General features: G+C 44.8%; 1 protein-coding gene and 1 non-coding gene across 4 annotated transcripts; both read left to right on the forward strand.

Annotated features, from left to right (window-relative positions):
- The first annotated feature begins 12,418 nt into the window (after positions 1-12,418).
- On the forward strand, positions 12,419-113,793 carry pins (G-protein-signaling modulator pins). 3 transcript variants are annotated; one of them, XM_065439154.2, is made up of 12 exons: positions 12,419-12,643; positions 12,967-13,203; positions 13,516-13,651; positions 27,139-27,281; positions 27,438-27,561; positions 39,179-39,294; positions 44,050-44,314; positions 50,641-50,707; positions 68,417-68,487; positions 75,742-75,952; positions 83,624-83,835; positions 104,984-113,793. In XM_065439154.2, exons 2-12 carry the CDS (start codon positions 12,980-12,982, stop codon positions 105,125-105,127), a joined length of 1,713 nt encoding a protein of 570 aa, XP_065295226.1. In that variant the 5' UTR covers positions 12,419-12,643; positions 12,967-12,979; the 3' UTR covers positions 105,128-113,793. The 3 variants fall into 3 exon arrangements, with proteins under 3 accessions (XP_065295226.1, XP_065295227.1, XP_065295225.1); XM_065439153.2 differs by having other exon boundaries at positions 12,421-12,643; positions 104,849-113,793; XM_065439155.2 differs by lacking the exon at positions 12,967-13,203 and having other exon boundaries at positions 12,420-12,643; positions 104,849-113,793.
- On the forward strand, positions 23,472-23,546 carry TRNAS-GGA (transfer RNA serine (anticodon GGA)). Its single transcript has one exon. It is a non-coding gene; the product is annotated as a tRNA-Ser (tRNA).
- Positions 113,794-121,578: the final 7,785 nt, after the last annotated feature.

A 121,578-nucleotide genomic window follows, 5' to 3' on the forward strand; every position in this document is an offset into this window, starting at 1 on the left:
GAGGCATCGGTGCGCCTCCCAGAGAGGCGCCCTCCTTCCCAACAACGCTACAACAACGATCTTCCCAACAACGCTACAAGAAGGCCCTGCAGACCAACGCCCCAGCCAAGGTGACCCTGGTTCCTTCAGGGGTGCAGCGGACCCCGGAGAAGACAACAGCAATGGAGGCGCCTCGGGAGGTAGGTCGGGCGGAGGGTCCCCCACAGCTCGCTCCGCCCCGTAAATCTCTCCCTACCCTTTCCCATGTTACCAATTCGTTATCAAATCCCGATCCTTTAATAGAAATAGCCCGTCTAGGTCGTGACATGGAGGTGCGCTGGGAGCGCCTGCAAAAACAAATGGGCGCGCTGGTGGCAGACATGAGCACTAGTATGCAGGCGGCTCTGGACAGGATAGAACGCCAAATGGAGGCCCTTCAAATGCAAGTTCCTGAGCTTAGCGGTAACAACGAAAGCGCGCTTTCCGACCAAGGCTCTCGGCCGCAACCTTCAAATGTGGGCACCCGGCGCCCGCATCCGTATGCACGACCGCCTGCTTTCTCTCGCGATGATGATGGCGCCGCGCAACGCGGAGCAACTAGTGGTGTGGCAGTGGAATTGTAGGGGATTCCGCCGAAAACGAGGTTCCCTACAGCAGTATATCGCCACATCCACGAACCCTGCCGATGTCATCCTCTCACAGGAACTCAACTGCACCCCTTCTTTATTCGGCTACAGCTCGCTCTCGGGTGTCTCTCCTCTTGTGGGAGCCTTAGTTTCGAAACATGTTACATGGCGCATGCATACCACTAACATTGGAATTCCTCACCAAATATTGGAAATAATTACGCAAGGTAAACGCAGCGAGAGTCTGTTTATACTCAATGCATACAGTTCCCCCCGGTCGCGAACGCACTGTTTTCAGCACCTACTAACCGAATTTGGTAGGTTTGGACGGGTTTGTGTGATGGCCGGCGACTTTAACGCTCCGCATACTGCATGGGGTTACGTTTCGCAGGCTAAAGGGACCCGCTTATGGAATGCCATCTGTAACATGAGATACACACTGCTTACCGACCCAGAGCACCCCACTCGGATAGGCAACAACGTATCTCGTGACACCTGCCCTGACCTCACCTTCGTGCGCAATACTGGCCCAGTCGTTGCGCACGGGCCTTTAGAGGAGCACCTTGGTAGTGACCACTACATTGTGTTGACCACCTTGTCATTACGGGGTGCGCGCAGGCCCGAGCGAAATGTGCGTATAACGGATTGGGCGAATCGCCAGGACCCTCCTGAGGGCCAGGGGTACGAACTCAGGCTTGACTCTCTCGCATAAGATCTAGAGGCCACCACGTGCACACTGCGCACCACAACCGAGACACCAGACATAGACGCGCATTTACTTCATCTTTGGGACGCCCGCAGAGGGTTGACACGACGATTGAAACGACAACGTCTCAACCGCAAACTTAGGAAACGTATAGATCAAATTACACGGGAATCCCAGGAGTATGCAGAGACTCTTACGAGGAATAACTGGCGAGGATTCTGCGATCGCCTCTCAGGCACATTGAGTACAGCAAAAACATGGTCGATTCTTCGCTCACTCACAGACCCCACCACAACAAAGGGAAAAACATTTCAACAGCTGCACATCCTAATGCACAAGTACAGGGACGATGTCTCGACACTTCTGAGAGAGCTAGAGATGCATTTCATACCCACAGGCCCGCCGCCGCAGTACCCTGACTATCCTTATGTAGGCGAGGCGAACGAATTGCTCGATGCAGACATCACACCTGACGAGGTGCGGGTGGTCCTACAAGACCTACGCCGCAACACGGCACCGGGAGCCGACCACATCCGATTTGACACCCTTCGTAACCTCGGTGACGCGAATATTAACTACCTCACCCATATCTTCAAAGATTGCTGGTGCAAGGGCATGCTTCCCCATGCATGGCGACACGCCGACATCACACTGATCCCCAAACCGGGCAAGCCTGTTAAGGTTGAAAACTTACGACCCATCTCCCTAACATCCTGCATTGGTAAGCTCATGGAGCATGTACTCTTGCGGCGTCTGCAGCCCTTCCTCGAAGAAAACTCATTCTTTTTTAACTCTCAATTCGGATATCGGGCTCATCTGTCTGCCAAAGATGTGCTTTTACAATTGCGGAGGAGGTCATAGGACCTCCGTCGTGCGTCCAAACGAGAGCACTCATCGCCTTAGACCTAAAAGGGGCATTCGATAATGTTGAACATGACCTCATCCTTCGCAATGTTGCACATTCGCACTGTGGAATTCGTATGGGCTCGTTGCAAGTTCTAGGCGGCGCCCCGTCTTTCCGACCCCTAGCGCCATCTGACGAATAGTTGCTCGAATGCGGTAGGATTACTCACGGCGTCAGCGACTGGAGCTGCGTGTTTGGCGCCCTGTGAAACGGTAGTTATGGCACGAAACGGCGTGCCGATATTAATTTTAGCCGGGTTTCGGGAATTACAAGGTATTGACAGCTTTTTTCGTAGAAAGAATTTAGGGAAAGGAAGTCGTCTACTTGAAGCGGGGCGGGACATAAGGGAACTGCTGAACTCGCACTGATCGGAAGTGACTGTTAGGTGCATTCCGCAAACGAAAATCAGCGCACCAGCGAGATGCGTGAAGCTCAGCGTAATTTACTTCGTTATGTACGGTGTGGACGCGTGAAATTATAGGTGACATTGATTCCTGCACATCGGCGACAGCAGACAAATCCTAGCGGGGAGCTGCGATTGCCGTGCTGGCATCGCAGGAAAGTGCAAGCACGCCGCGGTAGTTGCCCTGTACATACAGGACGGCAAATGCGAATCGAAAACATCTCATCCAAGAACGTGGGGCGTACGAACGCCTCGTAAGACTTATCGCGAGGTATGCTAACATTGCTCTCCCCAAACACAAAAAAGCGAGGAGCTTACCAGTTGTGTAAGACTACGCTGGGAAAATATTTTCGCCCAAGTTACAGTGGGAGTTCGAGACTTATGTTGCGATTTTTCAGTGCGTGCAAAGGAGGTTCCAATAAACCACGTCGTCAAATATTTTGGTGATCTCAACTGCCCCTTAGTTGATATGCTGGGTGCAGAAGAGTGTATGCCAGCTGAGCCAGCTGAGCCAGTTGCAACCCCTCTTCGTAGCTCTCAGCAAGCCCTGACGTTGTTTGAATGGAAGAGAATTGGGAAAGAGTTCCACAGCTTTACTGCGGTACAGTGTGGAAACAAACTTTGTTTTCTGCATATCCTGGTACGCAGTGCAGGTGTCCCGTTGCTGCCATCATTGCTGTAAAAGCAACGAATTCAGCGTTAACGTACTTGGTATAACTCCAGAACATAAAACAGCTTGCTTCTGCCGTCAGACAAGCGCTGTTTACGCCGTTCTACTTCATACGGTCGGCTCGGAAACCTGTAAAACTTCGTTCCTGGTGAGTTGCTGTACGTGCTGTAGCAGCCCACTACGCAGCAATTCGTGTTGCACTTCGGCATTGCTCTGAAAAGGCAACAGCTACGCTCGAAACAGTGCACAGACAGGCTTTCCGAACGCAAGCGGGCCGGTCGTATCCAACGTTACTAGTAACGTTGGGTCGTATCCTACTGGGTGCGCGCTCGCCGCCGTGAGGGGCGCCCTAGTAGGCGCGGGAACTACGTTCGCAACCTGCCTATGCGCGCGTTTCTTCGAGATCGCACGGCCACCGTAAGAATGGGACCGCATCGATCCGGTACGATTCGCCTTGTAGGACGTGGGACACCCCAAGGCTCAGTTGTTTCCCCTACCCTATTCAATATCGCGCTCGCAGGGCTCCCCCGGCTACTCAACCAGATCCCTGATGTCGCCCACGCTATCTATGCGGACGACATTACTATCTGGTCGACACGGGGTTCCGTCGGAGCCATCCAGGACCGACTGCAGCAAGCAGTCGACACAGTTTCCGAGTACGCGAGAAAATGCGGCTTAAGATGTGCTCCGGAAAAGTCGGACCTCATAATCATTCGCCCCCGCCGTCGTTCCTCTACTCCCCCTATCACTGTGCACGTGGATGGCATACCCATACCACAGGTTAATCGTGCTCGTATCCTCGGCTTACACGTCCAAGCGGATGGCAGGTCAAACTATACTGTTGCCCTTCTATCCAGACAGATTGAGCAAATTCTGGCCATGATCCAGAGGGTCTCCAACAGGCGCTCGGGCCTTCGAGAAGAGGACCTGCTGCGCTTGGTGGAGGCATGCGTGATCAGCCGCCTTAAATACCATCTCCCATTTCAGCGGTTGACCCAAGCGCAACAACTTCGCATAGACGCAATGATTCACAAAGCAATGAAGCTGGCCCATGGCCTCCCGAACTATACTTCCACACGCCGTCTCCTTAACTTAGGCACACATAACACACTAGGCGAGCTGCTAGAAGCACATTGGGTCAGCCATCGCCAGCGCCTCCTACTCACTCCTACTGGCCGCCATCTTCTCACACGGCTATAGGATACTCTGTCCCACCCCTTGAGTCTGAAACCCGTCCAATGATCTTGTCGTCAGCGATACGCCAAGCACTAAGTATTCATCCATTGCCACGTAATATGCACCCCGAGCACGACAAAGGGCGGCGCAAAGCCCGTGTACGATACCTTGGCCGCATGCTTGCAAACATCCCGGAAACATATACTTTATACCCGGACACATCACGCACTCAAGAGGGCTATACCTCGGTAGTTTTGGATGGCACCGAATCCCCGAGAGACTCTGCTGCAATGCGCGGAACAAATGCCGCTTACGGAGAAATTCTCGGTGTTGCTCTTGCAATTCGATACGCCATCCGTGTTCCTGAGGAAGTGTATATATTGACGGACTCGCAACAGGCTTGCCGGGCGTTCTTATCAGGACATGGCATACCGAGAGTGGCGCACAAAATTCTCAAACAGATCCCGCAAAATGCACCAACCACACCTCCCCGCATCCACTTACTCTGGACCCCTGGTCATACTTCGCTGCCGGTAACGAACGTGCACATGCCGTTGCCCGAGAAATTTCCCTCCGGGCGGCTCGGCATAGTGAGGCGACTAGTTCAGAGTGGGGGGATCCCTTGCTCCGTCACAAAGACATACTCCGTCATTATACATGCATTCGTCGCACTCACGCCGCACCATCGCCGTCCTTCTCGCGGGAGGAAGCAGTGGAATTACGCCAGTTACAAACCGCAACTTTTCCAAATCTTGTCTCTCTCAATAAATTCTATCCACACTGTTATGCAGATAATTGCCCTGGCTGTGGCAGCTCGCCCACAATCTTCCACGTCACGACTGAGTGCACTGCAAACCTCTTTTCTCCCTTGCCAACTCTCCTTTACCCCCACGCAACAAATAGCTGTGGGACGATGCCCTCCGCGACGGACCTCCGGCCCGAGGTCCTGCGAGCTGTGATACAATGGGCTCGAAATATCGCCGGAATCATCTTAGGGACCCTGGACTGACGGTTCCTCCCACACTGCTCTCGCCGTTCAAATATTGATAATAAAGATGTTTTACTCTCTCTCTCTCTCTTCCTCTCGTTTCTACGTCACACTTATTATCCGACTTTCAACGCCGAATGATCACATTGCTAAGAAAAGCCCCTTGATAACGCGGCCGAAGCGCCGCTCTGACCACGCACGAAACGCGAAAAGCAATTGAATAGGCATAGAATATTTCAAAATCTCGGCTCTGCTCACACCGCATCGAAAAAGTGCGCGTGCAGCTATATTTCGCGCCGGAAACTTGCTTCGGACCAAAGCCAAATTAAAGTGGCGGTTTTATTTTTCATGAGAGTGTACACATGCTGCAACAACAGGCTCGTGGCAAAATATGAAAGTGAAATAAACGAGCCGGGAAGCGACCCACTTGTAGAGAAGAGGCAAAAGCGATGCGTTCCAGAAAGTAAATAAACCACTTGTAAATGAGCCTAATTGGCAATCCTGGAAAAAAGAAAAAAAAAGAAAGAAAAATCATCAGATTTCAGTGTCCCTTATTATCTATGAATTCGTAAGTGCCGTTGAACCCCAGTTGCTGCCTAGAGGGCGTGTTCGAATAGGTCTCCTTCTGCAGCTACGCTGTGTTGTGATCGACCGTTCACCCCGGGACACCTCCCGGTCACGGCTCGCATGATTGTGGGGAACGGGCCGACGGCCTCGTCAAAATGTTTCTCGACGCGGATGAGTTATGACAGTTGCGCAGAACGGACCTAAACGCGATATGCGAGGAATTAGGGATTGATTGTGGGAAGCAGCTAAAGGAGGCGAAGTCATCGAGGCGATAAAGGCAAGCGGCAGAGATGAAGAGGAGATCGTGGAGGTTTGAAAGGGTATTCAGGTACAGAGGGAGCGCGAACGCCAAAGGGAAGAATACCAGAGAAAGCGAGAGCAGGATGAACGAAAGTACCAGAGAAGGCGAGAGCAGGATGAACGCGAACGCACCCGCCGTGGTTGCTCAGTGGCTATGGTGTTGGGCTGCTGAGCACGAGGTCGCGGGATCGACTCCCGGCCACGGCGGCCGCGTTTTGATTGTGGCGAAATGCGAAAACACCCATGTGCTTAAATTTAGGTGCACGTTGAAGAACCCCAGGTGGTCGACATTTTCGGAGTCCTCCACTACGGCGTGCCTCACAATCAGAAAGTGGTTGTACGTGGCACGTAAAACCCCATGATTTTTTTATTAACGCGAAAGGGAAAAGTACCAGAGAAAGCGAGAGCAGGAAGAACGCGAAAGGGAAAAGCAGGAGCGAACGCGACGGCACAGAATGCGGATTGGGAAATGGACCGGGAACTCCAGTATCTAAGGGCGCTGCAGGCACGCGTTCTAGGCTGCACGTATTCGAGGACAGCTAAAACAGAAAGTTTTCTTGAATTTTTCGAGAATGTTTGGGTAGAGGTGCAGCTGGACCGTGACTGTTGGTCGGTAGGGTTGTTCGGGGTATGTACTCCCCTGTTTTATTCCCTTTACCCCTTTCCCCAGCACAGGGTAGCCAGCCGGTACTTACACTGGCTAACCTCCCTGTCTTTCCTCCTCTTTGCCTCTCCCCCCTCTCTCCCCCTGTAATGTGTCCTGTTGCTTGGCTCGTCTTTCCGACAAAAAAACTTCCGGAATTACGATAAAGCCAAGAGTGCGTTATTCCGGCATTTTGGTATTCCTGCGTGTGAGGGAAAGCTCGAATGAGGAGTGCAAAATTCCTCCTTTCGAAGAGACTGAGGTTGTGCCAGTAAACGATGAGCACGAGTGCCAAGTGGCGAAGTCCTCCGAGACAGAGCGCGTCGAGAGCGAGGACGCGTTGCCGGTCCACAGAGAGGGGCCATTCCGGAGGGCGTCCCTTGCGAGGACGAGGCTTGTTCCAGTAGCCATGAGAACTTTAAGGAGGCGCTGGAGACCTTCCTCGTATCCGAGCACTTGGGCGACCTTCCCGAATCGTCTCGGTCATTCCAGCGACTACACGCGGCGCGACGGTAGGTCAAAATGGCTGTCGAGACGGGGATTAGGCGGATCAGGCGATCTCGCAAGCGTGTGCATCTCGAGCAGCAAAGCACGTCAGGCGCCCTATAGTTTCGCTGCAAACCATACTTTCTCTCTCGCTAAGTATACACGCAAAGGTGCGTAAATGAAGGCGAAGCTACGTTCAACGCCGGTCACATCATATCCTGCGGCATCAAGTCCATAAGAGACGATTTTTGCAAAGGGGAGCACAGAACCGTTGCGGTAAAAGGAGATGTGGACAGGAAAGACGCTCATTTGCGACTAAGTATATGTTCCGAGACAAACCACCAGGAACGTTATTGTGCATGTGCTGTGATCAAGAATGGTAAAAAAAAATGTTGACACACACACACACACACACACACACACACACACACACACACACACACACACACACACACACACACATATATATATATATATATATATATATATATATATATATATATATATATATATATATATATATATATATATAATTCGCCTAACAACGGGGCATGCATCACCACATCAATAATGACAGCTATAGTGCAGGTGGTAGCAACAACGGCACGTGCATGTGGCAGCAGGTTGCCATTATCCCTCAAGAGAAAAGTGTATAACAGCTGCGTCTTACTCACGTACGAGGCAGAAACCTGGAGGCTTAAGAAAAGGGTTCTACTTAAATTGAGGACGACGCGAGTTTGCAGGGACAACATGGCCACAATTAGTACATGACCGGGGTAGTTGGAGAAGTATGAGAGAGGCCTTTGCCCAGCAGTGGGCGTAACGAGGCTGATGATTGTAATGATGACACCGCCAGACGGAACCGCCGAAGGGCGTCTCAGAATATCTATCACCGGGTGACTGCTTCGGAGGAGGGCCGCGTGGCACCACCTGCGTCGCTGGAATGACCGAATCGACTCAGATGCGGTAGCGGCCGAGCCAAGAGAAGACCCGACGCGGCAGAACGGAGGGGAAATCGCTCAGGGCTCCTGCATCGGTAACTGCGCAATGCAGTCGTACAATGAAACCGAGCTAGCGGCCATCCCGGAGAGCCCTCCTTGCGGGAGCGTCGCTTGTTTCAGTAGCCCTACACTGTAAAGGAGGCGCTGAAAACCTTCCCATCAACAAGTCCCCGTCAACAAAGGCCCCTTCTTGTTGATACCACAGAAGTGGTAGACCTGACAGGGGGACTTCGCTGAGTAACTCATCCACCACTCCTCCTAGGACTTCGTCCACGCAACGCTGTTCAGACAGTGTGTGCTCGAAGAAGATGGGACTGATAGCACCGGCGTAAATACCGCGCCACGCATTGAACGACCACAGGTACTGGTGTCGATTGCGCTTTACCCAGTGTGGATTGTAGTCACTCCAATAGTGTACATTATGCACATTTACGTGTTTCTGTGAAAACTGGCTTCATCTGTGCACATGATGCTGCTCAAAGAGTCCGGCGACTCATCGGCTTTTGTGAGAACCCCAGTTCGAGAAATCTAGACGATTCCACAGGTCCCTATCTTGCAAGCATTGGTGCTGGTTAAGGTGGTACGGGTGAAAGGCCGTCATTTAGAATCCCCCAAACTGACGACTCGGAAATTGGTACTTGGGCGGCCACGTCCCGCAGGCTAAAAAAAAAAAAATTAAATTATAGGGTTTTACGTGCCAAAATCACTTTCTGATTATGAGGCACGCCGTAGTGGAGGACTCCGCAAATTCTGACCACCTGGGGTTCTTTAACGTGTACCTAAATCTAAGTACACGGGTGTTTTCGCATTTTGCCCCATCGAAATGCGGCCGCCGTGGCCGGGATTTGATCCCGCGACTTCGTGCTCAGCAGCCCAACACCACAGCCACTGAGCAACCACGGCGGGTGTCCCGCACGCTAGCATGAGGGTTTGAGGCCGTAAATGTTAGGACATCCGTGCGTAGGCTAGGACTGAGAAATGGTGTCCTCCGCCACTGTTTCTTGAAGCTGCCAGTTTGTCTGAGGTTTCATAATTTCCGATGATAGTCGATGCATTCGGTCTACCGCCATACTTCCATGGCTGATATATATTTGCAGCCCCCAAGGCAAGGATCATTTTTGGATTCTGCTCAATAGCTAGAGAAAGACATGGCGACTGGGACGAAACAAAACGCTCCTTTGAACACGTGAAATTGTCAATTTGTGGTCAATTCGTTAAATTATAGGGTTTTACGTGCCAAAATCACTTTCTGATTATGAGGCACGCCGTAGTGGAGGACTCCGCAAATTCTGACCACCTGGGGTTCTTTAACGTGTACCTAAATCTAAGTACACGGGTGTTTTCGCATTTTGCCCCATCGAAATGCGGCCGCCGTGGCCGGGATTTGATCCCGCGACTTCGTGCTCAGCAGCCCAACACCACAGCCACTGAGCAACCACGGCGGGTGTCCCGCACGCTAGCATGAGGGTTTGAGGCCGTAAATGTTAGGACATCCGTGCGTAGGCTAGGACTGAGAAATGGTGTCCTCCGCCACTGTTTCTTGAAGCTGCCAGTTTGTCTGAGGTTTCATAATTTCCGATGATAGTCGATGCATTCGGTCTACCGCCATACTTCCATGGCTGATATATATTTGCAGCCCCCAAGGCAAGGATCATTTTTGGATTCTGCTCAATAGCTAGAGAAAGACATGGCGACTGGGACGAAACAAAACGCTCCTTTGAACACGTGAAATTGTCAATTTGTGGTCAATTCGCTTTTATGGTGATAAGTTTTGTGAAAAAAAAAAAAAAAACATCCGTGCACTTTATCTACGCTGACAACAGCTATAACAGCTAGCTTTCCAACTAACACCAAACACAACTTGTTATTTCGGCTGGGGCGTGGCAGATAAGTCACTAGCTAGATCACGATGTTTTTCTTTATTTCGTTCTCGTTAACTCAGAGGGAGCCTGTTCGAGAGCGCTACTTTATGAGGCAGGTGGGAGCGCAGTCACGTAGTATTCTTCATATTTCGCGGCGTTTATTTATCAGTCGGAAAAAATTAGTACGCAATTCGTACGTCGCTGAAATTACCTTGGATGTGCCTACAAACGCCTCATTGGCACTTTGATAATTAGGATAGTACGTATCCAGTTAGATAATTAAATATGATTACCTAATTAAATCTCAGTAACGAAAAAATTACTGACAGCTACTCCACTGTACTGGAAACAATATGCCCTAGGTTTTCTTCAAGTGGTGCATTGCTGTTGTTTTAAATCTTGGTGCATGATAGTTAATTGGCATACCCTATATTTATGACCTCTGCATGCAAGTGACGTTGTTTCCATCCCGAATAAATGTTGTAAATTATTAGAAGTGTCTTTTTTCTTCATGAGTCGTTAGAATTGCTTACTGGAAAGAGAAGCAATACTGAGACACATATCATTCACGTGCATTTCACACGCCGTGAAACCCGCCGTGGTTGCTTAGTGGCTATGGTGTTGGGCTGCTAAGCACGAAGTCGCGGAATCGGATCCCGGCCACGGCGGCCGCATTTCGGTGGGGGCGAAATGCGAGAGCACACGTGTACGTAGATTTAGGTGCACGTTAAAGAACCCCGGGTGGTCCGATTTCCGGAGTGCCCAACTACGGCGTGCCTCATAATCAGATCGCGGTTTTGGCACGCAAATTAATTTCTTAACACCGTTGATAAAAGGCTCTGTCAATGAAAGGGGTCACGGAAGTCTACAGGTTTTTTCAGGGTCAAAAAAGCACGCAAAGCAATTTGAAGCGAGCTGAATATACATATTTAGTCTCTAGGCATAGGCTATCAATACCTTTAAAATAATTGTTAATTGACTACCTCCTTCTCTTTCAAACGTATAAAAAAATTGTCATATGTGTATGTGCATGATGCTTACAGTGGAAATTTAACACAATGTTGAAGTGAGAAAATACGAATGGGGCAGCCGCCGCTTGGCGCTTCTAATGCTCTTGTCTTCCTGTTGTCGGGATTTGCAGAAATAAAGCGAAAGTATGAATTAAAATCCGTGCGCGTCCGCGCCAACAATGATGAAGTAGACTATTAGCCACAATAAATTTTAAGTGCAGAAGGTCGAGACAAGGCAAAAGAAACCTCAAAATGATGTGGGGGACAAAATTCTGGTAATGACACTTTAGGTGAGGGGGTGATAGGCTACGCCATAGCCGGGGGGGGGGCAGAGCCTCCCCCCCCCCGGAAAACTTTGGAGGGGGCTCGGGCCCCAATTGCTGTGACGTACAACAGTTGCTACAGTTTCGGAGAAGTATGCCAGCTTGAACAGCGCCTTCTGCTTGACATATGATTACAGTTATTGTGAACTGCTTAAAATATTTCACATCTTAGTTTCGACGACTTCAAAAGATTCGTCATTATTCCTCGACCTCCAGAACGCAAAACCAGAACCAGAACAGTACGGAGAGCAACGTCAACCTTCCGATAGCTATTGACGGTCACGTGCCTTTTCTGCGGTACCGGGCGGTACAATTCAAACCACTTAGGAAGTGCTTAGATGCGTTGACACGAACGTGGCACATCTTATGGATTTCTTGCTTTTACTTTTATTGACCACACGTGAAATGGTAATTCATGGTGCCCCAGATCATTGGGGGGGGGGGGGGGGTCACGTTTCAATAATTTACAATGGACTTCGTAACCCATTTCTCTCGTACTCAGTTTTTAGCAATTATATACGCAGTACCAGTTATTATCTAAGCAAATGCGCTTTATTCACAATCTGGTAGTCCATCTCATTCACCAAGGAAGTACAATTCCGTTAATACAAGCGTTCATAATCGCACCAGTGGTCCATAACAATTTGAGCCCCACGAAATGCAGCTGCCGCAGCCTCTGCTGCCACACCGTGGTCCGTGGTTCCTACGCAGTCGGCGCCGGTCCCGCCTACTGTTGTCATGGCAACGCCTTACGTCAGTTCGTCTGGTCCTCATCCACGCTCTCCTACGCTCTCCTTCCTTCTCTCTCACAGCATACCCGCAAACCCGCATTTACGTACGCCGTGCCGAGCCTTGCTGAAGCACGTTGCTTCATGACCACCGCTGCAGATTAATTCCAGGATCTTCGCTCCCCATCTTTGGATTTAACTTAAAAGTCTGCTGTTATCCCGGCGGGATGGCAGTGTTGATCTACGTGTAACCACTTCAAGCCTCCACTAAGTGAGTCTCCAAGCATCTTCGCGGATTGCCCAGTTTGTCTTCTTCAAACGTAGTGTAACAGATTTTACCAAACAGTCGTTCCTGTGTAACGTTTGTTGGCCATTAAGCCTATGGTAGATATGACCTGATATTTGGATGTGTAGCGCATTATTTAAGAACCGTGGCAGTTCTCTGTGATTGATCGCTTCAGCGACTTACCTAAAGCTAAGCGTATGCGACGGAGGCGTCAGCAGGGCAGCCTATGCGCGCGCCGCAACGGTCAGCGGCATACGAATTGCAGCAGCGCGCGCGACGTTCAGCCGATTTTCTCCTTTCTTTTGCAGGTTCATTCTTAGCATGGAGTCAAGTACTTGTTTAGAGCTTGCGCTTGAGGGTGAACGCTTGTGCAAGGCAGGCGATTTCCACTCAGGTGTCGAGTATTTAAGCGCTGCGATCAACGTAGGCACGGATGATACGAGAGTGCTTAGCGCCGTTTACAGTCAGCTGGGAAATGCTTCATTTTACCTCGGAGATTATAATAAAGCTCTGCAGTACCATCTGCTTGATCTCAATACAGCCAAGTAAGTGCGATACAGGTTATATTTATTGCAGGATTCATTAATGCACATATGCAGCAGTATAATGTCAACAGCGTCCGTGATTTTTTTTTTTTTAAAGGACGTGTCAGCTCTTAACTTTCTTGCTTTTTTTATTACTTTTCGCTTAATTGCTGCTTGCTTGATGTTTGCGTGAAATTTAAGATTGCTCATTCTTGATTGTTTTTTTGTTTATTATTATTTACTGCGTTAAATTTCTCACGCATAGTGCAGTCTGCTTGTTGACGTAGCAGACATTTCTTGCTTGTTTGGAACGTTCTTCCTTCGTCTCTCTAGGGCAGCCGGCGACTTATTGGGGGAGGCAAAGGCGAGCGGAAACTTGGGCAACACACTCAAAATGATGGGCAAGTTCGATGAAGCAGTCACAAATTGTGAAAGGCACCTAAGCATATCCAGGGAAAAAGGCGACAAAGTATGCTTTTCTGTTTCTTTGCTTTCTTTGTGTTGCTTGTTTTCGTCCTTAGTTGCATTTTCCCTTTGTGCATTTAACTGTTGCGTGGTGGTTTTGTTCACTAACCATCACTTCTGTGCAACAGCATTTTTGCACTCGTTATAGTTTTGTCTTTATTTCTTATTTTGTGTTCGCTCCTTTCATTTCTTTTCACTAGCACGTTAATGGCACTTTTTTTTCTTTTTTTTGTCAGCAGGTAAAAGGAAATGTTACTGTCTATGTACCAACTGATTGCACATAATCATGTTAGGAAGTTCACCTATAAACTATCATACGCAAGCATCATGTTGTAATGCTGTGTGCACCACCACCTTTATCTGCTGACATGCACTGAATATATAACCTCCACGATATTGGATAGTCAGGCATGCTAGCTGACTGAATATTACTTTGAATGGGGTTTGGTAATCGCAGCACATGATTAAATGTCCCCCCCCCCCCCCACACTGTTTATAGAGTATCACCATTGAAGCAACATATGTATGTTCACTTAACAAAAATAACGTTTTGTTAGATTCAGTTTCAGAGATACCATGAATTCACATGGTTAGCTGTATATATGGTCAGATGTGCTCAATATTACTGTTCAACAGCATGTATGTGTAGGAGAATCCCATTGCACACTTTTTTTAACAGCCACACCACCATGTCTTATGTACTGAAGGTGTGGCATAATTACACGCTTTATTTTTTGGCAAGAAATTCTGTTTCTAAAGGGTATTCACCACTTAGCAATAACATACAGAATTGGGCTTCCAAACTGACATCCAGGCAATGATATGCTGTTGTGTTAATACTTGTGCCACACACTCTTTCAATTGCGATTGAGCCAGACTGGGGTCAGAATTTCTTGATTGCAATTGGCTTCCTTACCCAAGCTGTGGAAGAAAGCTAATCACAATTAAGAAAAATTCAATCATGATTGAGATCGAATGTGCCCCATGCGACTGGGGTATTGTATTATTTGCTGTTCTCTAACAAACAGAAACCTTTGTAATGCAGTATATCTTAAGAATCTTGCTATTAGCATGGCTCAGTGCACAGCAGGAGCACTAAGGGAAGAATGCCATAGCCTCTTAATATCAATTGCTTGCTCCATGTAGCCATAGATGGTGGAATTCTTCAGAAGCTCATCTAACAGGCTATGTGCAAAGGTTAAGAGTTTGTTTCAAGCTTAAAAAGAAAGTTGTCTTTTTTTCTGAATTATTTTGATCAACCAGCTTGTTTTATGTTTCCTTTTTTGTCTTCTATTTTATGAAAGAATGATTGTTTTACGCTTAAATTTGGGTCTGTCGTAAGAAAAAAAACTTCTATGAACATTGTGAGCTTTATTTTGTGCTTAGTATAGCAATGATATGAATTTTTCACTGGCACTTCATATCTTGATCATGCTCTCTATACAAATGATCACAAACGCACCATGATGGCGTAGTGGCTTTGGTGTTCTGCTGCTTAGCCTAAGGGAATGGGATCAAATTGCAGCCATCGTGGCCACATTTCAATGGGCGCGAAATGAAAAAACGCCCATGTACCATGCATTTGGTACACATTAACTCTTGTTACCATGTCTATAGAAGTTGATCAATTTGATCCACAGTTTTTCTGTGTTGTTAAACATTTATGTTGTAATTCTTCTACTAGCAGCATCATGCACCATTCTAACTGACAGTTGAACTTTAGCTATTTGTCGGGTTTGACAATGTATGGCAGATTGAGGAGCCTAGAAAAGTGAAACTTCAATTTCAGGTATTCTCAAAATTAGCCTTCAGTGCTCCTAACTTCTTTAATAAAAACATGCAAAATTCGCACTTTCGTCAGGTCGGCAACATAAAGTATAAACCCCATGCAAGCGATCTTGCACGCAACAGTGACAAGCGAAGCGATGGAGAAGGCTTTTGCGTTCGCTCGTCGCCTACAAGTCGTACCCCATGCAAGCGATGACTTCGAGCGACATCTCCCCAGTATTGCCGGTAGCTGGTATCATGGAAGCAATATAAGTGCCGAAACTAGCGTGACGCGTGCTTTATTAACTTAAATTGATGTGTTTGACTGTAAAAAGCAGCATATAATATTTCTGAAAGTCTTGCAGTAGGTTCTTATCCTTGCACTTATAAAAATTCAATCGTTTGCTCGTTCCGTGTGACAATCGAAAGTACTTGAGTTATGTACATCCAGTTCGCAATATTGACTAGTCGCTCATAGCACTTCCGGGCGATGAGCGACGAATTCTAGATTTGCAGAACCGAGCGATCGCGCGACAAGACTGAGCGAGCTGTTCATGCGACGGCCCGATCCGTCGCTCGTTGCTGTCACGCACAAAATTGTGCTCATGGGGTTTAGCCTTAATATTTAGAAGACAGCAGCAGTGAAGACAGAAACTTCTCTCTGGTTGTAAATTTTCCAATCCGATGTATAGGTTGTTGTATAGGTTGTTTTAACGATGTCTCAAACAACGGCAGATGCTCATGGGTACGTATTATTCGTGATTATTGCGTACAACTAATGTCAAGTGCAACTTTATTTTTCCCACCATGGGTTGCTTTTATTCATCAGTGCTTCGATAGTGTGTGTATAACTCATTACAAGCAATATTTCTTATCGTGTGTTCTTTTCACTCTCACAAGAACACGGACTCGATTTCAGAACTGACCTTCAACCAGAGCTTTACTAGCCGTCTAATCTCGTACATTCTTAACACCACTTGTGCATGTGCCCTTATTCGTTACTGTACAATATTGTGCAATGCTCCATGCTACTGTACAGCACTGTACAGGAACTGAACAAAGCATGTAGAGGCTCCAGTGCCAGTTGAACGCAACTAAGACCATCTTGCTTGCACAGAAAAGCGGATCAAACACAATAATCAAGTATGAGGGGCTTCTGCGTGCTTCCCTGACCTGACAACCATTGCTGTGCAAGCCTTAAGAACGCAGTAAAAAACGAACCAAGTGCCTTCTGCAGTGAGTGCAAACAAATGCTTCCTGCACATCAGGAACTCGTCCGTTTTCACATTTGCGAAGCTACTGCTTTTCTGCATAGCATGGGCATCACTATGGCTGGTACTGACGCCAACAAATCTTCATAATAATGTTTTTGCGTGATCTGACTTACATAAGTTGGGAACTAGGAACCAGGTGTATATTTTGTAAATTTCAGATTTTTTTTACTCTTGGTACTTACAATTAGCAAATTATTAGCGAATTATTACTTTCATTTGTGTTCCTTGAGGTGCTTCTTTGAAGTTTTACATAAGAATTTCAAGAATTGTCTTGGCAATTATTACTGCTATACATCCATTTAAAACACCTTCCATGGTTGCTTAATGGCTTTTGTGTTGCGCTGCTAAGCACAAGGTCGCAACACCAAATCCTGGCCACTGGCAGCTGCATTTCAGTGGGGACGAAATGCAAAAACACCCGTGTACTTAGATTTAGGTGCACGTTAAAGAATCCCAGGTGGTAAAAATTAATCCGGAGTCCCCCACTGCTGCGTGCCTCAAATCAGATCGTGGTTTTGGCATGTTAAACCTCATAATTTCATTTCACATCCACTCAAAACGCCAGTGATCACACTGCAATTTTATGTATTTCAGTATTTGTTGTGAACTACTATGTCTTAAAATGTTAAAACATAATATCATTGAAAATGAACAAACTTCTAGTGGTGACGAAAGAGTTAAAGAACCCGAGGTAATCGAAGTTAATCCAGAGTCCTCCACTACGGCGTTCCTCATAATCATATCATGGTTTTAGGACGTATTCATCTTTTATTTTGATCACAAGGGGTGCCCGGGAGGTGTAAAGTAGTCTGACCAATAAGGATGCCTCCAGGACACCTTGTTTCATGGCAGGATTTGATAATCTACAGATTTGTTTGAAATTTGAGGGGCACATGACTACTGGCTTTTCTTTTTAGTATAGATTTAAGCAAGACTGTAGAAGATGTGGAATTCATTAAGCACAGTTCGAGAAGCACCAGAATGCTGACTTTATTTCTTACGTACTTACTGCTGTCTCTAAGTCCAAGCAGGGAGTGCTTTAAGAAGGACCGGAGAAGTCTCAAATACAAAGCATATGAAGAAACCTCTTTCATGCGGGCACATTTGTTCAGTATTTTGGTATAGCAGTTAAGGTAGGCATTACGAAAGATGCTGAATTAACGAAGCTGTTTATTTGAAGCCATGTATGTGATGGCCAATCACAGTAGTGGTGGAACTGATCAGGCATGAGCCATTTTTATATTAAAAGAGCTTGGGAAACTGGTCCCAAAATTTTTATTAGGACATAGTGTGTGTTTCTGTAAGATCTTTGCAGGATTGTGAATTTTAGTTTTGGTTTCTCTTGTTTTACATATCGTCAACGCTGGCTTTATTAGAAATTGCTGTACTTAGTGGAACGCTTGAGCATGTAAAAGGGCTTAAGGCATCCAGGCCTTATAGGTGCACCAATTGGAAACTTACAATACTATGGTTTATTAGGTATTGCGTGTACGCTGTAGTATAGTGACATGCCCATTGTAATATCTTAACCATGTACTTACTGAACATCACATGCATCACACATGCCTTGACTACTGCGTGCATCATGCAAATTGTGTACCCTTATATAACTGCATAGTTGCTATTATGATAGGTAAACTTGGTAGCAAAGCACTATTAATTATCAGATATTGCTTTTCCTTTGGAATCTCGGTGCCAATTTGCGTCTGAGGGTGTTGTAACTCAAAATTTCCTATGAATATTCAAGGGAACCCACCTTTGAATATTGAATGTGTAATATTCCTAATTTCTAAATGAAATTAAATATAAATAATCTGCAACTCTGTTTCTAAAGGAAGGCTTATCTATATGACGATACATGGAATGCCATTCCGAACTGGTTGTTCGATCTACTGAGGAACTTCTACATGCGGGACAACTGAAAGATAATCGTATCTGGGGCACTATCACAATGACAGTACACAGAAGCAGCACCTCCCCAGATGCATGTTGAGCGCTGTGTTAGTTCAAGAAGAGCAGCGTAATACTGCAGCACTGTACATTGTACAAGGATGCAAACATAGTGAGATTGTCCAAATAATGACTTGCTTTTCCTAAATTGCGCAAACAAATTTGCAATGTGCTTAAATGTGAGATATCCTTATTAAATGATTAGAAACTATTGAGCAAAAGTTAGCTGCTCCATATGTTTACTCTGCAACGAGTGCATCTGTGCAACAAGTGCAGCTCCCTAGCAGCAGCCACCGTCACCACTTGCATCTGTCTTTCTCTGTGTAGACTCCAATAAGTGTTTTCTTATATTCAAACAGAAGTGAAGGTTTGACAACTTAAAATAATGAATGCTGAAATCAAATATGAATCGTATTACAAAGCTAATTTCATTTATATTTGATTCTAATATGAGTCAAATACTATAGCCAAGCTTATTCAATTGATATCAAAATTTCGAATATTTGTGCACCCATATTTTACACAGAACTGTGCTTACTGTTATTTAACGTGGTGTTTTGTCAGCAAAATAGGAGAAACAGTAGTACTAAACTTACCTTGCATCAGGGTATAACAGTTTGTAATTCATGCAGTTTTAGTGTGATATGATGAGTTAGCTTAATGCCGTGTAGCTTAGGCTTAAAAAGTGTTTTTGACTGATAATTGTATCACAATGATGTATTTTTATGGTTTTAAGATGTGCTAAGCGAATATTGGTATGTTTAACAGGCTGGTGTCTTCGTAAACCATGCAGGCAGTACAAAAGAATTCAGGATGAACTACACTCATCATGGCTGATGAACTCTGGCAAACTAGTTGTTAAGGGATAAAGAGTACGGATGGTAAGGCTGAATTTGAAGATTGAGTTAATGTACAAAGGAAGACGATATGCTGGATAAATAACGTACTGCAAGCTGTAGTTGGTGGGAACAGCAAATCTAGCTGCTTGGGAGAAACGGGTATAACCGTTTCTGTCTTCTTTCAGTAGAGAATATTGTATGCCCTTAGCCAAAGTGATCTGTAAATTTTGTACCTTTGTACAAATTGAGTGCCCTAAACTGTCGTAATTTGCCACTTGGTAAAAAAAATTGCATACCATAATATGATTGCTGTATTTAATGGTACACTAAAGAGCAGCACTTAATCAGTTTAAATTGGTATTCTTCCACAACTCTTGTTTTGATTTAAATTGGCAGGAAAGGCTAATATTACTGGAGAAACGAAGGACCAAACTTCCCTTTCTGAATTTCATGCGGAAACCTCAGTGCCAGTGCGTCAATATTTCATTACGAAGTTCAAAGCAATATTTTCCTGTATTTGTGCTGTTTGAGCCAGAATAATTCTAAAAACTGCTAGGTTAATTTGGGTGCCATTATGTCCTGATTTGCTGATAAACATTTAATTAGATCTGAGTAGACACTGTTGAAATCTATCACATTGTGGTGAGCTAGTGTCGCATGGTTAGAGCAGGCCTGGGCAGTATCAAATATATACATATCTTAGATACTGTATATACTGAGACACTTCTCCAACTAATAAAGTAAGTGATCCCATGACTCTCATGCAACAAAAATGTTTCGCATCCTTCAAATACGAAGGCAAATCGGAAAGTCCTTGCCCCTCTTTTTTTAGCCAAATTATGGCTGTAAATGCGAAGTCAACATATCCATTCCCAGCGGTGGACCTTTTTTGGACTGGACCGGCCTAATCTGCTGGTGGCTCTGCGGCACAGCGCTGCTGTCAGTTGAAGGTGGCTGTTGTGCTTCACAGGTCCACGGCATATGAGCAACAAAGTGCGATTCGTTTTCTATGGAGCAAGGGACGAACGCCTATAGAAAGCCACAGGGAAATGCAGCCCATATGGGTAAAGGTGTCTCGCTTTGAGAAGTGTAAGGTAGTTGTGTTGCGAGTTCGCCAAAGGCAGACTGTATTTCCACAGTCAGCTGGACGAATTCTACCACAGGGGCATCTCAAATTTAGTGCTGCAATGGGACAAATGTCTGAACCAGTGTGGGGACTATGTGGAAAAATAGTGTAAGGTACGTAGAATAGCTCGTATATTTGTAATTACCTGTATTTACCTTATTTTGGCAAAGACTGATTCTCCCTCCTATAAGTGAAGTTATCGCACCAATACCTTGCTTGTCTCTGCTAACCCTCTAGAAGCTACACCGCAGGGAAGACAAGAGGGCAAAGCCCTGGCTAAAAGTTGAGTGCTGTGGCAGCAGCGGTACACTAAGATATGCAGCAAGCCACTGCCGTTTCGGAGGTGCAGCTATGTGCAGTGCAAAGATGAACTGATTTTCCAGTCTTTTTGAGATCGCAGACATAGATATTTTTCCTTTATTTAACTGAAAATGAGCAATGGTACATTATTGAAAATTTCTTGTGATCACGAAATCGACCAATAGCGTTGGTGGGCCGGTTGCTTTCAATGACGGCATTGCTGATGCAAAGTGTAAGGGTCTGTTCACTGCTTTTGACATGAGATTGTAAATTACTTGGTGCATGCAATGCAGTAATGTTTGGCTCACATGTTCACAGGAGCCTCTTTAATAGATTGGCAACATTATTTTACTATGTTCAAAAAATGTTTCGGGCTGCCTTTTAAGATACTCTTTGGGTATCTTGTGTTTCTATCATGATACATTTGCAAAGACTTGTATCAGCATCTCTGTTTCACCTGCTGCGGTAGCCCACTGGCTATTTTGTTGCACTGCTGAGCTCGACGTTGCTAGTTCGATCCCCACTGTGGTGGCCACATTCCGATAGGGACGGAATGCAAAAATACTATTATACCATGCTTTGGGTACACGTGAAAAAACCCTAGGTGATCAAAGTTAATCCGGAGCCCCCTCATTATGGTGTGCCTCATAATCAGATAGCAGTTTTGGCAAGTCAAACTCCAGAATTTAATTTTTAACTATTTTGGTACAACTGAAGACTTCTAGAGTCATCGAAGGGTAGGAAATAATGGCAATAAAAGCTTATTCTGAGAGGCAATTTTTCGTTTGCTCACATTTCTAATAACCAAGCACAACCACAAATGCACAACACTCCGCACTTTCCAACTTTAACAACTGTGGAGTGCCAGCCCACCTCCATTTTCTTGAGGCAAGACGATATATGATACGAGGAAATCAAAAATGAGAAATGGGGTGAACAAAAAGTAAAAGCAGTCATCATCATTTGGTAAAGAATTATATGATCAATCAGCTTTAATTTGAGAACAAGGTGTGTCATAAGGCTTCATAAATATGGTCGGTTGTTCTCGAGACCACATGTTATTGGAAGCATATTTCTTGCCAAGTATGAAAGTAAAGTGTGGCTGCATTTCTGAAGTGGGACGGGTGGATTTTATGAGCATACCCTTTGAAACAGCGTAGCGCATAATGCCATTATGCAAACGTCAAGCTGTTTAGTTTTACCTCTCTGCTGTGTTTATTTTTGGCTTTTAGGATCCATGGTTCATTTTGCAAGACATAGAATCATGAAGTTACTTATTGCCCTAAATAAGTAACATGCTTTCATTCTGTGTGTTCCCTATCATTACACTGCCAATACTCTGGTTATCTTTTACTCTGCTCCGTTGCAATTTCATTAGCCTTTGCCTTGCTATGTATCTTGAAGACCCAAAGCCTTGGGCAGGGGAACTGTGTACTCGTTTATTCTTGAACCAATACTCCAACAGTCTCGGCAAGTGACAAATCAGTTCTGCAGAAATCTGCAAGGTGTAGGAAGCTTCCTCCACCTTTGGACTTCTGCAGAACTGATGATTTGCTATATTCATTTGGCCTTGTGCTTTTAGTTCTTGATTAAATCGGCCTCACCTTGCAATCCCTGGTTTACCCTGCCTCCTGGTTTGATCAGATGATAGAGCGACTGCCCCGGAAGGGTGTTGGTCCCGGGTTTGATCCCCGGGTCAGTACAAATTTTTCTCCAACTGCAAAGCTTTCTTTCTGAGAAACCTGGGCATTTCCTTTTTTTCTTTTTTTTTTAGTTTCATGCTACTCTTGAGTAGATGACAAATTTTCCCTTTCAGGCTAAAAAAACATGCTTACTGGTATCTATTGTTTCCATGTGCTACACATGAACAGCCATTGACAAAATTTTTTTCCATGTAGCACTGCATTACCTTGATTTCAGACACACTGGTATGGCTTCAAATGGTAGTGACATGCCCTTTGAATTATCGTATATCTTTTCTCCTTTGATTTAATTTATTGCTGTTTTATATACGTACTAGTCCTATGATTGGCTTCCTTTCCACTGAGACCTGTAGCAGTGGCTCAGTCGCTATGACGTTCCGCGACTGAGCATGAGGTCGGGGTTTCAATTTTTGGCCATGGCAGCTGCATTTTGATGGGGCAAAATACAAAAACACTGGTGTGCTTATATTTAGGTCACCGTAAAGAACCTTAATTAGTCAAAATTTATCTGGAGTCCTCCACTTTGGCATGTCCCTCAAAATTCACTATGAAATTAACCCCCGCATATTATTTGTTTTCATCACACCTATCAAGTATTCTGTTTTTGATCTCTGTATTAAGTTTACGGCTCTTTCCTCTGCTGCGGACCAGGACGAATTTTTCTTCAACTCTGAGGCTTTTCATTCGAGGAACCCGTATGGGTTTCCTTTGTAGCAATTGCTACGAACGGGTGGATGTCTTGAGTTTTCGCTTTATTAATTACTTCTCTCCACCTTGCGGGTTTCCGCAGAACTACTACGTCAAACACTTGCCTTTGCTTCGTGTGTTGTCGACAAATTCGACTTTGCCCTGCTGTCTTCTAGCCGCCTGGTTAGCTCAGATGGTAGAGCGGCTGCCCCGGAAAGGCAGTGGTCCTGGGTTCGAGTCCCGGACCAGGACGAATTTTTCTTCAACTCTGAGGCTTTTCATTCAAGGAACCCGTATGGGTTTCCTTTGTAGCAATTGCTACGAACAGGTGGATGTCTGAGTTTTCGCTTAATTAATTATCATGCTATAGCATATTTACTGGTTAGTTTCCTTTCTTTTCATTCTCTGTTGCGAGTCAATGTTTTTTGAAGTCTTTCCAACTTCCTCATATGAGCTTGCAAAATAACAGTACAGTAAGGCGAATGCAGCTGCCAAACATGGGAGATTGTCAAAATCTGCACCGATTGTGAGCCTATTTTCTGGGAATTTGTTAAATTTAAAAGTGATCATAAATGTCAAGTGCTCTGTCACACTCTTGTGAGACTTTTTTTATCTGCTAAATGAGTGAAATAATATGTAGCGATGCGAATGTATCATATATTTTCATCTTTTCTTGTCACTGACTAAACCTGATAAAGGACCATATCCAATTTATGTGGGAGTGTGTCAGAATCTTGGGAGTGCAAGTGATATTTTTTAATGTCATTATTATTATTATTTTGCCAGACATAGGAATCTTCATGTAACATGCACAGTCTAGGCATGTCTTAAGCACTTCACAAGCATGGAAGAGTATGAAAAGCATGTTCATTGCTAACATTGGGCACAACCACTTTTTCTGTTTCTCTGCAGTTTCATTGAATAGTTTGGCAAATGGAAAACACCGCATTTGGGGAGTGTGCTGTGAAGTCTGCTTTACTTAGAAAAAACTTGTTTCAAATGTTTTGAACTAGAATTGGGTGCGCATGTTTTATTTTTCACTTCAGTCTCAGCATCTCGTAACTTGTCTGACTTGACATGTCATGAAGGCAGTTGTTGCAGTCTGCTTAAGGTAACTGTGTACTGCAGAGATATAGATATTACTATTCAACTTGGATGAATAGTAGGTTTGTAAAGGTTGGCATTCTGTTCTTGAGTAGAGTGGGTGGTGGCCACATGTCCTGTTTATCCTGTATACTCATAATAAAATACTTTTATTTTTAATTGGTTTGGCACAAAAGTACCTATCTGACCCATTTTCATTTAGGCCCAAAGTATCATTCTTACCTACTTGTTAATGTTGTCTGTGCATTTTGTGATGACCACCTGTATCATAACTTGACTCTTTCCGTACTGCACCCATCTGGCATTTTTAGCTCGCTAACGATCGTTTGAAACACCACTTTCGAGACTTTCCGCGCCGCTCACAGACACACTGCATTATCGGGCGTGAAGAAGAACTATATTGTTTTCTAAACAGTTCGCTTTTTTCCCCGGACAGTGATTTTCGAACACATTCCGAAGTTTTTGCAATCGTCGAACTAGAAAGCAAAAATAACGGCCCACTATTAATGGTTTGAAACGCCGCTTTCGAGACCTTCTGTGCCACTCATGGACGCTCTGCACCATAGGACGTGAAGGCGGAGAGCTACATTTTTGTTTTCTAAGCAGTTCACTTTTTCCCCTCTATGTGGTAATTATATTTGAACGCACTTCCAAATTTTGTGATCGTCAGTGTAGAAAGCAAAAATGGCTGCCTTCGGGAGCGGCATGCGCGCTTCGAAAGATCGCAGATCTCGTGATTCCGCTGCCTCTGCAGCTGATATTGTTGATGGATCGAGCAGCAGCGAGACTAAGTATGCTGCCTTTTCGTCAGGATTGAGAGCGACTACGACACAAGACAGCCTGGACCATTGATGACCGCAGCCCGGCATGCCAAACTGTAGTGCTTGCATTTAAATGTTTCTAGTAGAATACCTGTTCAATAGAAAATTTTGATTTTTTTGGAGATAGTGGCTATCTCATATATCTCATAATTTTCGTTATATTTTTTTCTTAGTAGGTAGAAGCGTGTCTTTACAAACTTCAATTTTATCCCACAGTCTTAATTCTGGCTATTTATGTAATTTTATGCCATACATCTCGTTAATAAAACTTTTATGGGGGAAAAGTGCATTCATTCTGCTTTTTGTTCATGTATTACATAAAATATTGAGTTGAACAGTTCTTCGAGAAAAAATAATCTGGCGTAACCTACAAAAAAACACCTGTTTTCCCCATGGTAGGGAAAGAGCTAATCCAAACGATAATGAAGTCTGCTCGTTTCATCTGAGATAAATATGTAATACAGTACGTGCTTGCCAACTTTTACAATTGTATCATAAAATCTCAGTTTTTTTAAGGTTTCTTACAATAGACTATATGCAAAACCTACAAGTCGGTTTCTCCATACACTTTTGACCCAACCAAGATGGCGGTCCTCTGACTAGAATCATAAGTAAAGTATCAACATGTGGGTCAGTGACATCATTCCTGCCACCATCCACTCCCAGCTATATCCAAGGTTCCAAACACTTGTCTCAGCATTAACGGCACTTCTGAGTGGAACACTGCCATTTTGGTAGGGAAATTTTACTCTGTGGTGAAAGCCTGTATATGGACTTTTGCATAACATCTATTGTTTTATAATGTAGATAATTTTTAAGTTATTTTGTTTCCGTGAAGTTCAGGGCAAAACTGATTTCCAAACAATGTGAGTGCAGTTGGCAGCTGAACTTGCAGGGATATTTCAGGCCAACTGGATTATTTGAACCTTCCCACAGCGCTTCCACCCACTCCATAAAAGCAATTTGTAACAGCATTTGCAATTTGGGCCACAATTGTATGAATATTTTATTGATAAAATTCATGAATATTTGGGTTTGTCTGTGGAACAAATAATTGTAGCTGTGGCTATAAAATACATTGCCTGTTCGCAGCACCCCTATAGAACGAAGCCTGCATATATCTTTTAGTAAATGAACAACTAACTAAAGCCATAATTTCTAGCATTTTCACCAAATTTTAGCATTTTTTTTTTTACTTCAACTGGCATATTTCTCAAATTTGAAGTCTGGCAGGTCTGAGAACGTATATTCACTCACAGGCTTGGTGATGGGCATAAACATTTATGTTAAATTTGCTAGTGGCAACTGTTGTAACCAAGCTGGCTGTGCCAAATTCCACTGCTGCACACACTGTTAAGAGTTCTATTGACGATTCTTTCGCCCTGACGACAGTCAAGAAACGGGGTGTCTATATCCTGCTACTCAAACATTTTTACAGCCACCACCATTGAGGAACTGGTACTAAGCGTTAGTTTTTTTTGTATTTATTATGATTCTTTTTTAAGGCAGAACTGGAATACTTAAGAAAAAATTCAGTGCTGTCGGTGAATCGGCACCCATAGTGGTGGCTTATTGGATATGGTGTTGAGCACTATGGTGCCTCTTGCCTCTGCATGTTGCTTTAGGACATTAAGCCCTACCTATCAACCAAACAAATGTCAATGTATGTGCAAGCAATTTCCATGTGTGTTGCACAAATTAGTTCCTTTTTCTATGCATAAAACGCATAAAACTTCATGGAGGCATGCTGCAGGAGCTGTGCATTCTTCTGCCTTGTGATTTATTGGGGGAGTTGGGGCTGTGGTGTATGGCACTGTTTTAGCAATGTACTTGCAAAGGTATTGTCTATGTTCAGGTTCCATTTACAGAAACAAGCCACGAGGAGTTCATTACTGATTTTTGCTTTCCTGGATTCTGCAGATAGGAGAAGCACGTGCCCTTTATAACTTGGGCAATGTGTACCACGCTAAAGGGAAGCACATAGCCCGTGCTAGTCGGCAGGAGCCTGGGGAGCTGCCATCTGATGTTCAGGACTGCCTTCGGAGGGCCATCCACTGCTATGAGTGAGCTGAGAACTTTAGTTGTTGCCTGCTACAGGCCTAGCAGAAGCTAGCATCGTATTATAGTCTGGCTTGCTGGCTGTGATGTTCTCACTGGGTACAGATTTAGAGGGAAAAGAAAAAAAAAAGGTACTAAGCGCTGCTATTCTGTCTTTTCAGGGAGAACCTGAAGTTAATGGTGGCTCTTGGTGACCGATCAGCTCAAGGACGAGCATACGGCAACTTGGGAAATACATACTACCTGCTTGGCAACTTCAAGAAAGCCATTGCCTACCACGAGCAGGTGTGTATCTTGAGCTTCATTCATGTCAGACAATTCTTTAAGTTTGTTTTATTAAGCACTTTTAAGATCCAACCAAAGAAAAGCTGACTGCTGTTCAGACTTCTGCTTCTTGTGTTTCTCTTGTGATATTTCATTGGGCTTTGATTTATCTGGCCTGCACTGTCCACTCATCATCATCATATATGATTCCCTTAAGGGCCCCATGTGGGGTATTACATAAGGGGGAGGCAAAACAATAATACAAACATCGAAGGAATATTCATGTACAAAGCAAAAAAAAGGCAACAACTGAAAAGACACTCAAAAGAACAGGTTTTTGCATAATTAGTTGCAAATGAGGGTGGTTAGTAACTTTCGAAATTTCGAAGGGTTTCACTCTACAACAATGGATTCCGGGAGCGAGTTCCATTGTTCTATTGCAAAGGTTCCATTGTTTCCATTTTGACAAAAGGTAGCATCATAGTCTTGTGACCTAGCTGCCAGAGCATGCTTGAGATTTCCCTGGAAGTTAGACTCTCCTGGCTGCCGTCACCTGCTTGCCCAGAGCCTCACCACAGGTGTTAGTGAAATCTGTGCTGCTGCCTGAATGCACAGTATATGTAGGGTCCTTCGTTTTCGGATGAAGCCTGATAATTTGTCATTTTTGCACCTGCGAACAAGTTTTATGAAAACGAGGTTCAGCCTGATTCCTCCCCATAGTTTCTCCCTTTTGTGAAGGGGAAGAATAATTGCAGCTGTTACAAAGCCACTCAATGCTTCTCGACTTCTTTGAGCAAGTAGTCAAGATATATCATATTAATATTGTTCATGCACAAAATATGACATATGCTTCCATTTTGCTCAACATTCAAGTAAAAACCGGCATATATAATAAATTCAGCGCCTGCTGACCTTAAATATTTCATTACCGCGAGAAAATGGCAGTTTTTCATAGGTCTCGGAAGAATCCTTTTTGCCAGTACAAATAATACTCCAGCACACGTTGCAGCATGCCAAATTGCACATAATCGAATGCTCTTTCCAAAAACATAAGTTGCAAAGCAAACAATTTATTAGGGAACACACAAAAGTTCGGAAAAGTGCCATTTTCGTGCCGAGTTGATAAAAACAGGAAAGAGAAGGCACAATATCTACCGTATTTACTCGCGTAATCCTCGCACTTTTTTTTCCCTGAAAATCAACGCGAAGTTTGGGGGTGCGATAATTATGCGGGGAAAATTTTCAAGCAAATGTTTCGGAGTGTTAAATGCAAAGATGAATGGGTGCAAGATCAGGATTGTCCGGTCCGCAATTGTGAATATAACGAAAACATTACTTTCAAGCGTAACTTACCTTCGTTATGAAAGTACAGGGTGAACGTAAGCTCAAGCAGCTAAAGCACTTTATTTGCCGCGCGCAACCTCCCCGTCACTACTCGCGTTGCCTACGTCCTGCAGGCAATTGTACTCTTCATCAGAGTCCGTGTCGACACTGGAATCGATGGTTTCTTCATCTTCCGATGCTTCTTCGTCGTCCCACACCAGGTGGTCCTCGGTTGCATCCAGGGCGTTCGAAATTCCTGTTTTCTTGAAGCTTCTGGCCACCATGTTTACATCAATCATCCCCCATGCCTCTGATACCCAGCTGCACAGCAGCTCCACGGACGGTCTTTTAATCTTGCCGCCCGGCGTCAGAGCATGTTCACCTTCTGCCATCCATTCTGTGTACAGCCTCCGGACATTATCTTTAAATGGCTTGTTCAAAGATACGTCAAGAGGCTGTAGCATTGATGTGAGGCCGCCGGGTATAACAGCCAGGTCCGTGCGCAGTTCCTTGAACTTCGCCCGAACCGACTCTTGAAGATGGCCCCGAAAGCTATCAAGCACGAGGAGCGACGGAAAAAGAAGCGCTCCCGGTCACCGCCCCCACACAGTCTTCACCCAGTCCACCATAAGGTCCGCGGTCATCCACCCCTTTTCTTGGACGCGCACGTGTATACCAGGGGGGAGCTTTCCTTTCGGGAGGGTCTTCCGCTTGAAAATGACGTACAGTGGGAGCTTCCGCCCGTCCGCCGTCACGCCTAGCATGACCTTGCACCTCTGTTTTTCGGCACCTGTAGTCCTGACGTGCACAGTCCGAGCGCCTGTCTGTTCGACTGTCCTGCTGCTGGGCATATCGAAATTCACCGGAGTTTGGTCTGCGTTCCCTATCTGGGAGAGCAAGAAGTTTTTCTCCTGCCGGATCCTGATAACGAATCGATGGAAGTCCACTATTTTCTCTTCATAGGCTGCGGGCAGGCGCTGGCAAAGCGTCATTCGCCTCCTGAGCGAGAGTCCATTGCGCCGCATAAATCGTGTGGCCCACCCGTTACTAGCGCGGAAGTCTTGCACCGGGATGCCCTCCTTTCTTGCGATTACGAGCGCCTGGTTCCGTATCAAATCAATCGACACAGCACACCCATCTGCTCGTCGAGCCTTGATATATTCCAGTAAAGAGGATTAGGCGGCAGGAAATTTCCCAGTCTTTCGTCCACGGAAGGCCCGGTGCGTCTTACCAGTCGTCTTGAGTTCGTCGTGCTGCCGTCTCCAATACCGGACACAAAACTCGTTGACGCCGAAGTGTCTGCTGGCGGCGCGGTTGCCATGTTCCAACGCATACTCAATAGCTTTTAGCTTAAAAGCAGCTGTGTAGCTTGCGTAGCGTCCCATGGCGAAGTGGCACAAAGAGCACAGTGCAACACGCGAACAAGGCAAACGAGGCCTATGAGACACCGGAGAGCTGGAGACACCTTCGCAAAATGGCGTAGCGGTGGTGAGTAGATGAGCGGTAGCGGCGGTGGCAGCGGATGATAGCACAGTACCGCCGCCTAGTAGCACACGCGCCAAACCATGGCGATCGCTACGACAAGCAGACGGCTCACGGCAGTAATTTTGGGGGTGCGATGATTATGCGGGGAAAAAAAAATTTTCCAATTTTTGATAGCCAATGTGGGGGGTGCGAGCATTACGCGAGTGCGAGCATTATGCGAGTAAATACGGTACATACGCATTATTAACAAAGAAAATTTAGAATATACATATTGAAGATCAATGACTGAGGAACACTGTCTAAAAAAGATAAATTCTCTGTACCACGCTGTTCTTCAGCTACATAAAAAAAAAAACTATAGAGAGCGGGAACAGCTTCATCGCTCGTGCCATGCGGTGAAGCAGTTCCTCGTTTTCGTAAGGCACATGTGCACTCCGCAGTTTTCGCGGAAAATATTCGTCTTTTGTTAGATTTTTCTTTTCGGGTAGCACATCCTGCAGTATCACCTTTTCGGCATCTTTTGCGGATGGTGCGGCACTTCTTTTGGGACAGGATCTACTTGAGCAACCTCTTCATCATCAAGCTCGAGCAGCTGTTGGGTGAGCTTCATTCGAAAAGAAAGTTGGTCAAAGCGGGCGCTCTTTTGAAATTCCGGTGTCGAGAGGTGTTGCTGGCAGTGCTCTTGAAAATAATGAAGCTATTCACAACAGTGGTGTCAGTACAATGAAAGAAGAGTGTTTTCCACTACCACACGCACTTCATCAAAACGTTATAAGATGCAATCAGCTGATCCGACTTATCAACACCAAGTTGTCGTCATTCAGTAGCGGCTTCTCGATTGGGATGATAGCCCATACGCCCCCTCTTCTATCTTTTCTTGTGACTGTAACATGCCTGTTGGCAGTGTGCGCTGTAGACATCATGTGGACAACCTTCCTGTCCTTCCATTGCAAATAGAGGATGTTGTTCCATCAGAGCCACCAATCACCACCTCTCTTTGACTTCTTCTCCCACGATACGTCCTTCAGTTCAGATGGGAAGCACCGACGATCTTTACGTGTCGTGCCACAAGCGAGGGTTTTGTGATTTACCAGGTGAGCAAAGAGAGACGCAGATTTGTAAAAGTTATCCATGTAGATAACGTATCCTTGATTGAGGTAGTTATTGCACAATTGCATCACCACATCAAATGCTAGTCCACTTGCACTAGCTGTTTCCCGTTTGCCTGCGTACACATAAAATTGAACGAAATAGCCAGTCTGCGAATCGGCAAGCACCCACAATTTGTATCCCCATTTTACAATTTTGTCCCGCATGTATTGCCGAATACCCGATCTTCCTTTCAATTTGACCATTCTTTCATCCACAGAGAGGTGCCGCACAGGTTGAAAAAGTCCTCCTGAAGTAGTATTCACGTGTTGCAGAAGCCACAATATGCGGTGCAGCTTGCCATGCAAAGCTACAGTAGTCGCCTCCAGATCAGTGACACTTGGGAAGCGCAGAAGTGCAAAAAACCGTCTCCTTGGCATAACGTTCCGCGGAAGAAGCCTTGAAAAAAGTGTACTGGTATTTCAGTAGAGGTGGATGCGTGGCACGTTCACAATGCCCATATAAATGAGCAGTCCAATGAACTTCACCAGTTCGTCGGGAGTCACTTCTTTCCATGACCCATCTCTTTCAGTATAGCTTGGAAACTTCAAAATATGCATCTAAGCATATTTGTTCGTGTTTTTGCAGATAGTATGTATCACTTCGGTGGTGAAGAATAGGAGGAAAAAATCGCGTGCCGTTGTAAAACGTCTTGCGCTGCTCTGAAGTGCTGGGCCAAGATGTACTCTGGGCGGCCTTGTTGGCATGAACTGAAGTTTCTTCACAGCCGGTGGCAGCACATCCTGGCCTAGCGACGTACAGACCCTGCAGATAACAAGAATAGCTCTAAGCTTGTGCACAAAGGTCGGCAGATAAGTGTGCACAACGCCGGTGACTGCTCAAGGCTGTAAAGGTAACTCACCGGTGAGCAGCTGCGGATGTTTCAGGCCGACTTAAAACATTGTCGCCGTCAGAGCTTGAAGCAGAGGTACTGTCATCTTTGGACTCAAAGCTCGAATCCTCGTTACTAAAATCAGGTGCGGGTGTAGAATACTTTAGAGTGGAACGCTTTCCATGCGGCGCAGTCGCGTGGCAGCAACAGTAGCGACTGGCGTTGTAGCGATATAGTAACACCAGACACGGCCCTCTAGCGGATTTAACAAGAGAAGCGATACCAAAAGTGCTGAAAACTGGCTGTAAAGGCCAGGTATACATGTTGGACATGCGGCGGACCTTCAGGAATGCGTTTTCGTGGAATAAAACCACCTGCACTCCAAGTCAAAGCTCACTACTGAATAGCTGGCGTCATTTTCAGGTAATTATCACCACTCAACACCATCAGATAACAAAGCCGACAATATGATTCAATATTTGACTTGCTGGGAGTCTTTTGATCACAAAAGTTTGATGTTAATGCTGCATTACCACGAGTGGCAGTTTTTTTTCTAAAGCACGGCCGCCACACCCCCTTTCACAACAGTACATGCACATTAGTTCTCCAGAAGGTGCATCAAAAATCAGAACGTTGCCAGAGTGGGAAAATTTAAACTGGTTCTACTAGTGCACTGCCTAGACTAACCACTGGATGGCGCTAGGTGCACGAGAAACGATTCCAACATGTCGAAATTGGCGATTTATAGCATCGATCACCGGTGAACGATTTGAATAGGCGTGGTAACGAAAGAGCTAACGGGTATTCCAGGTAAATATGCAAGGCAATAGCATTGCATGCACGTGTCATTTGTAAATGGTTGCAGCTAGAGGGATGTGATATTAAACTATTTGAGCTTTGCCAATCGGTGTTTGCACTTTCATGCCTTTCGTAAATAAGTATGAGTGTTGGTTTTTCAATGAGAAAGACATGCCCAATGGAGACATTAAGATAAAAAGCACGTGCTGGCCATCTAAGATATGTCACTGAGCTACTATATACTCTCAGCAGCGCAATATTTATAGAGGTACTTAATTAATTACGCCATGATCGGACATTGTGTGGTTTGAAGAGTTTGATAGCTATCAAGAGAATAAACAATGTAGTAGCACTTTCTTAGCATAACAATGTACTTTCAATTACCTTGGATGCAACATTGCCGTGCGCTTTCTGCATCAATGATGATATGGTGTGATTGCGATTTAGCTCGTTTTCCTGCTTTACTTATAGAAGACAATGACCGCGCAATGGCCTTGTAGCATTGATGGGTACGTCAACGCACATCCAAAGCGGGTCCTGCACTGTTCACACAATGTGGCAAATGATGGCTCACAATGGTTGCCTAGCACAAAGTATGCATTATATACTGATCTGCAAACATATACTAATACCCGTGTCACGCTGGACATTTTAATGTCATTTGATTCGAATGACATTCGGTGCAACGAATGCCATTCGACCTGTGGTGGTGCTATACGGGAGAAACTAATGTCATTTGGTCATGATACGAATGGTGATCATTGAAAAAAGGTTGGTGAGAAAATTAGAACAAGGTATGTGTAGAGAGTCTGAAAAGTCAATCTGTTTATTTTAATAAACAGACTAAATAACATATATATAAAACTACTGTCGAACCCACTTGTAATGATACTGGTTTTAACAATATATTGGCTATCACAATGAATAGCTGCTGCACCATCAACTTTTGTATGTTTTCTATGGAGAAATAACTTGTTTACTACGATGTCATTATGCCACATTATCAGCTATAACAAAGTGTGGCGGCTGGGTGTCTATGCCGAAAGGTAATGAAATGCGAAATCCTTGTAAAAAAAAGAAAAAAAAAATGAAATGCGAGCCGCTGCACGATCGCCCGCCACTCTGACTGCCGCCGTGCGCTTCTCCGCACTGCAGTGGCAGCGCAATGAGAGCCGGAACACTCGACCCGTCACTAGAATGCAGTGTACATCTGGAGAGCAGATTGGGGGGAGGGGGGGGATGTGTGAGGAGAAATGCACAATGTGACACAAGCAATTGACGTTCCAGCATTCTCTGTGGGAGAGCGGCAAAACACGTGTAACCATGTTGTGATCGTCGGGCGTTTACCGGTTTGGGGCAGCATACAACATCAATTTGTGCAATGCTGATGCATCCCGCAACGTTTCCGCCTGCAAAGACTATCTGAAATTATGGATTCTGAAGCTCAGCGCATCGTGCATTCAGGGCATTTCAGCTGCCAAGAGGTCCGCCACTGGCCACATTAATATAATGCGGAAATTTCTTTTGAGCTAGAAAGAAAAAACGGGCACTTTAATCTCGCCGCCTTCAGAAGCTGAACAAAGCACTTCCTCGTCGGAGTAAGAAGAGACAGTCATTGCAATGTACGAGTCCACTTTCGATATTTGCTCCGGTAACGAAAATAGCTGTTGTGACATCACTGCATACATTTCGTAGTCGTCATCATTGCTACTACTGTCGTCCATCAAACTGCAACTCGAATTCGAAGTTGAGCTCCAGCAGCTTTCACTGCTGTCACCATCGAGTGTCTCAAGCACTTCAGCAAGGTGAAGACGCTTTGCTGCCGCTGTCCTCCGCGCATCCGGCGAGAAGCAATGTGAACTAGAAATGCCAGTATCTGTCGCTGAATCGTTGCGAAGCTCGTTCATATCAACAGCATCAAAGTATCTGGGGCCAAAATAGCGACTGTGCTTGCCTGCCGCCATTGCCGCTGTGCTCCGGCTGAAGCAAAATAAATACAAATTAGGAGGATATGGCGGCTTGAATCACGTGACTTTCTCTGTACTCCGTTTTTCAGGAAAGAGCAGTGCAGACTGCTCCCGGCTGCTCTTGGCGCAGCGAAACTACTCTTGTTCTGCCACTGGATGATGGCGCTCCCACTCCTGTTCGACCATTGAAACACGCCGCGCCTGGAAAGAGCACTTTCAGCTTGCTTTTGAGTGCTCCTGTTTTCCTAAGGGAATTTGCCATAAGGTTACGAGAAAATTGTATCTGAATGGTCCGAACACCTTTATTGAAATTCAAATCTCCCGCCACCCAACCGGGGTAGTAGTGGCGTTGCATACGCCATCACCGCTCTTTGCTGCCGTCGGTGAGCACAACGGCGCCCGACAGACGGCAACACCGAGTTAAGACAAAGCGGTGGATTCGCCGCTGTAGCTTCTTTTTGGTCAAGTGGCGTTGACCGTTCGGGCATCCCGCGACACCACATGGAAGTTGAATTCTCTGCTACTTGCAGTTTGTGCGAGTTTCGCGAGCCAGCAAAACCAGCGCAGCACTATGCGATCAGGAAAGTACTGAAATGCGAAAGTTTGGACGGCGCAGAGTCGAGCGAAAATGAAACCTTTCCACCGTCGTCGTGGTCAATGGTAATGTCAATGAGCCCTTTTTTCCAAGCATGAAATGGAACTGGACAAGTAGCATTTTCTTTCATCGCATAATAGAATACGAGGATGGTTTTTGCAATGAGAAGTTGTGTACTAATGACAAAATTTAACTGAGGAGTGCTTTCGTCATAGGGAAAGGGCTTGAATGTCCCGGGGGGTCTCTAATCACATCCTGCATTTACTGTGACTTCTCGATTACTGAGGCTCTGTTCGCGATAATATTGACGCCTTAGAGATTCTCGAGCACTAATCTATCACTTTAGTTTGACTTGGTATTTGCCTTTAGTGTCCCTTTAAATATCGCTGTGTAGCAGCTGAATAATGTCATTCGATTCGAATGATATTAAAAAGTCCAGTGTGACAGGAGTGTTAGGGTCCTTCATTTTTTGGTTTTATGTTTTTCAAAAATCGAGGGGTAAAAGTGTGGTGTTATTTTTAGGGGAAAACCTGGGAGAAATTTCGTTTTTGTTGTCCGACAGCCAAAAGTTTGAGATTTTTCTGGTAACATTCAGGTGTGGTTCACACAGGCTATTCTTTCATTTCGGACACGAACATTTTATTTAAACAAACGAAACCACTGACAGAAACATATAATTCCAAACAGAGCTGTTTCCAAGTTACGTGACAAAATTATCTATAGAAATTCGCACTGGTAGGCATTATTTACACTGATAAAACAAGCCACATAAACAAACACAACAAACAGAGGTGTTCTTGGTGATCCGTTGTTTACCTTATTCTCTGCCCTTCTTTATCAAAAGAAAAAAGGCACGAGTAGTAGTGCACAAAGGCATATTTTTCAAGAGGTGTGATGCTTTTCCTTATCTTACAAAGCCCTTGTTCAAGTACTTCTAGACCTGTCATGTCTCTCGTCCTTGTCCTGTTTTATTGCTTTGCTCTATATGTTCTTGCAATAAAATTCATTAAATACAAAGCAGCCAAATCCGTCACGCTTCATTCAACACACTTTAGTTGAAAAAACATCCTGTCAACGTCACAGCTACCGTTCGCAATGCAGAGTAACGTCAACACGGCATTCACTTCCACGCACGTCACTACATGTGTGCAGAGTGTAGAAACTGCAATGTGACAGGCTATTGTTGTATTCATGTAATAAACACGGCTACTAAAAGGGCAACAAGCTTTCTTTCACTTAAAGTCACCTGTTTAATACACATAGCAACGAGCATGTATTCACACTTGGTTTTCATTATTCAAATTCGCTTCAAAATATAACATACATGTCCCACTTCATTTTGTGTGTGAAAACTCTTCTCACCAGCAAAGGAGAGCATTTACCTCATTTGTTTGATGCTGCCTTCTATGTAAAGGTTTCAACACTTCATGCAAGAATATTTTTGGGAATATGTACAAATTGGGAACAAGAGTGCAAAATCTAGAAAAACTTATTTCATTGTTGGAATACTTCCTAAATTTGGCCCACAATTGCTCACAAAAAAAAAAACGTTCTCAAGATGCTCGATAAGTTATTCCTATTTCCTCTATTTAGACTTGCACCTTTAGTTCACAATAAGCACCCATTTTTATATCTTGGGGTGATAATTTGTCCGCAAAAGTTGCCCTTGTGAATGCACATGCAAAAGTATGCACATGCAAAAAGGTGCTCATGCAATTGTTGTTCGATGCTCTGGTCAAAAATGTACCCAAACATTTTGTTTATGGCCTCTGCTGTGCCACTTTGTCCATTGTGCTTTGGCCAAGTTTATGAAGGAAGTGGTTGTTCATAAGTTATCATTGTGACCTTCGAAGGTCAGTGGGACAAATGAGTCCCACTTACATGAACACCATGTAGTGTCAGTGGGATGAATACGTCCCACTTTTTAAATCTAAGCGGCTTGTTGTACAGAAGTGTAATTAGTTGTAACCTACTACTGAAGGCCTCATTTACTTACACTACACAAAATATTTCAAGAGTTTAGGTTCACTAGGAAGTGGTCAGAAATAACTTTGCATTCGGATCTTAGAGGGTCAATATGACATATGCGTCCCACTTTTTGAAAGTCATATAAGAAGCCAACAAACACTGACACCAAGGAAAACATAGGGGGAATTACTTGTGCTTGATACATAAATGAAATAAAGAAATGATAAATTAATGGAAATGAAAGTGGATGAAAAAACAACTTGCCGCAGTTGAGGAATGGTCCCACAACCTTCGCATTTTGCGTGCGATGCTCTACCAACTGAGCTACCACGGCGCCATTTCCCCATCCACTTTCTTGGGTTTCCTAGTAGAACCCTGGGAGTGTTCAGGTCCAAGTGTACAATTTGAATTATGAGTTAAGCTGCTGTTGCAAACGCATTTGAACCTGAAAATGAAACAAGGTGTTGTTTCGAAATTGTTCACATTTAAGTTTCTGCAGCGATTTTCATGTTGTGTCGACAATATTCACAAGCTAATACAGGCAGTTGACCATTGTGCAATAGCAAGTGTACGCACAGAACGTCTAAGGTGTCTGTTCAGCGTTTGCTCCAGTCCACCTTCTATTTGCTCCAGGGTCGTGGTGCTTCAACTGCATGTGCTATATGAAGCTCTTCCATAGCGTTACATGGTAGTTTCGTGACCAGATAAAAAGTATTGAAGGACCCTGCTAGTGCCTTTGAAGCTTTTCTGTTTGTATGACCTACATGCAGTAAATGTGAGAACGGAGTGTGACACACTTTATTATTTTTCATCAGGATTTAAATATTCTTTCTACAGAACTGAACTATAATTCACATCGCTCTCAGAATTGTCCAAGCTGTTTCACATGCCGTAGTTTTCACCATCACTGAAGCTGTAATTTATGTGTTTTACAAATTGCAGTTTATACAGACTTGAAAACCAAATTTGTATTGCAACACTGATGTGTTCCAGGAGCACGGGATAGTAATATCGGCATATGGCATCGTATTTCAGTGTGCTGAAATTCATAGCTGATTTTCAGCTTGCCAGGTATGGTGGAGGTGGTGAGGTAATAAATTCAGGGTGCTGTCTGTGTCCGCTAAACTGAGTAGAGGCCTTATGGTGCACCGCTTACTCCAACAGTAGTGCATTTCGCGACACATTTTGGGTCTATGTAATCTTGAAAGTGGTGATAGGAATCATGTTTCTAGTATATGATTTGAATACTGGATTACTTCATTTTGCAAATACATGTCCCCTAAAGTAATTAAAGGTGAATTCATGAAGTTTTGTTAATGATCATATTGGCACAAATTTTGATGTCTGCCATTGCTATAAAGCCCCCCCCCCCTCCCCCCCCTCCATGTAGCAAAAATTTTGTTTGAATTCTAAATTTTCAATCTGAGCTTGTTGCATAAACATGCAGTAGAATTGCAGGAAGGCTCTTTTGTGTGTATGCTTCCAGTTCTGATGCATGCTTATTTTGTGCTGGCATTCCAGAGGCTCAAATTGGCCAAAGAGTTTGGGGACAAGGCAGCACAGAGGAGGGCAAATAGCAACCTTGGTAACGCCCACATTTTCCTGGGGGAGTTTGGTGTTGCAGCTGAGCACTACACGTAAGACCAAAGTAGAATATTCATTGTATATATAAAGCCCATAATTTTCATATTACAGCTAGTGCTGTAAAATAAAGAAAAAATAAAAAAAAGTTTGAGAGGCTGTTGTGAGAATCCTGAGAGGCTATTTGTGCAACTGTCTTATTGACAACTTGTGATTGTGTTTAAAACTGATCCTAATTGTCCGTGGTAGTAGGCTGGTTTTTTTTTTCTATTGTTTTCACTATTCAGTACAAGCGTCATACCCAATTATACCAAAGTAAATATTCCTGCTATAAATATGTGCATCTGTGTTTCACTATTCAATATGTGATGTTTACTGTTTGTATTCGATTTCTTTTAAACATTTTGATGTTCGCCAACCTCTAGTGAATATATATTTGTCATGTCGGAGCAAGAAAAAACTTTTATGAGTAAAGTACATGTGGCTTATTCTTAATTATATAAAATACTGCACTAAATATTTTTTTTACAGTTATAGTAAATTAACACAACCAGTTTCATTCAATTATGCAGATGCTCCAGGCGCAAATATGCCATCAGTGCTGGTGCCACCGTTGTTGTGCTGTCCCACTTGATGGCGCATGTGTGACTCGTGCACTGATACAGTTCTTCGGATACAACTGATCAGGAGCTTACAATACAAGGCCATGAAATACCCGAGTGGCCGAATACAAATATCTCAGGGTATGGATAAACAAAGGGCAGATGTACACAGAAAAGCACGAACAGTCTCTCATAGCAAAAGGGCAAAGAGATGCCGGAATAATGAAACATAGGGCATTGTGGGGGTGCAACAGATATGCAGTACTGAGAGGTATTTGGAAAGGAATAATGGTGCCGGGGCTTACTTTCGGGAATGCGGTCCTGTGCTTAAGGGCAGAATTTCAGTCGAGACTAGAAGTAAATCAGAGAGCTGTTGGAAGATTAGCACTAGGTGCCCACGGGAAAACCACAAACGAAGCAGTACAGGGGGTTATGGGCTGGGCATCGTTCGAAGCACAGGAAGCTCAGAGTAAAATCCTATAGAAAAAATGCCTGAGGAAATCGGACGATAACAGGTGGGCAGCTAAGGTACTTAAATACCTATACAGAAAGAGCATTCACTCACAGTGGCGAAAAAGAACTAGGAAGCTAACCAGTAAGTATGCCAGACACGAGGACGGAGAAAGACAGAGCATTAAATGACAGGTTAAAAATGCGGAAGGTAAAAATTGGATAAATTCAATGGAAAAGAAGCATAGTGTTGGACTATATCGAGACTGGAAACAGCAGATCAGGAAGGAAGCGTTTTATGATAGCTCAAGAGGCAGTGCCCTACTCTTTGAAGCTAGGTCAGGATGTCTTAGAACGTGGAGCTATAAAAATAAATTTAATGAAGAAGACAGAGGTACTGTGTGTGGTAAATCTGTAGAAACAATAGAACACCTCATACTAAAATGTGATGGTATCCATCCTGATGTCGATGCGGACATAGTCACGCTTCCTGAGGCCCTAGGGTTTAGAGATAACAATAGTCATGTAAATAAGTATGAGATGGAAATTGGCAAAAAGCGTTTGGAAGATTGGTGGCTCAAAAGCAAAGAGGTGACATGAGGTAAAAAGTTTGGGAAGAAGTATTTAAAGAAAATGACGAATTTTAATAACTTGCAACACAGTTAAACAAAAATAGAAAGCTGAGCATGGTGGCAACTGCCATCACCCTGTTTCAAAGGGGCGCTCCTACCTTCCATCCATCTGTCCACTAAGGGTTAGAGGGCCTCTGGAGACGCAGAGTGGGTTTGGCTACCAAAATGTTGAAGCGAAGTTAATGCACTGTCAACGCTGCACTCAATCACCTTGGTAGTGGAGCCAGGCCAGGTTCTGTCTTCCGCTGCTGGCATGAGTGTTGTGTATGTGTGTGTGAATATCAAATTGTCACTTTCAAAGCGAAATTGCAAAATCAGAACCAAGTGTGAATGAAATAGAACATTTTTCGAATACTAATACAGTAGAACCTAGCCATAGTTCCAAAGACGGCCGCTTGCCATTGGTTCGCCGATCATCCGGCAGGCACAGAAGTTATCTAGGAGGCTATACAGTAGAATCTCGGGGATACGAATCTCAAGGGGAGGCGAAAATATTCATATCACCCGAAATTTCGTATCACCGATAAACGAGCGAAATCCATTATGAAACCATGAGACACGCACAAAAAAAAAAAAAACATTTATTTACGTGGAAAGAAGTCACCTATGTCCTTCTGCATCTTCTTCTCCGCGAGGTCGGCCAGCAGAGAATTTTGGAAGCTGAAGAACTGGGTTGTAGTGTTCTCACGCACAGTCTTGGATGTCACAGCACGCCGCAGAATATCGAGAGCGTGCATAGTTTCGGCTGCTGACGCTGGTTGGTCATCACCATTTTGGCACTCGTCTTCTTCATCGTCACTGGTGGAAATTCAAGGCTGCGACGATACATCCTCCACGATGTCTTCCACTGTGCGCAGACCACAGGTGACAAGATCGTCACCTGGATCACACCCAGCCCTGGGCGTGATCCTACACTGCTGTCCACTTGGTCAGCAACTTCTTGAGCAGCTAAACGATGATTTCCACGGATCGTAGCACAAACTCTTTCGACATGATCATCATCTGTTGATGTGGGAAGTCGTCCAGGCTTGGGATCGTTGCCGACCAACATTCTGCCGTGTTCAAAATGCTCAAACCACTCGTAGCACTGAGTACAACATATACAAACCTCCCTGTATGCTTGGCTAAGCAATTTAAATGTCTCTGTGAAAGTTTTGCCAAGCTTGTAGCAAAATTTCACACGCACATGTTATTCTCTAAGATTTTTCATTGTCACTTTGGCACTAATCCGACAACCGGGCTGCAGCGCATTAATTTCGCAATGCCGAGGGCCACTTTCAGCTACATTCTTGCGCAAAGCTACATTCTTTGTGCGACCACCCGCAAGTGGTCCTGCTCAAGTGATGTTGACACCCTGCAGATAAGAACTGTGACTTTTAGAACACACCGGATATCTTTAAATATGAGTGTGGCAGCGACGAAACGGTTCGGAGTAGAAAATGAAACCTGCCAACGGATACCTGTTGGCGTTCGGTGCTCTCTGGTGCACTTTTGCCGTCTGTGCTGAATTCCGATGAATCAAAATCGTCTTCCAAGTCTTTGCATCTACCACTATAAACAAATTCTCACGCGGACTCATCGAAATCTGGTGAAATTCGCTGTTTCCAAAGGGCATCTGTGCACGACGTCGACGCCATGTCGGAAGCTACAAGCGCTCGTCATGCCCAACTAAAAGGCACTTCAGAAGTCTCCCCGTGGTGAAAAAAAGAAACATGAAAGCAAAACTAGAAAAATAGTTCCTCTTTTAGGCGCTGGATAACACCAGCTGTTTGAAAGTGCCCCGAGCGCGGCAAAATTAGAAGTTAGGACCATCGATACCGGGCTATCGGTGGTTGTAGGCATGGACAGGGAAGTGTTAAGGATCGAAGGTGAACATTTGGCAGAGATGTGCCTAGTTGGGAACAACTGAATTAAAGAATAAAGAAACTAACCACATTTTACTTTACAACCCGACATTTCAGAGCCTGATTGGCTCCTTCTTCAGGGGTGAGATGGTGTGAAGCATAGTAGTACTTATATGCATTTTTTAGCTCCAACAGGTGCTTGGAGGCTTTGTGCAGTCCTTGTAGTAAACACTGGGAAGTGTTCCTGATCAATGATCGAGGTTTCCCAACATCTTTTTGATGTGCCAGGACTCCAAAAGAATCTGTTGCCGGTGGTTGTTTTGACTCTCCAAGACAACGGCTCTATTGGGGCTAATCTGATGATCGAAAAGTTGCTTCAGGGCCCTTTTAATATTTCAGACTTGCATGAACCCACTGTGAAGGCTTTGTGGCCATGGCTTTCTGCTGCTGAGTGCGAGATTGCGCGTTCGGCTTCTGCCATAGCAACTGCATTCTGATGGGAGTGGAATGCAAAAATTCTCATTTACTTGGAGAAAGGTGCACATATAAAACTTCTTGTGGTTGCATTTATCCGGAGCCCACTACTACGGCATGTCTTGTAGCTTGTGTGTTGCATTGAAAGCTTAAACTGCGTAATTCGATTTAATTCGAATTGTTACTGAGTGCCACTGGGTGCACTGGTGGCTCTGTTGTGCACATCTTTTTACTGCGAAGCTGTTAGCCTCTAGTTGGTCGGCATTTTTCGTGTCTGTCTGTGGGCAAAAAAGTTGGCCGATTCTGGAGGTAGTGCGATACCGGGCCGACCTGCTGCAGAGGTGAAGCAGGCTTCAAGCACTTGGCAGAGTGAAGCGAAAACTGCATACATTCTTTGGAATTGCATGTACAACCTACAGAACACCATTATTTTCTGTAAAGAACAAGCAGAAAATAAGCATCTGAATCACATAATCGATGATAAGGTGCTCCTGATAATAATGCAAAGCACGCAGTAGCGCTCCCCGCATACGTTTCCCGGTAAAGATTACTGTTGCGCAAGCTGCTGCAGCGACGGCAGCTTGTAGCAAAGGGAAAAAGAAATGGCAATACAACCAGCGGTGGCGTGATGTCAAAATTACCATTGCTACTGTTACTCTAAATTATCATTACTCTACCATTGCTTTAAAGCAATAAATCATTGCATACCCCCCTCAGCAGTTGTGGTTTTTTAAGCTTTGCTGGACATCCACTTTTGCAGGGTCAAGGTGGCGAGTCATTTTTTTTTTTTTGGTCTTCTTCTTTTTCAGGAAGACTTACCACTTGGCCAAAGAACTTGGAGATCGGGCAGTTGAGGCCCAGGCGTGCTATAGCTTGGGAAACACATACACCCTATTACGTGACTTTGAGCGAGCCATAGAATTTCATTTGAAGCACCTCCAGATTGCCGAAGAACTCGGGGACAAAGTTGGTGAAGGACGTGCATATTGGAGTTTGTGCAATGCACATTGCTCTCTGGGTGACCACAAAGAGGCTCTCCACTATGCCACCCGGCACCTGCATGTTTCTCAGGAGGTAAGTTGTTGTGAGGGCTTTGCAGCTGTGACTGGTTCTCTGGCAATGCATATGACGAAAAGTGCTTCTGGAAAAATGCATGGCTTTTAGTCATCACAGCTGCATTGTGTGCTGTATGGTAAAGATGCAGTGAAAAAAAAAAAGCTTGCTTAATTCTGTATGTGCAGATAGGTTCATTACCTTTGCCATGTATTCTCTAATTTGGTAGTTGTGAACAATGGTATGATTAGCTTTGCCAGTAGCGTCAAAGTGCACCCATAGCTTATATTTGTTAAAGAATAGACCACTTATAACATAAGTTGCTGGTGTTGAATTTCTGCACCATAAGCAGTACCGCACTATAACAAAAAACATTTTTTCAATGTCTGTACACATGCAAAACATGTAGACCAATTAGCTGCATTTGTCTGGGAATTCAAGCATAGGATGGCACATATGCCTGCACTTTCTTTACCGAGATGGTTCCTCCGCTGCCTAAATGCCATACAGTCACTGCGAAGCATTTATTTAGTTGACTGCACCAAACAGCAACTGTGGCTGCTGACTCCCGACGAGACAGCACTGGTTATGTTTAGCCAGCAGGAGTGTTGGGCGGTATGCTGTTGCGAGAAGCTCGCCCTTGATATACGTTCATACCTGCAGACGAAAACACAGAGATCTGATGCAAGGTGACGTGCACAGGCTGCACTGATGGCAGCGCATATGAAGCAGAGTTCGCAGGTGATCAGCAAGTAACTATCGTGAATGCATATAGCAAAAGTTTGTATGTGCACATACTGGTAGAAACGGCAAACGCTCTTGTGTGGGCAACGTTCTGAACTGATGAATTTGGGGAACATGGTTTAAGCCGATAGCGTTGCGGAGTCGAGGTCGCATGCGCAATATCTGCACTTCATAATGACACGTATCCATTGCAACCGATGAACACGAAACGTGCTTACACCCTCGACAGATTTTTCCGTGATGCTGGAATTGTAATGAAACATCAAATTGATCTTACCATTGAAATTAATTTTGCAGCCTGCCCAATAATTAAGACATTTTTGCGACTGCATCCATGCCTGAGAAAATCTCATGGGGACAGCAAAAGGCTTCTCTGTTGCCTAGGCAAACCCCATGCATGCCAGACCGCTGCCGTCATATTTTTCTTTTCCTCCCCCCTCCCACCCAATCATTCTTTGTTCGTTCGCTCACTCCGCGTCTCCTCCTCCTTTGCGTCGCTCTCCTTTCAGCCGGTGCACCTCATTGAGAAGCACACTTCCTGCCTCGCTTGTCTGTGGGGTTTTCGAGTAACTGCATTATAACCAGTGTTCTGTTTTGCTCGGCTGCTTTATAAATGGCATGCATATACATTGAGTTCTATGGGAAGTTAAAAGGGAGTTAGGTATATCCGATCCTGCATTATAAGTGGTTACGTTACAAGTGGTCTGAGCTGTACATTTTGGCAAAAGCTGAATAATTCGCACCCACTGTCTGCCCAGAGGTAATTTTTGCCATCTTTTATTTAAAATATAACGCACACTTGAATTTCATCATTTGGTTTCACATTACTGTACTACCAGTTCCTAAGTGAGAACAGACTAGCAGTTGCACTGTAACTGTGATAAGATACTGCACCACGAGACCTCAAAAGCCATTTACTGCATACTGAACAAAGGAAAATGCTTGTTAAAGCTGAGGATGAGGGATAGAAGACTTAACACCACATTTTCTAATTTAGAAAAGGTGGCACACACTGTTGTGCAGCTGTTGCCTGGCACATTGGTGAGCAGCATGCAAGTTGTGATTGTTGGCATTTGACGGATACAGCATATCGTAGTAGTAAGGCTAGCTGGACCTGTGCAAAAGGTTGCCATCAATTACCTTCATCGGGTATCAGTTTCTCCAAAGTTGAAACCATTGCCTGAGGAAAGTTCAGATGCAATGAAAGACATGTACAAGCAAGTGGACAGAAACACACTTACCGTATTTACTCGCATAATGATCGCACTTTTTTTGTCAGAAAAATTGAAGCAAATTCAGGGGTGCGATCATTACGCGGGTTAAATTTCCCGGGAAAAAAAAATTTTTTTTTCGTCCGCGTTTGCTGCGGGATGCGAGATTGCGGGTGCGGGACACCAAAACAAAAATGGCGGCTAGCGGAGCGAGCCGAACGCGATTTTTTTTTTCTTCTCGTGAGTACATTGCGTGCATTGAAACAGTTTCTTCCGTATTAGTGATGAATATTATCGTTAATATCGGCAAGTTTGCGGCAATAACGTAGCCATGTCCACTTTGAGGGGACAGAAATAGGTGGGCGCGCTTAGCTGCCAGTGACAAACACATGACGGGCATGCTGCGGAAACTGCGGCATCTGTCTTCACTACTTTCCGCTAAGGGTGGGCGAATATCTTAGCTGTGTTACAAGCGTCGGCGTATGAATCGGGTACACTTTTAACGTATCAGAGTAAACGTGGCTACTATCATTGCCGCGCGCGATTTGTTGCGTGCTCACGAGTGCAAAAGCAGATGAAAATAATCGAAATGCGCCTTTATTGTTTTTGTTGACATCAGCCATTATAAAGCCAACCCATAATAAAGGCAAGTTTGGTTGTACCTCATTTTGTCATGGAAGTGCGGAAAGTGATGAAAGTAATGAAATGAGGCATTTACTTAAGAATGTTTAGTGCGTGCAGGCCGCTTGGCTTGTCTTGAAGAGTCGTTCGCGTAGCATTCGACAGGTGGTAAGCGCGATCATTATTCGCTAGACTTAGCACACGACATATCGCTGCGGCAAGTTCGGGGTGCGATCAATACGCGGGAAATAAAAAAAATCGAATTTTGACGACAAATTTTAGGGGTGCGATCATTACGCGAGTGCGATCATTATGCGAGTAAATACGGTACTTGTCCATCTCTTTTATTGCGCTTGCATGGTCTTCAGTGTGTCTTAGGAACAAGGCTGAACCTCTACACCTGTCAAGGTACCATTGTCCATTGCAACCATTTAAATCGCACTGATAGTCGAGCACGAAGCATTGTGCCTTGGCGCTTGTGGGTCGCTTACTCATTTAGGGCAGCTGACAGCATGTAAAAACATGTGCATTTGTCACTGCAAACTGTTGGAGACTTGTGCGTCAACAGACAAGCTGCACATTTGTAAACAAACGGGCTGAACCCACTTATAACGGTATAACTTATACGGTTGAACCCACTTATAACAATATTCAAGGGCTAGGAAAATCCCATAGTTATAATCAGGTTGCTCAATAAAAGCAGAGAGGACAAACATCCAAACATTTTAATTGTACAGAAAGAAGTACAGGTGAACTAACTTGTAGTGTTACCAGTTTTAACAATATTTTGAATCAAATCCCGGCCACGGCGGCCGCATTTCGATGGGGGCGAAATGCGAAAACACCCGTGTGCTTAGATTTAGGTGCACGTTAAAGAACCCCAGGTGGTCAAAATTTCCGGAGTCCTCCACTACGGCGTGCCTCATAATCAGAAAGTGGTTTTGGCACGTAAAACCCCAAATATTATTATTAACAATATTTTGAAGTAACAATGAGCAACCTGGACTACAATGTTCCCATGCTGCATTACTGGCTATAACAATTAAATATGGCTTGTGGGTGTCTGCGCTGCAAAGGAAAATGCAAGATTGAGTGCGAAGAAAAAAAAAAATCGCAATCAGCTGCACCCTTCTTTTTGCCACGTTCCCTGCACGGCACACTTTTGTCGCATTGCCCTATGCATTGCGGGCCTTGTGTACCCCTCTCCAGTCTCCCTTCTACCTCCCGACATTGGTGCAGTATACTCGTGTATCACATGGGTGAATCGGAGATGGGAGAGGGGCACGTGAAACATGCGATGTATAGGGCGATGCGACAAAGGCATGTCGAGTGAGTTGCATGGCAGAAAGGTGGGTGTGGTAAAGCTGTGCCACGTGCAGGTAAATGTGGTGGCTAGCATTTTTTTTCCATTTCTTTCTTTCTTTTTTTCTTCCTTTCTTTTAAGATTTGGCTTCATTTTTCCTTTTGTACATATATCCACTAGCTAGATTTAAAGGGCCCCTGAAACGGTTCGGACAAATTTTGTAGGCGCGTAGGGTACAGCTTAAGTAGAACATTCGCACCACAATTTAAGTGAAGCGTTACGTATTAATGGAGCTGCAAGCGATTAGAAGTTACCCTCCTCCCTAGCTATGCTTTTCCTCCTCAACTCGCTCGCCGAGCGAGCGGCGCTAAGCTCCGCCTTCACTGGTTCAGCGTCACGATGCGACGTCACATCGCTCACTTCCGGTTGTTTAGGAGCACGCCCCCTCCCGCGCGAGACCTCTCCGCTAGCCGCTTGGCCGTCGACCGAGAGCTATCGAAGCAGCGTGCGTTGCGAGCATTCTGTCGTAGCGCCGAACGTGTCCGGTACTCCGCTAAAAACAGGCAAGCTGGTCATTTCGGCAAATGACTGGAGGCATAAACTCAAGCTGATGAAGGAACTTTAGCGTAGACGTACGTGAGCAGCCTGATCGGTCTGCACGGTCCAGACACTTGCTGGCGCAGCGCTTAACCAGTCAAACAAAGTGCTAATATTGCTCTAACCAAGTGTAAAGCATTTTAAACATTTATAAATCAACGTGTTGATGATTACACTCCTGCGAAAAATACACACCAGCAGCAAAGAATACACTTCGTTGCTGCTACTGTGTATGGTTGAGCTCTGTGCCACCAGGTGGCTGCACCGTGCAGACCGTACACATTTGCCTTTCTGCTCATCTCGTGGCTCATCCCGGCACAGTCAAGTGGCCAGACCCTGTCCCCTTGCGCTTGCGTTTGCCCTAATACTGGACTCGTGGTTTGCAGGTCGCTAGGTTTGCAGTCCACAAGGCAACAAAGTCGAATCATAGTGCTCGCGAAAAGACTGAGACCGACTCTGACCGCGGAGCTCTCGTCAAAATGGAGTACGTTGTAACACAAGCAGACGACACTTGCTGTGTGCCGGAAGTGCTGAAGTGTACTAAAAAACTATTCTTGTGTATTCTCTTTTTAAGTTATTTTCTTTTTACAAAAACAAAGTAACTAACATTCCAACTATTACGAGCATCATTTGTTCACCATAAAGTTGGAAAAATTATCGACCACGCGCCCTGGTCAGCCAATCAGATAGCTCGCCCATGTGACGTAATATGGGTTATTTGCATCATATGGGTAGGGGCGGCTTAAAATTCCGCCGAGCAGTGCGCTGCGATCGGCAGCGATGTGTATTGATTAAACCTTATAATAAATTACACGCTTTACGCAGAGCACTTAGATGCATCAATTAATGATCAGAAGAACCTACTCTAACGACTCAGTATGTTTGTAGAAAATCGCCAAAATCGTTTCAGGGTCCCTTTAATTATCACCAATAATGCTGCATGAGAGCATTGTAGTAAGTGGTTTATTTGATCATAGGATGCATAAAAAAGTTGACAGTGTATCTGCTGCTAATTATTATATCCCATACATTGTTAAAACCGGTCGACTGTAGTACAGCCGAAAAAAAGCAGACTACATTGATACTTCCCTCTTTATTCACCTTGTGGTTGCCGCATCATAGCCTCTGTTGCTCGTGTGATAAAACTCTACATAACTAACTTATCCACTGGTCTCTGCTTTGAACAGCTATCATTGAAAGGGAACCTTTCCAAACTTGGCCACATCTGTTAATCTTGCTTTCCAAGACAATTCATGCCAGAAAAACTTTATCTTTTTCAGTAATGTTTGTATGTGCCAGCGGTGCCGCTGTAACTTTGTGACATCATACTCTTAAGCTTGTGTATAATTTAATTTATTTATTGCGTACTCACAGTTCTAAAATATGAGCTTTAGCTTGCTCTTGTCTCGTGCGCTACCATAAAAGCATCGAGGACAGCGTGCTTGAAAAACCTAATATGGACTGTCTTAGGAAAATGTGCTTATGAAAAGAGGTCTAAGTCTGTGGTTAGAAGAAAATTGGACATCTTCGTAAAAAAGGGAAGAGAAAAAAATGGAAATAAGTGCAAATGATCCTCCCTGGATCATGAAAAGATGAGACGTATATGCACACGCATGTGCACTTATACCAATTCTCTTTGAAAAACATAGTAATACACACTGCTGTACTAGATGCTTACAAAAATGTGTGCTTATTAGCTACCCCAAAGGTTAATTTGCTGCTTCAAAGCAAGCTTTTCATTGCACCGAAATTTGTGTGACCGAACTCATGCATTCTCTGCACTTTCTGCTAACCGGATTTAGTGTCATTAGTACATAGTGCCCTGTTTTACTCACTAAAGCATGTTGGTTTTTGTTTGTCCTCCTTGCCAGCTCGGAGACAAAGTAGGCCAAGCAACAGCACAGATGAGCATTGCAGACCTGAAGCAAGTTCTTGAAGGTAGTTCCTCTGTTTGTTAACACCGTAGAGCAGTGTATTTTGTTTGCTGTTGGTGCTGTTTTATTGGTACAGCCAGACAACTATGGTGTTTCAATGCTGATTAATGCTATTTACTAGCTACATACATGTATTATATGCATGTACGGTGCATGTGTTGACTACCTTTGTCTACCTGAAGTGACAGTAGGACAATGGTGAAGATTCAGACTGTCCAGGTCAAAGGCAAGCTTATGTGTTTGCAGCGACGTGTTTACAAACTTGTGCCACATTCTCGGACAATCACTTTCAAAGATAAGTACTTTCTCATTTGTTATATTTTGCGTGTCTAGCACCGGACTAGCGACAGTGTGCCCTGGACTATGATAAGGCAGCACACTTTCCAGTATTCACACAATGCCATCGCTCATAGTCGCCAGTGCGTTTGCATTAGTCGTGCGAAATTGAAGGCATCTCATGAAGTGGCATTTGAGAATGCGGCACAATTTTTTTGGACACTTGTGCAATAAGATAACTTGGTTCCTATGAATCCTATATTTCTGACCCCCAATTACGTATTTGCGATTTTTGGCAATCCTCTTTGAGTCTCAATTATTGGTCAGCTGGCAACTGTAATTGTACTAGCATTTCCTCCTCCCCTATATTCTTGAAAGTTGCAATACCTCGGTTCAGTACAGTTGAGCCTCACTATAACACAGTTGAAGAGACACTGTCATTACTTATGCTGTATTCCGGTAAGCAGATCAGGAGTGGTCTACCAGCTCTACCAGGCAGATCCTGACCACTCAGGATCTGACAGGCAGATCCGCAGTGGTCTACCAGCTCCAAATCTGTGTTTGGAACATTCGCACTCCAGCTAGAGCAAGCGGAGATGCACAGCTGCACACAGAAGTAATGGCATTCCACATGCCGGAATGGTTTTGTCGGGTGCAGTTTGGGATGACAACAGTTGCAAACACTATCGGCTGGTCTGCCACACTCTTGGGGCATGAATTGCTTGCGGGATTTTGTTTTCTCATCACATAAAAAGTAACCTGATTAAGAAGGAACTCCTCACATTTTTACCAGAGTTGAGGCCTACTCTGTGAGGCCCATATTGGCCATTCTTGGTTTGATAAACTGAACAGATCACCAAATGCGGATTTGCAAACATTAGTGTCTTTCCTGTTCTCTAAGCCAGATTACTCATAGCTTTAACTCGAGACAGGCCGCTTTACAAGTCGCAACTTTACCAGTAAGGAGAAAGATTGCAATAGTGTGACATGAACCCTTCTCAATCGCTGCAGCAGGCAGCAAAGCGCTTGCATACTGTGCTTGCAAAGCGCTGCATACTGTCCATGCTGCGCCAGAACAGCTTCGGCATGTGTGCTCTGGTAATAGCCGCAAACAGGGAGCGGATTCGTTCTTCGAAAAAGAATGCAGCCATTCACATTCCGCATGGCTTGTTGTAATTTTTGTACTTATAACACTGGACTGGCCAGAAGTGGCCAGCGGGGCCACTCGGCTGTCGTTGCTGCTGTTGGAACGGCCAGGGTGGCCGTATTTAGAGTATACGTACTAGAATACGGTTGAGCGGGTCGAGTGGTGTGGTGCTCCCCAGCTGAGGCACAGAACAACGAAAAGTAGGCTGATGACACTGCGAGTGAACTAGATATTAGGCATGTGCGCTGCAGTGGGTTCAGCCGGTGGGCATCACAGTCCCAAGGCCGGCATAGCGTAAAACTATTCCAATCTGTTTTTATGCCCATATAGGCGAGGTCTGATACATTTTGATCTATCGCAAAGGGCTAATGGCTGATTTGGAATAAAACAGATTGGAATAGTTTTACATTATACCAGAAAGTCATGCATTAGGTGCTTTGGAATCATCCCGGTCTGTTATGTAGAAACGGCTTTAAAAAAATGTCACAGTTCAGCCCAAAAGGCAAAGTATCGATTGTGATAGCAAATTAGTAGACAGCTATACGAAGTAAGGATAGTAGTTTTATCGGCCGTATAAGCTTGTAAACATTTGCTTACTAACTTAACAAGCATGGTGTCATGCACTCGCTGTCAAAACGCTGGATTGAGGAGGTGCGGCAGCAGCAGCAAGTGAAGTGACCTTCATGGTGCCTCTCGCTTCAACATGAACTAAGTGACGAAAACACAGCGCACACATAGCTATCAGGACTCGGCTTATGCACTGTGTCCCCATTGCACATCGCTTTCAAGGTCGCTCCACGGCAGCATCATACGCAGCAGCCGCCGGAGTAGAACGTCCCCTCTTCCTCTTCCCCCGATGCCTTGTGGGTGACGGACGACGGCACACTTTCTCCCGCTTTCTTTTCTTGCACGCGTGAGATTAAACCTCCATCTTCGGATCACCCTTGCACGATTTCACTTGCACAGACAGCATACGGTGTGCGGCAGCGATGTTATCTCCCTTGGACTTTATACAGAACACCATGGTTACGGCGACGACGATGGCAGAGATGCACCTGGAATGTCCATATTATTGGTGTCGCAATAATAAACCACCATGGTAACTTGCCGTGGTTGCTCAGTGGCTATGGTGTTCGGCTGCTGAGCACGAGGTCGCGGGATCGAATCCCGGCCACGGCGGCTGCATCTCGATGGGGGCGAAATGTGAAAACACCCGTGTACTTAGATTTAGGTGCACGTTAAAGAACCCCAGATGGTCTAAATTTCCGGAGTCCTCCACTACGGTGTGCCTCATAATCAGAAAATGGTTTTGGCACGTAACCCCCCCCCCTAAACCACCGTGGTCCCTAACTCATGCTTCTCTGTACGCTCTGTTGGCGAGGCGCGTTTCCAGGCACTTCACCCACACTGTTGAGACATGAAAGAAAAATTTATTTATAAAAAGGATCTCTGGCTACTTTTTGAAATTTCACACAGACTATTGCAGAATGCATGTTTTTTGTGATTGCTACTACAAATTAAAAATCTACAGGCACTATTACCAAAATTCACGTGTACTAGCCGGTTTCAGTGTCAGGGTAATCTGCTTCGAAATTGAGCTTATAAGACAGTCGCAGTACAGGGCTGGTGTTGTGTGCTGCCATATTTGCTATTCTATTATTCTGCCAAAATTCAATTGGCCTGCTCCAAGCTGCTCCAAGCCTCTCCAAAATGCAATTATGTCTGCTCCAAACTGCTCCAAAATGCAATATCACTTGCTCAAAAAAATGCTCCATGACGGCTTTGGGAAGTTTCACCTCTGAAGGTACTGAAAAAAGGTGGTTGCTGGGTTTGTGTTTGGCAAGCCACAAGTATGGCAGCCATTGTCATTGAAGTACAGCAGCCTGAGATTGTGCATACACAGTGTACTAGTGAGCAGCAGTAGCATGGTGGCCTGCAGGTGACCCACTAATATAACTAGCATGTGAAGCCAAATGCTCACTGGTTTGCTTGTGTGCTAGCAGAGCAGAATGAAAAAGAAAGGTGCTCAGCCATGGACATAAAGCTCTTGGTCTGGGTGGCCTATGGTGCAGTCAGAGCCCACCTGACTGCTGCACTTGACACATTACAGAATCTACATTGCAGTGACGAGCTTCACACAGGCAAAACCATAACTATGCTCCATCTCACTAATTGTTTGGAGCGCTGTGGAAGCTGTAGGACTCCTTAGCCAATAGGATGGCCTAATGACGGCCGAGATGTGTTCGTGTGCCGCATTGTCTGCTCGGTGGCTGATGAATTCTCTGTATGCAATGTACACGTGCAAAGATGCTGTCACGTATTGTTGTAATGTACCATGTACCAAGGAAAAACAAAACCCTCTAATATTGCCATTAATCAGCCAGTTACACCCAGAACTATATTCCATCACGTAAGGATATTGCCTGTGTACACCTCATACCTTGAGCAGCACTGCAGACAACTTGTGGCATGGTGTATGGGGGTATGCGAATACTTGAATTCCACCAAATCGAATAGTGAATGCTCAAATAAATTGATTCATAAATCAAGTATCTACTATTTGATTTCTTTTAATATTCAGTGGGTTCACCTCAATTTGAAGAAAGGAAGAGTAAAATTGGTCAAGAATAAATAGGCCAACTTAGACGCAGTAAGGCTAAAAGCAGATTAATTTAGATTGGCACTTGCAAACAAATATGCAGCCTTAGAACAGAGAGATGATGATGATGACATAGAGGCAATGTATGAAACCATAACTAGGCTGGCTTCAGAAGCAGTAATCGAAGGTGGAGGCAAGGCACCAAGGCAACCAGTAGGCAAGCTTTCCCAAGTAACGAAGGACCTTATAAAGAAGCGACAAAGAATTAACATGTCCGACTCAAGAGATCAGATGGAATTTGCAGAACTGTCAAAACTAATCAACAAGAAGACAAAAAGTGATATTCGAAATTATAACGTGAGAAAGACTGAAGAAGCCGTAAAAAATGGACGCAGCTTGAAATCAGTGAGAAGAAAACTTGCCATAGGACAAACCAAGATGTATGCACTGAAAAATAAGCAGGGTAATGTCATCGGCAATCTCAAAGATATAGTAAAAGCAGCTGAAGAATTCTGTACTGACCTGTACAGTACCCAAAGCAGCCACGATACCTCCATTCGAAGTAGTAACAAACAGGTTACAGAAGCTCCTTCTATAATTGGCGATCAAGTTAGAAGGGCATTGCAAGACATGAAATGGGGAAAAGCGGCAGGAGAAGATGGACTACCAGTCAATTCAATCAAAAATGATAGAGACATAATGCTTGAAAAACTAACGACCCTTTATACAACCTGTCTGTCAACTTCAAGGATCCCAGAGAACTCGAAGAATGCCAACATTATACTAATCCACAAAAAGGGAGACGTTAAAAAGTTGAAAAATTATAGGCCGATTAGCTTGCTTTCAGTATCATATAAAATATTCACCAAAATAATCTCCAATAGAATAAGGGCAACTCTAGACTTTAGTCAACCAAGGGAACAAGCAGGCTTCAGGAAGGGATACTCTACAATGGATCACATCCATGTCAACAATCAGGTAATAAAGAAATCTGCAGAATACAGACGGCCTCTCTATGGCTTTCATAGATTACGAAAAGGCATTTGATTCAATCGAGATACCAGCAGTCGTGGAGGCATTACATAATCAAGGAGTACAGGACACTTATGTAAATATCTTGGAAAGTATCTACAGAGATTCCACAGCTACCTTAATTCTCCACAAGAAAAGTAGGAAGATACCTACAAAGAAAGGGGTCAGACAAGGAGACACAATCTCTCCAATGCTATTCACTGCGTGCTTGGAACAAGTAGTCAAGCTATTAAACTGGGAGGGCTTAGGAATAAGGATCAACGACGAATATCTCGGCAAGCTTCGATTTGCAGACGACATTGTTATGTTCAGCAACACTGAAGACGAGTTAAAGTGATTGAGTACCTTAACAAAGATGGTATAAGAGTGCGGTTGAAGATTAATATGCAGAAGACAAAGATAATGATCAATAGCCGGGCAAGGGAACAAAAATTCAGGATCGCCGGTCAGCCTCTAGAGTCTGTGAAGGGAGTATGTTCAGTATTTCTCAGTATTTCTGTAGCGCTGACTTACACAGCTAGTCACATGTCCCCGTACACAGTGTGCAAAATTGTGCGCTGCGCGAAACGAGATGATCACAACAATTCGGGGGTGACGCCGTCAGCGCAAGTGCGCAGCGTAAAAAAAAAAAAGAAGCGAAGAAAGTGAGAAGAAAAAAAATGAAGGCGGGGTCCGTGTGGTATGTGTCATGCGATCCTCGAGGTCTAGTGCGGGAGAATGCAGGGAAGGAATTTAGATTGCATAGGTTAGGTAGGGCGAGTGGAGAGTGTCTTGCTTGGCAGTGGAGCTTGCCTCCTTAAATCATGAGTTGGCGGCACTAAAATATTTCTATCTCCGCTATTAATGAGCCGATTTTAAAATTTTTTTGCGGCAGAATGCTCCCTAGAGGACACGTAACAACTTCCAGCATTATCACCAAAATTTGTTATGGGGCCTGGTGAGGGGCCCTTTAAGGGCAGTAAAATACATGCATTCATTTTTTCGAACTGCCCTATTTTTCGGACGTTTTCGTGGCCCTTAGGGAGTCCGTGAAATCGGACGTTGACTATATAACTGACCAAGAAGATGCTTCAAATGGTTTGTGGGACGAACGCGCGATAGAAGGAAGACGAGAACAGAAAAGACCTAGGCATTGAAGAATGAACCAGAAAGGAAGTTTGCCACTGCTTCTTTGAAGGAGCTTGAGCTTACAAAAAAAAAAAGTGTTGGCTGATGCCGAGATGCAGGCGCTTTTTGTGCAAACAAAATAAACTCTTTAAAGCAATGAAACGCAACACTGAGGCATTGGGCGCAAGCTCAGAGTATGCGAGAACTGTTGAGGTTTACTTAAAAGCTGTTGTGAGAGAGAATATTACTTGTGAGAAAGTTCTGGCCTCATACGAATGAGCTTACTATCAATTGATAGAAATAGCTCATATTGAAAATATTTGCTTCTACATGTATCTCCTTTTTATTCGCATTTTAGAATGTTCAAGTCGGTTCGCAATGGGTTTTACCTTTTCTTTTTTTAAGGTATTTTATATGCTATGCATTTCACTAACGCCTCCCTTCTGTTTTCTTTACACTACTTACTATTAAAACTGGATGAAGTAGTTTTTCTTTGTTTTTAAGATACTAGAGTGTTTTAGGCTTGTAGCGCAGCTCGGAAGAGCAAAGGAAAAAAGGAACCAACTCGCCCAAACTGCTACGCTTTTGAAGATACTAGAGAGTGACAGCATCGGGTGACATGGTGTTAGCCCGTCTTGAAATGAAACAAAGTTCTCTCTCACTTAGGGAATTTTACGAAGCCACTCAGGGAAAACCTGGAAAACTCAGGGAATGTGGAAATGTCAACTTGGTAGACACCTTGGAGACAGACAAAGAGGCTTGAGAACTAGTTAAGGACCACGCAAAGAGCGATGGAACGAAGAGTGTTAGGCATAATGTGATGGATGGGAAGAGAGCGGTGTAGATCGGAGAGTAAACAGGGATAGCTGATATTTTAATTTGACATTTAGAGAGAGAAATGGAACTGGGCAGGTCACATAATGCGTAGGTTAGATAACCGGTGGACCATTAGGGTTACAGAATGGGTGCCAAAAGGTGAAGGGAAGCGCAGTCGAGGACAGCAGAAGATTAGGTGGGGTGATGAAATTAAGAAATTGGCAGGCGCTAGCTGGATTCGGTTGGCGCAGGACAGGGGTAATTGGAGATCGCAGGGAGAGGCTTTTGTCCTACAGTGGACATAAAATAGGCTGATGATGATGATATGTATTCAGTATAGACACCTACTCAGTGCCACGTTATGGGTGTGCCGTGAAGCCCCTCATGCTTGATTACGCTCAAGTGAGTGCCTCACTTAGTTGTTTTCGATGCAAAAGGAGCGCCGAGCACCCGGCAGATGGGCTGCCCGAGCTGACGTGGTTGTGGTGATTGCACGGCACCGTGTCAGCCAGGTTCATGCCTATTTGCTACAACAGTCATCCAGGTCGACAGGACCAATCGAAATGATAATGTGATATTGACAGAGGGAAGGGCGACAAAAGCAGCGCGTTTTTCAGAAAGTGCAAAGGCACATAAGTTGTATTCGACACGTGGCGACAAACTTAATTCCACTTCAACAGCTGTCAGTCTAGCCTATACGCATGACCTCTGGACCAATCACTGATGGGCCACCAGTACAAACATATAGCGGCAAGCATTCCATAATGGTCCTGCAGCCCGTTAGCATGGCGGCCAGCAGCAAATTTTCGACACAGACACATGGCGTAGGCTGGGGGCCCTAATCAGTGCTGCTTCATCGGGACGTCAGTGACTAAAATAGTTTGGTGCCAAATCGATGCAGATCTATTCACAGTAGCCAAGCGACACTTCGAATGCTGACAAGCCGCCTCGCAAACAAAATCGAGTGTACGAGGTAACAACTAAGTTACTTATGGCCACCATCTTTGCGACATGCGTCGCACGAACTTGCCATGGCACTTCCAAGTTCAGGATCTTTGGCAGGTGGCAAGTCACGCTGAACCTGAGATTCAAACAACAAATACTCTTTACCGTTTGCGCTGACTGCAGTCATTCCGCATAGCGCCAGCTATGGCTACATGGGGAGCGACGATCGCGTCATGTGATGCACGGTCTACACTTTTGTCTGTCGGGGTAGATCGGCCTTGTGATAATCCACCTGCCATAAAGATGGGAAAGTTCTGTATTTTGGAAGGACACTGAAAGGTAAAGCTTTCTGTGCAATAAAGGATTGCTATAAGACACAAATCTACTATTAAACTCGGAACCTCATTGCTATTCAGTACTACATAATGCCCCTAATTCTTTAGCTTAAAAGGGAAAAAAGCGCTTGATTCTGTTCAACAGATATTCTACTGACAAAAAAAAAAAAATTCCAAGCCTTCATGTACTAGAACTGAGGCGTATTCAGTGCTGGCTTACTAATTTGGAATTCCTTTTAACCCTTTCAGGGTCAATATCTTAAATATGCGGCATTGTGAACAAGTCCCAAATTTTTGATGCTGCATATTTACGGTGCCGTCTGCTTGTTTGAAAAGCATGCCAATGTTTAAACTATTTATTGTCCAGCAAGTGCTGCCACCCTGTGTAGATACAATCAAATAATTTTTTTTTTTTTTTTGCTCCGTAGTCTCTTGGCTTTCATTCGATTGCGGATGTGCAACCGTTCGCACTTGCGAGGGTGCACAGCGGTTAGTTTTGGTTGTGTCTCATCAGCAGCTTCTGTTCATTATGCTTCTAAAGACTGATATCTATCTGCTGGTTCCTAATCTTTCGAAAGGTCACCACTAGATGCTCGCTCGTCTGTTGCTCATAGGCGTGCGATTACATCTGTTCACAGGCTTTCACTGGTATGTGCAAATCATGACGCCATATACAAATGGTGCTGCTACGCCCGTGTTTCTTTTCTTGACACTCAGCTCGTGAGTGCTGATCCTCTTGTAGGCGTTAGAACGAAGGATTACTGCAATTTTATGGCTTGCTTCGTTTTTCTAACAGGTGCACAAATATTGAGTGTTCTTGAGTGCGCTCACATACACAGTTCGATTATGCTATGGGCGTTTGCGCTGGTTGCTCTGCTGGAAGTGAGTCGAGTGGTGATTCCTCCAATGCAGACTGCTACCCAAGTGCCAAATCAGAATATATCTACAAGGGCAAATCAGAAAGTCATTGCCCCCTATTTTTTCTTAGCCACATTATGGCTGTAAATGTGAAGTCAACATATTCATTCCCAGCGGTGCACCTTTTTTTGAACAAGCCTGGCCTTATCTGCTGGTAGCTCCGTGGCATGATGCTGTTGTCAGTTGTTGAAGATGGCGGTTGTGATTCACACAACCCTCATATGAGTACGAGCAACAAAGTGATTAGTTTTCTATGGAGCAAAGGACGAACGCCCATCGAAATCCACAGGGATATGCAGCCCACATATAGGGAAAGGTGTCCGTCTCGTTTTAAGAAATGTGTGGTGGTGGTGTTGGGAGTTTGCAAAAGGCCTGGAAGATTTACATGGCAATAAGCATCTGGGAAGGCTGCGTGCATCACTGACTGACGACAGGGGCATGTCAAATTTAGTGCTGCGATGGGACAAATGTCTAAACCAATGTGAGGACAATGTGGAAAAATAGTGTAAGGTACATAGAATAGTACGTATATTTGTAGTTACCTGTATGTATCTTATTTTGGCTACTAAAAAATAGGGACAAATACTTTCTGGTTTGCCCTCGTATTTCAGTATTACTTTTTTATTCTTAATATAAGTATTTACAGAAGCCCATCTGTCATCATCATCATCATCATCAGATTATCTATGTTCACTGCAGGACGAAGGCTGTGATCTCCAATTACCCCTGTCCTGCGCCAACCGATTCCAACTAGCACCCGAAAATTTCCTAATTTCGTCACACCACCTAGTCTTCTGCCGTCCTCTACTGCGCTTCCCTTCTCTTGGTACCCATTTTGTCACCCTAATGGTCCAACAGTTATCTAATCTGTGCATTACATTACCTGCCCAGCGGCATTTTTTTCTCTTAATGTCTATTAGAATATTGTCTATACCCGTTTGCTCTCTGATCCAAACCGCTCTCTTTCTGTTTCTTAAAGCTATGCCTAGCATTCTTCGTTCCATCGCTCTCTGAGCAGTCCTTAACCTGTTCTCAAGCTTCTTTGTCAGTCTCCGAGTCTCTGCGGCATATGTCAGTACCGGTAAAATGCACCGATTTATTGTATACATTCTTTTTCAATGAAAACGGTAAGCTCCCAGTCAGGAGCTCACGATGTCGGCCGTATGCGATCCAACCCATTTTTATTCTTCTGTAAATTTCCTTCTCATGGTCAGGGTTCCCTGTAATTAGTTGACCTAGGTAAACATACTCCTTTGCAGACTTTAGAGGCTGGCTTGCGATCTTGACCTCTTGTTCCCTTGCCCGGTTGTTTATCATTATCATTTTCTGCATATTAATCTTCAGCGCCGCTCTTACACTTTCCCTGTTAAGGTCCTCAATTATTTGTTGCAACTCATCCGCAGTGTTGCTGAATAGAACAATGTCATCGGTAAAACGAAGGTTTCTGAGGTATTCGCCGTCGATCCTTACTCTTAGACCTTCCCAGTTTAATAGCTTGAATACTTCCAAGCACGCAGTGAATAGCATTGGAGAGATCGTGTCTCCTTGTCTGACCCCTTTCTTCATAGGTATCTTCCTACTTTTCTTACTTGTGTAGAATTAAGGTGACTGTGGAATCTCTGTAGGTATTTTCGAGGGTACAGATATTTCTGCAGATATTTTCCGGTCTGTACTCCTTGATTATGCAATGCCTCTTTGACTACTAGTATCTCTACTGAATCAAATGCTTTTTTTGCTCTGAAAACTATATAGAGAGGCTTATTGTACTCTGCGGATTTCTCGATAATCTGATTAATGACAGGGATGTAATCCATTGTAGAGTATCCTTTCCTGAAGCCAGCTGGTTCCCTTAATTGACTAAAGTCCAATGTTGCCCTTATTTTATTGGAGATTATTTTGGTAAATATATTATATAATACTTGGGAGTAAGCTAATGGGCCTATAATTTTTCAACTTTTTAATGTCGCCCTTTCTGTGAATTAGTATGTTTGCATTCTTCCAGTTTTCTGGAACCATTGAAGTCGACAGACAGGTTGTATAAACGGCCGCTAGTTTTTCAAGCATTATGTCTCCACCATCTTTCATTAAATCAACTGGTAGCCCATCTTCTCCTGCCGCTTGTCCCCATTTCATGTCTTACAAGGCCCTTCTAACTTGATCGCTAATTATAGAAGGAGCCTCTGTAACCTGTTCGTTACTACTTCGAATGGAGGTATCGTGGCTGCTTTGGGTACTGTACAGGTCAGTACAGAATTCTTCAGCTGCTTTTACTATATCTTCGAGATTGCCGATGGCATTACCCTGCTTATCTTTCAGTGCATACATCTTGGTTTGTCCTATGCCAAGTTTCCTTCTCGCTGATTTCAGGCTGCGTCCATTTTTTACAGTTTCTTCAATCTTTCTCACGTAATAAATTCTAATATCTCTTATTTTCGCTTTGTTGATCAGTTTTGACAGTTCCATGAATTCTATTGTATCTCTTTAGTTGGACACTTTCATTTTTTGTCATCTCTTTATTAGGTCCTTTGTTACTTATGAGAGCTTGCCTACTTGTTGCCTTGGTGCCTTGCTTCCCACTTCAATACTGCCTCTGAAGCCAGCCTCGTTACGGTTTCATTCATTACCTCTATGTCATCATCATCATCTCTCTGTTCTAAGGCTGCATATTTGTTTGCAAGTACCAGCCTAAATTTTTCTGCTTTTACCCTTACTGCCTCTAAGTTGACCTGTTTTTTCTTGACCAATTTCACTCTTTCTCTGTTCAAATTGAGGTGAATCCTAGCCCTCACTAACCTATGATCACTGCACTTTACCCTACCTATTACTTCTGCATCCTGCATTATACTGGAATCGGCAGAAAGTATGAAATCAATTACATTTCTTGTTTCACCATTAGGGCTTTTCCAGGTCCACTTTCTGTTGTTACGTTTCCTGAAAAAGGTGTTCTTTATTCTCGGCTTATTCCTTTCTGAGAATTCTACGAGCAACTGTCCTCTAGCGTTTCTAGAATCGACGCTGTAGTTGCCAATTGCCTGTTCACCCACCTGCTTTTTCTCAACTTTCGCATTGAAGTCGCCCATTACTACTGTATACCGAGTTTGCACTTTTCTCATTGCTAATTCAACCTCTTCATAAAGGTGATCTACTTCCTCATCGTCGTGACTGGATGTCGGATCATAGGCTTGTACTACCTTTCATCTATACCTCTTATTAAGTTCGATTACGACTACTGCTACCCTCTTGTAAAGTAGAATTCATCAATGTTGCTTGTTATGTCCTTATGGATTAGGAATCCTACCCCGTATTGCTTCTTATCAGGGAGACCTCTATGGCAGAGGACGTGGCCGTTATTTAGCAATGTGTAAGCCTCACCAATTCTTCTAATCTCACTAAGGCCGATAATATCCCAACCAGTGTCTGATAATTCCTCAAATAGTCCTGCTAGGCTTGCCTCACTCAAGAGGGTTCGGGTGTTAAACGTTGCAAGGGTCAGTTTCCATTGGCGGCTTGTCCGGATCCAGAGATTCTTAGCGCCCTCTGCTGTGTTACAGGTCTGACCGCCGCCTTGGTCAGGTGCTCCGCAGCTGCTGGGGACTGAGGGCTATTGGTTAATTAAGTGAGCCATGTGGGAGCCCATCTGTATTCATGAATAAACAATGCATGTTTACCTATGGAAAATATTTTTTGTCGGTTTATAGTTGCTCTAAAAAAATTTCAGGAAATGTTTTTTGAGATGAGTCAATCTGAAGATTGTAAATCTGCAATAAATAATAGGCAAAAACTTGACCCTCAAAGGGTTAACAAGAGTAGACCGTAGTGTATATCTTGATTTCTTATGTACCTAAGTTACCGATGGCTTGCTGCATTCTTGTTATGCAATACTAGAGGACACCCGAGCATCTTAAGCACCATGTTTCTTTTGCCTAAAATTTGTAGCATTAAAAAAGAATTTGATATTCAATATTCGCATACAAAAATCTGCTAGTCACACTAAAATAATACGCATGTATCATCGCGCCGACTTCAACAAAGTTAATAATGAACTAGGCTCTTTCCTGGCCACCTTTTTCGACAAATTCGACTCGTGATCGGTGAACGCAAACTGGCTCTTATTCAAGAACAAAATCATAGATCTTACCAGCCGTTTCATACCCACTCGCGTAATATCTGATCACCTGCATGCGCCGTGGTGTAACGCGCATCTTAAGCGCTTGTCTTACCGTAAAAAACGCTTCTTCCATTCAGCTAAAGAATCACGCACTGAACATCATTGGTCCCGTTATCGGTCTGCAGCTTACACTTACAATTTTGCGGTCATGAACGCTAAAGCAAATTACCAGAATAACACTCTACCGGGTATGTTGCTCAATAACCCAAGAAAATTTTGGAGCGTCATTAACCCCTCTGAAACATCTAGAATAATACTAACGAATTCAAGTGTCGAACCTATATCCGATACTGCCTGTGCAAATGTACTGAACAATGTTTTTTCGAGCTTTTTTTTTTTTTCAAATGGTGAAACTACGTATTTGCCTCAACTGGATCATAGCAACTTCCTCCCAATGTACCCTGTAGTCATCCATCCTGATGGTATAGCTAAAATAATTGACATTTTTAAGATATCTTCCAGTGCTGGTGTTGATTGCATTACTACAAAGTTCCTGAAAAGTACTAAAATGTATTCATCACTTGCCTTAACTAAAATATTTCAGCAATCATTGGAAAACAGTGAACTACCGGCCGATTGGAAGATAGGTAAGGTGGTTCCTGTACATAAATCTGGTAATAAACACTCGCCTTTTAACTACCGGCCCATATCTATTACCAGCATCCCATGCAAAATCTTAGAGCACATACTCTTTTCACATATTGTCACTTTCCTTGAATCAAACTCGTTTTTTCATCCTTCTCAGCACGGTTTTAGGAAGTCCTATTCATGCGAAACACAGCTACTCTTATTCACGCACAAACTTCACGCAATTTTAGACTGCCGCTCTATCGCCGACTGCATCTTTCTAGATTTCCGAAGGCATTTGATAAGGTTTCCCATCATCTTTTGTTACTAAAGCTGCGCATGGTAGGTTTAGACACTAACATTCTAAAATGGCTTGAAGTGTTCCTTACCCATCGTCAGCAATTTGTTTCCGTCAACAATGTTAACTCCACCGTTCACCCTGTTCTTTCCGGTGTGCCCCAAGGCACTGTCTTGGGGCCCCTGCTTTTTCTTATATTTATCAACGACTTACCCAGTAACCTTTCTTCTTCTGTACATCTTTTCGCCGATGACTGTGTCCTTTTTCGGCAAATAACAAATGATAGTGATAAGCACATGATTCAGTCTGACCTTAACACTATCTCAACATGCTGCAAAACTTGGAATATGACTTTAAATGCTGAAAAGTGCAAACTTATGCGCATCTCTCGTGTTAATAGTGAATTGCCAGTATATACTCTTAATGGTGTGGTGCTTGATCCTGCTACAAGATACAAGTACCTCGGAATTCATATTACGTCTAACCTTAGCTGGCATGCGCACATTGAGCACATCACTAACAAGGCTAATCGCATGCTCGGATATCTGAAATGCAACTTTCACGCAGCCCCAACTAGCATCAAACTTCTACTCTATACCACACTCGTACGTTCACAACTGGAATATGCTTCATCAATCTGGGACCCTGGTGTTAAGAGTTTGACCGACCTACTGGAGATGTTACAACACAAATCAGCGCGGTTTATTCTTTCTGACTTTCGGCGTACATCAAGCATAACCACTGTGAAGACTACCCTGGGCCTAACTTCACTTGCATCACGACGCAAAATTGCACGCCTGTGCCTTTTTCACAAAATATTTCATCATGAGTCCATTGGCTACGAGTTACTTCTTCGCCCTTCATATGTTTCACGCCGCACAGATCACATACATAAGGTAGGCATTTCTACATGCAAAACTAAAACATTCTTGGATTCTTTTATTCCTCGCATGTCATATGACTGGAACCACCTTCTTTCCTCAATTGCCACAATTCCTGACCCTGTATTGTTTCGGACTGCTGTTACCGCTTCTATTGAATGATATATTCTGTTGATCACTTATCCTAACTTATCTATATCTTGGTAATTGTTCTCTGCTGTTGCTTGTATTTCAGTGTTATGTATTACCCACTCCCCTCTGTAATGCTTTGCCCTGAGGGTAAAATAAATAAATAAATAAATTCGATTTTATATTCAGCTTTTCTTTTTTTTTCCTTTTTTTTCCTAATTCCAAATCTGCTACAGTTAAACCTCCATTTAATGATGTAGGTAAAATTGGCAACTTGCTTCGTTATATCGAAATTTTTTTGTATTGAAATTGACCTTTTAGGCAAATAAGTACAGTTGCTGACTGATTTTTCATACACGGAAAGGGGCCGCAGAATTTTCTAAATTATCAGGCAATTGAAAACAAATTTGAATGAGAAAACAATTCATTTTGATTAATTTAGGAGTCAGTGACGAATGATAGTTTTATGCCACGTCGATGATGTCTTCCCTTATGTAGTATGAATTATGCAAAGTCAGCCACGGTTTCGGGTGCTCACTGCCCCCGTAGCTGGTAGCATCACCTGCACTGGGACGACGCTATCATGAAAAGTGTCGGCAGTGGGAAGTGAATGCTTCGTCTCCCTCTCGCTCCAACGGGTCACCGAAGCTTCAGATTATGCAACGTTCAATACTAAATGCGCAGGAAGACAGCTTACATGATGCCACGCCGTCTCGGCGCACCCACTCTTGCGACACACAGCAGATTACCTCTAAAGCAGGGTGTGCAGCTGTGTATGCGCTCAGCTGTGCTTACAGCCATGCGCAGCCACGGCCGAGACACACGCCAGAAATTGCGAAGCACGCCAACTTAACCCTCCCTTCCTCGGCCCCCGCCCTGCCCCTCGCGTGCACTTGATCGCATTTCCGGGAGCTCGCGCTCCCCTCCCCCTCTTTCCCTTTGCTCGCACTGGGCGGTGGCACTCGTGCGTGTAGCCACCATCTTTCTCACCCTATCACACTTTAACTGGCAGCTAAAGCACAAAGTACGCGATAGCATCTTATCACACTTGGACTTTATACAGAATAGGATGTGGCTTCACTTCGGCGGTCACTCTTGGTGCACCGCACACAATTTGAAAGGTGCATTTGCAAGCAGCCACTTGTAATTAAATCATTTGGCCACCTGTGTCTGCAGAAGTTCCCATTTATTGTCTCAGCATTCCTTTGCTGTGGTAGCGAAATTTCGTTATATTGAAATCGCATACAAGCACTCTTCATTATATTGAGGTTCTAATTACATGGTGTTCTATGGACAAGAGGTTATGAAAAGTTAAATACTTCGTTACATTGAGAATTTCATTATATGGAAGTTTGTTATATAGAGGTTTATCTGTATTTGGTATTCACACACCCCTATATTTAACATTATGGAAAAGTGCTTCAGCAATATTGGCACTTGCAGGCTGAATATATAGTGCGATGGTGAGCCACTGCTTCTCATGGTGGTGCGAAAGACCAGTGCACCCACTTCTCTACCTCACAGCGTCATGCCACGCAGGCCGATGCAGCTAGGTGTAGCCTCCAAGATCACATCGGCACTGTCGCAATCACAGGCCATGAGTCAGCCAAGCCAAGCTGGTGCTGCGAGGTTCGTTGGCCTCCTCATTCACACAGAGCCACGTGAGAGTGGCGGATCAGATTAGATCAGCTGTGTAGTTAGCGCACCATGTTGTGTGCCACGTGCTGCTCGACCACGATGAAGTGCAAGCTCTTTGACCGTTTTGCCGTTTTAACAATGCTATAGGCAAGCCAAGTGGAACATCACATTGGAACAGAAGGCAGCTATTGTAAAGGCAGTCTTGCCAGCTGCTAATAAGTTGTGTGTTGTGTGTGCTTAAGGTTCTTTTGCTGTTGTTTTATAAAATTTCATTGCACATGTATGTAGCCATGTGGAGGTTCCATTGATTGCAATGTCGGCTTCTTCTGTGCATGTTTTAAGTTGTGCATCCCATCGGGCATAAATTGCACTAAAAGGCAAAAATGTATATTACATCGTTCTTATCACCCGTAAGAAGGATGCAGCGCATCCAGACCTGCATGTCTTCATGTACACAACCTACTTTTTTAGTACACACTGCTTACCATACTTTCCTAGTTTGCAAACCTGATCAAAAATGGGGGAGCAATACTATGTGCTCTAATGGACACTTAAGAAGGTTCTGCCAGTTGTTCATTTTGGCAAATATATTGATGTATTCACACATCTTTTTGAAGCACTATGCTTCAAGTCAGAAGGATCTCATGCACAAGATTTATATTCCATTCAAGAAAATTATTACCATGCATTCTGTTACGAATAGACATAAGCACTTCGTCATAGTTGATGTGCTTGCACAATACGCATGAACTCAGATGTCATTTTCCAAACCAAGCCAACTTTCCAGCATTATATTTGTGCAAACATCTTTGTATATTTTCTTAGTGTTACAAATATCTGAATATATTGTGTTACAGGTGATGCGAGTGAAGCTAAAAAGGGTGCCATGGATGATATGAGTGCACCACAAGTTGCTTCTAATGCCAAGGTAATCACATTATATAGATATAATGAAAATTTTCTGTCAAGTTTTATGGTGCTGCTGTAAAGGCCTGTTATTGCTGTTTTTCCATGTTCAAGATTCTATAGCATATGAGATATGTCTCTACATCATTGGTACTTCCATCTTCGTATGAAGCAGTGAATTCTTTTTAACCTTATCATTTAGCATCGCCATGTTATAATCTACTTTCCTGCATCTCTCTGCATCTGCTTTCTCCTAAGCGCAAATACGTGTGTGTAACCCAGGCATTTTAATTACTCTTGAATTGATGCTGTAGTGAACGATCAATGCAAATTTTGGTTTTGAGTGCACACAACTTAGTCCTGCATGACAAAAAAAAAAATCTATTTGAGATTCTCATGCTCCTGTTGTCACCTTATCTTTAGCTAGTAAATGACAGATGTCAACCAGAAAATAAACTCTGAACACTATTATTGTTAACAAGTAAGGTTGCTTTCAGTCAATGCAAGTACTCTTGGAATGGCTAATTTAGATGTATTAGCCAAGATAAACTGCAAATGTGAGGCACAGTTTAAAGTATAGCTTGCATGTGTATAGTGATGCATGGCATGTGTGTGATCACCTATCGAAATGAGCATGAATTGGACCTTGTAGTGGTGCCTCGCTACAGTTGTGCTTGAAAAAGCCGAGCACTAATTCTTGGCGAGGATAATGGCATTGACATCACATGTATTTGTCATGGTATGCTATTGCTCTTTTGTGCTGACTGTTGTGAGTTGTAAATGAACGAAGAATATGTGTCACATTTTGTTTCCTACTGGAAAAAACCCTAGCAGAGACCCACTGAATACATAAACTTGAATTAAATAGAAGGAAAACGAAAACTCCAGCCATAATTTATTTTGAAAATGCGATGTTCCGAAGCCCGACCGGCTCCTTTTTTAGGGGTGAAATGGCGTGAGGCATAGCAGTGCTTATATGCGTTTTTGGTGCTTTGACAGGCGCACAGACACTTTTCGCAGACCTTGAGAGTAAACGTAGGGAAGTGATCCTGAAGAACAAGTGATGTTACCCAGCATCTTCTGGATGTGCCAGGATTCCAAAAGGAGCTGCTGCCGGTGGTTGTTTTCTTGATTCAAGACGACAGCGCCGTTGGGGCTAATCTGATGATGAAAAAGCTCGCAGTGTTCTTCCACAGCACTACATTCTCTGTTTAGGTGGCGAAGGTCATTCTTGTGTTGACAAATTCTTTCCGGGAAGTTTTATTGCAATAGTAGCTATATTGATACTCACAAGTGCCATCACTGTTGCCGTGATGTTGTGCATAAAGTCCAAGGGCAATAACAGTGTTGCCGCGTGCAGCATGCTGCATGTACTAGCGAAAGTGTGTGAGGGTGCGCTGAGGATAGTGGCTGAATCTCGTACGCGCTAGGGCGGAAGGTGGGGAGCCAGCGTGCCATTTCCACTTGGGACACTTGGTGGAAAGGGAGTCCAGTGTGAGTCCTGGTGAAAACTACTGAATGGTACCTTTGATATGGTTTCGCTGTTCACTAGTCTGCCTGTGCTTCTCACACTTTCTGGGACATGTGCGCTCGAACATGACCCCACACTGAAGGACTGCACTGCCCTTTCTATTAATCGCATCTGTCGGTTATTGGAATTCTGCCTTTCAAGCACTTCTCAACCACAGCAATTCGGGCCTGTTTGTATACAGTCAACTCTCGTTACAACAGACCCTGATAATACGACAAAAAAATGCCCATTTTATCCGAAGTCTGTATTATCCGAAACGCCTCACTTGCACAACTTTGGTTGCGATGTGTAACAAAGTTACTGAAAAGAGCGAGTGACGAACGTCTAAGGTAAAAAAAAAAAAAAAGTCACAGTTTCACCCAAGAGGTGTAGCATCGATTGCGATAGCAAATTAGTAGACAGCTATGTGAAGTAAGGATAATAGTTTTATCAGCCGTATAAAGTTGGAAACATTCGCTTACTAAATAAATGAACAAGCATTGTGTCACGCGTGCACAGGTAAACATGAACGCATCTCGCTCGATGACCGCATAAAGTTGCTGTTGGAGTGAGGAAGTGCGGTAGCAGCAGCGAGTGAATTGACGATCATGCTGTTTCTTGCTTCAATGCGAACTAAACATCAAAAGCACAGCACATACAAAGCTACCGGCACTGGGTGCACTTTGCCCACATCGCAGACCGCTTTCAAGATACGGCGCGCGTGCAGGCGCACACTTTGTCCACATCGCAGATTGCTTTCCAGATATAGCGCCCGCGCAGTCGTGCCATAAGCAGCAGCTGCTGAAGTAGACCTCCCCCCTTCGTGCCTTACATGTAAAAAAAAAGACGGCGCGCTGCCGCCTCGCTTTCCTTTTTCACGCTCACGATATTGAGCTGCGCTTGTCGGCTGAAACTCGCAAGTCAGTTGTCAACCCGTGTAGACACAGCAAAAGTCCGTTTTATGCGCCAGATTTTGACAAAAATTGCCTCGAATTTCATCCACTGTAGCCGATACTCCGTTGTAGCGCAGTCCGTTAAAAGCAAACTTCGTTGCAATAATTAGATAGGTAGAGCAAACTATAGTTCAAATATGGTCCGTTATATCGGAAAGTCTGTTGTACGTGGGTCCATTGTAACGAGCATAGACTGTACCATGGTAAAGGATTTTTAATAGTGCAAGTATGTGAGAAGAATACAAGAAAAGACAGAGCACTAACTTCCAACAAACTTTATTTGGGGAAACTTGCTTCTCTTTCAACAACCAATGCTACAAACAGACTAGTCGAACTGCTATGGGTGCTGCAATCTTGGTCACAGTTGCCGCGCTCGCCATGCAGGACATCGAAAAGTGGATGCTTTGTACTTTCACCCCCAAGGCAAAAATGTTTGTGCACTACATGGACGATTGTTTTTGCGTGGTGACGTCATCCGTGGTGGACAATTTGCTTGCGCACTTGAACTCCATAGAGCCGGTTATCAGGGCATCAGAACGAAATGTTTTTCGTTTTGGTTTTAGTTTCGTTCCATGAAAAAAGTTCCGTTCTGGTTCTGCTCCGGAACGAAAAAAGTTATCTGTAACGGTTCTTAACGGTTTTAGTTCGCAGGCAAAAGTTTTCAAAGCAGAGTAATGATAAAACTATAGCATTTATTTTTCTCAATGTAGTAAACTCTCAGTTGTACGAACGTCGGTTTAACAAATATTTCAGATTAACAAACTTTTCCAAAATCTCCGGCAGTTTCCATATGCGTTGAATGCAAAAATCTTTCAGTTAAACGAATTTCTGAATGGCGAATATTTCAGTTGAGCGAACTTGATCAGTGGACCCGGGCTCATTTTTAAAACCAGTTCAACAAAGTTTTGTGCTCTGCAGCGCAGGTGTAGCCGATGCCCACCACCCTGAAATTGCCCCTCCAGCGGCGGCTATGTGCAGTGTGACAATGAGCTGGTTACCTGTGCTGAACTATCAGATCTGGAAAGGGTTTCTAGTGTTCATCCTTGAGAAGAAGAGTGCGACGAGGAATATGCAATGGCAGAGGCAGATTCAAATCCTGTAATTCTAGGCGAGGCTGTAGGATGCTTTGGAATTGCGAGACTGTATGTCTTAGCAACAAGCTGTGCCAGAGGAAGTGCACAAAAACATTACTCTCTCCACAGGTTTGTTACTTCTTGTGCTTTAAGAGCACCAGTGCAAATGAACAATTAAATTCCGGGTGGTATTCTTTTTTTTTTTTTTTCGAAATGAGATAGGTAGCAACATAACTGTTACGAACTTCGTTGATACTGATGTACATAACTCCACAAATTGCATTTCACACTTTTGACTTGGATGTCTGCTGTGCGCTATGCTCTTCCATATTTTAGTGAATATTCAGTTTACAGTCAAAGCTCAGTGCCTTGACTCAAGGCACTGAGCGGGCGGCTTGCACTCCTACAGCATGGTTGAGGAAAGTGACTTTGTCAAAATGCTGAGGCGCACTATTCCACAGTACAGCGTGCCCTCAAGGACCACATTCTCGAGGTCGGTGATCTCCGATTTGTACGCCGCAAAAAAGGCTGATTATGAAAGCGCTCCGGTCAATAATTGATGCTGGAGTCGGGTGCTACAGTTTGACCGCCGACAGCTGGACCTCGCGCGCTTGTCAGAGCTACGTAAGTGTGACATGCCACATAATGGACAGGAAGTTCGTGCTGCACACCTACACTCTAACATGCGGTCAAATGGCTGAAGACTGTACCGCGAAGAACATTCGTCAGTTTCTGCAGGATGTGATTAGGGATTGGGAGCTTCCAGAAGACTTGCCAACATATGTTGTCACTGATAATGGCAGAAACTTCATCGCTGCTGTGGAGCATTCCCAGTCACACAGGGTTCAGAGTTTCGCCCACACTCTGCAACTCTGCATCACTGACGCAAAAAAGCTAGCACAACCTTTCTTTCGGCTATGTGCAAAGGCATGTGCTATTGTTGGTCACTACAAACGTAGCACTCGAGCACGCGTCTGACTGCAAGAAATGCAAAAAAAATATGGGGATTGAACCCCTCGAAGTCATGCCATGATGTCCAGGCTCCTTAAGCTTCGTACTGCAATCTCTGCAGAGCTATCCGAGTCGGACAGTGTTGAAAACCTGTTGTCCGCAGAGTGGAAGCTAATCGCAGGGCTGGTCAGTGTACTTCAGCCCATTCAGCAAGCAACAACAGAACTGTCTTTGACCACATACCCAACACTCTTGCAGGTGATACCCTTGCTTGAGTGCACCGAGATTACACTGAAAGAGTACATTTCAGGAGCCAATGAGGCAGCCTCCTTTGCTGGCAGCCTCCTGCGAAGTCTGAAGACCAGGTTTGTGGATGTGAAGCTGTGTCCACTGTTAGTGCTGGCAACGCTGCTAGATCCGTTATAACGCAATTTTTCATTCTGCACCAAGCGAAAAGGTTTGTGCGAGTAGCCTGCTGCTTTCTGAAGTTGAAATACTGCACCCGACTGGGACAGAAGAAGCCAGAGAGAATGAAAGTGCCGCAAGCACCAAAGAAGAGGCATGCTCTGTGTGGGCTGCATTTTCAAAAGTGTAGATGGCTTCAGAGGAAAGACTGCAGTCTGTTGGCTAGACCCAGTACAAGAAACAGGGGAATGAGTATCTCCAAACTGCACTGCTTGGCCGGTCAGAAAATCCCCTCCTGTGGTGGTCAACCTTGGGCTCCCAGCTCTACCATGTGGTGGCTATAGTCGCGCAGAGGTACCTGTCAAATCCAGCTACTCAGGCATCCAGCGAAAGGGCCTTCTCAACTGCAGGCAGCATTGTGACGACCAGGAGGGAGCACCTGCTTCCAGAGCACGTCGAACAACTTATATTCCTTCATGACAACTGACTGAACTCTGTGTCCAATTTCATTTAGTCTTTCATATTTGTGTTCTAATAAATAATTCATACTAGAAATTATTGTGGTCTCATTTTCACCAATTAAGTTAGTCTACTTAATAATTGCATGTATCTAATTATGCTCTTGAATACCACCTTTGGGCCAAGTATTTTTTAACAACTATTCGAAATTCGATTCGCAAATATTCGGCCAGAATCACTATTTGCTTCGAATTCGCTTCGAACTCAAAATCCACTATTCGCACAACCCTAAATATTTTGGTTAACTTATCGTTCCGGCCTAAAATATTTTTTTCTTTCTTTTTTTTAGTTTTGTTTGTTTGTTTTTGTTTTCATTGCTGGCTGCCGGCTATACACACACTGCTGGCTATACAGTTTACAGTGGAAAGTGAAGATTCTAGTTCTCTCCCTTTTGTAGATGTCCTCGTAAAAAGAGAGCAACCGAACCGGTACTTTTCCGCATTCAGAAAACCAACGCATACAGGACAATATTTTCACTTTAATTCTAATCGCCCCACCTGCCACAAGTTTTCTGTAGTCCGAAGCCTTGTCAAGAGAGCCAAAAGAATTTGCTTGTCGTGGCACCTCCAGAAGGAAGAATAGAACATGGTAATCCATGACCTTGGGATGAATGGTTATACAAAGGCATGTATTCACTGTGCTGTGTCTCAATACCATATGTTTGAGGCATCAGCGAAACATTAGCCCGTGTGCTGCATGGGACTGAGATGACGTCGCTCGCAAGTCTCTCGCTATGGTTGGTAGCCTCCTGTCTTGTCCAAAAGACCGCGTTCTTGACGAAAAGGCACAGGGCATTGTGTACAAGATCAACTACACCAAATGCCCCGCATTGTATATTAGCGAGACTAAGAACCTCCCGGAAAAAATTAATCAGAACAACAATGACCTTTGCCACCCAAACAGAGAACGCAGTGCTGTGGCTCTGTTATTATTTTTTTTCCCCATTTGATCACTAGATTAGCTTGGCGGCGCTGTTGTCTTAGAGAGAGGAAACAACCATTGGCAGTGGCTCCTTTTGGAATCTCGGCAAAACCAGAAGATGCCGGGTGACATCAATTACTTGTCATAAACACTACCCACCATTTACACTCAGTCTACGAAAAGTGTCTGCGCGGCTCTCAAAGCACCAAAAATGCATATAAGCACTGCTACGCCTCACGCCATCTCACCTCTGAAGAAGGAGCCGGTCACGGTCCGGACCGTCGGGTTTTTAAAATACATTTTGGTTGGAATTTCCCTTTTCCTTCTCTTTAATTCAATGTCTCAAACTAGACATGTATCTGCTTAATGTTTGCCTTTGATCCTATACTAAAGCTTGCATTTGAAAATGAAAGCATGGGCCATAGTCATAGCCAGTTGTTCAATCGTTTCAGGAACAACATGTCATAGAGAATTATGAACACTCTCAATTAATGAATAATGAATTATGAACACTCTATTCTCTGTCTGCATACTGCTGCAGCTTCTATTGTTGTGTTCATCCATGTTGTATACCTTGGTTGCAGTGATTAGTCACCCCTGGTACAGGCAGCCATTGTACTGGCAGGGGCTGTGCAGCCCGGCTCCAGCCTTGAGCCTGTCATCCAAGTGTACTGAATATTTGTGAAACTGATTAAGTGGCTGTTTCATTGTAAATTTGCGCATTCAAATATTCATACCCCTCTAAAAATTGCCAGAGAAAGATGTTTAGTTATTATTGTGGCTCAATAATTGAATAAAGCAGTACATAGACAGATAAAAAACTTCGCATGTGCTGTGTAACTTACTTCTTGCTCACGTCTGTTACATGAATCACCTTATTCACCTTTAATAGTTTGGTTTTAAGCAGCTGTCATGCAATAACTGTGCCATTTTTTCATCCTCAGAATACAAAACCAACAAAGCAAGAAGTGCCCACTGATGCTCAAAAGCAGCAACGGTCTGGAAGTGACATGGATCAGGATGCCTTCTTTGAGCTGCTAAGCGAGTTCCAGAGCAAGCGTATGGATGATCAGCGCTGTTCCATCACACCGCTGGAGAATAAGGAGAATGTATTGCCCAATGGATCACCTCCATATCCCAGCCCAACAAGTTCAGGTGTGACTTATTAGGTCTCCTACATAGTGAAATTTGCCTGAAAAGCACATTGACGTGCACATGTGCACGTTTCAGTCACACTTCACTCTTTCTATTTCTTATCTTTGTTTTCTACTTGGTAAGCTACATTGACTGAAACACATATATTGTATACCAGTTGTTTCAAGTACATTTCCGCTATATTTTAGATGGAATTTAAGGCAATGAGACACCTTTTACCAGCAAGATTTATGGCAGTGACAGACCTTAAATTTGACCAAGAATTGCCAATTATTAAATGTAAAAATTTCCACCCACCTGACAGTATCGCAAAGCTTTGAAGGAAACCCATACAGGTTTCTCGGAAAGAAAGCTTTGTAGCATAAGAAAAATTCGTCCTGGTCCGAGAAGAATGGTCATACATCTTCATTGCTGAAAAGCTAAGGCCATGAACATGTATGACCAACTGTGATTTGCCACAAGTGGTGTACGTTACACATAAGAGTTGGTCGTAGCTGTTTTGGCCTTTCGCTTTTTGCCAAGCTGCGCAAAATTCATGTGCTCCCCTGTTTGCACCTAAATCACTCTCCACAGTATGTTTGATAAGGCACCAAAAGTGCTTATCGCTACCCCAAAACAGCTTTTATTGTGATATTAATTATACACAGTAAAAGCTCGTTAATTTGAATTCCTCGGGGATGCTATGAAAATTCGAATTATACAAAATTCAAACTAATGAAAGTCAGAGAAAAAAATTGCTCTGTTAAGGCGTCTATATAGTCCAACTTGGTGTGAGCATGCACGCTCACGTGCTACGTCACGTTGGCATGAACAACAAAGTCTATACTTCAAATCACTGGCGCAGCCACGTAACCGGACGCAGCCAACACAGTCCGACGTGCCCGGCGTCGAGATGGCTTTTGCTCCATCCGCAGGTTCGTCGCGCCAGCTGGCGCGGAGAAAAAATAAAAACAGTTTTGACTAAAAAGTGAAGCATCGATTACGATAGCAAATTAGTAGATAGCGATATGAAGTAAGGGTAGTAGTTTTTTCGGCCATATAAACTTGCAAGCATTCGCTTACTAACTAAGTTAACAAGTGCAGTGTCGCGCGCACAGGTAAACATCAACACATCTCGCTCGATGACCGCGGAAGCTCGCTGAAAAACACTGGAGTGAGGAATCATGGCAGTAGCAGCAAGCGAATTGACCTCCATATAGCTCTCGCTTCAACGCTAACGAAATGTAGAAAGCACATCGCATACGAAGCTACTGGCACTATGCGCACTCTGCAAACATCGCAGATCGCTTTGAAGATGATGCCCATGTGGGCACGCCCGCATGGCCGCGCAGTAAGCAGCAGCCGCCGGAGAAGAACGCCCCCCTCCGCCTCACCCCTTGCCTAGCGCACGACAGGAGAAGGCACGCATCCACCCCACCTTCCTCGCTCACGCACGCGAATTTGAGCCACGTCCGCCGGCTCACCGTCGCACGCTTTCTCTTGCACATACAGCATACGTCGCATGGCGATGATTTTATTGCCTTTGAGCTTTATACAGAACGTCACGAGAGAGAAGCAACCTGCAGCAGAGGCATTGGCCATTCCATGGCCAGGCACAAACGCCTCTCTCTCCACTCAGGCCTAAAAAAAGGGCTGCAGATGGGAAAAGCAAAGTTGCACGGCCCACGCGGCGACGCCAGCGTCGCCAACGTGCTCCCGTGCACTGGTACTCTCCATATCCACGATGGTGCAGAGTTCGAATTATCGGTGGCGGTGTGGATTTCAGTGTGAATTAGTGGTATGCGTTACATATTACTTTCAATACATTGCTGGATGGACCGCGGCGGCTACTTCGAATTATCCGAAATTTCGAATTAAGGAGTTGTGATTTAACGAGCTTTTACTGTAGACACTCCAGGCAAATTTCTGCTGTCATCATGACGTTCCGTATAAAGTTCAAGTACAATAACATCGCAACCGTGCACCATAACCTGTAGGGGCGAGGGAAAGCTTGTGAGGGTGAGCCAAGAAGAATGGTGGCTTGATGTGGCTGCATCTCCTCGCATGCACAAGGGAGGAAGCCTGGGAGGGTGCACACCGTCTTCTCATGCGCACTAGGGAAGGGTGGGGGGATGCAGGTTAGGGGCGCATCTCCTCTGCTACTCTGGCTGCTGCGGCAGAGCACGGCCACGTGCACCTTATCTTGGAGGTAACCTGCGGTGGGTTCAAAGACCGGGCAGCCCAAGATAGGTGATGGCTTCGCATATACTGTGTTCTTGTGTGCCTAGGTTGCATTGAAGCATGAGGCAGCACGAAGAGGACTTCACTTGCCGCTCCTGCCATTCGTCATGCCAGCATTCTGACAGCGAGTGTCTGTGATAATCATGCGAGATGTGTTCATGTTTGCCTGCGCATGAGTGACAACGTGCTTACTAATTTAATTACGAAGCAAATGTTTACAGCAGTTTATGTAACTGATAAAACTACTAACTTTACTTCATATAGCCGTCTAATATTGTATATACTCGTGTAATGAACGTGCCTTTTCCTTTTTCCCAGAAAAACCAGCAAAGTTGCATTTATCACGTGGGGTAAATTTTATGGGAACTTTTTGAAACACCAAGATTGAAAAGTAAGATGGTAACGATTTGAAAAGTGCATTAGATAGCTTACCTTTGCAGTATAAATATATGTATACTACTGGCAGACTGTAACAACATTTTTATTGCACTTCACTTCGCATCGAAATCACTAGACCTGTCAGGTTGCTGGCTACTTCATCCACATTGTGGTTTCTTGCAGCCGCTTCAGGCCGTCTGCCATTATCACAAGCATCACGCTGAAGCGCTTCTTTTCGACACCTGTTTTGACAGGCACACTGTGTATGCCTCTTTCCTCGACCATCCTGCTCATTGGCATGTCAGAGTTTATCGGTGTCTGATCAGCATTTCCATGTTATGAGCAGATAAACTCTCTGTCCCGCAGCAGGCGTATAACTTGACTAACGGCCCATCCATTGCACACAGTGAAACCAAAGACAGGCACAAAAGTGATCAACACGAGCAACACACAATTGAATTCAACACTATGCCACTACGCCGAACTATGCCCAATATGCCAACCAAGTACAGGAAGCCCATTATTCATTCGGACTGTCCTGTGCGCCGCCGCACCTGCCGGCCGTGCATCATGCACTATCCTATTACATAAGACGGTCCGAGTAAAGTTGCTATTGCAGAGTGCAGTTGCATGTTTCTTAGTCTCTCAAGTCTACGAGATTCCTTTGCACCGGCACTGGGGCAAGCACGCAGCAAAAACAGGTTGAGTGTTATCACGGTCTCTCTTTCCAACAGGTCCTGCGCAACTGTGATAATGCACAGCCTGGCTTTGCTGTCAGCTTCTCCGTCATCAAACCCACCACCCCTGCCACTTTGCAGCCATGGCATGTTTGCTGCTAGCGTAGATGTGCAGCCTACAGGAGTTAGCTTTAGAATTTCACTTACATGATCTTGGCGCTTGTCACGTGGCATTATTATTTTCAACTCGGCAACATGCACCTAGATTAAATGCACTTGCTCTAAACAGATGTGCAAGAGTAAGAGATGGAGAAGGCGTATGACACGACGTGGCATTACAGGATATTGCAAGACTTGCTGGGATTGGGCATCCGTAGAAATATGCTAAACATAAGAGAAAGCTATTAGTCAAATTGTATCTTCCACATGAAAATTGGCAGCGTATTGTCACAACCTTTTACACAAGAAACTGGTGTACTCCAGGGAGGCGTGCTTAGCCGCTCGCTCTTTCTCATGAAGATGAACACACTTCGTGCTTCATTACCACCGGCCATTTTTTATTCCATCTACGTGGACGACATTCAAATAATCTTTAAATCCTGTAACCTTGAAGTATGCGAGAGACAGGTACAGCAGGGCTTGAACAAGGTGTCCAAGTGGGCAGACAAAAATGGATTGAAAATCAACCTCCATAAAAGCCCTTGCACCACTAAACACCACACATTCATTCAAACAGCAGAGTATCAATGTAATTTTACTGTATTCACTTAAGGGGGAACACCCCACTTAAATTTTCATTTTTTATTTGTGGCCACAATTTGATAAAACTTCCATCACTTATGTATTTTGACATGCTGATTTCAAATATTCAGTTGGTTTTCCCATGCAACAAGTACTTTTCAAAATATAAGCAATTCATGTTTTTTTGTATGGACTAATTTGGAGGCAAGTTCTCTCTACAATGCTGGCTGTTACTGAAGGAGACTGGCACATCAAAATGATGTTGAATGATCAGAGGTTGCAGTGCTACAAGAATGAATGTTCTAAACTGATTTGTGCCGAAGTTACAGCATGTCAAACTTTTGTAAGCAGAAGGCATTAGTGTAACCCTGAAGAAATTATTACTTTTTCAAAATTTCTGTAATGATATTTGTTCACATTTTAGGCCTACTGCACTCCCAATTTGTCCACCTTTCTGACGAAAAAAGAATTATTGCAATAAGATGAGTAGAACCAGAGATATCGTCATTCCAAAACTACACTACCATCAAAAATGTTGTTTTGAGAAAACGAGAAAAAACATTTCAGGAGATGTTCATGGTAATTACGGCAAATGCTTGAATACTAAATTGATCAAGGATGATACAGGGGTCCAACCAGGCAAGAATGAAACTTTCGCTTCTTTAAGGGGGGACACTAATTCAAAAATAGTTCATGATGTTTTCCATCAATATTCATGAAACTTTCCATTCTTGTTAAGACCTCTGTGCTGATTTCAAATATGTAATTATTTTTCCAATAGGCCATTTAGTTCTGAAGATAAATGAAATTCATTGTTCATAATTTGCAGAAATAGGGAGAAAAATGCGCTACGAAATTCGTATTGGCACATGCCTGGGTACTAGAAAACATAAGGAACATAATGGTAGGAATACTATTTTGATGTATCAAATATTAGTAATTTTATAGCAATTCAATCTTTACTGTTTGAATTGTGGCTACCCTACTGTCTGATCTAAAGGAAAATTGAAAAATTTTTAAAGCATAAATTCCAAAATCTGACCCTACATTGTGTACAAGTGAAAAGTCGGTTTTGAGAAAACGAGAAAAAAGAAATACATTCACTTTTAATCAAAAGTACAGAAATAATTTTGCATTATTTTGCTGTGAAAGTGGCTAAAAGCCACCAGGAATGTAGTCGCTCTGACCACGGCCACCCAAATGCGGCAAAAACATCGTTTAGCGCCGTTCGCCGATTCCCGGTGGCTTGCATCGCGCGCGCGGCAAGGTTGTTCACGCGGGTCGAGCTCCATGCCGACGCGATATCGCCGCAACACGCGGACGTGATAACGATCTTAATGGCGAGGCCAGATTACCGTTCGCTTTTGCCTACTGCGACGCTGCCGCCGCACACCTTGCACTCGACGACATCAGTCCGTTCACGGAGTCCTGCTGAGGGAAGCGAAGCCTGCCTCGGCGTCGACTGGCGCGGCTGCAACGCCGTCGGCGCGAGTGAGCAAATCCAACACCCGCGTTGTTGCTGGCGTTGACGCAAGAACTCGAAGTTTTTTTGAGCATTCATCTCCCTCTGCAACAAATCCGCACGCTGCAACATTGCAGTGTCACGCCGAACGCGGCCGCTGTCCGTAACGATTTCACTCATTTGTGAGCTGGCTAGGCCTACTTCGGGATCGTCCGCGGTTTCGGCATCATTTGCGGTTGGCGGCGAGCTACTCTCGATGCTTTTAGAAGGAATGGAGCGCTTTTGAAAGTTATAAGCTGATCGCTTCTTTTTGCCGAACTTGTGCCTCATGGCGAACTTTCCCGGTGGATCGGACATCGTTGGGCATGTGCCATCAAACCTACGAGACGCGCAGTCGCGTCGCCTGCGGAGTGGAGCAGACGATGGGAACCTCGCGCAGCCAACCACAGCACGCGTTTTTGGTCACGTGCGCTAGTCAACGAATCGGATCGCGCGTTCGGGCTTTTTTTCCTCCCCGGTTTTCAACGTCACTGGCGTACCGATGGAGTCACTTTTGGCGGGAAATTAAAGAAGGAAGGCTCCTCTTTCCAACGAGACCAAGATGGCTGCGATCGCGCGCGTAGAAAAAGAGCTACGCGCCGCGATAAAAAGGGCTGTTTTTGCGCGGAATTCAGCTCACAGTGATGTTACAAATTGATATTGCGGACGAAATACTCTTCCCCGAGATTCGAAACTTGGTGAATTAAAGGAATATTAGCTGTAGATATCGAAAATTTCGTTTTCAAAAAATCGATTTTTTCGCGATTTTTTCGCCGCAAAGAGCCGTGTCCCCCCTTAAGGGGTTCAAGAAGTGGGTTCACTGCATGGTAAAACCTCTAAGTACAGTCAAACCTGTTTATAAGGAACTCGATAGTTCCTTGAAAAGTGATCATTGTATCAATAATACATTATATGTGAACTTTCCCTTCAAAACGAACAAAAATTAACAACAATAAGGCTGGCATCGACAGTTACAGTTCTGTGCCACTTTGGTCAGAAAATTATATATTGTTCTTCGTACGTTCCTACATCTTGCTGCAAGTTTATTTTAAAAACGCTACCTAAAGTGTGAGACAGGTCGTCGTAGCTCTTTCGCAGCCTGGCTGGTTCCGATCGCCTGCCATTTTGAAATTACAAGTGCAGTTGCCGCCATTTTTTCTTGAATAGCTTGTGATTTATCTTACTTTCAGTGGGACAGGAGTAGATTCTGCATGCGATAGGAAAGTATTCTAGTTGACTGGAAGCAGAAACTACTGCTATGTGCCGGCATTTGCAAAGGCCTTGCCATAACAGCTAGCATCAACTATGCGCACGCCGAGAGCCAGGAAGTTATGTTTTCTATGTTGCTTTGGCCGTAAGAGTATGAAGTTCGAAAGGTAGGTTGCCATTCCGAACCGTTTTCAGCAGTGACATAAATGAACCATTAGTGAACCACGATCTCTCGATAACGGTGCAGTAACCGCTGACTCTTTGCAAGTTTTCATGGCAGCAGTGTGTCATGCCGCATTCTCACCGACTTGGGCGGCGTGACTATTGACAGGAACAATAAGATAGCAACATGTGAGTGGCCTTTGGTCCAACTCGTCCAATCATATTGCATGTGGTGCCACACGGAGACAGGCTGAGAGACGAAGAACTTTAATGAGGTCCTGAGAAGTGCTTCACTTAAGAGTAGCTCAGAGAAGTGTGCAAAAACAGGAATACCGCCGTCGTGGCCTCTGAGATAGCACCATAATTGTTATCTCAGAGGCTGCTGTACTCTGCTGCTTTGCCCTGAAGTACGCTGGAGACTACTTGAAAACATGATTACCCTAGCGTGGTTGATAGTGAGTGACTTTCCTCACGGCTTCATAAATATGCATGGAGCACTCACTCATCTCTGCATTCGTATCTTCGTTGCCGTTAGACTGACACGGGAGGCGTGCTGCAATGCCCCCATTTTAATTGCACTTCCGTGCTTCGAAACTTCACATGTGCCCTCCTCCTACCGCGACTAGATTTTAAGTGTTCGTTGTAACAGTATGGCACTTTTGAAAATGTTTGCTAAATCTGAACGTCGTTTCAATAGGCTGGGTCTCAAAATAATAATCGTTACCTCTGAGATCATGCATTGTGCTCTGCTTTAAAGTGAGCCTATTATATATGTTGTTGCAGGCCCAGAGGACAGTGCTAGTGTTCGGGAGGAACTGCTTGACCTGATAGTGGGCATGCAGAGCCGCCGCATGGATGAGCAGCGCACCAGCCTTCCACAGCTGCCAGGTCTGCGCCGCAACAACCACAACAACAATAGCCTGCATCATCATCACCGCATGTCTGTTGGATCGGTGCTTGAGGATGACTTCTTTGACATGATCGTGCGGTGCCAGGTGAGCAGATACACAGCAAGCATGCTTGCTGAGTTGTGTTTCTTGAGCTGGTTAGTTGGAATTGTGAGCGATTTGCTTTCAGATTGATACATTGATAGATGAAGGTGTATGCATAGTGTGGTGGTAGCAGGGTGGGAGCCTGGCAAAGAGGCCAGTGCTCCCCCGCCAACTAAGTGTGAGGTTGCATCTTGTGCCTGGCTGCTATGAACACAGGGGTATTAATTTTGAACAGTGTCATGCCTAATGTCAAATGTGAAGGCACCAAATGGTGAGCACAAGTTGCAGTACTTTGATCTAATGTCCTTTAGAACAAGTTTGTTTGAGATGCTTGGCAGCTTCTAAGCTAGCTGCGTATGAGTAAAGGTGGGCTAGAGAAGGTGCTGTGGGGATTTGAAGGGTGGGGGCAGAAGTACATACTGACCTCAAGTTTGCTTCCCCTGCCCCCTTCCTCAAGCGCCTAATGAATAACCCTGTGCATGCTTGTAATGATAACACTTGGGTTTGCTTGAGACAGGCATGCAGTCTTTATATAATTGCAGGATATAACTGTGGTTACGTATATTTTTTTAATGCCCAATTTTTCCAATCAAGCCATTGCAGCACTCATCTTACTCCATAATACCCTCTATTATGGCGACCGAAAATTTCGACGTTGTATGGTCTCTCATTCAGTTTTTTAATACATGATCCACACAGGATTTCAAAAATATTGCAGCCGTGACAAGGTTGCTGCCATTCATGTTGTCACCCATACAGTCTGTTTTATTGTCGAGGTTATTTTTCTGCTTCCCAAATGCTGTACTGTCACTGCAAAGAAATCTTTGTCAACTCAACAGAACTGAACTCAACGAAACTGTAACTTTGGCCACCAACTTCCAACGAAGTAGTACTGGTTAGGCCTGGTGGCCTGGGCTTTGTCTCCATTGTTGCTTGAGCAATACAACACAGTACCCCACATTCATACAGAATCACTCACTTTAAAAGGGCCCTTGAACACTTTTCAAGCAACAATTTTTCATTTGTGGGTTGCGTAGATTGACAGAGAGATCAATGCAACAAGAATAGTAGCGATACACAGTCTGCAGTTATTCCACTGAGAAATTTCAAAATACAAGGGAAAAAATGCGTACCCTTGACTCAAATTTTCCATGGTCTTTTTTTTCCCCATTTCTGTCACCCACTGAGGTAACCCCTCACTGCCAATGCTCCGAAACCAAATTTGCCACTTTCGCTAAAAAATAGACTTCTGTAAGGTAGCCTGTAAAAAGTAAAATGTTTACCGTATTTACTTGCATAATATCACACTTTTTTGTCAGAAAAATTGACGCAAATTCATGGGTGCAATCACTACGCGGGTTAAATTACCCGCGAAAAGAAAAAAGAATTTTTTTTTTTTTTCGTCCAGCGTTTGCTGCAGGCACAGGACACCAAAACAAAAATGGCGGCCAGCGGAGCAAGCCGAACACGCTGAACGCGATTTTTTTTTTTTTTTATTCTCGTGAGTAAATTACATGCATTAAAACAGTTTCTTCCTTATCAGTGATAAATACTATCATTAATATCGGCAAGTTTGCGGCAATAACGTAGCCATGTCCACTTTAGGGGACAGGAACAGATGTGCACGCTTATCTGCCAGTGACATAGAAACACATGGCCGGCATGCTGCGGAAACTGCGGCATTAGTCTTCACTACTATCCTAATACGGCATGTTTCCGCTAAGGGTGGGCAAATATCTTAGCTGTGTTACAAACATTGGCGTATGAATAGGGTACACATTTAACGTATCAGTGTAAATGTGGCTACTATCATTGCCGCTCGCGATTTGTTGTGTGCCCACGAGTGCAGATGAAAAGAATCGAAAGGCGCCTTTTTTGTTTTTGCTAACCACAACCATTATAAATCCTACCCATAATACAGGCAAGTTTGGTTGTATGTACCTCTTTTTGTCGTGGAAGTGCGGAAAGTGATGAAAGTAATGAAATGAGGCATCTACTTAAGAATGTTTGGTGCGTGCAGACCGCTTGGCTTGTCTTGAAGAGTCGTTCGCATAGCATTTGACAGATGGTAAGCGCACTCATTATTAGCTAGACTTGGCACACGACATATCGCTGTGGCAAGTTCGGGGTGCGATCATTACACAGGAAATAAAATAAACCGAATTTTGACGACAAAATTCAGGGGTGCATCATTATGCGAGTAAATACGGTATTTATACCTCTGAACAGCATAGCAAGCGTTGGGCACGCTGAAATAGTCAGAAATCCGCACTTGCTTTCGCTGGAGTTTCAGGTTCACAACTGCAGTGTCCAGCTGCTGCACAAACATTATCGGCAATAATTAAGCGTGTATGAAATCACTGAGCGACTCGATTGATGACAGTGCACTTCGCATGAACATCGGGGTCGGTGTCAAAGATGGGTCATTGTCAATCTCGTCGCCCCCGTCGCACAATGCTGCCGTCTCTCGCGACAACTATCGCCCCGTCAGAAATCTCTACGTATAATGAGGCAGCACTCTCTGCACTCAGAAACTCCTCCATCGAAGCACCACCTGTTTCATTGTCAGTAGCGACATCCTTCCAGAGCTCAGTAATGTCAGCGGCTTCCACCGTGTTGGATCCAGGGGTTTTGCCCAGGCGCACAAAGCCCGCCTTTTCCATTGATTGGCATGGCCCCTGGTTGCAGCCGTTATGATCGTGGCACTGCGGTGTGAGCTCATATTTTGGGCCTTACAATATCTGCAGCTTCGTCTCAAGTGATACAACATTGTGCTTTGTCGGCACCATCTTCTATCAACCCGGCTGTTTGATGCTGTTTCTACGGCGCATTTCTGCGCTCACTGAGAAGCGGGCAGAGAGCGGGCATTGCTTCGGTTCACTTTTTTTTTTTTCTCTCACACGTAGCTCAATCATGAGCGACGCGGATGTGAGGCGACTAGCGCCATCTTGTGAGACGCGGGTGGAACGCGCTGCGCAGTTAATGGCGGCAGATATGAACACGCGTAGGCAACCAAATTGCCCTGTCATGGCATCGTTCGTTTTAGGGGAACTTAGGAATGCGAGTTTCATGATTATTCTGCATGGAAAACACCATCCAGGTTCAAAATTTTGATCGTTATATCCTATATGCAGTGAATAACGTATCGTTATGTTGTTTTTTTTTCTTTTTTTTTTTTCTCGTAGCCCTAATGTGTAAATTGACACTCTTAAGTCGACTCACTGCTATAACCGATATATTGTTATATGTGGTACATTATTGCAATAAGTGGACTGCACTGTATGTGATCAGTGCCAGGATCTACACATTTGCGGCCATCACTTCACACTAGAGGATTACTACTATAATACAGTCGAACCCACTTAGAACACAATTCAAGTGCCACAAAAATTCCGTTGTTATAACTGATAATTGTTATAACCAGGTTGCATGAAAATAAAGCAAAATAGGGGGATGGCAGAGCTGTTGTGAGAAAACTAATGGCGGGGAGGCCAGTGCCCCTCCCCACTAATTTCCTACATCTAGCTGCTGATTGTGTTGACTCATTACTCATTTAACTGTTTAACTCTGCTTCCTGTGTGCTCCGATTGGGTGTAACAAGCCACAGCAGTCGGCATTCAAGAATAGTACTGTTGTAACAGCTACGAAGAGGGGCCACAGGCGGCAAGTGACATGCGAGCTCCCCCGAGGCATCGCTTTGGTGGCCCCAAAAGGGGAATTTTAGGAAATGCAAGAAGGTTGCCATGGCAGCCTCTAAGCTTGATAAATCCAGAATAAACACTGGGGCGAAATCGCCACAAGCATCTTGCCACATACTTCTTAGCTGGCTTGCATGAGAAAACCCTATGTTCGTCAGCCTTGCTTGCTTTATGCGAAGCTTGCCGACATCCTTCTCCAAGGCATTGAAGTGCTCCACGTAGTGCAGCGGAAAGCCCCTCACGAAAATGAAGCCCTGGAGAGGCTGAATCATCTGCAGGGCCTCCTGCAAGGACAATGTCGAGGCAGCCTGCCCTACTTCGTCATTGCTGCCATGGCCACTGTCGCTGTCACTCTCCGATGCAAGCACATTTAAGACAGTTGCCTCATCGGTTAGAAGTTCTGATGTGTTTAATGCGTTGTTCGCATGTAGAAACTCTTCAGTCCTAAAGCATCCTCGTTGACTGCGGAACAACGTTAAGGCATCACTTCGTCCGTGGGAGCTTCGCAGGCTTCATATAAGTCACTGCTGCCACGTACAAAGCACACTTTCCTAAAGTGCTTCTGCAGTGTAGAAGCACCTGCTTTGGACCACACACCAATGATAAACTGCACAGCCATAAGTAGATTCGTCTTCAAGTTTGGTTGCACCATGCTTGTGCACGTGGCCACTTCTATCAACTAGACTAACTTGTTCAGGAAGCAGTGATGATACATGACCTTAAAATTGGCGATCACGGTGGTGTCCATGTTCTGCAAGCCTGCCACCGTGTTCGGTGGCAGGAAAAAAACTTCCATGCTTGAGAACTCAGGCATGGAGTGATGGGCACAACAATTATCTGGGATGAGCACTACCTTCCTCTTAAATCATTCGGTTCATTATTTGAACTCCAAGAGCCATTACAAAAAAGTCCTTGCATCATCTGTGCATACCTTGCAGTTGTGACAGTAGTGTATTGGTAAGTGTATTGGTAGTGTATAGGCTGGTAGTATAGTGTATTGTTAGTGTATAGGCTGGAAAACAGGTTTTAGTGTATGAGCATGCGGCAGCCGTTTAGGCAGCAGGCAAGGGTGCAGCAGCCCTAATGTCTTTCATTTTTACAGTGGAGCTGTTGATGGCTAGGGTTGATGCGTTTTTGTTCTCCGTGAACAAAAATTATCATCATCAATGGCTCATACCCCCGTAAACAAGCAAAAAATGCAATGGCTCATAGCCCCGTATGGCAGAAGCTACAAGCACTCAGCCAAGTGAAGCGGACAGTGCTTACATTTGTTTTGTTCTAATCACGCATACAACATACAGAATAGCGTGCCGAAAACTGTCATGATTAATGGCTCATACGTCCGTAAGCACTGGCTCATAGCCCCGTAGGGTTCATGGCTTCTCACTTTGGGTGGGTTAGTTGCGATGACACTACCCGTGATCGTTGTCGATGATCTCAATGTGGATGAGTCGGGACCAAAAAGGGAGTGGTTTATATGTCTCCTGTCGGTTCCGATGCCACACCGATCTGGCTGAACCAACCACACAGCGGCGTACATGCATCGATTTGGCATTATCAAAGAATGTGTTTGCAGTTGCAAGTCAAATAATTTCCACCGATCAAGACAATAATTGAGTTCGTACCTTTGTTCGAAATTCTGTGTCACCTCTGTGCTCTGTGTTAAACAGCTTTGCTGGTCATCCACCTTCCCAGAGTGGAATGGCTCATGATTTTACAGTGAAGCCGCACATGGCTAGGGTTCCATGCATTTTTTTTTCTTTTTTTTTGAGGATTTCACATTCCATTGCCATTCGGCACGGACACTCTGCCTCCAGACTTCATCATTATAACCTATAATGTGGCATGTGGCCATTGTAGTAAGCAGGTTATTCACCATAGAAAACATTCAAAAGTTGACGGTGCACCAAGTTCTCATTGTTAAAACCGGTGTCGTTATAAGTGGGTTTGACTGTAAAGAGTTTTAGCGTGTCCAGTATTCGGGTAAATGCAGGTGCAAGCAGACTGTGTGTTTTACCGGACGAACGAAGATGCAAACGTGAAAGGCCTGTACAGTGCAGCCATCTGGTGGAAAAGAGCTCAACCAGACAAACACAAAGCTAATATAGCAGTAACCAGGTGTCTTTTTAGCAGGCACATACCCAGGTCTCTCACGCCACCACTCCTCACACGCATTCCTAAAGCGCCGCAAAATCAATCTTCAGACTTCACAACCATTCGGCGGTCAACATTATGCTGCATTTTTCACTCCTTTTGGATGGCAGTAGTTATTGGCATCTCCTGTGGTGTGAAGGCCAGCTTTCTCATCGATTCGGTGCCCGCACGATCAATTCAAGCTGCGTTCAGTTGTCACCATCTATTGCAACAATCACGCACATCGCTGTTGTTTCGTTGGTTCAACCTTCTTTGTTTAGACTGATCCAGGGACAAGGAAAGGGATTCAGTTCATAGTCAGCTGGTCTGTATGCTCGTGGAACGAGTTGCATCCAGAGGAAACGTTAGTTGGGTTTAACTTTCCATTTTGCTGCATTATTTCCTCAAGTGATGGCTTGGCGTGGTGCTGGCAGAGTAATTAAGAGAAAATGAGAGATCCGCCCAATCGTAGCATTTGCTACAAAGGAAACCCATACGGGTGCCTCGAAAGAAAGGCCTCGCAGTTGAAGAAAAATTCGTCCTGGTCCGGGACTCGAACCCGGGACCAGCGCTCATCCATCTAAGCTGACCAGGTGGCTAGCAGATGGCAGGTAGAGCGGCTGCCCCGGAAAGGCGGTAGTCCCAGGTTCGAGATTTGGACCAGGGCAAATTTTTTCAACTGCGAGGCCTTTCTTTTGAGGAACCCATATGGGTTTCCTTTGTAGCAAATTGCTACAGTTTGGTGGATGTCTCATTTTCCCTTAATTAATTGCTTCTCTCCACCTTGCAGGTTTCTCTTTTGCGGGTTTACATGTCTTTTGGCGAACAGTGGGCATTATTCACGTTTGTACTAGTAAAGGTACCTCACCCCCACCCCTTTTCTTTGCACAGAAAAGTTACCTTGGTTTGTCCCTCCCCGCTTCCCCCCGAAAAAAAATCTGGGTACATGCCTGCTTCTTAGGCTTTAGTTCCTGCCTCTGCCCATCCGCCAAAACGCCTGCTGGCACGCCTTTGGTTACTGGAATATCGAACACGCTCGGCGTTGCGACGGAACGCTCACAACGCATGCTGCTTGATTGCTCTCACTGGGGATCGACAGCCAGGCGGCTAGTGGAGAGATTGGAGAGGCTTGGAGAGATTAGAGAGGCTGCAAGACAGCCAAAAATAGACGACATGATGTCGCATCATGACGTAGAGCCAGTGAAGGCAGAGCTTAGCCGCACTCATTTGGCGAACGAATTGAGGAGGAAAAGCATGGCTAGGGAGGAGGGTAACTTGTAATCGTCTGTAGATCTCTTAATATGAGATGCTTCACTTGAATTGTGCCGCTAATGTTTTACTGTAGCTGTACCCTACACGTCTACAAAATTTGTCCAACCTGTTTCAGGGACCCTTTAAAGGCCAGCTACAACGAAGCTTTTGACCATGTAAGAAGCCCAGTTTCAGACGATTTAGACATACATTAGCCTCTGTGCAAAATTTTGCACGTGAAATACAGGTGAATGCGTTACAGCTCACAAAAATCTATGTTTTTCATACCAAAACTGAAAAAACTGCCGCCGTTGTTGCCCAGCAGAAGCAACATACAGTGAAGAATGTTGAGAACCAGCACCCGTGCTGTCTGTTTTCCTTGCTTGTATTCCGTTCCGGTGTATCAGCGAACAGGTCCCTCACGTCAGCTAGCCACAAAGTTAGTATACTTTGTTAGCTGCTTCGCGCGCTGTGACACCACTGTGGTGCGTCCATGATGTTCTTTTAATGTGAAATATTCTCAGAGTCCAGCCAGTTTTCTCTATCTGGTTTTCTACACTCAACAGCAGGGCCTCGGTGCATTTGCTTCTGCTCAAAGAATAGAGCATTGGGGTAGTCAAGCTAAAGGTGCAATATAGTCTGGCTTAACGTGGACGCGATCCACGTGTAGTGTGGTGACACTACATCATCGAAAATTGGATGCTCTACAGTTTAGTGTGGCTTGCGCATTAGTAGGACATTGTTCTATCGCACGCCAGAGCAGCTGGGACAGTGTGCATCGTGCGCTAGCTTGGCTCACAAGCAGCATGCTGTTCGGGCTTAATGAAACGTGTGTGTTGCGTTTGCACCTTCAACAAACAAAGAAACACTCGCTCGCCGCACACTTGTCCGCTAGCGCTGCGGCAAGAACTGATCGCCACGCTGGTGCGAACGTTTCAAGTACAGGGTAAAATTTTAGCGATCTTAGCATCTTATGGCACGACGTATCTAACTTCACCGGCTGCTGCCTGGTGCTGGAAGTGCCGAACTCGTCGACCAATCAGACAACCAACCGCCATCTGTAGTAAAGGGTGATAAGTAGCTGAGGCTTGGCACGAAGTGTGCGTAAATTCACAACCAGACAAGCTGCACTGCGGCCGGGATAAAGCATTGCCCATTTCGCCCTGGCAGCATTGCATTCCTGCATAGCTTGCCACCGCATCTACACCATGGCTGCCGCGTCACGTTCTGCTTCGGGAAAGATGCAGCATGTGATTCCTGCTCGTTTCTGGCGCTGTGTCGGAAAGAATTTCATTTGTCTGCTTCGATGCGTCCGATGTGAAGACACATGAAATATCTTGAAAATGATGCTCTACAGTGAAACCTCGTTAAACTGTAGTTGGCCGGAGCTCGGAAAAAGTACGTACTAAACAGCAGTACTGTTTAACCAAATAGCATGAGATCGCCCACTTACCTGTCGAAAACGGAACTCGGGGAGAGAGTGCGAAGAAAGGGAAAAAAAACATGCAGTATTTATTCACTTTGCGCGACAAAAGTGTCATTTTTGTTTGATGCCGCGGCGGCATAGCACGACGACAGTGGCCTCAAACTTACTAAAGCTGCGTGCCAGCTTTTCAGCCAGCCCCTTCTTCTTGGCAAACACTCGCATGGCAGATTCCTCATTGGCGTTATGTATTACGTCCCAAGGCACCTTTTTCATTGCCGGGTGCCGGAGTTTGGAATACTTTTTGTTTGGAATAGAGTTACGTTATCGCGCCCCTGTTTTCATCGCGACGATTGCATTCATGAGGCTGACGTAACGTGCAGCTTCTGCCACTGTCTGGCCTGAATCGCCCATGCTGTCGCTTTCCATGTCGTCTTCTTACCCTTCTTACCCGAGACGCCAACCGACAACCTGAATCGGCTAAACAGGCAAGCCATATTTGTAACGCTAGAGGCTCTTGTTCCAAATGAGATCACGAATATGAGAGTTAACACCCGTAAGAACATTCTCGCGGTTGACGTCAAGAACAGAGCAGCATTGGATATCTTGAGTACAGTGAAAATGCTGGGCAAGATAAATGTTCGCACGATAATACCACAGGACAGCAATACTATATCAGGTGTGATTTATGATGTCGGTGAGTCAATCGACGACAACGATCTGCCTATTTTGATCAAACCTGCCACAGCAGATGTATCAATTATTGAAATCCGTCGCCTAGGAGATTCACGCTGTGTGAGGATAACATTCAAGGGAGGTAGCTTGCCGTCCCACATGAAAGTTGGATTCTTTCGTCATCCAGTGCGACGGTTCGTTCCAAGACCACCTCAGTGCCGTAATTGTTTGAAGATCAGGCATGTCAGCGGCATGTGCAAAAATTCGACCGTGTGCGCAAGATTTTCTGAGCAGCACAGCGCTGATGCTTACCGTGCGACTCACTTCAAGTGTGCCAATTGCTCCGGTCCCCATCAAGCATCGTCGAAAGACTGCCCGAGACACAAGACAGAGCGGAAAGTCCTAAAACAAATGGTGAGAGACAACTCAACTCACAGAGACGTCGCCGCCAAAGTGCGACGGCGTAGTGTCTGCCGTCACCGTAGACGATCCTCGTCTACTAGAAATACTGATACCGTCGCAAGACAGACGCTACTTTCTGAGGCTGGTGCTCCCAAGGCTCTCACTCACAGTAACAACACGGTGTCTGATGACGCAGTGAATACCTCTACTGCAAACGACTGGCCTGCACTTCCGACATTAAGTCTTCCAGCCCAACAAAGATCGACGGTGGACTACCGACGAACCAATGAGGGCACAGATCACGTGCGAGGTCAAGACAAGCAAGTAATCGCCATAATAAAATCTCTAATGAAAGTCATTCGCGTGTTGATAAAGGACAGGCAGGCGCCATCTGCTCGAGGTGCACTACAAGTGCTGGACGGCCTGGATCCGGTTCTTGCGAGCCTCGAGTAGCAAGCACAATGGCTCTACCGCGTCAGCCGCTCTTCAGACAAGTCAAGGAAGCATCTATCATGCAATGGAATGCCCGTGGCCTTAAATCCCGCAGTGATTTTTGCCATTACGTTTTAACCAATCGATTCCCCATTGTTGTCGTCTGTGAACCGAAATTACAGGAACCTGTCCGGATCTCAGGCTATGAACCTCATGTGTCATCGACTTGTACTGACATTAGCAAAGTGATCATCTACATACGGTGTGAACTGACTTACGTTGTTCATCCAGTGCGGCCACATGACACTAATCAGTATGCGTGTTTGACCGTGAAAAAACAAAAACAAAAACTTGCGTTTACTTTAGTGGGCGCTTACCTTTCTCCATCAAGCTGTTTCGATAGGCAGAGGCTGAGTGACATTACAGATGCGACACCTGGTCCATGGATTGTTGTTGGGGACTTCAACGCGCATCATTCGCTTTGGGGAAGCAACAAGATAAATTCCAAAGGAAGAAACCTCGTGTCCTTTGCTTGCGACCATGAACTTTGTTGCCTAAATGATGGCAGTCCCACGTTTCTGCGCGGCCGGACGTACAGTAGTTGTCTAGACTTAGCATTTGTTTCGCGATGCCTCATTCGCTGCGTTCATTGGTTCACAGATATAGAAACCCACGGAAGCGACCACATTCCTACCTACCTGAAGATAAAAGGCCTCACCAAATCCGTTCCATCAAATTTTAAACAAACAATCGATTGGCCCGTGTTTAAATCGCTTATGGAGGACGCATGCCACGAAGGCATTTCGTCCACACTAGAATTTGAGATCACTAAGGCTATGCAGGATGCTATGCGCTCATTTCGGCCATTAGAAAAATACACAGATTTTGATTCGAAAATACAGAGCCTCCGTGCAATCTACCGGCGTGCGGAGCGACGGTACAGACGGACTAAATCATTGTACGACCTTAGAGAGGCCAGACGCATTCAAAAGAAAATTCAGCATCGCCTTGCTGTACTACAAAATCAACGCTGGAAATTGTTTTGTTAGTCTCTCGACCCACGTAAACCTCTGTTGGTTGCCTGGAGAACAATCCGTGGCCTTCGAACAGCTCCTCAGCAGCGTCGTCCATTTAAGTCTCTAGCCCTACATCAAGGACGCCGAGAAGTCGAGGTAGCCGAAGATTACTGCGCAAAGATCGCGGGTCCGGCGCTCACGTATTCACCTTGCGCACCTATTCCCATTGTGCCCCCTTGCTCCCGAGATCCTTGTATAGACACTGCTTTCTCCATTGAAGAACTGGAGGCCACACTTGCTGGGTGCGGGCGATCTTCGTCACCAGGACACGATGGCATCACATACTCTGCGCTTGCAAACCTTGGTCCAGAGGCCAGAGATGCCCTTCTTGGCCTATACAACGCATCATGGCGTGACGGCCTGGTCCCTACAACGTGGAAATCCAGTCGGCTTGTTCCACTCCTCAAGGCTGGCAAATCCCTGTTGGAATTGTCATCTTATCGTCCAATAGCACTGGCCAGCTGTGTCGGCGAGGTAATGGAGAGAATGATCCTTACACGGTTAGAATGGTACTTGGAATTTTACAACGTCTATCCAGAGGTAATGGCTGGTTTTCGACGTGGCCGCTCATCAATAGATAGCGTTATCGACCTGGTAACATACGTACAACACCAGACACATCTGAAACGAATCAATGCGGCCCTATTCCTTGATGTTAAAGGTGCATACGACAATGTAGATCATCATGCAATTCTGAACGCCTTAGAAGCTGTAGGGATTGGTGGACGCACCTTTCGCTGGATATGCAACTATTTGAATGTAAGATCTTTCTTTATTTTGGCTGAAGACAAACCAACGCCATCAAGCTATACCAGTCGTGGTGTACCGCAAGGCGGGGTACTCAGCCCTACCCTTTTCAACCTGGTGCTCGTTGGTCTCGCTGATTCGTTACCGCAAACCGTTCAGCTCTCCGTATATGCAGACGACATTTGCATATGGGCTTCAGGCGTGACATGTGTACAAGTCCGCGCACGACTTCAGAAAGCCTCAACGGCTGTGTCAACATACCTAAGAAGACAAGGCTTGGAGCTTTCCGCTGAGAAATGTGCACTCGTTGCTTTTACTCGCAAAGCGATGGCCCCGTATGCTTTGCGGATTAATGACCAAATTATACGATATAGACGAACGCACCGATTTCTTGGCGTCATCATTGATAGAGACTTGTCTTGAAGCCCTCACATCTCAATGATGACAAAGCGTTTGGCCGCCATTGTGGACCTTCTTGCGTTTCTTGGTGGGAAGTCCTGGGGTGCAACAGTACCATCAATGTTGCAACTATATAAAGCACTGTTTTTGGGCTTCTTACGGTACAGCTTACCTGTACTAGGAAGTACTTGCACTACGAATATTCGCAAACTCCAGAGTGTGCAAGCCCAAGCACTCAGGACTTGTACCGGTCTTCCCAAAACTACGTCATCGATTGCGGCAGTGGCCATAGCCAGAGATGCTTCTTTGACAGTCTACATTGATACAGATGTCCTGAGAGCGCACATCCGACACCTGACTCGGATTCCCTCACACCATCTTGCTTGCTTGCCAGCAAAAAGGCCACTTTCAGCCTTTGCCAAAACTATTCTAAGACATCAGTCCTACTTGCCATCAGAATTTACGCCCGCTACACGATTGTCAGATCCATTGTGGTGTCTGCACCGGCCGCAAGTGCAACTGACAATTCCAGGAATCAGAAAGAAAGCTGGTACGTCATTGCAAGCTTTGAAACAAGCAACTTAGGAGCACATTCACAACGTGCACAGATTCCGGCAACATGTATACACAGATGGTTCAGTAAAACTCAACAGCTCTGCTGCTGCAGTCGTCATCCCGGCACAACCTGAGGAAATCAAATTAAGAACTTCATGTGTGACCACATCGACGGGTGCAGAACTCGCGGCGCTCCGTGCTGCACTTGATTTCATTAAGCAGAAGCAACCGCAACAATGGACAGTCTTTAGTGGCTCCAAGGCAGCCCTTCAGTGCATACGAAGCCCAATGCGCCACGGACCCAATGAACAACTGGCCTGAGAAATTCGGCACATGTATCATCAAAGCCATGACAAAGGACACAACATAATCTTTCAGTGGCTTCCAGGATATTGTAACATCAGCGGGAATGACCACGCCGACAAAGCCGCCCGATCTGCACATGAAAGTGGTCAACGAGTCTTCATTCCGCTTTCGCGAACAGACGCTGCGGCTGAGCTGCGATTGATGTCCCGTGAGTGTACCTTGCCCCTGTGGGACTCGAATGTTTTCACCATGTGTCGGTTGCGTTCGTTGTCTCCGGACATACAGATGCACCTCCCACTTGGACTACCACGACGTGAACAGACCATGCTCTACCGTCTGTGGCTAGGCGTTGCCTTTACAAACTCGTATGCTTTCCTCATAGGAATGGCCAACAGTCCCACGTGCGACACATGTAACATCGACGAGACACTAGCACACATTATCTGTGTCTGCCCGCGGTACAGTGCTGAGAGACAAATGATGTGCAGAGTACTGTACCAGTTGGACAATCGTCCACTTTCAGAACTGAAAGCTTTAGGCCAATGCTCCGAAAGAACATCCGCGTTGAAGGCCTTACTCGCGCTATTAAGGTTCTTGCGGTCCACGGGGCTTCACGACAGACTCCAAGAATGCTGCCCCCTACCGCTGTGTAGTGTACGCGCTTTGTTCGTGCTTGTCTTCCTTTCTTTCTATCTCCCCCTTCCACTCTTTTTCTCTTTTTATCCCCCTTAACCCTTCCCCCGGCGCAGGGTAGCCAACCGGAACTACCTCTGGTTAACCTCCCTGCCTTTCTCTGCATTATTTTCTCTCTCTCTTTCATCACTGTTGCTAGTCGACACTTCGACTACAACAGAGGCAATGAGGGCGAAAAGTCGAACCTCGTAGCCGACATGTCTTCGCGGTCGCAGCAGCGCTGCCGAGCAACTTCTTCGCATTCCAAATGCCACACACTGTAGTCAACAGCAGATCCCTGTTGCGTGCCAGCGCCATCTTCTTCGTGTCACGTTCGATAGCACGGACAATGTCTAATTTTTCTCCTATGCTGAGCAGCTGGCGCCTTTTTTTATCCGAGCTTCGGAACGACGCACGTCCTCGCTTTCACGACGCCATAACGCTCTCTGGCATGGCGTCGAAATGATGTTGATGTTGATGTGGCTTCACACACAAACGCACAGGGCACTTGGAGGCCGTTGTTCCGATCTCTGAGGCTTGTTGTTCTGCCGGGCCGCCCGATGGAGACAGTGCACCGCCGTGTTTGCGCGACAAAAAGTTGCAACGCTACGTTTTAACCGATGCGTACGCAATAAGCTGGTACGGTTTATGCGGATACAAAATACATTATGTTCAATGGCCGCTGAGTCGGGGATTTGACTTTACTACTTTTAAAACGAAACTACTGTTTAAGCGGGTACGGTTTAACGAGGTTTTACTGTACCAGAAATGATAGCTTGAGAATAGTGCCCTTGAATACAACTTGTCTTTGAACGTTACCTTTGGTTTTCACGCACCATTGCGGCATGTAGTACTTATAGTCACCCCTAGAAAGCATTTGCCAAGCAGATCTTGATGGGCAAGTGGCTGTGCTGTTTAAACGTAGCTTGTGCAGCTTCGTTAACTGCAGTTTACATGCTTTGTGCATGTTGGCTCGTCCGTGTTGCACTTGCCTGCTGCACCGCGCTGCATGCTTTCGCTCTGAAAGCTGGGACAGGAAAGATGTGTTCGGCTTTCCTGTCACAACCATTGCTTTGGCATTCTTTCATCAGCATTCTTGCAACAGTTCAAATCACGAGCGCAACAGGGAGAACGCATGCCGAGAGAGACGCCCATCAACTCTCAGATGAGTGAGCAATGCGCCTGGCTGCCTAGACGCAACGTGGTGCAACTGAGCGATCAACAGTTGCGTACGGTTCTTCAGTATTCGCCATATCCGCATCACTACCGCTTTGCCGCCAGGTGCATGCATCATCTGCATAGGCGCTATTTAATAGCTGCTAATAACAAAATTAGGTAATTACCAGCCCTGCAGCCTTGCCAAAACTACTTTGAGAGCATAAGCTAGGCATTTATAGTCAATTTAGCCCAAGTGAAATTTCATTGTAGTTGACCTTTAAAGCAGCCTGATGGGTGCCTCCAACATTTAACAAGTTTTACAAGAAGCATTCGATATCCTTGAAAATGCCCAGGAATCATCTTGTGATGGTGGTGACTGTTGCTGTTAGGCATGATGCCTCTTGCACTGACTACTGTTGCACTATGTGCAGTTTGTTTTGATCCTCCCAGTATTATCATCACAGCCTGTGCTGTGAAAGCAAGAGAATAAAGATGGCGATTTGTTAGCAGCTACCTCATTGCAGTGTCTGCTCCCTCGATCCTCCCAAGCGAAGGCATCAAACATGGTGCCAAAAGTAGTTTAAGTGTTTCCGAAAGTGGCAAGTACCACTAGGAGCAGTGGAATGCCTCCATGAAGCAGCATCAGTGAGGACACTTGTAACGGATCACAGACCGCCACCATAACATGGTGTCGACACTTAAAGCACCAGAATGCATGCGCATGACAGCAACTTGCGAGCGAATTGGATGCTGTTCAAACAGCGATTTAAGCTCTACCTCACCACCATAGGTCAAAAAACGATGTCTGCCGAATTAGTTAGTTAGCAACATCATGCACTGTATGAAATGACAACTGAACTGCAACTATTTGTCCAATTTTACAATTTTTGGCAGATTGGGGAATCTTGAAGAATAATATTTCCACTGGAGGTATTGTCAAAACTAGCCTCAAGTACTCCTAGCAGTTCCTCAATAAAACTACACAAAATTTACGCTATCATCAACTGCTGAACATAATTTTTAAATGACGGGAGCAGTGAAGACAGAAGCTTCTCTCGGGTTCTCTAATTTTCAGATCAGTTGTCTTGGCTGTTTTAATGATGTCTCAAACAATTATACATTCTCATGAGTGCATGTTATTTTGATGATTGTGTTCCGCTAATATCGAAAGCAGCATTATTTTTCCCACTGTGGGGTGCTTTTATCCATCAGCACTTCGATAGCATATGTACAGATTATTAGGAGCAATCTTTCCCATCTTGTGAGGTTTTCACTCGCACAAGTGCATGCAGTCGATTTCAGACCGACCATCGACCAAAGCTTGTCTAGCTGTCTCGTCTCTTACATTTTTAACTCTGCCTGTGCAAGTGCCCTTATTCATTACTGAACAATTTTGTGCAGAGCTGTACAGTACTCACGGATTGAAATAGGACATTCAGAGCGCGTGGCCGTCGTTACATGCAGCGCCGCTCGTGGGTGCCCATAGAACCAAAGTGCTGCATTGTGGTATAGCGCGAGGGGGAGAGCATATACGGAGCAGAACTACTCCTTCCGGTCGCCGACAAGCCGGCCTGTGGTTTAACATAGTGCCAGTGTGGCGCTGCAAGGCTTACGCGCCTTCGTGTGCCGACTGAAATGGCTCGACGGTGCACACCTGCGCGAGCAGACGACGCTCTCAATGCACGCGCTTTGGCGATGCGGCACGCATGCTGTGCAAGCAAGACACGGAATTCCGCTGCGAGATTGCGCCTTGTGTGCGTTCGTAGATGTGATAAACATCTGTACAAAAGAATAGCTTATTTCGTGCGAACACCTGTGGAGTAGCCGACGAGAAACTGCCTTCTTTATTCAGCCCCGAAATGAAAACACCCGGCATCGTTGGTCGCACTGACGTCAGCAGAAGCCGCGCCACAGGTAGTTATATATCGCGAACACAAGACGCGCCTCCATTTCAGACACGACCAGCAATGCCAGGCATACCCATCTCGGAACGGATGCAGATTGTGGCTATCTGCAGCAGGTTTACCGCAGCAACGAATCGCCGATATGACCGTACGCCCCCGCTCGTCGGTGAGCAGGATTGTGCGGGCTTTCAGGACGGATGCTTGCTTGACAAATCTGCCCAGAGGACACCGACCAAAGGTGACGACCGACTCTGACGACGACCGTATAGTTGAAGCAGCGAGACGAAACCCGAAGATAACGGCGAAAGAAATACGAAACGACCTGGGGCTAGCAGCCAGCACACAAGTAGTACGCGAGAACTTTCACACAAATGGCCTTCGTAGTTGTGTGGCGGCGATTAAGCCCTTCATGTCTTCAGAAAACAGGATCAAAAGGCTGCTGTTTGCACAGGAGCATCAGTCCTGGACAGCGGAAGTGTGGCAGAATGTCCTTTTTACGGACGAGAGCACGTTTACATCAAAATGGGACCAGCAGCAGCGAGCGTGGAGGACACGAAGCACGAGGCAGGTGGACTCCTTCACAAATCGGGGGTTACACAGCTTCACTAAAAAAAATCCGCCAATGTTTATCTTTCTTTACATTCCCGTAGCGCATGATAGATGGGATAGATGGTATGTAGCGGCTAGGTGTGCGTTTTCATAAAAAAACTAGGTTTTATATTCCGTGCACTCTGCTACCACGAGGAGAGAGCGCACGCCAAAAAACTTTTCACCAGCACCTTGTTTCGTGGGTTGGACACAAGCAGTTCGTAGAAATGGTCACTAAAGGCAGTGCATTCTACCAACATTCAAGAGCCAGACCCCTGTCATCGCGGTTATCAATCGCAGTGAAGTAAAATAATGTCTTGTGTTCTTTCCGCTTCCTTCAGCCAGGTTCGACACCCTAAAATCTGCATCGTGTTGCAAGCAGCGGTCGATGTAGCGTCAACGTGTGGGGGTGTATTTACAAAGGCTTAGGTCTGCTTGTACGCCTGGACGGCCGCTTTAATGCCGCAGCATACCTAGACCTCCTCGACACCGTCCATATGCCGTACGCCCTGGTTGGCCCATTTAAGGACGGCTTGTTTTACTTCAAGCACGACCGGAGCCCAGTTCACACCGCAGCATCCGTGATTCGCCTGCTGGAAGACAAGTGTGTGATGGTGTTGAATTGGCCTCCGCAAGGTGCGGACATTAATATTAATGAGAATGTATGGGCTGAAATAAAGAAGGCCCTGTCTCGTCGGCCGCTCCACAGATGTTCTCCGGAGAACCTGTGGGCGGCTCTTCAACAAGAATGGGAGAAGCTAGCGCCTTCTTCCTTGGGCGATAGCCTCTACGAAAGCTTGCCACGCAGAATGGCCGCCGTATTCGCTGCTAGGGGCGAACCAACAAAATACTGAGACTTCGTTTAAATGTTGCACCAGGACAGGCATGTGACTGCTTCTTTTCTTTTTTGTCGTTGCAAAACGGACGAAATAAACTTTCTTTTCTTTTGTGCAAGTGTTTATCATGTCAACGAAGACACGTGCGGCACTATCACGTAGCTGAATCCTGTGTCTTAATTGCACAGCATGCGTGCCGCATCGCCCAAAACGCGCAAGCAGACGCAGCCGCAAAACAGGCAATGCGCACCGCCGAACCATTTCGGTGGGAACACGAACGCACAAGCCTTGCAGCGCCACGCAGGCAGTGTGGTAAACCACAAGCCGGCCCCTTGGCGACCGGAAGGAGCAATTCTGCTTTGTAGATGTTCTCCCCCTCGCGCTATACCACAATGCAGCACCTTGGTTCCATGAGCATCCACGGGGGGCGCTGCATGTAGCGACGGCCACGCGCTCCGAATGTCCTATTTCAATCCGTGAGTACTGTACATGAACTGAACGAAGCATGCGGAGGCTCTAGCGTCAGTTGAATGCACACTAGACTACCTTACTTGCATAGAAAAGCTGATCAAACACAAAATGCAAGCATGAAGTGACTACTGGCATGCTCCCGACCTGACGGCCATTGCTTTGCAAACCTAAAGAATGCAGTAAAAAATAAACCAGATGCCTACTGCAGTGAGTGAAACGAAATGCTCCCTGTACAATAGGAACTTACCCATTCTCACATTTGCGAAGCTACTGCTTTTGCCCATAGCATGGGCGTCACTGTGTCTAGTATTGACGCGACCAAGTCTTCATATGAATTTTTTCTTACAAGATCTGTCATGCAAAAGTTGAGAAGTAGGAACCAGGTGCATATTTTGTATATCTCAGATTTCTTTTTTTTTTTTTTTACTCTCCGTATTTATATTACAAATAGTGAATTATTACTTCTGTTCGCACTCTGAGCTGGTGATGTAAACAAGTATTTATGAAATTTCTTGATTCCAAAACATGATTGCAAGCCCCTCTTTTTCGATTTGCACATAATTGCAATCTGTTGGGGTCATAGATCATGACGCAAAGGTGGCAGGCTTCTTCCGACAGTCGATTAACGTGACAACAGCGCTCCTAAACCATATGCAGATGTATCATATGTCAGGCGCAAATCCTTTTTCACATCGTAGAGCTCTAGCAAGTGGTTTTTACACAGGAGTTCTTTGCACTCTTTGAAATTCTTGTTGTGCCGATAGGACTATTTTCGTGCACTTTCTTTGTGTAGCAAGTATGATGGCTCAAGCAGTGTGGCTAAGTTGGGAAGAAACTTCGGATAAATGAGACCAAGAAAAACTTTGAGCTGAGCGACATCTTTTGGCAGGGAAGCATACATGATGGCTTCCATCTTTTCCGGTGCTGGGTGCAACCAGTTTCTGTCAATTGTGTAGATGACAAACTTTGCTTTGAAAGAATGTGCATATTTCCGCGTTAATGCAAATTACATGAGCTTGTAGCTGCTAAAGCACTCTTTTTGCTTGTCTTTTTCTTAAATTACAACATCAACAGTACCAGGAATGCCTCGCAAATCCTGGTTTAAAACAGCTTAGAAAATAGCCGGAGCACTTGCCACCCCATATGGCAGTCGTTTAAATCGAAAGAAATGCAAGTGAGTGTTCACTATTAAGAGCTCAAGCTGAAGTCGAAGGTAAGCATTGGAGAGATCTAGAAGTGTGAAAATTGTGCCTCCTACTATGGATGAAGAAATGTGCTCTGATAGAGGCAGTGGGTAATGATCGCAGTGGGTAATGATCCACCTCTATGTGCAGATTAAGTTATTCCGTAATCCCTGCAGATCGTTCCAGAATTGCCTTTCTTTGGCACAATTATTAGAGGTGTGGCCCACTCGCTGTGCTTCTCTCAATAATGACATCAGGTCATGTAATTCTTCAGCTTGTTCCGATATAAAGTGTGGAACTGGTCTACCCTTAACGAAAAAAGAAAAACAGGTGACGCATACTCCTCTAGAAGAATGCTTCCACTGAAGCCCAAGATTTTATAGTACCCTTTTTTCAAACACTTTGTGGCACTTTTTTCATTAGAGACTTTTCTGTCTGACTGCTGTACACTGGTAGAGTCTACTAGAATCTATTTTGAGGGGTGCGACTTCACCTCTCCGCTTGACATGTTTTGTGTTGCCAGTAGCAGCAGCGCTGCAGTCGCTAACTATTGAAGGTGCATCGCGGTAAAGCGTGTCTGGCGCTGGAGCACAGTTGGCCTGGAATGCATGCCTGGCATCTGACCAGATGCGTACTCCATACTGGCCATGGGTAGAAGTATGGTTTGCTAGGCACAATCAATTGCCAGTGATGACCATGCTGCTGCTACGAGCAGCACTTTGCACAACACGTGCGATAAGGCGAGGCGTGCACCAGCAGGTGCACTGCTCATATATTCTACTTCACTGTAACACTGGTACTTCTTCCAAGCAGTCCAACATTATTTTTGACACCCAGTTACATCCCAGAAGTGTTGGCACCCCCAAGCCTGATTCAAGCTGAGCTATTACACAGCAATGTGCCGCTGTGTTTCGTACTTATTATTTCTACAGCTCAATTAAATGTTACTCGTAGTTTCTCCTATTCTTTCTCTGGCTCCATTGTCTGTCTGTTTTCTTTGTGTAGTTGTAATTAACAAAGAAATCTTGCTCTTCAGATTCTTTTCTCGCTCGCCTCACAAAGGTATTATTTAATTGGCAACTAATGGTTGCACATTTTGCTAACAGGGCAGCCGGCTGGAGGACCAGCGCAGCAGCATGCCCACTCTGCAGCGTGCCCCAAGCGCTCCTGTGGTGCCAAGCTCACGATCGGCACCAACGGTGCCTGATGAGGACTTTTTCTCGCTCATCCTGCGCGTGCAGGCAGGCCGCATAGAGGACCAGCGCACCTCCTTCCGGCCCCCCGATGCCGCCCCAACCACTTCATCTGCCCCCGTCCGGGCCAGCCTCAAGGGCAGTCTCAAATCGGCCCTGCGGGGAAGCCGCCACTCCAAGTCCAAGCAGTGAAGGCAGAACATGTTGTTGGCCAAAGGGTCTTGCTCACAAGAGGCACGGTTTGCATGCACATGGAGTAGCCACGTGGTTCTCACTTTCCTGGGTAGGTGAAAGCTTGAGGCCTCTGATGAATTTGACACATTAAAGGTTTCTTAACTGGTCCACACAAATGTAAACCAACAGAAGGCAGTTGTGATCAAATGCCCTGGCAGGAAAAAATCGTTAGTGTTGGGTGCCACCAAAGACTCTTAGGTTTAGTTTGAGACTCAGTTTCAACTGTCCATAAACTCATTATATTGTATTGCATCTGGTGCATAGCATGCGAGGTTTATTGATGACATAGAGCAGTGCAGCAGTAGTTGTAGTTATAACTTTAAAATGTTTCACAGCACTGTTTCACAATGTTAACGCAGCTTTTTATTTATTTATTCAGCTTTGGAATGGCCACTATGCTACAGTGCCCATGCTTTCTGCCATTTTTGGTTGTGTGCAGTGGTAGTCCAGCAGTGCCATTGGCATAATTTGACCAATTTGTGTTTGCCTACGCGAGTTCGGATGCTCTAAGGGACATCAGTGAAATTAATTTGTATGACAGTGCAAGAATGAAAGCCCCCCCCCCCCCCCCCCTCACTTTACACTCATTGAATTACGAGATCAGCAGCACTTGTACAGTTGCGAGCAAAAGTTTGAGGACCAAAAGTGCCGTGTTTTTGCAGATGGGGCATTCCAGATAAAATCCAACGCACACTTACGTGCGCGCATTGGACCAATGCAATGCATTAAACCGATTGCGGGCTGCGGAGCTGTGCTTGTATATATATTAATTTTTTTTTGCTGATGCCGTGGTCTCCACAACTTTGCTCGAACCTGTACACATGCAGTTTCTGTGTAAAAGCAACTTTGGTTGGCATGCTGTTAAAACATGACTTGAATTGCTGACAATTCTATTTGTCAGTGCCAAGTTTGGGCAGCCTGCCTATTTTGATTAGATCGATATATTTGTAACTGAAAAATGCTGACACAATAGTGAATGTCATCCCAAAGGGAAAGCTTACCTGCAGTAACATAATGTTGATGCTTGCAATCTAGCTGGTGTTGCACAAAGGCAAATGCTGACATCTTCATGAAAAAATGTGCAGCTTTATCTTAATGTGTTGCAGCCAGAATGAAAAAAATGCAGCACTTTCGTAGCAGTTAGTGGGAAAATATGGCACCATTTCCCAAAGTCTGGGCATAGTTCTGTGACAGCAGGCAGGCCTCTTATTTATATTACAAAGATACCTCTTCATTAAATAATGTTTAGACATCAGTCATGGCTTTTGAGCATGACTATTCAGCCATGCTCAGAACATACCTTGACATTATTAGTAAATGCATGTGTACTTTGTGTTCCTCAGTTATGTCTCGTAATGCTCATGAATAATGTACAAGTTGGATAGAATTTTCAGCTCCCTTTGTGATGATTCTTCATCAATTTTATCATTTAAGAGATGAAAGTGGCACTCGCTGATGTAATCGCTGTGATGCTGTTTTGGGCTGAAAAATCCTGCTATTTCTGCTTTAGTATGTGAATATCTGATACAAAATCTTTCGTATTTGGGACTGCTTGGACCACCACTGATAATATGTCCTTAGCAGCATGTGTGTTCTTTTGTCAGTCAACAGCTCCACTGCTGTTTTAAAAAAAAAGTTAAAGCAGCTTCAAGTTTTTCCGACGCCACACATTTCACACTAGAAACTTGGATAGGCAATGTGCAAAACTCCACAAGCAGGCATCTCCGCACAACTTTTAACACCACTACTACAACAGTAGTGCTCATGCTCAAACCATTTGCAGAGCAAGGAATGTGTTTGAACATGTTACTTTCCTGCAGTCACTCATTGTGTGTGCCCCAGCTGGCTTTTTTTTTTTTTGAGCTTACAATGTTCATCTTAGTGTGATATTTGAGTTGTGTGTAGAAACCAGCTTGTGAACTTTGCATATCATCTACTGGGCAGTATAAAATGAGCTTTAAGCTAGCTGCTGATAGTAATTGTAGTACGTCTCCAGCTTGCATCCATAGTACCAGTTGCAGCCATGTCAAGCTTGAGCAATGGCCAGTGGCACCACGCATTGACACTTTGACAGTATGGATTATGGTTGCAAGCAATTTGGCAAAGTGTGGTATTTATACTATTTTTTAACACAGAAGTGGTGCACATTAATATTGTGTAAGATATCGTGTTTGTATGTATAGATCCTCCATGTCTGGTTGAAATGGTATGATGCTTTTCATTTTATTTATTTGCGCATTGGGCATAATGTATTCTACTTGCTTTTTTTACTGAAAGTAATTATAGTGCAAGTTTATTTACATCAACAATGGGCTAGCTATTGTAGTAAGCTTTTAGGTGTAAGAAGCACCTAAATAATTTTGATTTGTCCGTGAGTGTTTTTTTACACACAGAATATTAGCTTCTAAATTGATTATCAAAGTACTGCATAAGCATAATTATTCTGAGTGCTATATTTTGTTCCCAGTGCTAGATTTACTGCTAAGATAGTGGTATACTGATGTGATGATGTCACAGGTGTCATTAACAAACTGTGTGATCCCAAGTGTTCTGGCGAATGCCAAGTAGCCATTTTAATTTATTGTAACTCCACATTTCACTACACATCAACTTTTGTTGCCGGCTTGCTACAGCTACATGGTGTGGTTAAATATAATGCATTTGTGTTGTGATGTCTTTTTGATAATGTGTGATTACCATTGCCACAAACTGCACTTAATCAAGGTTACTATTAGTGTACTGACTCGACTCTTGAGCAACATTTCTGTGTGTTCTGCTAAATTTCATGTGCAACCTTTGCCACAGGTGTGCAGGCCACAGTGTATGCAGTGGGGTGCCTGTGGTGCTTTTGAGTTCTAGAGAGTAAGAAGGGCAGTTCATAACTTTAGAGCTTCAAGGTGCTGTGGATGCTACAAGATCCCCACTAGGTGGCCTGTGGCCTGTTTGCTCTTGACAGAGGTTGTGGCTTAAAAGCAAATGGCTAAATGTTCAGCTTGAACTTTTCTTTCTGACTGTACACAATGCTTGTAGTCCCTCTTGATTTTAAACTTGTTTAGCATATGGCAGTGCTGTGTGGTAGGAATGTGTCGGGTAGTTGGCAAAGGGTTGCAGAAACTTGACCAATGGAGCTGACCAAAGCTTGTTGCAAGTAAATGCGCTTTTTTCAGACATCCTCTCTAATGCACAGAAAATCAGTGAGACCAATGCCACAGCCTAGTAGCACAGTTATCACATTGCTATGAAGCATTGGCAGTATATATTTGCGACTTTCCTAGAGGTGTACAGCATCTTGTTACTTATGGAGGTCAGGAATTCCCCCTACATGTGTAATGCCGGTGTGCTAGTTAAAGTGTGACCTTGTGTGTAGTATCTTGCCCAAGAAAGAAACTTAATTCACCACCAACAATCTTATATGTAGTGAATTTCCTCTGGAGAGGATATTCAATTTTCATGTTACTGTGTCTAAACAGTGCCAGTACACCAAGCTGCCTGGCATTATAGAGCTAAACAGTGCAGCTGAACAGGTAGTGCATAATATTTCAAATACTTGCTTATTTGGGGCCAGAGCATTTGATAGATACTTTCTAGTTAAGAATATGGCTGTTTCTATATGTATTTGCACTGTTTCATACATGTAAATGCACAGTTAGTAGTGTGCAGAACAAGGGGCTGTACCATACAACCAGCAGGTACTCCTTCACTTGATTGCTCTTTTCCTTAAAAGCTTGTTTCTATTTGAGGCAGATCTGGCCCGTTCGTGTTGAATGTAGCTTCACATCCGTCATGTTGTTGCTAGGGGAGCAGACTTGTCTGACACAACTTTCTTTCCATTGGATTTGTGTTCAACCTGTCCTTGTCTTCGTAGACAGCATGCCAAGGCAGCAAGGCAGCATGTCTTTTCTCTTGAGCTGAGGCATTGATTTTTTGCTCTGAGATTAGCAGAACTGCAACATAAGGGGAAAGGAGTACAACTGCTGGTGAGGTGCCAAATGCCGACAGTGGTGTCAGAATCGTAAACACCTGATTAAATTTTCCCATGAGCTCTTGTTCTAAATCGAACCACAGTTTCACCTGGTTTAACCTGGAAAACCTGCTTAGAATGTTGTGACAATGTCTTTAGACCTCTTTTCATTTACTTTGCTCATAATGTTATCACTACTACTTTACTTGAAAAGCATACACAACATCTTCTGTTAGTTTTATTCTGTACCAGGATTTATTTTTCTGTTATTTAGGAAATGATGTTAAAATTTTTGTTTGCTTGTAAGACAAATATGCCAGGGTATAAATAAAAAAAAAACTTTTTTTTTTCTGAAACCATTTCTGCATTTGGTGGTTGGTTAATATAATGCCAAGTCTCCTATGATTCATCCTGCTGCTACCAAACCATATGGCAAGTCAATGCTTCATACAATGGCATAACGATGAAAGTGCCATCACAGCACATCTGTGGTGGCGTTGTAGAAAGGGTATGTTCTCCTATTCAAATAACCCCAAAACTATGTCAGCATCCTCTTGAAAATTAAAGGCCAAAGTTGGAATAAGACAAAGGAACAAAAATAATTATCTCGTAGGAAAGTGTGCACCTTTCTAACTGAATCTGAGATAGCCTTCTTGCTGAAGGTGTTTTCAGGGGATGTTTGTGGACTAACAGACAGCCAAAATATGTTTTTGCTGAGCCTTTGTTCCATCATGTTAGAGAGCAATCAGTATACATATTGTCTACACAGTTGTGTGTTGCCGTTGGAAAAAGTGAAGCAGAAAGTTTGGGTATGGGAAAAAAATTTGAATTAAAAAGTTTATTTTCATTTTCAGCCAAAGTAATGGTAGGAAGGCTATTGAAGCCCAATTGTAGAAAAAACGTCTTCCTTGCACTCATGCCAAAGCACCTGTGTCAGCACATTTTTATTAGTGTGAGCAGTTGTGAAAAGCTAATGGCATTGAGTCTCTTAATGACAGACAAGCATCATGTGACTGCAAGTCTACAATAAATGCAAGAGAAACAAAAACAGAAAAAGTTGCTAAAAAAGGGTATTTTTAAAGGAATGTGTCAGCTTCAGTGATTTCAAGAGTTAGAAATTGTGGAAATGTGTAGAATCGTGCTTGAAATAACTGTCACTTGTCATCGATACACATGTTAAAACCACTCATTCATTTGCCATTGCCTTTCTGAAGTTGGCATCATCGTTTATAAACTTTTGCTGTTCTTGAAGAGAGATTTAAGGATTGTGTCAATGTTACTTATTGGTTTGGCACTGTTTCAAAGATTCAGTATGTCTAGTTTCAGAGCCTTTGACAAAGCTAGGAACTTTAAAAAAATAAAAAGTAAAGGCCATGCTTTCTTGTCAAATAAGGTAGCAATACATCTAGATATTCCTTCTCCAGCAACCTGCAGCTTACTTAAGTGACATTTCCTTTATATATATATATATTTATTTTTCAGCAGTGGTTTGCTTTATTCTGTTTGAGATCATATTGACACTGGCCCATGCTGTTTTTTCCCTTGATGATGCCCTGACACCATGTGACAGGTTTTGCTGCACAACCATGACCATTGTGCAGATGTGTAAATGTTGGAATTTGTGCTTTGTGAACATTGAAACCAAATTCAAGTCCCCAGCTACTGCATGGAGCCAGCAAGAGAGAGATGTGCTTGGCAGCTTGTGTGATGAAGACAGCATTGTGCTGGTGAAGTGCAGGCCTTCAGTAGAGTGTCTGGCTTGTAGTTCTGAGCCCTAGGGCAGAATCGCCTGCCTTATCAAGTCTTTGAGGCAGCCTTGCCAGGCATGCTTCAGCAGGTACCTGAACTGCTTGTCTTTTAAGGTTTGTAAAGCGTCCCTGTGAGAAGGCGTTTTTGTCTGGCACATTTATGTCGTATCTTGGTGATGTAAGATGCCTGCTTCATGATAAAGTGCACACATGCCAGCCATCTGTTTTCCGCGAGTTAAGACCTCAAAGGTGTGGCTATCTGTCCTTCAGTGTACCTAAACGTATTGTGGAAACTGTTATGAATATGGAAGGTCAGGGTGGGTGTTGTCGAATTTGCATTTATAAAGCGCACACACAACACATATGCACATAAAGCTTGCAGTCCTGAACGAAGTAAATATTACTGAAAAACTGTGCACACCTCTAAGTCACTGCAAACAAGTATGCACTCAAGGATAGTTCTGCTGCTAGGAAGTGACCAACACCACAGCAATGAGGATATAAAGGCTAGATAGTTGTGAAAATCAAACCAAAGCTGTGCTTGAAATAGCAAGCTTCCATCACTTGAAGTCTGAGTGTTTTGTTGAAGCTACAGTGCCATTAGATGGGTTATGAAGCTCATAAACCTAATGCAAGCATCTTTTATGACTGATTACACTATGCTTTGAAAATGTGAAGCTTGTCAATAGGTTTTTTTTGTTGCACTGGCAACCTTTATCCTGTGTACAGTCATGGGAAAAAGAAAACTGAGTAGAAGAGTTCATAATGGTACTACAAAATCGAAAGATCATGCTCGAGGTGAGTAATGCATCCATGCAGTTAATTTGAACTTGCTATATGACATATTGTTTTTCATAGAATATAGCAATGACATTCACAAGCAAAGTGAAAGTCTTTTTTTTTTTTTAGTCAACTTGTTTTAGGTTTCATTAGCACAGCTAACAGACGTTGCTATTTCATTTCTTCACAGTACAGGGTAAATTATGTTAAGCGAGATTAACCAGAACATTATTCCAAAATATTTCAACTTTTTCTGGCATTTTTTTTCTTGCATGCGCAGTTGCATTTTCTTGAATGCACCAGAAGTTATTGTCGTGGTGCAAGTTTTTTGACACTACAATTTTCTTGTGATAGGGCAACATGCAACCAGGGTATAACATCGTATTCAGGTTCGATTTGCGTATTTTCTTTTTCCCATCGTTGGCTTGCGCACTGCAATTCCTCATCAGCTACTGTGTTTAAGGTATATCGAGAGGAAGTAAAAGAAAACTAAAAAATCCTGTATTATGCCAGCATAACAATGTTCCTCCATTTGTAAAAAAAAATGAATGCTATGAAAGATATTTGTATATTCAGGCAATATTGGTAAACTCTATATATATATATATATATATATATATATATATATATATATATAGTCAGCAGGTTATGCAGGTGAGTTTGCCAAATCCAGCTGCATCGAATGGTTCAACTTAAAATTCATGTAATTATACTTGTGAAGGTGTTTGTCATTATGCAACATTAAAAGACAACCGTTAAGATATAATATTATCATGGAGACTAGTGCTATTTAAAGCTGAAGGAAGTTTTGAGATCAAATAAAGTTTCCTGAACTAATGGCAGCAGAAAATATTGTTGCAAATAGAGTGACAATCTTGCACTTCCAAGCAACTTCCTTACATAGTGTTTGGTGAGCTGGGCACTTTTACGACCACTTGGCTGCTTAGCATCCTTTATATGCTAAGAAATTTTCGAAGGCATATATGAGTTTGTTTTATAAAAAAACAAAGAAGGAAAACACTTAGGAAATCTAAGAACAGCATGTGGTGTTGGGAGGGTAACTGGGAACTGAACAGGTTTTGCAGCTATGGCCAAGAGTCTGTGCAAGTTTCCTTCAGCCTAATGGAGGCTGTGCATCAGACCAATGTGTTGTTACACCAAGGCACTCTGTGTTGGCCAGTGTGTGTCCTTGCGTGTGTTGATTTGTGTGTATATAATATATACCTAAATATATGCGCTTGTACGTATCAGCCTGGGAGGCATTCATGTCCTAATGTCCCTGTGTGTTGTCATAGCCATGAATTGTGTTTACTTAAAAAATTCACTTAGTGTCCATCTCGTACAGGTGTCTCGTATATACATCATTATAAATATATAAAAATATAACCCAGCCACATATAGGAGCTCAGTAAAATTGTTCATGCTTCATGTAAAGTATATTTTTTAGAAAAAAAAGCAAGCCAAAACGTTACTAGTGGTCATCTTTTTATGCAGCCAGACTAGCGCAGACTGCATCCATTTAGCATTTACTGCTTGTTACGCAATCGTTGCATGAAGTGAACAGTTCATAGAACAAATGTTATTTCTTCCATGTTCAATATAGCACCTGCCAGTGAATAAGATGGGCTGGTTTATTTTTTTTCTCCCATTTTCCTTTGGATTGGAAAAGAGTAATTGTTGTAACGTGTTGGTTGTTCACTATGTGTAATCGTGTTGAGAAAGCCTGCTATGCTGAATGAAACTGTTGGTTCCTCCACAAGCAAATGTCATTTTCAAGAACTTCAACCTACTACAGTGTGCGAACTTTCATCCAGGAAAATGCATTTGTCAGGTGCCCATGTGTGCAAATGTTTGCACCATAGCTGTTGTTGCAACTGTCAGCAGTTCCCAGTGATAACATGAAACAATATTGTCTACTTGGAAACTGTCAGTAAACTGTAGACACTATGTTGTCAGCTGGTGAGGGAGCTGCCATTATCCCAAACTGAAATTCTTCCAAGCTACTACAGTGTGAACAATGTGAGTACCTGTATTCAACTGCCTTCATTATTTCTAGTGTTACCTAGGCATCGCAACAGCACTTCAGAATTGAACTGTAAGCTGCCCATACACATATGGAAATAAACTATATAAAAGTATAAGGTCTACTCATTTTGTGCATAGAGAAATAATTTCCTCATTACTAGAATGTTCAAAATTTATTGAGAGCCTTCTCATCTACTGAAGGCATAAACAGCCACCTGCAAGAGAACATTTCCCCCCTTGCATTTCAAACCCTTCACCAAACTAGTGAGCATGCTCCCGTTTCCTTTATAGTTGCATGTCCTCTAGAAACCACATCACAAAGGATAGCAAGCACCATCAGATGTTGCACAAGTTCAGTGTGAAATGTGAAGGAAGGCTTTCTCATTAGTATGTTTTATAGATTCCACGGGCTGTAGGAATGATGCTATGCAAAGCACTTTGCAGGTAGCTGGCTATCCAGTGTCGTTTGGGGTTCTGCAAATCAGTATTGCATGGACAAACATGCTTATGTAAGGCGAGTAGTGTGTGCGTGCGTGACGTGAATGCTATGCGCCGAAGATAACAGCCTCGTTACTCGGAAAATTGCAAATGGCTAAACAAGAATTACTGAAACTACAACACGGAGCTATAGCACCATACAAATGGCCCACTGGAAGTCAAGTTCACGACAAGCACTTGAAGAGGATCTTCGAGTATCCCTTCCCTCGGAACGAAGAAACGACATGTTAGAAATAAATTGAGATGCACACTCATAAAAATGAGAAAAGGACTGGAACGGGACATTTGTAGGGGGGGAGGGGGCTCTGTGATAGCAGTCTCATAAAACAAGATTTCAAGCTATTTAGTCGGGCACCATCTACTTTTCTAAGGAAAATTCAGATTCAGAAGATCTCGCAGCTGAAAGTTGGGACAGCAACAGGCTTGCCCATTAGAGCAGTATTAGAAATTCTGATTTCATGGCACCATGTACAGAAGTACAGAAGGTCAGCCATTTAACCAGTTCGTTATGGCCAGGTACCCCAACAAGGTGAACTTCCTTTACATGCACTGGCACCCGCCGTGGTTGCTCAGTGGCTATGGTGTCCGGCTGCTGAGCACGAGGTTGCGGGATTGAATCCCAGCAACGGCTACCACATTTCGATGGAGGCGAAATGCGAAAACACCCGTGTGCTTAGATTTAGGTGCACGTTAAAGAACCCCAGGTGGTCCAAGTTTCTGGAGTCCTCCACTACGGCGTGCCTCATAATCAGAAAGTGGTTTTGGCACGTGAAACCCCATAATTTAACTCGATTTTTTTACACGCAATGGCACCAAAGTGACAAAGATGCTGGAAAAGAAACAGCTGACAGAATTGCTAAAAACTGCTTGAAAACTGGGTGTAGTCTGGAAGCCAAAGTAAGCAACTCCGACCTAAACTTCGTGAGTAAATTTACTCCTGCAAGGCGCCTCTGGCAATGGGACGAGTTGGGTATGTTGCAACATCCTGTAGTAGTATCTCTAGATGCTGTTGTGGAAAAAGCTTTGCATTATTCAAATAATTTTAATCAAATTCTATACCTAATACAGGACTGGGACGGGGAGCAATAATGAGAAGGTGGACGTTTAGAATATCAATCAACGGCTGTGTTGTCTTTGGCCAATAACTGCAGAAAAACCAATGTCTGGGTAACAAAAACTGCTCGAAACCTGTTCAACATCAATCCATATACGTGCGGAAAAGTAGATCATTAAAAAAAAGTTCACTGACGATTACGATACCCCCCAATGCGAAATGAGCGCAGCTCTATACGGGTTTTCATTTCGCGGTATATTGGTTGGCGCGGACATTCTGTCTCGTGCGGCACGTTCCAAAACGGGCGAAGTGCGGAGCGTGTGCCTCTTTAATTGGGAGATCGCGAGAGGCAGCGCGTGGGTGCGATTCACAGCAGCCGCTGCAGACACCTCCGCTCATGCAACGCTTTATTTCCACACAGACGACGCGCGCTACTCTGACGCCATATCGTCGCCGCACAGCCCGTCTTGCGCGGCATTGCGCTTTTCTTACGCTTTCGTTCCACCAAGACGAGAGCGGCCTTTCGTCGAGGGGAAGTCGTGCCACCAGTGTCAACGGCGATAACACCCAATGGAGCGCCAAATCGAGCCTTACTCGTAGCCGCTCGCCATCGCCCCTTGCAGGAGCAGTGATCCCCGTCGCATACACTGGTACCTCTCGTGCCGTGGATTAACCTCAGCAGCATACTCCAAGGACGAGCGTAGCCCACAGACATGGAGGAAGGAAAACTAACGCCGTGCGCACTGAAAGCCGTGTTGCGGCGCCCATTGGAACCGCAGGCGGCCCTCGTGCCGGAGACGCCTGCTTCCACTGAAGGCATGACTGAAGTGTGTGCGTGCAATTTGCCTGCGCGTCCCAGATAGTTACTTGTGCGGCGTTAGTGTGCGCAAAAAAATCGCACTGTGCAATAGACGTGTTCAGCTTCACGGCTGTCTGGGACGACTGCCTCCTTACGCACCAAGTGTTTGCCGCAGATGAGCATCAACAAGCTTGCCTACGTCGCCAGCATGTCGCTTTCATTATAACACCCCGGCCACTAATCTCTTCATTTGTTGGCCCGTGAACCAACGTTCTTTATGCACACACCTGCTTCGTTTACATGCCGTGTATTTTTATAGGTTGAGGACGCGCCATCGCGCCTGCTAATGTGAGAAGCCAGTGACGGTAAAGCTTGCAAATCAGCACAATGAGCTTGAGAAAAATAGCACATATAGGACTCCGGCAAAAATTAAGGGTTGATTGTTTTTATGCTTGCGCCTTGCTACTGTCTGCACAGCATGGCTTTCACATGTTCTATTGTTAAACAAGCAGAGCGTTCCGATGACTTTACGGGTGCACGCGAGTGAGATATCGGAAGACGCCATAGCTGAAAATTTGCCTCCCTGGTCAGTCAAGAGCATATTGCTTTTATAGCTTATATTTTTTAGTGTCACCACCATTTTTACTAGTATCACCCTACCCGCCGTGGTTGCTCACTGGCTATGGTGTTGGGCTGCTGAGCACGAGGTCGCGGGATCTAATCCCGGCCACGGCGGCCGCATTTCGATGGGGGCGAAATGCGCAAACATCCGTGTATTTAGATTTGGGTGCACGTTAACCCCAGGTGGTCTAAATTTCCGGAGTCTCCCACTACGGCGTGCCTCAATCAGAAAGTGGTTTTGGCACGTAAAGCCTCATAATTTAATTTTTAACTAGTATCACCCTCGCACCCAAATGCAGAATTCAACTGCATGTTGTATCGCCTGTTGTGATGCCCCGAATACTGATACCCCTGTCACACGGCAAATCTTATGTCATTTACAACAGATGACATTTGTTGCGACTATGTGCCCCGAGGACGCTATTCTGGACATTCCGCCATTTTCTTCGAGGCGTGACCGTCTCTACGTTCGATTCGCCTGCACTACTTGAATCAGTTCGCGAGGTGCTGCACCCTGCCATTCGTTTCAGCGGTGCAGCAATGGCGCCCGCAGAACGACGTTCGTTTCAAAAGGTGCAGGAAAGGTGCAAGGCTGGTTCATGATTTTGCTGCACCCGTTCCACTGTCGGTGCCGACTTGGTGCAGGCATACAGGTGCGAAGCAGCGGCGCAGCAGACGACGCAGCACACGGGCACGAGCACCGTAAAACCCCGCTTACGCACGTCTGATGTGTCTACGCAACTGTGGTGTGTATTTACGCCCCAGAAACCGATCATTCCTGCAGTTCAGGACCTCTCAAACTTACGCACTCCGTGCACATTACGCTACAACGCGTCTGCACCTTTGCATTCGTTTCAAGTATTTCGCTGGGCCTGCACCCCCGGAATTGAGCTGCACAGTTTCTGAACTTCTCGTGAACCGCCGTGAACTGGTTCACAGTGGTGCAGGCGAATCGAACAGAGGGGCTTTGAACGGGTGTAGGTTTCCGCCGCTGCTTCCCTTCACTACCTTCACGATCGCGCCCGCGTTCAGTTCGCGCTGCGCGCGAAACGTCTCTTGTTTGCGATATGGCGCCTCTTCGGATGACCGGAAATTATTGTTGTGTTGTTAACTGTCACGACAGCAATGTAAACACGAAAGGGCTGATGCTACTAGTGAAATTCTGCCGATTCACAAGAAAATGGTACGAAAAAAGCAGACGACAGACATGGATTACTGCGGTGCGCCGAACGAAGTAAACAACTGGCAAACGAAGCGAGCTCGTTCATTGATCACTCCTGAGTGTATGACGGTTTTTATATGTAACCCACATGAATTTAATAATTACTCGGTATATAATCCTTTTATTCATATAAAAGCAAATTTCCGTTGTTCGACCAGCGCTTGTCCTGTCTTCTTTCTCGTGTTTTGTTTGTGCATGCGCTGCCTAAGAATGGAAACCACTTCTGTTGTATGCGCTAGCAGTGGCCGAAGTTCACGCGTGCCGAGAAATTGAATATGTGCACGATGCATTGAGCATCACCGGAGTTCATTCCTGCATCGCCACTGGACCGATCGATGGAGTTACTGGACGATACACGCCTGCGTCTTGGTCGCGCCGGCATTAGAAATGATTACTGATACTTTCAACTTCCGTCTCTTGAGCACTGTTCAAAAATGGACAAGCTATTTACATTGCTGCCTCTATTCTATATTGTAGGGGACGCACTAGTTAAAGTTGTGTGCGCATGTGACGTCGTACTTGTGGTATGCAGCGATATGTTTTGTTTATTTCCGCACAGTATCGATGGAAGTCCGTTGTCGCCGTCAGAGACAACACGGATTTGTAGCGAACATCTTGTGAGAAACTGCGAAAATGACCGCATCGTATGTGCCGATAATTTTTCCGGCGGCACATATGTCGTTTCCAATTACCTGCACAACTTCACTTACATGGCTATAAGCAGACGCTGCCCTTTCGCCGCATTGCAGCCATAAAAGTAATCGTCAAGCGTACCGATCTTATTAAAGGCAAACAGAAGCGTACAGTCTGTTTCACACTAATTACTAGGGGAAAACTCGGAAAGTATTGCATCGCGATGCGGCAAGCAATGGAGTCGTGCGGTGCAGCAGCTCGAGCAGGCGCAGACGCTCGAGGGGCGGAGTCGTGATGTGCGTCGTCTGCTACGGTGGCGCGCGCTGGTCGCATTGTCGGGAAGCGTGCTGTCAGTTAGGGGCAGTGCACCGATTTCATCGGTACTGCGGGAACTGAGCTGATATTCTTTACTAAACGTTGTGCGACGCCAAACTCTGAGCCTTCATTGGCGATAATGGAGTTCCACAAACTTCTTTTGACAGCATGCTTCGTTTGTTCTTTCGAAAAGCCTGGCTACTGAGCGCGTGCACGTATATTTTTTCACTGTGTGTGCTACTGTAACAAGCAGCGACAAGACGCACCAAGATGTGCGCGCAACGTGCTCAGTCTTTATTTGACTCGAAAGGAAAACAACGAATAAAATTCAAACAGCGCTAGACGACAGGACCAGAAAGAGGAGGAGACAAACACGGCGCTGAACTTACAACTGATTTTATTGTTACCATGGAACACCAACTCGCCCAATCCGCTGCCCTTCTGAAAACAGAGAACAATGATAACTATGGGGGTCGAACATGATGAAACAAACGGATACGATTAAAGGGATGTTTTAGGTTAAGACAGTGAGCTCGAAATGATTTTTTCTCGACAACCATTCACTACACCAGACAGACCTTGCCCGCCGGCAGGGAATTGGATACGTCACGCTCCGAACTTCAGTTAGTATCTCGTCATGCCCCCAGCGACAGCGATGACAGCGCTCATCCTGGAAGGCAGTGAAGTGTGGAGTGACTTGATCAGGGATGTGTTCATTCGCAGCACGTCGCTGACGATGGGGCATCGAACCCTATCCTCGGGAGACTGATAGAGGGGATGGTGCGCCAGCGATACTTTCAACGAGCCCCATACATTTTAAATGATGTTGGCGCCCGGAGATTGAGGCGGCCACTTCAAGAGAGTGACGGCGCGCTCTTCCAGCAGTTCTTGCACAACACGATCAGTGTGGATCGGCGGCCTATCGTGTTAGAATATATAGTCGCCTTCCAGGAACGGGCCGTTAAGAATGTATGGAATCGGTACGTCGTATATGACTGTCCTGCACCTTTCAGCGATGAACTTACCTTCGAGGCGTATCAGTGGGTGTCGCACAACGCTTAGTAAGTAATACCGGCTCATTTCACGCAGTAACAATGAGGTCGGCACTGCAACTTACAGTAGAACGCTTCCCGATGCGGCCAGCACGCGCCGCCGTAGCAGACGACGGCGTTCAAGACCCCGCCCCTCGAGCACCTGAGCCTGCGCGAGCTGCTGCTGCTTGCCGCATCGCGATGAAATGCGCTCCGAGTTTTCCCCTAAGCGTAAAACAGACTGTACATCGTCCTTCGAATGAGGCGTCCACGCACACACCGCGCTGTACGAAACGTGCCCAAACACGTGCAGTGCAAGAGGCAATCAAGGCGGTGCGAACGAGAGGTGGGCGAGGCGTGCCACCCGAATTTTGCCCCGCATGCGGCAAAATGCGGCGCTCTCAACGCCGGCGCAGTAGAGTTACTGTATATGCCACCAAAGGTACCTTTGGTAGCATATACAGTACGGCGCAGCATCACCGCTCGCGGTGCCGTTCTGCTATGCAAAACACCGCTTTCACCGGCTTTCACCCAAGCCAGTATGGCGCTGCTCAAAGGCGGCGCCACTGCGTAACAAAAAAAATATAGTGTACTAGAATCTAGTACACTATTGGCGACGAGGAGTTACGGAGTCGCCATCTATCGGAAGCGCCTCGCTGGCGTAGTATGAGGGATCACGTGGCGCGCTCCTCATAGGTTTTGCTGTCAGCGCTCACTGAAAACACCACGCGCGAGCTCTCCCGGACATTTCTGTAAGTACTTTCGAAACGAGAGAAGTTTCTTACTGTTTAAATAATAATCTTGGGCAAACTGAAAGCACAATCGTTTACAGACGCTATCTCTTTACCGAATGCGTACAGTGAACGCCACTGCGCGCGCGGTCGCCGCGATGGAGTCTCCCGAACCGCCTTCTTGCGTGAAAGGTAGGTAAACGCTGAGAGCAAACGATGTGAAATATGTTCTTATAGTATTTGTATAACTAAATGGAGTGTAATAGAACGAAGCCTCAATGCAGCGATCACGCAGATTCGCAGCGACCGACTGCGCGTCTGCATGCTTGTCCGCGCACTGTTTCTATTTCTCCGCGCGCGCGTTTTCGCACCGTGCCATGAGCTTTAGGCCGCAGAATATGAGCATTTGACAGTATACAAGTAACCTTGTTGCGTTGGCGCTATCAGAGCTGTTCAAAAATAATTTCATTGTAGAGACTTCGACGCCTACGGGGACTGTGATGTGCCGTCGCGACGATTCAATCTTTTTTTTTCTTCTAAATTCTTTGATCTTTCAATATTATTTCTCGAGTTGCATCGCACTGTATATTTATCGGTGTTCTGAGCCTGCGATTTCCCGCTCTTCTTTTTTTCTGTAATCCAGTGCATTAATTCATAACACAAACATGACCATATACCATGCTCTTCTTTATTGTGCTTCTTACCGCTCCCTTTCCACTCCAGTGAACTTGCCAGTATCTATAGCATCGACAAGCTCATAGACCAAACCGTCAAGACTAGTCGGGCAGCGGAATCGGGCGAGCGTTTCAGTGCGCGTTTTCCGAACATCGCAGACCAGGCGCCGTAGCAGAAATCTTCCTCGCGTCTGTGCCTGCTGCATACCCTAGTTGTAGCCGATGACTGTTTGCCGGTTTTATGTTTCACGAGCCAAGCTTCACGCAGCGTCTTGTCCTGCGGCTACGTGTGAATAAAGCTGACACCGGCCTCCGTT

Source organism: Dermacentor albipictus, chromosome 1 (genome assembly GCF_038994185.2).
Source record: "Dermacentor albipictus isolate Rhodes 1998 colony chromosome 1, USDA_Dalb.pri_finalv2, whole genome shotgun sequence".
NCBI classification, from domain to species: domain Eukaryota; kingdom Metazoa; phylum Arthropoda; class Arachnida; order Ixodida; family Ixodidae; genus Dermacentor; species Dermacentor albipictus.

Excerpts from the sequence above, each read along its gene's own strand:
- pins (XM_065439153.2), top strand. The coding sequence starts at position 12,980 with ATGGAGTCAAGTACTTGTTTAGAGCTTGCGCTTGAGGGTGAACGCTTG. Across the intron at positions 27,282-27,437 it reads AGGGCCATCCACTGCTATGA|GGAGAACCTGAAGTTAATGG; the intron begins GTGAGCTGAGAA and ends CTGTCTTTTCAG. Across the intron at positions 68,488-75,741 it reads AAGTTGCTTCTAATGCCAAG|AATACAAAACCAACAAAGCA; the intron begins GTAATCACATTA and ends TTTCATCCTCAG.